This window comes from Peromyscus maniculatus, chromosome X (assembly GCF_049852395.1).
Source record: "Peromyscus maniculatus bairdii isolate BWxNUB_F1_BW_parent chromosome X, HU_Pman_BW_mat_3.1, whole genome shotgun sequence".
NCBI classification, from domain to species: domain Eukaryota; kingdom Metazoa; phylum Chordata; class Mammalia; order Rodentia; family Cricetidae; genus Peromyscus; species Peromyscus maniculatus.
The window spans coordinates 123,407,948-123,532,833 of NC_134875.1; the positions used below are offsets into that span (position 1 = coordinate 123,407,948).

Here is a 124,886-nt window from a genome sequence, read left to right on the forward strand (position 1 = left end):
ACTAGGTCATAAAGCTAACCACTAGTTCTGCTTCTATACAAAAATGCTTTCTTACTCAAGAAGACTGAGGCATCTGTAGACATTTGTTACAAAAGTTAAATTCTGCCTGCATGTAAGCAAGATATGCATCAACTCAACCCACAAAACTATAATCTTGTGGGGTTTGCCTTTATAAACCATGGACTAACCATAGCTTGGGGACATGCTTTGAGAATCCAAATTGTGGGTATCTAATAAGACTTATTTGTTAAAATTCATTCAATTGTCAGTTTGGTGAATCTCTGAATGACACCAGACCTATAACACATCCTTTATCAATGTACAGCTGGTAAAGATTTTCTTATATCCTGCAGGCTGTCTCATTATACTGTTGTTTCCTATACTTCGTGGAAGCTTTTGAATTTCTTGAGATCCAATTTGTCAGTTATTGATATTATTTCCTGAACAACTGGAGTCCTAATCAGGAAGTCCTTGCCTTTCCCTGTTTGATCTTCCAACAGTTTCAGAATTTCAGGTCTTGTATTAAGGTCTTTGATCCACTTGGATTTAATGTTTTACAGTATGAAAGACAGGGATCTAGCTTCACACTTCTGCACACAGATACCCAGTTTTCACAGTGCTATTTGTTAAAGAGGCTGTCTTTTCTCCAATATATACCTTTAGCATAGTTGTCAAAAAGCAGGTGGTTGTAGTCGTATGGGTTTATATCTGAGCCCATTGTTTTGTGCCAGTGTCATGCTATTTATAAAGTTAAGCTGTCATCTTTTCTTCTTGTTTTGTTGGAACTTTCTCTATATTGAAGAAATTAATTCTTTATCTGTCATATGTGCTAAACATTTGTCTTTTTTCTTGGTAGTCTCACCTTTTAAATTTGTTTATGATGTTTTGCTATAGTCAGATCTATCAATATTTCCCTTCATTAGTATCTTAGAGTTTCTATTGCTGTAAAGAGGAACCATGACTATGGCAACTCTTATAAAGGAAAATATTTAATTGGGGCTTGCTTAGAGTTCAGAGGTTCAGTCCATTATCATCATGGTGGGACATGGCAGCATGCAGGCAGATATGATGCTGGAAAAGTAGATGAGAGCTCTATATCTTGTAGGTAACAGGAAGTGAACTGTCTGACTGGGCATGGCTTGAGCATGTATGAGACCTCAAAGCCTGCCTCCACAGTGGCACACTTCCTGCAACAAGGCCATGCCTCCCACTAGTGCCACTCCATTTGGGGGCCATTTTCTTTCAAACTACCACAATTAGCATCTAGATTTTGTGAAGTGCTTTATAACAAGAGTGTCCTAGTTAGAGTTTCTATTCCTGTGTTGAAACACTATGACCAAAACCAAGTTGCGGGGAAAGGGTTTGTTTGGCTTACACTTCCACATAGTAATTCATCATCAAATGAAGTCAGGACAGGAACTCTAGCAGAGAAGGAACCTGGAGGCAGAAGCTGATGAAGAAGCTATGGGGAAGGGGTGTTGCTGCTTACTGGCTTGATCCTCATGAATTGCTCAACCTGCTTTCTTATAGAACCCAGGACCACCAGCCCAGGGATGGAGCCACCCACAATGGGCTGGGCCCTCCCCCATCAATCACTAATTAAGAAAATATCCTACAGGCTTATCTGTAGCCTGATCTTATGGAATCATTTTCTTAATTGGGGTTATCGTCTCTCAAATGAATCTAGCCTGTGTCAAGTTGACATAAAACTAGCTAGCACAAAGAGGTTTTCCACTCTAAAACTGTTGCTAAAAGTGTGGTGCTTGCCAGTCAATGTTCTACCACTGAGCAATACCTCTAACACTCTCCTGTCTTTATTTTATGTTTTATGTCTTATTAAATTTTTGTTATATTATTTTTGTATATAGTCTAAAATGTTAAATCTGACATCAACTTTTCTTATAGATGCCCAGTTTTGAATAAACTTTTTCCCATACTTATGAAAATGTTCCCTTCATATTTTTATATCTATCTGCTTCTAAATTCTATTCCATTGCACTGACTACTCTTGCCAATAACAGGGTTGTATGTCATTTTGCTCATAAAAAGTGCCATACAATGTTCAAAGTAGGCATCCTTCATGTATTGCTGTGGGAAAAATGAGAGGAGCAAGCCAACTTCACAAGAGTGTGTTGTTATAGGAGCCATTGACATTTAAAGATGTGACTGTGGACTTCACCTGGGAAGAGTGGTAGCTGCTAGGCCCTATTCAGAAGACTCTACACAAGTATGTGATACTGGAGACCTACAGCCATCTTGTCTCTGTGGATAAGGAAAGATTTTCTATTTACCTATGAATCAAGACTATGCCTTTCTTTGGAGCTATTAAAACTGTATCCTTCATGATTTTCCCTTAGTGAAATGCTTTAAGGTTTTCATTGTTATATCTTTGTTATAGTTGGAATTTATTTTTGTATGTGGTGCAAGTTAAGGGTCCATATTTTCTGGTGACCAATGAAACTGCTTTTGCTTCTTCTGAATTTCTGATTCTACTGGCATTATTTTTTGCAATAGGATATTTGGCTATAAAATCAGAGACAATCTCCAAATTGAAACAGGAAGAGGGCAAAATGTTCATAGACAGTGAATTGTCAAGATGGATTGACCCAGAAAAGTGAGAATTATGTGGATAGTCAAGAAGTATCTTCGCCCCTGATTCCTTTCTTACCTAAAATTTGTGAAACTTTATGAAGCCTTTTTGATAGACATTTTACAAAGGCCACGTTTCTAGAATTTCTGTTCATTGGTACCTATTTTTGTTTTGATTTTGTATCTTATGTCTATTTGATTTTTATCTCTTTTTTTCAAACAGAGAAAAAAGGCCTAACTCTTCACCACAGTTCATTTCTGGAAATTTTTCATATCAAAAGAAGATAATAGAAAGTATCCCAATGGGTAATTCATTATATTACATTTTGAAAGTCTGGTATATTGATGATCAGTTAGATAAATATCAAGAATACCAAGATGGAGTTTTGAGGTAAGTCACTGTCATCAGGCATAAGACATTAAATAAGGAGACTCCAAACATAATATTTTTGGGTAAATATTTAATGAGTACACATACTTTAACCATTCATGTTAAAATTTATAATAACAGTAAAATAACTTGAAATCTAATTCAGATTTAATAATTTTATAATTATTATAAATAATTTAATAATATTACAACAGAAACAATGTAATCTCAGAAAGTTCTCCATTGAGATATTGCATGTGAAGGGCCCCCTGGCTATAGTGTATTGCGTTCTATGCCTGAGAATAAAGGTGTAATTCATGCTGAAATGAGGCTCAAAGGAGATAGTTCATGTGATGAAGTTCTCCATCATGAACAAACCCATATTCAGTATAAGAATATTTCAAGCTAGGGTGAGATCCAATGGTTTGTATAATGTATAGAAAAGGTTTTATCATGAAACATAGCTTACTATACATCAGAGAATCTATACTGGAGAGAAACCATCTGTATGCAGAAATTGTGGGAGACCTTCAGTGAGAAATCACATCTTATCATGCATAAGAGGATCCAGACTGGGAAGAAACCCTGTGAATGCACAGAGTGCAAGAGTCCTTCTAGAAGTCATCCTTCAGTATTCATCAGACAGTACATCTGGAGAGAAACTTCGAGTGTTTGTAGTGTCCAAAAACCTTCTGACAGAAAGCACACCTCACTACCCATCAGTGAGTTCACAGCAAAGGAAGGCTCTTTGTATGTGGTAATGTAGGAAAGCTTTCTGTGCAAAATCTCATTTTTTACATACCAGATAACTAACACACACTGGGAGAAATCTTATGAATGTAGGGAGACCTTTCCTTAGAAGATGCAATTAACTGTAAATTTCAAAGCACATATAGGAGAGAATCCCTATAAATGTTTCTGTCTCCTCACACCTTATATACCTTTCTCTGCCCAGCTATTTGACTTCCTTCCCAGTACTGGGATTAAGGGCATGTGACTCCCAAGTACTGGGATTAAAAAATGTGTGCCACTATTGCCTGTCTCTGTTTCTCTCCTAGACTGAATCTCATGTAATCCAGGGTGGCTTTGAACTCACAGAGATCTAGACAGATCTCTGCCTCACAAGTGCTAGGATTAAAGGTGTGTACCACCACTGACTGGCTTCTATGTTTAATCCAGTGGCTTGTTCTATCCTCTAATCTTCAGGCAAATTTTATTAGGGTACAACAAAATAGTACCACGTCATATTTCATTATACATCAGAGAATTCATGTTGGAGAAAAATCATATAAATGTCATGAGTGTGAGAAGGCCTTCTGCAAGAAATTCTAAACTTTCTACATTAGAAAATGAACACTGGAGAGAAATCCTCTGAGTATGCTGAGTATGAATTAACCTTTTCCAAGACGTCACAGATCAAACCAATAACACGTACTGAGGAGAAGTCTTCCAAGTGCAATGACTATGGGAAGGCCTTCTGCTACCATGTACACTACCTTGGACTTCAGAATCTACATAGGAGAGAAACTATATAGGTAGTGATTGTAGGAAATTAGATCTCATTTCACATGGAAAAACTCACACTAAACAAATATTTTAGTCATGAGAAAACATGGCCCTTTTTCAAATATATAACATACTTGTATGTTCTTCAGTGCAGCAGAACTTCATCATGTGATGACAAATATTAGAGAGAAGTTAACAGATGAAGAGGTTGATGAAATTATCAGGGAAGCAAGTACTGTTGGTGATGATCAAATAAACTATTAAGTGTTGGTAAAAATGATATCAGAGTTGTACAGGATGTGTTAAATCTCTTATACTAATATTTTGTTTGCCTTTTCTTTTTAAGTTATCTGTAAAAGATTTCTCCTTATTGTCAAAAGATACACAAATATGGTAATTAGAACTTCATTCCTCTGTGTTTTCTTGCCTTATATCATACTTAAACTTTATTTTAGAAAATTATTCAAGTAACATGTTATATGTGACTTACTCTGAGTATTTCTAAGCGCTTCTGCACATATAAACTTAGTTGGAGTTGGCCAAATGAGGAAATATCTAGGTTATGCCTTTTTAAAAGTAGTTTTAGAAACTGTCAGCATGTTGTTGAAGTGTGGAGTTGTAACTTTGTGTGGACTATGCAAGTAAACAATATGTATGTAAAAGATGCACTATGGAAGAATGGGTGTTTTATCCAGGTACATTAATTTTTGTGTTACTGGATTGTACCAAAAACATTTATTTTGTCTTTACTTGCTTTTTTATTTTTGAGATTGTAAATAAATTACATAATTTCTCCCTTTCCTTCCCTCCCTCCAAACTCTTCTGTATGCCCCTCTTGCTCTCTTTCAAACTCATGGCTTCCTATTTTCATTTTTACTGCATGTATATTTGTATTTGTGTATACATATATTTTCCTAACTATAGCCTGCTCAGTCTGTATAATGTTCCTTGTATGTACCTTTTCAGGACTGACCCTTTGGTGTTGGATAACCAAACAGTATGCTTTTCCCTGACAAAGACCATTTTTCCTGCTTTCAGCATTCCTTAATTGCCTGTAGTTCTTTGAGAAAGAAACTCTTTGTAGACCAAGCTTTCCTAAAATGCATGACAATTCTTCCTCATTAGTACATCAACTGCTGAGATTACAATTGTAACCAGCCATATCTGGCTTCTGGCTTCTTTAGTTGAACATGTAATTCAATTAATACTTTCATTTCTCATTTATTACGGTGTGTTTTGTAATAGAAATTTTAACTCTGAGCACTACGTTAGCCATTTATTGTCCAATCTAAGAATATTGTTTTGTTTGTAAAGTCCTACTGCTAGCCCTGTTGCTTGTTTGTTTTCTCAGTACTGGAGATATCTAGCTCAGTCTGTAAGTTAAAAAAATATCTATTTTTTTCTTAGGTATCTCAGAATGTTACCTATTGTTCATCCTTTTGTCATGTCCTTTAACCTTTTAACATATGGTCCTGATTTCCTTTGTTCAGGTGTGTTCCTTCTATTTTACAGAACAGCAAAAGCAGAGGCTCTTCCAAATATTTTCAGGAATTGAGCATAATCCCATTATCCATAATACATGGAGATAGGATTTCATTCTCATTTTAGTTTTTTTGTTATTGTAAAAACTGTTCACTAACATATATTAATTATGTATATTCATAGAGTTCAGTTGGTATTTTCATCTGTGGTGGTTTGAATAAGAAAAGCCTTATAGGTTCATATACTGAATGCTTAGTCACCAAGGAGAGGCACTATTTGAAAGGATTAGAGGATTAGGAGGTGTGGCCTTGCTGGAGTAGGTATAATCTTATTGGAGGAAGTGGCAAGCCCAGAGTCAGTCAGTCTGTCTGTCTGTCTGTCTCTCTCTCTCTCTCTCTCTCTCCATGCTCCATATGGACCAAGATGTAGCTCTCAGCTATGCTCCAGCATCTGACTGCATGCCACCATGCTCCGAGATAATAATGGACTAAAACTCTGAAACCATAAGCAAGCCCCCAGTTAAATATTTTTTATAAGAGCTGCCTTGGTCATGGTGTCTCTTCATAGCAATATAACAGTAACTAAGACACCATCCAAGCATACATTGTGCATTGACCAAACCCAATCTCATTTTTGCCCACCCTTCCTCTCCACACCCTTTCCAGTCTCTAGCAATAATTATTTCTACTTTCAAATAGACTTTTAAATCACAGAGTTTTTAATTAGATTGCACCAATCACAAGCATCCCGGTTGTAATGCTAACCATATTCTATCACTGAGCATGCCTTAAATGGCAGTCCATAGGTGTGGCCCATTGCCCAGATTTGTGGTGCTATGGGAATGCTGATTTCTCAGCATGGCATTATGACTGCTCTCTTGAATTCTTAGCAGCTGTAATTACCCCCACAAGATATGTACAAGATTGGGCCCATTTATGGCCCATCAAGAAGTAGGGAGAGGTTCATAAGACCCTGCTCTTCCAAGGACTTATATGAAATTAACAGTTGCCAGGGGAGAGGAAACTGAGGAAGTATAGGCAATTAATGGCTGCTGCAAGACAGACTTTTGGTATTAACTAAATTTGTTCCTTAACAATTTCATACATGTATGTAATGCATTCTGATTATTCTTACCCCAACTCCTCCCACCCCTGTTAACCCTTTCTCCTCACTACAAGTCCCTTTCCTACATTCATGTCTTTTTGTTATATTTTGTGACCCACTGATTTTTAACCAGGGCTGTATGTGTGACCATGGAATTGGAACTATCCATTACAACTTGGTAGGCTCACTTTTGGCTATACAACTAAATAATGATTACTCGTACAGTAGCCAATAGTTCAGCAGGGAGGGGTAGGGATCTTGTGAGCCATAGAAAGAACTAATTTCTTCAGTTGCATAGTCACTCATAAGTTGCCCTTGCTCCAGAAAAAAAAAAAACAAAACCCTCATGCATGCTCCTGTAAAAGCCCTAATTAAACTCATTGGTTCACCAAGCTAGACTTGAGTAGAATTATTTCTTTGGTCTGTTGTCTGTGCCCTATCTAGAATGACTACCTATTTGTTTGTCTCACCTGGAAGAGTTCATACAACAGATATCATTGGTTAATGCCAGTCTGATTTCTTTCTGATTTATGGGCAGAATTGGCCCACAGGACTTAGAGAGTACTGAGTCACAGGCTGCATTTTAGCATTGGGCTGAATTATAATGGGTGTGGCTGTGATAGCAGAGCTAGGAGAAAGAATACAGAACTCAGTGTTGGTATCTTATTGAGTTAGTAGTCAAATGACAACCCAGACATCCTGTCCCAAATCTACTCCCATGTTCTGTGTTGCACTGATCTGTTCATGTGTCATGGTATTTCCAGACAAACTTTGTCAGCAGTAGAGTGTGAATCACCAGAACTAAGAGAGACTGATTGACTTTGGTCACTACTGTTGAAAGGAGCTTTTCAGGCAAGGACAGCCAAGACATATAGGAGGGTATAAAGTTACAGGTAATCTGTGCTTGTCATTAAGAATCTAGCTGTTCCTTGGGTGTTATCTGGTACTGGGGAGATAGTTCCACCTCCTGGGTATGCAGAGCAGGTCCAGCTTTGTTTCACAGAGCCTTAAGTAGAGCACAGTATGGGTGTGAAAGTATCTCTGAAGACAGTGTGGGTGGTTTTCTTGGCCTATACTAAATGACAAGAGGGTGGTTCCAGACATGGTGTTTCATGTAGAATGCACATCAGAAGCAAAAGGAAGTGTTTGTACTTTGGATTCTCTGTGAGACAGGAGGGAAAGATGAAAGATACAGGATGCTCCTTTGCTGTGGTTATTCAATGTCTGAGCTCCACTGTCCATGAAAAGTGGTATAGTGGTGAGTGAGTGTGTGTGTGTGTGTGTGTGTGTGTGTGTGTGTGTGTGTGTGTGTGTGTAATACTTTTGCCTGTTAGGAGATCACTTTCCTATAAATTCTTCAATAGTCATTATTTTGAAAGCCCATTTCCTAGTTACATAGCAAGTTCCAGGACAGCCTCAGATCATAGTGAGGTCAAACACACACAGAAAGGAAGAAAGGAAGAAGCAAAGAAAGAAAGAGAGAGAGAGAGAGAGAGAGAGAGAGAGAGAGAGAGAGAAAGGGAGGGAGGGAGGGAGGGAGGGAGGGAGGGAGGGAGGGAGGGAGGGAGGGAGGGGAAGGAAAGAAATAAGGAAGGGGGAGAGAGAGAGAGAGAGAGAGAGAGAGAGAGAGAGAGAGAGAGAGAGAGAGAAAGGGGGCTAGAGAAAGGGGGAAAACTATTTCCTTTTGTTCAGGAAATGCTGATCATCTTTGTTTTAGTCTCCATTGTGTCAAAGTAGAGGCATTTCTGGAGTTCTGGATGAATTAGCTTCACAAGCAGGAAAAGTGGCTGTTTCCTTGTGGGTTTTCAACACCCCCATGTAGCTAGATCTTATAAATAACATTCCCATATTCATAAGTAGACTTTTGTGGCTGGCCTGAGGCCACTTCTGTTACATGTGTCATAGTAGAATTTTAGTGTTCAGGGTCACAGGTTCTGTCCAGTGAAGGCTTCAGTTTCCCAAATAACTAGCTCCTGGCCAAGAGACACCTATCTTTGGGCTAATACCTTCAGGCAGAGTCTAGGAATCAAGAGTGCTCAGTAGGTGTTTGCCTGTCTATTTGGTCCAGAAACTTCTGGTAGGCAATTGGCATGGTAGAAAGTTCTATTTTCAAGTCTTGCCCTCAAGGCACTCACAGGAGAAGCAAAATGAAAGCCTTGTATAGTTTCTCCAGTGTCTGTTGCTCAAGTCCACACTTATAGGTGATGTGATATATAGAGACAGGCAGACAGGAAGACAGAGACTCAGCAGTATTCAGAAATTAGGACAAGATACTAAAGCTGACTTCTTGTCAGGACGTGGAGCAGCGTTCTATCTGTAAAGTCCATGCACAGTTGCTGGGCTATAGAAGTCCACAACCCAGTGATTTAGAAATATACATTGTTAACCTTCAAAAACACAGAAAAATTAGTGTGCCTTCTTGTGGCACTCTCACTGAGTAGAACACATCAACCAAGTCTGTTTCTCCACACCATTTCCCCAAGACTCTATTGAATGTTGTAGGTTAGATGGTGTCTGGTAAAAGAAGTGGTTTTGTTTACCCTTCTGTGTTCTGTACTTGGCTTTCTCTCAATAGTCCAGATTTATATCAGTATAAGTTATAACAGAACTGCAGATAACACCATAGGAAATTTCCCCATATTTTCATATACTTTAAGCTGTGCCTATGATGGTGCTATTTATTTCCATGACATTGGAAGGGGAAGGTGACCAGTTCTTCCAGGCAGTACCACCAGCAGTGCAGGGATCTCATTACTGAGAAAATTACTCCATGAAGCAATCTGCAGAGAAAGAGAGGTTCGTTCCAGTGAAAGGAAAGGGAACAACTTGGAGGGTAACAACTAGGCCAGAAACATCTTTCAACAAAACTGGACCAGTTGTAATAGCTAAATGAATGATTTTCCCTGTGAATCTTCTCTTATGTTTGTCACTTCATGGGGTAATGCATGAATTTTTTCTGTAATGAGATTTGATCACTTCAGGCCAATGGTGTTAGCCAATGGTATTTATTATCTGGAGCTCAAATGACAGTTAATATGGTAGACAGATGGCTATTTGCCAGAACAGCTTGCTTCTGTGAACACTGTCTGTGGGAGCTGGTCTCTGTCACAGGCAAGGGTCAGTATTAAGGGCAGAAGGAGAGGCTGCCTCTGAAGAGGGAATCTTCTAGGGCTGTGTATTCCAATTATTTGACAGAGAACACTCAGTTTGAGATCTTGTTCCTTGGGGTTCAATATAACCTATGATGGTAGTTTGTTAACGTTATTGGACCATAGGGAAACTGGAAATTTTGTTAAACTTTGTTCTTGGTGAGTCTGTGGGTTCGGGTTGTAATGAGAACTTTGTTCCTGGTGAGTCTGTGGGTTCGGGTTGTAATGAGACTAACAGGTCATCATGTCTCATGCCATCTGTCACTCAATAAGCCCTCTCTGACCTTCCCAAATGAAATAAGAAATCTTTGGCATCAGCTAGCATTTACTATTGACAGAATTACCACAGAGTTATGAGGTCTCATGTAAAGTGATAAGCTGTTAAACACACAGAAATCCCCTTCAGGGTAGAGTAGCCTATAGTCAAAAGTATCCTGTGGTTGTCTTTTTAGTTTCCACAATGACTATACAGAATGTTTACACCATTGTCTGATCCTACAATTAGGAGAGACCCATGTTATGTCAGCCCCTCCCAGGCAGGTCTTGCTGTAAATCATCAGATACATGCTTCTTAGCTAGGCATCCCCTCTTCATTTAGCTCCTGGTCCATGACCTAAAAATAACACTGGGTCTCAGGAGAAAAGAGGGGATGTCTCCTCCTCCACATGAGAAGTAGAGTCTTCTGCATGACCCCTACTTTTGTCTTTTCCAATTTGTAGGTAGCTACCAGCAAAGGAGCAGATGTACTGTCTTTACCATTATCACAGTGATATTGTGTCATCTGTTACTCTAGAACAGAAGACTGTTTCAGTCTTCCCTCTATCTAGTGTTTGGGGAGGTTGGGTTCCCAGTAAAAAGTAACAGTGAGCTAAGCAAAGCATAGGTCTGCTGGCTTGTACTGAATAAAATGATTGCCTCTTTAGGAGTCCTGAGATGGATAGGAAAATAACATTCCAATTATTTGGGTGCTTGAGATGGAACCCAGGGCTTCATGCACGGTATGCTAGCTCAATTTTGTTATTTTTTTACCTTAGCATTAGCCACCTCATCCAAAATCTGAGTTCTTGATGTGGCTCTGGAGAGGAACTAGATCACAGCAGATCCAGGTGCAACAACCACAGGGTCATGCTATTGACAAAAATGTCTCCTGGTGCTGGCCAGATGACTCAACAGGTAAAGGCACTGGCTGTCAAGGTTCACGAACTGAGTTCAATCCCTGGAACACACATAGTAGAAAGAAAGAACTGACTCCCAAAAGTTGTCCTTTGACCTGCACATGTTTGGCATGTGCACACATGCACAAGTAAATACATACATACATACATACATACATACATACATATAATTAGAGTTGTTTTCTAGAGACCTCCTCCAACTTCTTTCAGAGGTTCAGTCTCAGAAAGATGTCTCCACCTTGCAATCTTCTTTACCAGCTACACTTGTTTCAGAGTCCCCCAGCTCAGTGGCTACACATGGAACACCTCCCACTATAGCCTAGGGGATCAATGTAGTGCACACTTGCTTCAAGGCCAACTTGCTCCCCTCTTTATGTTCAGGTGCACAGGACACACAATGTCTAGCATCTGACTACTGAGTACACAGATATGTGACTTACCACCTTGCCTGGATAACTGGACAGTTCTGTATTTAGTAGTTTCCCCAGAATTGAAACAGTCCTTCCAGGAGGAGAGTGAGAAGCTCATGAGACTTGGGAGGCAAACAAATTTCACATGTCTCAGAAAGCTAGAACTTGCAAAATTTAGGAGAAAGCTCCTCTACAGAGTTACAGAAGTACTAAACAACTGTTGTAGGAAGAGATTCTGACCATCTGAGAGGAGGCTTCTTGGACTTACTGATTTGCTTTTAAGTGTAGTAGTTTTAATGAAAATGGCCCCATAGGTTCATAGAGACTGGTACTATCGGGAGCTGTGGCCTTGTTGAAGGAAGTGTGGCATTGTTGGAGGAAGTGTGTCACTGAGGGTGGGCTTTGAGGTCTCAGAAGCTCAAGCCAAGCCTAATGTGTCTCAGTCTCTTCCTGCTGTTTGCAGATCCAAATGTAGAACTCTCAGCTCCTCCAGCACCATGTCTGTATGCATACCACCATGCTTCCTGCCATGATGAAAATGGCAATTAAATGTTTTCCTTTATAAGAGTTGCCATAGACATGGTGTCTCTTCACAGTAATAGAAACACTAAGACAGAAGTTCGTGCCAGGGACTGGGGTATTGCTGTGATAGGCCTAACCATGCTTTTGTTTAGAGGAATGTGGACTTTGGGACTTGGGATTAGAAAAGTGGTAGAATGCTTTAGGTGGAGCTTAACAGGCCATACTAGTGGGAACATGGAAAACAGTGGTATTGAAGATGATTTGAATTGTGGGGGCCTGGCTCAAGAGGTTTCAGAGAAGAATATTTATTGGTATGTGGCCTATAGACTATTCTTGTGATATTTTGGCTAAGAATATGGCTGGTTTTTTCCCTTGTCCAAAAAATCAGCCTGAGGCTAAATTTAAGAGTTTTGAATTAATTGCATTGGCAGAGGAAATCTCAAAACAGCCTAGTATCAACTGCCATGTGTTTATTAGTGTTCACTCTTATGCAGATCTATAATGAAAAGGAACTGAGAAAAGAAAAAATGTATAGATTTAGGAGGAAAAGGGCACCAGAAAGCAGGATGGGGTTAGTTTTGTGTTCAAGGAGATTAGCAGATTAAAATGAGTTGAGTGATTGCTTGGCCCTGGCTATGGGTTACAAGACATGAAACTGAAGCTGATCCACATGAGGTTGGAGATCGATTGTGGGATAAACCTGATGTTGCTACCTTCTTCCAGATAGTATGAGATAGTGTATTTTATTGCTATGTCAGCAGTTGCATTTCCCCTAAAATGATGCTAAGACATGCAACCAATGCTAAATTATGGTGATATTTTATTTGTACTGAAATGTGATTGTGGTATTGTATTCCCCCAAATATTGTGCATGCTAATAAACTTATCTGGGGTCAGAGACAGAGCAGCCACAATATTAAACATAAAGGATAGGCAGTGGTAGCACACGCCTTTAATCCTAGCATTCCAGAGGCAGAAATCCATCTGTTCAAGGATACAGCCAAGCATGGTGACTCACACCTTTAATCCCAGAAATCGAGCCTTTAATCCCAGGGAGTGGTGGTAGAAGGCAGAAAGATATATAAGGCGTGAGGACCAGGAATTAGAAGCATTTGGCTAGTTAAGCATTTGCATGGTTAAGCATTCAGGCTTTTGAACAGTAATTCAGCTGAGACCCATTCTGGATGAGGATTCAGAGGCCTTCAGTCTGAGGAAACAAGACTAGCTGAAAAACTGGCAAGGTAAGGTGGCTGTGGCTTGTTCTCCTTCTCTGACCTTCCAGTGTTCACCCCAATAACTGGCCTCAGGTTTGATTTTATTAATAAGACTCTTTAAGATTCATGCTACATGTGATTTTATTTGTATGTTAGTAAATAAAGTTGCCTGGGGGTCAGAGCTAATAGCAAGCCATAGCAGAGCCAGGCGTTGGTGGCACATGCCTTTAATCCCAGCTCTTGGGAAGCAGAGCTAGGCGGATCTCTGTGTTCAAGGATACAGCCAGCATGGAGACACACGCCTTTAATCTCATTACCAACCATAGAAGACCTGAAGGTCTGTACAGCCGGGCAGTGACAAGGAGGTCATGTGGTTGGGTTTACAACCAATGAGAAGGCAGAATAGAAAGTCAATAAAAAGCACAAACACACAGGAAGTAGGTCTCTTTCGGAGAGGTAAGACAACAGCGACAGTGAAGGATAAGGTTTTTAGCTCTTAGCTATTGCTCTGACCTCTTGGCTTTCATCTCTGTATTGGCTCTGTGTTTCTTATTTAATAAGCTGGTTACATCTACACTAAAGGAAATCATGTATTGGGAGTCAATAGAGAAAATTCCAGTGAGGCCGCCTTCTTTTATGTAATTTGAAGTGGCATGCCTGCTTTATGAATGCAGTCCACAGCATGATTAGGAAAATGCCCTGAATACTATTCCAGTTTACAACAAATTTGTGGTCTATGGTAGTAGCACATAATGGCAAAGAGTATCAGCAAACCACCACAGAAGTTGTCAAGCTGCTACTATGTATGCTAAAAAATGAATCTAAATCTGAGATGGCTCCTCAGAGGGGAATTTGTTTGTGTAAGAGAAGATGAGATGGAGGTGCTGTCTTGCTGTTTCTTATGATTTGCAGGATATTCAGAGAGTACAAGTTAGACCTGTCCTAAAGAGCCCTTCCTGGGATCCAAAATTTGGAAGAGTTAGATAGCAAAGAGGGAGGAAGTGGGGTAATAATAATAGTAAAGAAACTGGAGATAAGAAAAGCAGTGTTTTCTTCTCAGTTCACCAGACCAGGTAAAACTATGTTAATAAAAGAAGTTAATTAAGCAGGAAGCTCCAGACTGGTATGGGGCTTTAAAGGCTTTATTAAGTCCCATGGTGGAATGTGATATTCATAGAGTAGGAGAAGTTTTGGCAGACCTAAATGATTTTGTAGACCTGAATTATCTTGACTAGGTTATGAATTGAATCCATAAGGTGGTAAAGCACTTAAAAAATGAGGAAATGAATAAACATAATGGGTTCTGTCTGAGTTACTCCAAAGCAGATGTGGCAGTATTTGTGGAGCTGGAGTTCCTAGGGAAAATTTTGATAAAGACCCAAATTCCATGTTGGAGAGTCTTTTAAAGACTTTAAAGCCTGACTTTCAGAAGCTCACCAAAAGTTTAAAAGAAGTGGAAGACAGGGAGTTACATGTCACCCCAACTGTACCTCCTATAGAGGAAGAAGATGTTCTGGTTTGAGAACCATCCCAACTGATCTTCTGATGTGGATGTGGCAACTAAGTTTTTCTTCATGTGAGCACCATACATTGTGACCAGAGGACTCATTAATTATAGATCCATTGGCTGCCTACTAATGTACATAATACTTGGGCTTTGATGAATACTGGAAAAGAGAGAATTTAATTTATGGAAATCTCCTAAAGCATCAGGGGTAATGAGCAACAGTTGGCGAGTATGGGGATAGGACTGTGCAAATAAAGGGACCAAGCTTGTCCTAATGGTGTGCAATTATGCCCATGAAGAGTATGTGGTATGCATTTCTCTACTGCAAGAGAGTAGTCTGGTGGGTAGATGTATTCCTGGGGCACATCCTATATACCAACACTGCAGAGTTTTCCCTGAGAGTATAGAAAGCAAGAGAGAATCTGAATGGTTGAACAAAATGGGAATATGTAAAATTTCCTACCCCAAGTAGTGTGGTGAATATCCATGGTGGTTTGAACAAAAATGACCTCCATAGACCCATAGGGAGTGGCACTGTTAGGAGGTGTATTCTCATTTTAGTAGGTGTGGTTACTTGTTAGAGGAAGTTTGTCACTGTGAGGTGGGCTTTGTGGTGCTCAAGCCTAGCCCAGTGGCTCACTTGCTCTTCCTGCTGCCTACTGATCCAGATGTAGAACTCTCAGCCCCTTCTCTGGCACCATGTCTGCCTGTGAAGTGCCATGCTTCCCACAATGACAAAAATAGACTTAGCAAGCCCCAATTAAATGTTTTCCTTTATAGGAGTTATCATGGTCATGGTGTCTCTTCACAGCAATAGAAACCCTAACTATGACAGTATCAAACAGGACAAACTGCCTGGAGGCTATGATGAAATTACAGAAAAGGTGGAGATTATTTATGCAGCCCAGAGCCCTATCAATATCCCAATAAGGCCTGTGAAGAAGCAAGGTGGTCCCTGGAGAATGATTGTTGGTTATAAAAAGTTATATAAGGTATCACACACCCCATCCATGCCTCCGAGTCCAACATCACTCTTTTGACTGAATGACTGATGTAGTTAATGTTTTTTTTTACATGCTGTATTGGATCTTGCTAGTGCATTATTTATTATTTCCTTAGCTATTGAATCCAAAGACCAATTTTGCAGCTACTTTCTTCCAAGGTTACCTTCATATTCCTACTGTCATGGGATGGTGGCCCAGGACCTTGTTTTGTTGTCATGTCTAACCTCTGTAAATATGTTTCATTATATAGATGGGATAATGCTAATCTTTGAGTATTTCACAGGTTTAGAAAATTATCTAAATGTAGCAGCAGCACTGAATCCTGTGTACAGGTGTTCCCAGCAGCACAGTTTCTCAAGCACCAGCTGCTCTCACCAAAGCATCAGGACATGTCTCATGCTTGTGCACATCCAGGGAGATCTTTCTCATCTCACTCAGCTACAGAAAACTGGACTGGAATGATTGAATCCACAATGGAGAGAGAAAACGAAAAGTTCCATAAACAATTAGTGGCTTAAGCTTTGAAACCACAGAAGAAAGTTTGAGAAACTACTGTGAGCAATAGGGAAATTTCACAGACAGTGTGATTATAAAGGATTCTGAAAGCAAAAGATCAAGAGGAATTTGTTTTATAACTTTCTCATCCATGGCCAAGGTTGAGGCTGCCAAGGCTGCATGGCCTCATTCCATTGATGGGAGGGTAGTTAAAGCCAAAATGTGCTGCAGCAAGAGAGGAGTCGAGGAGTTGAGGAGGGGGAGCCCACGTGACTGTGAAGAAGCTGTTTGTTGGTGGGATTAAAGAAGATGGTAAAGAACACCACCTTGGAGATTACTTTGAACAATACAGAAAAATTGATAATATTAAAATAATTACTGATCTGCAATCTAGAAAGAAAAGAGGCTTTGGCTTTTTACTATTGATGACCGTGATCATGTGGATAAAATTGTATTGCAAAAATATCACACCATCAATGGTCACAATGAAGAAATTAGAAAAACATTGTCAAGAAAAGAAATGCAGGAAGACCAGATTGAAGGGGTCTAGGGCACAGAATACACCCAGACACCAAATTCTCAGCATGAAGGAGATTTAATTTACCTGGGAGGGGACAAGCAGGGGTGGGGTGGATGGCTGCCTCTAGATGGGGCAAAGACAGTGACAGCCTACTGGTACATGGTCATTTTAAGGGTTCTGGCTCAAGAAAAGGAAGAAAGGAGTTATCCATCCCAAGAGGGTTGGGGTGGCTGTCTCTGGTTGACTAGGAGAATACAAGAGATGAGGTGGTAGGCTATTGTCATATAGCTCAGTGCTGTTTTATGAGGTAGGCTGGTGAGTTGAGAGACTGTATCAGGACCAACACAAAGTTCTGGGAGTAGAAAAGAAGGAAAGGTTGGTTTGGGGGATTCTCAAAGTGGCAGTGGCAATTTTGGACCAGGACCAGGAAGCAACTTTAAGAGGCAAATCTGATAGACATGGAAGTGGACATGGATTTGGTGATGGCTATAATGGGTATGGAGGAGGTGACCATTTTGGAGGTTGCCCTGATTATGGAGGAAGAAAAGGAGGATATTGTGGTGGAGGACCTGTATCTGGCAACCAGGGTGGGGACTATGGAGGTGGTTATGACAAATATGAAGGAGGAAATTACGGAAGTAGAAATTACAATGATTTTGGAAATTATAACCAGCAACCTTCTAACTATGGTACAATGAAGAGTGGAAACTTTGTTGCATCAGGAACATGAAAGGACCATATGGTGGAGGAAATTCTGGTTCTGGAGGAAGTGGAGAAAGTGGGAACTATTGTGGGAGGGGCCAATACTGAACTTCTTCTTACTCATTCTGGGCTTCACTGTATAAATAGGAGAGGATGAGCACTCAGAGGTAACTGAACACCTTCAGGTTATCTAAATAACAATGTTAAAGAAACTCTTATCTCAGTCATGCATAAATATGCAGTGATATTTCAGAAGACACCAGAGCAGATTCAGAGAGACATTTTGGGAATGGGTTGGATTATTTAATAACATTACCTTACTGTGGAAGAAGAATTGTAAAAAAATGCCTTTGAGACAGTTTCTTAGCTTTTTAATTGTTGTTTCTTTCTAGTGGTCTTTGTAAGAGTGTAGAAGCATTCCTTCCTTGATAATGTTAAATTTTTAAGTTTCAGGTGACATATGAGACAGTTTTTAAGATTTTTCTCAAAATCTTTGAAACGATAATTAGCCAGGATCATGGTGTATTAAGACATACCTTTTTCCTTTAAAAAAAAAAAGTAAGTGCACTCTTTCTGCTCTGCTCTGCTCTGCTTCCTCCCACCCCCACCCCCACCCACCATCACCTTTCTTTCTCCAGGCCTGGCTCTCCTCTTTCCCCTCCCTCCTTTGCCTTCCTAATAAAGCTATGAAAACCAAAAAAAAGTAAGTGCACGTGTAGGGTTAAGAAACTGTTGTACATTTATGAGTTAATAAAATAATTCTAAAGGAAAAAATTAATCAAAAAGATCTATAGGTGCTCTTAAGGGAATGAAGCTGTGAGATCAATTCACACAAGGTATAAGGGCCAGGCACAACTATTAAATTCCTGGGAGTACAATGATGTAGTCAGATGTATACAATACCTGACAATGTTATCAAGAAAAATCCTACAACAACACATATTGTAAATATAAAAGAGCTGTAGAAATGCTTGTGGCTCCAGGATATTAGGGGGTTTTCATATCTCTCCTTGCCCAAATTTCTCATCCTCTGTATAACTTGATAAAGAAGGGTATTATATGATACACAACAGAAAGGCTCAAAAGGCTTTTGGGGCAGGCTCCGATCCTTAGAAAGCAATCTAAAATACTGTATGTCCCATTATCCCTGTGTCACTTTGTTATAAATCACTAGAAGTTCAGAAGGCTATAGATGGGAGCTAGGCAAAAACAACCTGAGCAAATAATTCCAATAGGGCAGTGGGTCTCGACCTTCCTAATGCTGTAACCCTTTATTACAGTCCCTCATGTTGTGGTAACCCCCAACCATAAAATTATTTTTGTTGCTACTTCATAATTATAATTTTGCTACCGTTATGAATCATAATGTAAAAATTTGTTTTCTGGTGGTCTTCTAAGCGTTGTGCTTATGCTCATAGATTAATTACTGTTACTCTCAGCCACAACTAATCAATGGAAATATACTTCCTTGAGGTGTGTCACAGAGATTCATCCATAGAAGCTTTTAAAAACTTCTGTGGCTTTGTAAGCCAATGCTAAACTATAAGTGGATATCTAAATCATGCCCTCCAAGGCTCAAGGAACACTGTGGAAGAGGGAATCAAAGAGAATGGAACAGCTGAGAAAGGGGTGGAGTGTTATATAGCTATTCTCCCCCCTCCCCATTTAAACATTCACTTCAAGAGGGAAATAAAAGGCTCATGAAATTCAGGAGGTAAACCAATTTCACACAACAAGGAATGCTGAAACTTGCAAGATTTAGGAAAGACTTTCTTCATAGTTGTAGAAGCAGTAAACTGCTAGGGGAGAACAGCTGCATTTGAGTCATTTCCCATCCTGTAACCCCTTACCCTTATTCTGTTAGTAACCCCAACTCCTTGGTTGACCAAATTGGACTTTGATGCAAACATTATTTTGATATATTGCAAGTTTCCTTTCTACGGTGAGTAGATGAGTGTGTAGGGGGTGGGTAATCTTTCCAGGAAAAGTCTCTTATACATCACTCTGGTCCTCGGTAGTTAATTCTACCAAGGTGGGTATTACTGCTTTGCTACACAGAGGGAGGCCACATAAAAGTGTAACAATAGCATAAAACACTACCATGCCAAACTGTTGCTGTGGCATTCTTGATTCTTAGATTCACTACTTGAAGTCTGTACTGGCTGGTTTTGTGTGTCAACTTGACACAAAATACAGTCATCAGAGAGAAAGGAGCCTCAGTTGAGAAAATGCCTCCATGAGATCCAGCTTTAAGGCATTTTCTCAATTAGTGATTAATCAGGGAGGGCCCAGCCCATGGTGGGTGGTGCCATCCCTGGGCTGGTGGTCTTGGGTTCTATAAGAAAACAGACTGAGCAAGCCATAGGAAGCAAGCCAGTAAGCAGCGCCCTTCCATGACCTCTACATCCACTCCTGCCTCCAGGATCCTGCCATATTTGGGTTCTTGTCCTGACTTCCTTCAGTGATGGATAGCAATGCTGAAGTGTAAGCCAAATAAACACTTTCTTCCCCAACTTGCTTTTTGGTCATTGTGTTTTGTTGCAGCAATAGAAACCCTAACAAAGACAATCTGCTAGGATTATTTTCTCAATTTGAGTGACTGCTTAGATGGTCTCCTGTCCAAATCAGGATTATTTCCAGAAATTTACTATGTCATATATTTTCCCAGTCATCATGCCACTATTGAGGGACTAGGTTAGTTATCTCAAAGTAGGTTCATCTTATGATTGAAAAGAATTAAGTTTATTGATTTCTCTTTCTTGCTCTAAAATGTGCATGATATCATTTTGCTGTTACAATACATCTTGAAGGCCCTGGTCAGATCCTGGTGTCATGCTCTTGGATTTTCCAGCCTCCAAACCATGTACCAAATAAATGTCTATCATTTATAAATTATCCAGTCTGTGTTAATTCTGTTTTTAACCACAGAAATGGACTAAAGAAAAGACACTATGCTTAATGAAAGAAACTAAAAGCAAAAAGCTAGCCAGGCAGTGGTGGCACACACCTTTAATCCCAACACTCGGGAGGCAGAGCCAGGAAAATCTCTGTGAGTTTGAGGCCAGCCTGGTCTACAGAGTGAGATCCAGGACAGGCACCAAAACTACACAGAGAAACCCTGTCTCAGAAAAACAAACAAAAAGCTAGTATGTGATTCTACTTTTATGAAATAATCACAATAAGCAAGTCCATAGTGACAGCAAAAATATATGTGGTAGCTAGGATCTGGGATCAGGGAGAGATGGAAAATGATTGTTTAATGGCTGAGGGATTTTGTCTTGGGTGATGAAGATGGTCTGGAACTAGATAGTAAAAATGTTTGTGCGGTATTTTGGATGCATAAAATGGCACTGAATTGCATATGTTAAATGGATAACATAGTATATTTTACATTATATGTGTTTTTCAAATAAAAAAAGTTTGCCATTTCCCCCAGGCACCCTCATTAGAGTGGCATCATCTTTAAACCCTGCATAATAATCCCTGGCTCTCTACCATGGTACTCAGGGAGGTCAGGGCCACATAGAAATCCAACTTCTTTTTTAAAACCATCAGATTTTTGGATGATTATCCTAAATGCTTCATTGTGGGAGCAGTTGATGTGGACCCCAAGCATATTTGGAGGGATGACTGTGGTGCTCATAGGCAAGAACACCATGATACACAAGGCCATCCATAGGCATTTGGAAAATAACCCAACTCTGGAAAAACTGTTGCTTCATATCCAGGGGAATATGGGCTTTGTGTTCACCAAGGAGGCACTAGCTGCTGACTCTGAGATAGTACCACTGTCCAGCCTAGAACAATGATCTAGAGCCCAAGAAGAGAGATTTCTAGGCTTTAAACCTCATCACTGAAATCTCCAGGGGTACCACTGAGATTCTGAATGATGTGTAGTTTATCAAGACTGGAGATAAAGTGGGAGCCAGCAAAGCCACCCTACTGAACATGTTCAACATTGTCCCCTTCTTTTGGGGGCTGATTATACAGCAGGTGTTCAACAACAATGACATCTATAATTCCAAAGTGCTTTACATCAACAATCTATCTCTTCATTCTCATTTCCTGGAAGGCACCCATAAATGTTGCCAGTGTTTATATGAATATTATGAGACTGTTGTTTCAGTGCCCCATTCTATAATCATTGGACACAGTGAGTCCTGACTGTGAAGATTGAGTATACCTTCTCATTTACTGAAAAGGTCAAGGTCGTCTTGTCTGGTCCATCTGCATTTGTGGCTCCTTTCACTGTGGTACTGCCACTACCACCACCTCTGCTGTTGCTGCTGCTGTAGCCCCAGCCAAAGTTGAAGACAAGAGCTAGAGGAAGTATATAAGGTATAGGACTTGGTCTCTAATCATCAAAAAACAACCAACTCATGTGACTTTATGTGAGAAACAAGGGAATAAAGGCTCACATGCCTTTAAATGTTTCTTTGGGGCTTGTGGGGGGCGGGGATCAAACCCAAGGCTCTTTACATGGTAGGAATGTGCTCAGCCACTGAGTTATGTTCCCAGCCCCCATGCCCATAGATTTCATATGAGGTAGAAAATGTGAATACTGGTCATGAAGCAGAGTTAACCTTAAGTTAAATGTGTAACTGAAATGGGGGTGAATTAGAAAGACTGGCAGAGTGGGGAGGAGTGAGAATCATGAGGGTACAGTAAGGTTAAATTAAGTCAAAAGTGTCATTCAATTTGAGTCTTGTGCTCCTGGAAAGCAGGAATGACTATGAAGCTCCATGCCTTTGTTTTTATGTTCCAACAAGAGATTAACTGTACAGGTCCCTGTCTTTTCCAGCTCTGGCTGCCATAACAAAATACTAGCTTAAACATCAGGAATTGCTTTCTCACAGTTCTGGGGGCTAGAAAGGGCAACATCAAAGTCAGTTGATTTGGTTTGGGGCAAGGATCATCTTGCTTGCTTGCAAGACAGCTGCTTATTACTGTTATTACTCAAATGACTTAATTTTTGTCCAAATGAAAAGTAAGCTCTTCAGTGGCTTTTATGGGGGCACCAATTCCATTAGATCAGGGTTCACCTTAATAACATTATGTAACTCTAATTACTTCCCAAAGACATCATCTCTGAATAATATTGCACTGAGGGTTAAGGTTTCAACACCTTAATCTTTGGAGGGTGCACAAATCCATAGCACTCCCCAGTGCTTTTTCCATATTCTGAAATAAGACCCAAGTCCATCAATCCCCTTGACTCAAGGACGCTTTGTTAATGTGTTTCTATAAAAAAAACTCTAACCCTTCTTCCTTGTCTTTAATATATTCCTCATTAATGAAAGTTGTAATAACACTAAATTATGTAATTTAGTGTTATAATTAGTGTTAGTGTTGTAATAACCACTAAAAAAAAAAATCACTCCTTCATTGTCCCTTGCATGATACTATAGTGTGTCTGAAGTCCAGAGCTGGAACAGTCTCCTGTTGGTTCCTCTAGGACTCTAGAAGACCCTGAGAGGTGTTTCACAGGACCCAGAGGCTGACATATGCACTTTCCCAAATCTCTGCTACAGGTTCCCAGGAATGTGGTCATGCAGGGGTGAGGGGGAACGGACTCACTGTCAGGACTTTGTGGATTCTCCCCTAGTCTCTTAAGACACAAGATCGTTAGGGTCCCTCCGTTTCTTTCTGTCTCTGACTCTCCCTGCCTCTGTGCTTACCAGTGTTACTTTCTTCACGTATTTTTTTTCTCTGAGCACAGAATCATACCCGGACTTGCCTACATTCGCATCCTGGTATTTCCCACAGGGGATCATACCAATTTGAGTCTTCTTCACAGCTAGCCTAATAGTACTTACATCTCTAGTCATATTTCCTCAAAGACCCACCAACTCCATGATTTCTCCCCATCTCCACAGTGGTGATTATCTTTAGAGGAACACATTGTTCTCTGCTCTGATTCCCTTCTACTCCGAATACCAGGAAAGGTGGTGGCTTTCCAGCTATTCCCCCATCTCCGCAGTGGTATCTCCCTGCTGAGGGTGGGGGGTGGGGAAGCGGAGGCAGGGGCTGTAGCCCTCAGCTCTAAAAGCCACACGTTATTAGTGTGCCTTTGTACAAAAGGCCTAATCTTATCGCCAAGTGTTCAAATTCCTCACAAAATCTCATCCCTTCTAAACATTAAGAGGCAGATTTTTCCCCACTGTACGGAATGGCAAAGGCTATAAAGATGTCCGCTCCCTTGAAAACATGGCTTATTGGCGCATCCATTTTTCTTGCCTGCAAATTCGATCCTTGTGGTAATCAAAATATTTAGGACTGCTAGCGCTGATGGCTTCAGGAAGGGCTACTGCGCATGAGCAAGTTTAGTGACTGACAGTAACCAAGGCGGGGTAAAGGACTAAAAAGTGGCCGTCACAGGAAGTTATGACTGATTGGGAAACATTAAAGAGACTTTGCCGGCATAAGAATTCAGATTTTAAGATTGGAGAAGGGAGTGAAGGAAAGCGGAGTTCACTCAAAGCGGAAGTGGGAGGGCTGGTATTCAGGCAGGCCAAGTGAGACAGGCTAGTGTAGACTCCGCAAAGACGCGAATTTACTGGGTGAGTATTTGGGGAGGGGCTCAAATACGAGTACTGAGAATCTGGGCAGGGGGCTGCAAGCAGTGTGATGGAGATACATTGAATGAGTTAGAGGGTCTGTGGAGGCTTTGATCGAGGCGGGCTGTGGAATGAATGATGGGAATATGTGGGTTTTGTGATGATCAGGCTGTAGAGTGAGTGATAGGGTCAGTAGTGTAAGTGATGTGGGGCTCTGTGGGATATACGATTGGGAGTTTTAGGGAATCTGTGATAAATATACAACGGCCTATGAGGCGCATCACAGATCTGTATTGTTGGATGATGGGAACCCATGGGGGAAAACAAATGTCCTTACCCTTTTTTCTTAGCTATACAGTGACTGTTTCACCACATGGCATTTGTGGATTTCTGGCCTGATGATTTGGTGAATTTTCAATCTGGGTATCCTTGCCATCTGAAGCTCTTCTCTTTTCTTCTCCCTCTCAACAGTTCTGCCTTTTTAGGCCTTTGCCTTCTTGCCACAACAATCAGTCATGACTGAGTCCTTGGTAAGTTCTTACTTGCTTCTCCCAACTACCCTCTGTCCTTATTAGGATAGAAGCAATATTGTATGGTGGTAAAGACTATAGAATCTGCAGCTAAATTGCTTTTACCAGCTTTAGGAGCTTACCAAAGCTCTCAGTGCCCTGGTTTCCTTAACTGTAAAATGGGAATGGTTAGGATGATAATGATAGTAATACTTACCTTGTATGGTGATTGTGAATGTCAATTGATTTAATGTATGTTTAGAACAATGCCTTGATGCATACATAATAAACCTTATATATGAGTATATGAATTAGTGTATTATTATTTATTCTATAAAGTGGGTATGTATAAACACAAAGTTTAAGGATATATAACAAGACCAGCATAAGTATGAAATATGTATCTGTGTGTGTGTGTGTGTGTGTGTGTGTGTGTGTGTGTGTGTGTCATAGGATTTTATATATTTATGTTAAGGTACAGTTACTTTTCTGAGCTTTCTGTAAGCCACAACAGAAAGGTAACAAAACATATTCACTTGTTTTATCTAACCTTACAAGACAGTAAGCCACTTGCATAGATGCTTAGATTTCCTGATATTGATCAGACAGTCCTCTGATGGGTCCCTTCAAGTCCCTATTAGAAAACTTATGATAAACACAGGGTTAATATTGCTCTGATGAGACTTAAATTATCTTCCTGTCAACCAAAGCTGTCTTGCTGAAGCAAAACTAAAAGGGATGTGACTGTTTAGGAAAGCCAAGCCAAGCCTACACAAACATGTTCTGGACTGCATGTGAATAAAACCTTGGTGTCAAGGAAGATGATATAAGCCATATGTCCTTCAAATTATTTTCCAGTAGTTTTTATATAGTTTTTATTATCTAGCTGAAAACCCTGAGAAACCCATAGGATTGTCCTTTTACTTTTAGTCTCAGAGTTCATGACATCCTGACCATTTTACATTCTTTCCCTTCTGCCCTTCTTTTACAAGTCTGTATTGTTTCATCTTCATACAAAAGTGGGATAAGAATGGCACCAGAATTAAAACTTCTCTAATGAGCATAGTTACACATTTATTATCCCAATTTTCAGGAGGTGGGGGGCAGGATAATCAAGAATTTGAAGGTAGCCTGGGTTACCTAATTAGTTCCAAGCCAACCCAAGCTATGTAGCAAGACTTTCTAAAAAAAAATCAAGGATCAATTCAAAACACACAGGCACGCACACACATATGTACACACACACGCCCACCCAGAAAGATAAAGGGTGTAGCAAGTGGTAGTTTGTCTAGCATTCTGTGGGACTTGGATTCAATCCAGGAAATAAACTCTGGAAGTGTAAAAGAGGACACTAGCTCATTTGGCAGAGTGCTAACATGGTCAAGAGGCCCTTTGTTCTACTCCCAGGAAAACAATAATACTAAATAAAATAAAAAGGGAAAAAGGATCTCATGATATCATATCACCAATCATTGCAGATCGTTTGAAGTTGGTTAACTTCTGCCCTCTCTGCCTTGTTCTTTCTATATGTACATATAATTCGAAACATAATAGTTAAAATTAACTCATTAATAAAAACTTTTGCAACTCTTTGTCTTCCCTTTACATTGTAATATTTGGTCATAGCAGTACAAAGTGAGCATCCCTAATCTGAAAATCTAAATTCCCCAAAGCTACAAAATATGCAGCTTTGTGCTTTGTGAACATGATGCCTCAAGTGGGAAATTCCACAACTGACCTTATGTGATGATGGGTCGTGTACAAAATGCAAACATACTGAAAGTATTTTACAAAATTACCTTAAACAGTATATATATGAACAAATGAATTTCATGTGTCCATTTGGCTCTCATCCCTAAAATATCTTATCATGTGAAGATATATAAATATTCAAAAAAATCCCAAATCTAAACTACTTCTTTGTCTCAAGCATTTTAGATAAGGACAACTCAATCTGTAGTAGTAATGATGATGACAAAACACAAGGTGGTGCTAATGGTAATAGGAGTGGCAGCAAGTGAGCTTATACTATGCATAGCTCTATACTAAAAAATACTTTATATGCATAGGCAATTTTAATACTCATAATAACACTATGAAATGGATACAATTATCATTCACATCTTCCAGGTGAGGAACAGAGTAGATAAGCAAGTGATCACTGGCACAGCTGGGGTAAAATATAAGATAGTTTTTTACAGATGTTTCAGTATCAGGGACACAGAAGGCTTTTGTTGTATTTTTTAGCATCAGCGCAGAGGAAGGAACCCCAGGCCTCCTACGTGCTAAATAAGTTCTCTACCGCTGAACTGCACATCTAGCTAGTTGAGATTTTATTTTGTTTTCTTCAATTTTTTGTTTTAGTTTTGAGATAGGGTTTCACACGTGTAGCCTGAGCTAGCCTTGAATTTGGGATTCTCCTGCCTCGGCTTCCTGAGTGCTGAGATTATAGGGATATGCCACCAAAGCTGGTTCACATAGGAATATTTTAAACAGCTATATTTTTCTCTTGTATTCATACACCATGATTTATTGATGAACATCATGTTGAAGGACCTCTGTGTGGTGATCTCTTGTCATCTTTGTTTTCAGAGATGAGCATTTCTAAAGTGTTTGCTTTAAAAGGTGGGTGTGTTGTGAGCTTGCTTAGATATCATCAAATTGCATTTTGAAATGTTAATACAAGTTGACAGCTTCTCTAATAATGAGTGAAAAGACCCTTGTGAATCCTTTTGTCATAATTTTAAGATTTGCAATGTGATAGTTGGAAATATTTTATGTTTTAGTTTGTGTTTATCAATATGGTTGAACAACTTTATGTTTTTCTCTTTTTATATTACTTTTGTGGATTCTTTTTCAAATACTGTTTTCTTTTTCCACTTGGGGTTTAAAATCCTTGTCTTTCTATTTTTAAACCTTTTGTAGAAATATAACTTAGACAAAAAATCTTATGTTGATTTATTGAAATATAGCATAAGTAGAAAAACATATAAAGTATACAGTTTCATGAACTTCTACAGATTGAAAACACATATGTAAGTAATACTTGGATCAAAAAAGAAGAGGAAATGACATGCCTTCCAGAAACTTCCATGCCATTTCTAATCATTAGCTCTTGATTTATAATAACCACTTTCTAATTTCTATCATCATAATTTACTTTTTCTCTTCTTGAATTTCACATAAATAGAAATATACATATTATTATTTTGATCTGACTGCTTTCACTTGTCATGATTTTTTTGTGATGCTGGGAATGGAACCCAAGGCCTCACAAATGTTAGGTAAGCACTTTTCCACTGAGCTATATCTCCAGCCCATCATGTTTTATATTTACATTCTTGTTACTTTAGGTATAAGTATAATTTGTTCTATTTCTGTTATTATATACCATTCTATTGCATAAGTAGTTCACAATTACTCTTCAAATCCACTGATGATGGATGTTTCCATTTTGGCTATTATAAACAATATTTCTGGGAATATTTTTGTTTATGTATTAGTGAACCTGTGTGCACATTTCCATTAGATATATACCAAAGAATGAGGTTACAATTTTGTAAGTTAGAAGTATTTTCAGTTTTAGCAATTCTACCAAGCCATTTTCCAAAGTGTCTGTACCATTTTACTCCTACCAGCAAAGTATGAAAATTTGTGTTTCTCCACATCACTGCCAACATTTAGGTTGTTAGTTTTAATTTTAGCTGTTCCGTTGGAAAATACTAGTATTAGTATCTCAGTGTAGCTTAAGTGTGTGTTTCTCTGATGACTAATAATGTTAAGCATCTTTTTGTATGTTTATTCACCATTTGGATATTGTCTTTTGTGAAATACCTATTAAATATTTTTCTTTTTTCTATTGGATTATCAATATTTATCTCATTACTTCTTAATAGTTTCCATAGTACAAGAGTCCTTTGCTTTGATTAGATATTGCAAATCTTGAAGAAGGCTGTTGCAGTGCTGAGGATGGAGCTTGGGGCCATACTGTGCATACTGGTCAAGTATTCTACCACTGAGCTACACCCCTAGTCCCTAAGAAGGATTTTTAAAATGGTAAAACAATAGCTTCTCCTTGAAGAATATTTTGTTTACCATAAAGAACATTATCACTTCAATTAGCCTAGTCTAATCTCTCTCTCTCTCTCTCTCTCTCTCTCTCTCTCTCTCTCTCTCCCTGCCCCCTCTCTCTCACACATTATAATCCATAAATATGTACAATTTTAATATGTCAATTTTTAAAAGAATATTAAAACAAATATTTACTAACATTTTGAGAGAAATAGTATCACTAATTTTTACCAATAAAAGTATGCAATTGCAGGGATCAGTGTCATTCGAGGATGTGTCTGTGGACTTCACCCAGGAAGAGTGGAATCAACTGGACCCTATTCAAAGGAGCCTATACAGAGATGTGATGCTAGAGAATTATAGCCATCTTGTCTCTTTGGGTAAGGATGGCTTGTTGAATAATTCATGGTGTCACCAATTGTGTCTCTAAAGTATTCTAATACTCTGGGTTCTAGAGATTTAATTTCTTATTTCCTCTTAAACAAGATGATAATTGCCTATGTGAAACATACCTTTACTAAAACACACCTTACTAATTTTTTAACTGAATGTCACACAGAGTAGCCAAGTCTTGTATGATTTCCCACTACAGGGTATCCTATTACCAAACCAGATGTAATCACCTCTTTGGAGCAAGGGGTCCTTGGCATCATAAAGAGAGAAATCCCGAGTTCAAGTTGCACAGGTAAGAAGGGAGAATTGGAAGATGGTGAGAGCAAGGCCTTAGATGCTCTGGTAAAGGTTTTACATTTTTAAAATCTCAAAAGTATCTTCTTAAATGTTATATATACTCTTACTGCTCATTCCAAATTGTTTAGTAGGTTTCTCTCATAGTAACCTTTGAATGAGCTGTTAAGAAACTGGGCCCTATTCTGGCTTATTCATTCTGCTTCTTTTTTCATTCACTTCAATCATTTCCAGCCTTTCTTAAAAGATATTTGCATTCTGGGTGTCCCTGACCCCAATTGTGGGTTTACTGTCTTTCCAGTATCCATTTTCCAAGTGGCTCTCTGAACTGTATTTAGTTTCTCCAGTTTTAAGCTAACAATTATATCACTTATATTTATTGTTATTTTCCTGGTCCAACATCTTTTGGAGCACCGTGGGTTTTGTTCCCTCAAGCTCTGAGTGTAAGAGAGATACATACTTGGAATCTCTTTCTGAGCAGTACATGGACATAGAAGAAATTAAAGAACAGCACTATCAGAAGCCTGCTTCTGACTAGGTGTTTTTACAGAGTCTGGTTTATTCTTCTTCTTTATAGAAGATGGGCAAACTGAAGACTACCTGGAGTGGCATCAGGAAAACCAAAATATACACCTGGAGCAGGCTGTATCCATTTTTGAGAAAAATGTGACTGAAAGAAGTTATGAATATGATGAATTTGTAAGCCCACTTCCTCAGAACACATGGGTAGTTACTTCAGGACCCACACCCTATATGAATAACTCATTTGAGGAAAGTATTAAAGATAATTTAGGTTTACTCAATCCTAGTAGTTTGAGCTTTGCAGCTCAGGAATGTTATGAATGTAATAGATGTAGGAAATTATTAATTCCTGGCAGACATGAGATAAATGATGGAATGAAATTCCATGACCATAATATGTATGGTAAAGATTATATTTATAATTTTGTTCAACATGACTTGACTCAACTTGGAGACAGAAGCTATGAATGTCCTGAGTGTAGAATAACCCTCAGCCCAAGTTCATTCCTTATTGTTCATCGGATCACTCACATAGGAGAAAAGCCTTATGAATGGGCAGGATGCAGAGAGGCATTCAACAACACAGCACACCTCAGTCTACATCAAACAATGCACACAGGAGATAAACTCTTTGAGTGTAATGAATGTGGTAAATCCTTCAGAGAGGAATCAACACTGCATATACATCAAAGAACACATACAGGTGAAAAACCATATATATGCACTGAATGTGGCAGTGCATTCCAAGAAAAAACAAATCTCATCATACATCGGAGAACTCACAAAGGAGAAAAACCCTATAAATGTACAGATTGTGAGAAAACCTTCAACCAAAAGGCACATCTAAATGTACATCAGAGAACACACACAGGAGAGAAACCTTTTGAATGTACTGATTGTGGCAAGTACTTCAGAGAGAAATCAACACTGAATATACATCAAAGAACCCATACAGGAGAGAAACCATATGTATGCAATGAGTGTGGCAAAGCCTTCAGAGAAAAGACAAAACTCATTATACATCAGAGAACTCACACAGGAGAGAAACCCTATGAATGTTCAGAATGTGGGAGAGCCTTCAACCAAAAGGCACACCTCAGTGTACATCAGAGAACACACACAGGAGAGAAACCTTTTGAATGCAATGAATGTGGCAAAGCTTTCAGAGAAAGATCAACACTGCGTAGACATCAAAGAATTCATACAGGAGAAAAACCTTATGTGTGTTCAGAATGTGGAAGAGCCTTTACCCTTAAGCTGAGCCTCAGTGCTCATCAGAGAATTCATACAGGGGAAAAAACAGATGGGTGTACAGTATGTGGAAAAGTCTTCTCCCGAAAATCATACCTCATGTTACATCAGAGAGCTCATACAAGAGAAAAATTTGAAAAATCATATGAATGCAATGAATGTGATAAAGCATTCTTCCAGAAATCATATCTCATTATTCACCAGAGAGTCCACACAGGGGAAAAACCCTATGAGTGTAACATGTGTGAGAAATCTTTCTCCCAAAAGTCATATCTCATTATTCATCAAAGAACCCATACAGGAGAGAAACCCTATCAATGTGATAAGTGTAGCAGAGCCTTTAGAGAAAAGTCCAAACTCACTGTGCATCAGAGAAATCACACAGGAGAGAAACCCTATAACTGCTCTGAATTGGAAAGAAACTTTCCAGATGTCAAAGTTCATCATGGATTAGAGAATGTAGAGATAAGAGAAAATGAATTGAAAATGGAAAATCTGTCATAATAAAATCAAAGAAAATGAAACTGTAAACAGTGTTGGGAAAGTTGTGCTGTATGTAGATAGGGTGCTTTGCTGAGGATATGTCAGTTGAGCTAAAAATTCAGCACCATCCACATTGGGAGATCATTCTGGGTAAAAGGAATAGAAAGATCCTCTTTGTTAAAGCAAAAAACTTGGTCTTTGTACTTTTGCATCATGGACCTATTGAATGATCATTTCCCATCAAAGAGGTTGCTCAATGCTGAAATCATTAGAAGTCTTGAATGTATGAAAGCTGTCAGATGGAAGACAAACCTGATCATAAATATGGGCATAAGTATCAAAGAAATTCAATTAATTAATTTCAATAAGTGTATTTCCTCAGAAGTGAAAAGAAATATATATTTCTAAATTTAATATCGAACTCTCATAGAAAAAAGAAACAAAAATCTTATTAGAAAAAGTGGTTTATCAAACAATTTTAAGTTAAAGATTTAAATATAACCATTAAAGGGGCAACAAATAAAATATTATAAAGTTCCAAATTATTATAATAGTCAGAACAATGTAAAGAAGATACCACTAGAGTATCAAATTCCAATTTTAACAGTTGACAATGCCAAGTTTCCACCCCAGCCTGATCTGGGAGGACTATAAGCTTCCAAGGACTATAAGCTGCCTAATAGGCTTTAAAAGACCTGTTTTTTACACAGATTCATCAGTTTACTTCTTCTGCTTTTGATGAATTCGGAATTCTGTCAATAGCCAGCATGGTGACAACCTTTAAAGACCTCCATGGAGATGTGAAATTTTGTTATCTATACTGATTGGGGCAAAATATAGGGGAATTCCAGTTGACATTAAGGAAGGGATCTTGAACTCTCCTTGCCATGCAGTGACAGCTAGCATGTTTTTAAGGATCATCCCTGCTTATTTTTGATGAACACTAAAAGCAAGGCTTTGCATTGTTGAGTAGCCACCCCCCATGACCATGGACTACAAAGGACATGAACAACTACTTCATGAGAATAGCTAATTCCAGTGGGACTGCCCAGGGGAATGAGAGCAAGTGGCAAGTTCTTAGCAGCTTTGATCAAGAAACAAACTGAAACTCAGGCATTCTGTAAAAAGAAATTATTGCTTTGTGCATCCATTGAATTCTTTGCCTAAATTCCAAGCCTGTCATTAGCAACTATGGATTTTGATTATGAAAGAGGTAATAAGAGGTTGGGGCTTAGAATGGTAGTATGTGGAAATATGTGGGAAAATGTGAACATTTTAAATTCTCAGTTCACACTGTGTAAGCTATATTTAATTTCATTCTCCCCTGAAGATACTGTAAGTGTCTTAAATAAAGACCCTGTAGTGACCTCATCTGAAAATGATGCTTTTTAAGGTAAGACATTTTTCATATCCTTACACACCCAACCCCTCTATCCAAAACTGTAACTGACTTTTTATTGAGATAGAGTCTCACTATGTAGGCCATGCTGGCCCTATGCTTGTGATCTTCCTGCCTTTGCCACTTAAGTACTGGTATTACAAACATGTACTACCACATGCAGATCTTTAATAGAATTTTTTATCCAAGCACTATATGTGTTTTCCAAACTTCAGTTCATTAAATCTTCCAAATAAACCCCAGGAGTTATTTCTCTCATTATCATCCTCATTTTTCAGATTTGGAAACAGGCAGAGAAAAATTCAGTAACTCTTTAAAGGAAGCACAACCAGTAAGTGGTAGATACAATATTTAAACCAAGGAAAATCTATGCTCTTGATTACTATACCATCCTCCCCAACCCTGAAGTGATCTTGTATCTCCAGATTAGATCTATAAAGCTATGGAGGAAAGGGTTGAATGGGAGTACTTTCAGACACTAAAAAACATGAAGAAAATCAAAACATCTGACAGGTAGTAGATCTTGCATTAGTTATAGATGCCATTTTTTATTAAACCCACAAAAGAAAAAATGGAATCTCTATACTTATGAAATCTGAGTCACCACTCAGTATGGCTTGAGTCAGTTTTCAGATGCACATCACACCCCTTGAGCCATTCAGATAAATCATGACCAGCACAGTGCCGGCTCCAAGAATCCCTGGGAAATAAAAGGAGGAATGGAAAATAAAGTGGACAAGTTGATGGAGCAGTAGCATCATTTTTTGTGGCTGTCCATGATCCAGACCATCCCTATGAACTTACCAGGCATTCATACTCTTATGTAAGGATACAACATGCTTGGCACATGCGATGTCATCAATGATATGGTTGTTGAGCAGGTCTGGTGAAGGGAGAGAAGGATGGGATGATCTGGTGCACTAAGGATGCAATAAAATGTTTGAAGGCCCTAAAGTTTCTGGATTCTTTAGAGCCTAAATAACATTAGCTATGATGTTGGCCAATTGTAAGTTACTTTCATTCTTTGCTAAATAGTCATAAACTGTTTCACCTGCCATGTTGACTGGTGTTATACAATCTTAACTCATTACGAATGATCCTGTTTGACTTCGACTATCATGTTGGCTGGTTATGAATAACCCCAACCACCACAATGAGGCCCTGAACACCTTCCAACTCCACATTGGCCAACTCTGAATGACATCAACTGTTGTCATGTCTCAGGTTGAATGGTGTCAACTATAATGTTGGCTGGTCTGGCTTTGCCTCTACTACCATGTGGCTAATTAGGAACCACTTTCTTTCTATATTGGTCATTCCTGATGACTTCAGACCCTATGTGGTTAGGTCCTTGATAAGCTAAACTCCTATCTGACTGTTATAAATTAATTCAGTCAGGGCTGAAGAGATAGTGCAGCAGTTAGGAGTACTTGCTTCTCTTGAAAAAGACCCACGTTTAATTCCTAAAACCCACATGGCAGCTCACAATTCCAGGGGATCTGACCCCTTTTTCTGACCCATCTACAAGCACCAGGAATGGACATAGTGCATATATATGCATGCCCATAAAACATTCTTACACATAAAATGTGAATAAATATTTTTTAAAAATAAATGATCTTAATCTTCATACTGGCTGGCTACATTCAATTTTACCCATCATAGTGCATAGTTCTCCATAATCTGAACTGCCATGTTGGTAGTCCAGGATAACATTTATTTACAATTTGCCTAATGATTTCAACCACCATGTTGACTAGCCCTGGAAAATCTGTATTACTTATATGTATGTGGGTGTATGCCACAAGTGTCGGGTGCTCATGGGGGCAGGAAGAGGATATCAGATCCCCATTAGTGCTAGGACCTAAACTTGGGTCCTCTAGAAGAGCATCAAGCAGTCTTAAACACTGATCTATCTCTCTATCTCCCTAGAAAATCTTAACTACAAATGTGACTAGTTATAATTTTGTCCTCCATTTTAGCTAATCCTAAATGACCTTGATGGTCATGTTGTCCCAAACTGAACAAATTTATTTTCATTTTATCTACTCATTTAAAAGCTCATTATTCACTTGCCCTGTTTAAGACCATCTGAGATTCTGGATATCCTCAACCTTCAGTCTTGCCTGTCTTTTGTGACCACCTCTGTCATGTTCACAAGATTTAGATGGCCTCAACCTCCATTTGATCTGGCCTTAGGGAATCATAGTCTCCATTTTGGCCTGTTGTAGACAACCTCAGCCATCAGTTTGGTCAACCTTAAGAGAAATTTCAATTGCTATTATATTTTTCCTCAATAATACCACATTTTTGTCTGGAAAGTTCTCTCATTTCTTTCCCAGGGTGGTTTGGTTTTGTTCTTACTTCCATACTAATGCTTCTTTCCTTAGGACCTAGATAGTCTTCATTCCAGAGCAGGACATTCTTCCCCTCTATTTTACATGAAGCAAAGTTTCCTGTTCCCCAAATATCAAGAAAATTTCAGCTTGCATTTTAAGTGAGGTTGGGGAGATGGTAGGTATTTGCACTATTTCTGACCTAACAACTTCTTGGTGTAGAGTGGCTAAGGATTCAGGAAGCTTTCTCTATCAACCCAGAGACTTTCTTCCTTTCCCATTATTTTTCTGCCCCAGCAAGAGATTAATATTTAAAAGACATTCCAGCCAGATGTAATGGCACATGCCTTTAATCCTAGCATTCAGGAAGCAGAGGCAGGAGAATTTCTGAGTTTGAGGCCAGCCTGGAGAGAGATCCAAGGTCAAAAACAAACAAACAAACAAAAAACAACAAAAGACATTGCTTTCTGTGTGTGACATGGGGACCAGACAGGGCTTCTGTGTGTCCCCAGGGATGCCTTACCATTACAATTAATGTGACAGAGGTTCTGGGTGGATGTGACACCATTGTTACACCACCAGGCAGAGTTCAGCTGGAAAATGCCATATTCACTGCTGCCATCTGGATTGCGGTCCACAAAGGAGGTATCAAAGCCACTTTCATAGTGTGCCACGCACAGCCCTGGGACAGACAGAGGGTAGTTAGGAGGTGGGCATACACATAAAGAATAAGGAAGGCTAAGAGAAGGGGGGCGAATACAGATATGATTGTCATCTTAAGTTGTGAAGCTAGTTGTCTAGGATTGGTTGTGGATTGTTTATTCTGCTGACCTATCATTGATGCTGGTGGTGTATGGTAATAATTATGAAGATATTGATGGTAATGATGATGTTAATGATAGAGACATTGTGAAGACAGTGATGATGATGACTTTACAGTTGAATTAAACTAGTCATCATAATCAGGTGGTGACTGAAAAGATTGTGTCCTGGCCCAAAAAGATGAAAAATTACAAAAGAGGCCTGGATCTGAGTGAGGTAAGTGAATTGGGGTATGGATAAGACTTGGGGCAACGGGAATCTTACAGTCTCCCACAGTGTAGCCTCTGAAGCCATTGAGGCCAGCCTTCTCCAGCTTTCTTGCCAGCTCACAACGTTCATAAATCTTGGCATCCACAGTGGCGACCATCAGGGTGGCCAGGGTCACTACAACAGTGCTCCAGGCCTGCATGACACCCAAAAGCCGTTCTATCTGATTCCTTGCCTCAGACTCATCCTGTGATGATCAAAAAGTAGGGACATTCTGGAACTCTGGGCACTGTGAGCACCAGTCTGAACTATAGATTCTGGAACACAGAAGCTAGAGGGCTGGGGACTGTACCACTTTCCCTAATGTAAACTCTGTTAGAGACCGGGAGATACAAGAGAAAGAAAAACATTAACATATACACAAAAATGAAGGGAGATGAAGACAGGGAGAAACTCAGAAATATCAGAAAGACACAGGAAGAGAAGGATTGGGTATGCACAAAAGATGTACAGAACTTGGATACTTGTCCTCACAGTAGGCCCACATTTCTCTACATTCTTTAATACTGTCCTACCTTGTCCTAGGCTTGCTAATTCTAATTTACTACATGGCTACCTCCTTTTCTACTCACTCTGATGCTTGGTGCCTCTGTTACCCCCTCTGCTGAGTAGTCAGTTCTGTCTTCTACATTGTGTTTACTGTCACCCCTAGTTCCTTATGCTCTGCAGAACATGACCATCATGCCCTCACTCTACCCCTCATTACCTTTATTTACTCATAGTCCTGATCTGTTGGAACTGCTATAGCAGAATACCCAAGACTATGTAATTCACTAAGAACAAAAACACATTTCCACATAGTTTTGGAGGCCAATAAGTCCAAAATTACAGTGATGGCATCTGATGGGTGCTTTCTTGCCTTATTCTCACATGGTGGAAGGCAAAAGAACAAGAGAGTGAACCCATTTCTGCTTTTGGTAGTTGTTTTAGGTTTACTAAAACTGTGATGAAACATCATGACCAAAACAAGTTGGGAAGGAATGGGTTTATTTCAATGACAGTTTCATTTAACAGTTCATCATCAAAAGCACTTAGGGCAAGAACTCAAACAGGGCAGGATCCTGGAGGCAGGAGATGATACAGAGGCCATGGAACAGCACTGCTTATTGACTTGCTTCCATGGCCTGTTCAACTTGCTTTCATATAGAATCCAGGACCACCATCCCAGAGATGGTTCCACCCACAATGGGCTGGGCCCTCCCCCATCAATCACTGATTAAGAAAATGCCTTACAGGCTTATAGACTGCTTATAAGTCCAATCTAATGGAGGCAAATTCTTTTTTTAATTAATAAAAATAATTTATTAAGACCTTATATTCAGTAAATATATTTTATTTAATTTTTTCCATTTTATATAACAACCACTGTTCCCCCTCACTTCCCTTCTCCCGTTCCCCCCACCTCCCCTCACCCCCCCTCACTCCCATTCACTCCACATAGAGGGTAAGGCCTCCCTTGGGTAGTCAACACAGGCTGGCATACCAAGTTGTGGCAGGACTAAGCCCCTCCCCCCTGCATCAAGGATGAGTAAGGCATCCTACCATAGGGAATGGACTCAAAAAAGCCAGTCCATGTACCTGGGATAGGTCCTGGTCCCATTGTCAGGGGTCCCACAAACAGATCAAGCCACACAACTGTCACCCACATTCAGAGGGCCTAGTTCAGTGTCATGCAGGCTCCCCAGCTGTCAGTCCAGAGTCCCTGAGCTCCCACTAGCTCTGGTTAGCTATCTCTGTGGTTTTTTCTATCATGATCTTGACCTCCCCTTGCTCTTATCATCCCTCCTCCCTCTCTTGAAATGAACTCCAGGATCTTGGCCAAGTGCTTGGCTGTGGGTCTCTGCATTTCCTTTCTTTAGTTACTGAATGTAGATTCTATTATGACAATTAGGGTTGTCATCAATCTGAGTACAGGGGAAGGCTAGTTCAGGCACCCTCTCCATCATTGCTAGGAGTCTTAGCTGGGAACATTCTTGTGGGTTCCTGGAGATTTCCCTGGAACCAGGTTTCTCCCCATACTTGCTCACTCTGTCAAAATATCTATTTCATTGCTCTCCTGCTTTATTCATCCCCCAAATGTTGCCATCTTGATCACTCATGTTCCCATCCCCATCTCCCACCAGGACTCCCACCAGGAGTGAAGGAGTGTCCCCTTTCTCCACATCCTCCCCAACATAAGCTGTCATCAGTGTTTTTGATCTTAGCCATTCTGATACATGTAAGATGGTATCTCAGAGTCATTTTAATCTTTGTTTTGGTGATGGCTAAGAATGTTGAACAATTCCTAGAATGTCTTTTGGTCATTTGAGATTCTTCTGTTGAGAATTCTCTATTTAGATCTGCACCCAATTTTTTAATTGGATTTTATGGTACTTTGATGTCTAGTGTCTTGATTTCTTTATATATTTTGGAGATCAGCCCTCTGTCAAATGTGGGATTGATAAAGATTGTTTTACATTCTGTAGGATGCCATTTTGTCTTCTTTACCATGTCCTTTGCCTTATAGAAGCTTCTCAGTTTCAGGAGGTCCCATTTATTAATTGTTGCTCTCAGTGCCTGTGCTACTAGTGTTATATATAGGAAGTGATCTCCTGTGCCAATGCATTCAAGGCCATTTGCACTTTCCTATCAGGTTCAGAGTAACTGGATTTATGTTGAGGTCTTTGATTCACTCGTACTTGAGTTTTGTGCATGGTGATAGATATGGATCTATTTGCAATCTTCTACATGTTGACATCCAGTGATGCCAGCACCATTTGTTGAAGATGCTTTCTTTTTTCCATTGTACCATTTTAGCATGTCAAAAATCAGGTGTTCCTAGGTGTGTAGATTAATGTTAGGGTCTTAAATTTGATTCCATTGATCCACGTGTCTGTTTTTATGCCAATACCAAGCCATTTTTATTACTATAGCTCTATAATCTACTTGAAGTCAGGGATGGTAATGCCCCCAGAAGTTCCTTTATTGTATAGAATTGTTTTGGCTATCCTGGGTTTTTTGTTTTTCCATATGAAGTTGAGTATTGTTCTTTCCTTGTCTGTGAAGATTTGTGTTGGGATTTTGATGAAGATTGCATTGCATCTGTTGATTGCTTTTGGTAAGACTGACATTTTTACTATGTTGATCCTACCTATCCATGAGCATGGGAGATCTTTCCATATTCTGATATCATCTTTAATTTCTTTCTTCAAAGACTTAAAATTCTTGTCATATAGGCCTTTCACTTGTTTGGTTAGAGTTACCCCCAAGATATTTTATGTTATTTTGTGGCTATTGTAAAGGGTGATGTCTCTCTAATTTCTTTCTCAGCCCATTTATCATTTGTATATAGGAGGGTTACTGATTTTTTTTTTAGTTAATCTTGTATCCTGCCACATTACTGAAGGTGTTTATCAGCTGTAGGAGATCCCTGGCAGAATTTTGGTGATCACTATGTATACTATCATATCATCTGCAAATAGCAAAAGTTTGACTTCTTCTTTTCCTGTTTGTATCACTTTGATTTCCTTTTTTGTCTTTTTGCTCTAGCTAGAACTTCAAGTACTACTATACTGAATAGATATGGGAGAAAGTGGACAGCCTTGTCTTGTTCCTGATTTTAGTTCAATTGCTTTGAGTTTCACTCCATTTAATTTGATGTTGGCTGTCAGCTTGCTATATATTGTTTTTATTATGTTTAGGTATGTTCCTTGTGTCCCTGATCTCTCCAAGACCTTTATCATAAATGGGTATTGGATTTTGTCAAAGGTTTTTTTCAGCATCTAATGAGATAATCATGTGATTTTTTTCTTTCAGTTTGTTTATATGGTGTATTACATTGACACATTTTTGTATGTTGAACCATCTCTGTATCTCTGGGATGAAGCCTACTTGACCATGATGAATGATTTTTTATGTGATCTTGGATTCAGTTTACCAGTATTTTATTGAGTATTTTTGCATCAATGTTCATGTGGGAGATTAGTCTGTAATTCTCTTTCCTGTTTGCATCTTTGTGTGATTTTTGTATCAAGGTAACTGTAGCCTTATAAAAAGGGTTTGGCAATTTTCTATTGTTTTGGCAAAATTTTCTTCTCTTCCTATTGTGAGAAACAATTTAAGAAGTGTTAGTATTAGCTCTTCTTTGAAATTCAGGTAGAATTTTGCACTAAAACCATCTGGTCCTGGGCCTTTTTGGTTGGGAGAATTTTGATGACTGCTTATATTTCTTTAGGGGTCATAGGTCTATTTAAATTATTTATCTGATCTTGATTTAATTTTTTATGTGGTAAATATCCAGAAGATTGTCCATTTATTTTAGATTTTTTTTCAATTTTGTGGAGTACAGGTTTTTGAAGTATGACCTAAAGATTCTCTGGATTTCCTCATTGTTGTTATGTCCCCCTTTTTATCTGATTTTGTTAATTTGGATATTCTTTCTCTATCTTTTGGTTAATTTGGATAGGGATTTGTCTATTTTGTTGATTTTCCTCAAAAAACCAACTCTTTGTTTCATTGATTCTTTGTCTTGTTCTCTTTGTTTCTATTTTATTGATATCAGCCCTCAATTTAATTATTTTCTGTCATCTACTCCTCCTGGGTGAGTTTGTTTCTTTTTGTTCTGGAGCTTTCAGGTGTGCCATTAAGTCACTAGTGTAAGATTTCTCCATTTTCTTTATGTGGGCATTTAGTGCTATGAATTTCCCTCTTATCACTGCTTTCAAGGTGTCCCATAAGTTTGTATATGTTGTGGATTCATTTTCATTGAATTCCAGGAAGTCCTTAATTTCTTTCTTTCTTTCTTTCTTGACCCAGTGATGATTCATTTGAGAGTTGTTCAGTTTCCATGAGTTTGTAGGCTTTCTGCATTTATGTTGTTGTTGAATTCTAACTTTAACCCATGGTGATCTAATAAGATACAGGGGTCATTCCAATTTTTTTTGTATCTGTTGAGATTTGATTTGTTACCGAATATGTGGTCAATTTTGGAGAAGGTTCCATGAGGTGCTGAGAAGAAAGTGCATTATTTTGTGTTTGAGTGAAATGTTCTATAGATGTCTGTTAGGTCCCTTTGAGTCATAGCTTCTATTAGTTTCCTTATTTCTCTGTTAAGTTTCTGTTTGGCAGACCTGTCCAGTGGTGAGAGTGGGTAGTATGTAGAGTTTGATGTGCGATTTAAGCTTTAGTAATGTTTCTTTTATGTATGTGGGTGCCCTTGTATTTGGGGCATAGATGTTCAGAATTGAGAATTCATCTTGATGGATTTTCCTGTGATGAATATGAAATGTCCTTCTCCATCTTTTGATTAATTTCAGTTTGAAGTCTATTTTGTTAGATATTAGGATAGCTACACCAGCTTGCTTCTTAGGTCCATTTGATTGGAAAATCTTTTCCCAATCCTTTACTCTGAGGTAATGTCTATCTTTGAAGTTGAGGTATTTTTCTTGTATGCAGCAGAAAGATGGATCCTGTTTTCATACCCATTCTGTTAGCCTGTGTCTTTTTATAAATGAATTGAGTCCACTGATATTAAGAGGTAGTAATGACCATTATTTGTTAATTTCTGTTATTTTTTGGTTTGGGTGATGGTGGGGGTAGTGTGTGTGTGTGTGTGTGTGTGTGTGTGTGTGTGTGTGTGTGTGTGTGTGTTTCCCTTCTTTGTGATTTGCTGGTGTGAAATTATCTATTGCCTGTGTTTTTGTGGGTGCAGCTAACTTCTTTGGGTTGGAGTTGTTCTTCTAGTACTTTCTATAGGTCTGGATTTGTGGATATGTATTGTTTAAATCTGGTTTTGTCGTGGAATATCTTGTTTTCTACATTTATGGTGATTCAGTGCTTTGTTGGGTATAGTAGTCTGGGCTGGCATCCGTGGTCTCTTAGTGTCTGCAGAATGTCTACCTAGGACCTTCTGACTTTCAGAGTTTCCATTGAGAAGTTTGGTGTACTTCTGATAGGTCTGCCTTTATATGTTACTTGGCCTTTTTCCTTTGCAGCTCTTAATAATCTTTCTTTATTTTGTATGTTTAGTGTTTTGATTATTATGTAGTGAGGAAACTTTTATTTTTGATCCAGTCTATTTGGTGTTCTCTAATCTTCTTGTACCTTCATAGGCATGTTCTTCTTTAGGTTGGGAAAGTTTTCTTCTATGATATTGTTGAATGTATTTTCTTTACCTTTTAGCTGGAATTCTCCTTCTATCCCTATTATTCTTAGGCTTGGCCTTTTCATGGTGTTCCATATTTCCTGGATGTTTTATCTTAAAAATCTGTTGAATTTAACATTTTCTTTGACTGATGAATCTATTTCCTGTATTGTATCCTCAACACCTGAGAGTCTCTCTTCCATCTCTTATATTCTTTTGGTTATGCTTGCCTCTGTAGTTCCTGTTTACTCAGATTTTCCTTTTCCAGAATTCCCTCAGTATGTGTTTTCTTTATTGCCTCTATTTTAATTTTCAAGTCTTGCACTGTTTCCTTTATCTGTTTGATTTTTTTTCCCTTGGGCTCTTGGCTTACTTTACGGGATTTACTGATTCCTTCCCATTTTTTGTTGGTCTTTTCCTCCACTTCTTTAAGGGAATTTTTCATTTCCTCTCTAGGGGCCTCTATCATCTTCATCAAGTTATTTTTAAGGTCGTTTTCTTCTGGTTCATCTGCATTGGGATGTTCAGGTCTTGCTGTTGTAGAATCACTAGTTTCTGGTGGTGCCATATTGATCTTTATGTTGTTGGATGCATTCTTACACTGTGGTCTACCCATTCCTTCCCCCAACCCGTGCACGTGGGGCCTGTGCCTCCGGGAGTCCCTCTTCCTCCAATTGGTACAGGTAGAGCATGTGGGTCAGGTGGTTGCTAGTGATGCAGGGGATGGGTGGCAAGGGAGCAGGGGAGGATGCTGCTGCCCGGTCTCTGGGGTCTTCTTCCCAAGTGGTACAGGTTGCTCCAGTGGTTGCTGGTCCCTCACTGGATGGTTGGCAAGGAGGCAGGGGAGGAGGCTGCTGCCAGGACTCTGGGGCTGAGATGGGTTGGGGGAGGGGTATGGTGTGTGCCCCCAGGGTCTAGGGGCTAGAGATCTGGGCTGTACAGCTGGGAGCTCAGGGACTCACCTCTTCTTCCCAATCAGTGCAGGTGAGTCATGGAGGGAATTTCTTTTTTTTTTTTTTCTGAATCCATGGTGTTTAATTAGCATGGTTGTTCAAACAATCCTTTAGAAATGATTATATATAAACTGACTCCAGAGAATAACAACATTAGAAAAAAAACAAAGTACTGGTTTCACCTGAGGAAAAAAACCAATATAAACTGACTCCAGAGAATAACAACATTAGAAAAAAAACAAAGTACTGGTTTCACCTGAGGAAAAAAACCAAAGTCCACGCAGTTATAAAAGTATTACTGTTCAGAGTCAGTCTAAAGATACCTACCTACACCTGTCACCCAGCCACGTATAATCTTTGACAAAGGTTGGCATATACTTTTTTGGGACAATAATTATGGCTGTTGGTTTATTTCAAGAGCTTAACATAGCACTGATTTACCAGAAGTGTTGGCCTTTCAGAGCCAGTCAGTCTGCTACAGAAACTATGTAAAACCCCATTCTTACCTAAGAAATGGAGCTATCTCTAATTCTTTCCCACAGGGAAGAATGTGATACCCATCAAATTATATGTGGTCAGAGTCACTGGTATAAATAAATAAATACAGGGGAACTTGGGAAAGGACACTCATAAAACCACAGTACACAAGACAAGGCTCAGTCTTGAGCCTGACTCTGTACCACAAGGTTTGGGTGCAATGCAGATCCACCTGGAAACTAGTTTTTCCCCTTTTCTCTGTGGTTTAACTGGATCTCTGCCTCCTAAAAAACTATACACATGGAGAACAGCTATTACAGATGCTATGGATGCTAAGTACTCAGAATAGCAGCCTTCTATAGACTTGGTTATCATTCACTGGTCAAAATGAAAACAATAGTCGATTTGTAGGAAATCATTAACCACTGGAACAGTAACATTTACCATTATTGATACCACAATCCACTTTTTTTTTTTTTTTTTTTTTTTGGTTTTTCGAGACAGGGTTTCTCTGTGTAGCTTTGCGCCTTTCCTGGAGCTCACTTGGTAGCCCAGGCTGGCCTCGAACTCACAGAGATCCGCCTGGCTCTGCCTCCCGAGTGCTGGGATTAAAGGTGTGTGCCACAACCGCCCGGCCACAATCCACTTATATGGATGGAGTCACCCACTGTGAAAACTACTTCACCTGGTTTTAGCATGCAGCATAAATAACCTTTCATCTTGGGAACACCTTTTTACTGTTCACAAGAGAAGGAACTAAAGACATAATAGCTCATAGGTATTTTCCTCTTTTTAGTATTCCAGCAAACTGAAGGTTGTGTACACTTCAATACCATCTCATCAGAAAACAAGATTTAAAGGTTTCACAGCCTTTTCATTAAAGGGGAGAAGGGAAGTGAATGTATTTGCTATGTAACAACTGCTTGCCACATCAGTCTACTAAGTGCTTAGCAGGACACTATGTGTCGTGTTCCTGAGATAGGTCAGAAATGTTCACCAGCACTAATTACCTCAAGTGGTCGAATAACTCGATAAAATTTTTCTAAGATTACAGTTTTAACTTTAAATAATGGCTACAACTAACCAACATGCAAAAATTCTCAGACTACAGAGACTGATCATACAATTCATTGACCACCTTACTGCATTTAACAATCTTTATTCTGTTTGTATTGAACTGTATTCCCAATCAGCCTAAGCAAAGGCATGCCCTCAGTACAGCATCTGCTTTAGAGCAGAGGTGACAATAAAGACAAAAGAATCTGAAGACCCTCTACATGGCCACCTGGGAGCAGAACAGATTTGAGTCCACATTACTGTCATACAATCCACCCAGTGACAAGTGAGCCTGCTCCCTCTCCATTTATCCAGGGAATAAGTTGCACAAACGCACCTGCCCAGAGTCGAGTAAGAACCCCCTTTACAGGGCATTCTTTCAAACAAATAAATAGCTAAATAATGAAACGGGCAAATCAGGAAACTTGAAAACAACAGAAACCAAAACCCTCTTCAAAACAAGACAATTTCTATGTAAAGTTCACTCAAAAACAAAATTGCTAGTTTTTCTTGCAGTTTGTTCCTAAGGATTTCATTTTTATTTTATTGGGCACAACAGGAAGTAAATTATTAATAAAATAAAAGCTTGTTTATTTTCATCTTGCCGTGGATAATTTGTACAAAGTTTCCAAATCTCTGAAACAATGGAAATGGGTCTCATAGGGTGGGAGCAGGATGTCAGGTTCTAATGAGAGTGTCTCAACAAAGTTACCGGCCGTGTGCTTTTTACGAGTGCCCATGCTGGGGAAATGTTCTCAGTAACATGAAAATGCTGGTGCACTTTTCCTAGTACACGACTTCTTACACAACCACATGTGTTACATTCAGAGACAGATTTACAATTGGAAAGAAAAAAGTTCTGTCAATAAAATTAGGGTCTTTTTTACAAACTGTAGTTCAACCAAAGCTCTCCGTCTCCTCATGCAGATGCACTCGTTATCTCCAGGGGGTGTGGAGCAGAAAGATAGATACTTGGGAGCAGATCCTGCAGGGTTTGGCTCACTCCATGCTGTATATTCTGCTTAGAATGCCACACTAATTTGTGGGTCATCTCAGTTCTGATGCCTTGGTCTTTTGCTCCTTAGGTGTATGTGTTTGTGTTCATTCATCCTCATCCTCCTCATCCTCCTCTCTATCAGACAGGGATGTACAAGGCCAGATCTGTCTGTAGCGGTCAAGCCATTTTTCTACCATTTGTGTGACCAAGGGGTGGTTTCTTCTTCGAGAGCTTTTCTGCATAGCCACCAGAACGCCCCCTTCGGTCACACAGCAGTCCAGCCACTCTCGGAGCAGTCTCTCTTGCTGCTCCTCATTACCTAGCTCCTGAGCAGAAAGGAAGTGCACGTGGAGGAGCTTCCTTTCACTGTCAACCAGAGGCAAAAATGTGATGGTGACATCATCATCAGTGTTCAGATTAGCACCAGCACCTCGGTTGCCATACCCACCATTCTCCATGGCAACCAAAGCAGAGAAGTGGCCCCTTGTATAGCCCAGAGCAATTGAACTTTTCCAACAAAAACTCTGTTCCCATAACAAAGGCAGATAAACTCCTTGAAACCGAGTATATCCTAAAGTTTCTCCCCGGAAACTCTTATAATATTTTATTCCGTACACTATAATTGGTCGTCTAAGAATATGCGCGAGTACAAAAATGTGTGTCTGTTCCAAACTTGCTCCAGGCTGACTAGCCAGAGAGAGTATAAATGCCCAGTCTTCTTGCCATTGTTCCTCCCTCAGTGAAAAATGTAAACCGAAGCTCTGGGAATACCACGATTCCCAGTCTTTCCAGCGTGTGTAAAACCAATGTGAACAGTCATGCAGGCTGTCATGCAGGGCTTTCCGAAGCACCGAGTCTTTGTCATAAATTCCCCAGGTAGCTTGTAGTACTGAGTCAAGTAAACAATCTCCGGCAGTCCGGTTCCAAAGTGCATACAGTCGACTGTCCAAACGTGTAGCCAACTCCAAGGACCAGTTTATAATTGGAGATTCTTCCTCTAGCTCTTTTTGAACATCTCTATCAAGCACCTCATCGAATAATTTTTCTTGTACTGTTGGAGGCAAATCTTCAATATCTGCTGTGGCAATGTAAATGTTACAAGGTCAGTCAGAAAATAGCAAGCAAAATCTCCCTTTCTCTGGTGAAGAGAAGCAGCTATTTCTCTCCGGATTTGTTCTGTCAGTTCAGGACACACCATTGCTGGAATACACTTTGCTGCTTGTTGAGATACCTCTGTAAGCAGTATTGCTAGCATGTCCTGCCTCTGAGAGCGTATGGCCAGGTGTACCAGAGTGTAGCCAACATCAAAAGCAGAAGGTCGGTTCAGCAAGCGTACTTCATCTGCAGTGAGCTGGCGTGCAATGTCTCCTCCTGATGACTTGTATGCTTCTATGGCTGCTAAATCACCTTCCACAACCCCCACACAGGCATTGAGGAATAGCCAATCAGTCTTTTTCATCCTATTTTTAATCTGCTTTAGTTTTTTAAAGTCCACTTCAAGTTCCTCCTTGCTACCAACAGCACCAACCAATTCAATTCTCTGAAAATCCATTTTCACTTCAGAGTCCCGTTTCGTAGTTGGAGGTGATCTTCTTTGGCTATTACCACTACTGCAGCTCCCCCTCCATCGAGCTCTGTCTTGTTAATTTATTATTGAAGAAGCCTCTTCAGTCTCTGCCAACTCTATTGTTTCAATGTTATTAGGTCTGGGATGATCACAAACAACACATTTTCTAGCCTTAGCCCAGTTTTCATATGTGCAAACAGAACAAGTCCAATGCTGGGTCCTTGTATTCAGTTTATTTCTATCATTGTACTCTTCACAGGGATCAACAGAAAAAGCAACTGGTCTTGAACCAGATCCTGAGGATTGAGGAGATTCTGTGGGACTCCTGGTCCTACGTTGGGATAAGCACTGGGTACATCTGATTGCTCTTGGCCAGTTCAAATATGTGCACATGTGGCATGACCATTTATTTGCATTTTCCATGCTGTATGAAGACTTAACCCTTGGTCTTGCACTAGAGTCTGGAAAAATCAAAGGACTACTTCCACCTTCACTACTGGAAGGATCCCAATCTCTACCAACATCACTTGAACCACTTTTAAATGGATCTTCTGTAATAATTGTTCCACTGGGTCTCTGGGCACGACACATAGTACACTTGATTGCAGACGGCCAATTTTCATATGTACAATATTCACAGGCCCACTTAATCCCATGTTCTGACATTGTGTACTTCTTGAAGTGAGTTATGTCAGGCAGGAAGCTGGCGGCCACGGCTCCTCCTCCCCGTCTGACGTGCGGCGCCCGGCGGCCGCGGCAGCGGCCGGGAATTTCTTAATTGACATTTCCTCCTCTCAGATGACTTTGACTTGTACCAATTTGACATAAAACTATCCAGCACACTAGTCATATTAATTTATTCATGAAGGTGTAGCCCTCATGGCCTAAACACATCTCCAAATAGCCAATCATCCAAAGCATTAAGTTTCTGGCACTTGGGGTTCTTTTTCAACATTTTATTTATTTATGTGTATGTGAGGGAGGTGGGGAGGGGAGGTGGTATTGTGTTCCCCAAAATATTGTGTACCCTAATAAACTTATCTGGGGTCAGAGACAGAACAGCCATAATATTAAACATAGAGTATAGGCAGTGGTAGCACACGCCTTTAATCCTAGCATTCCAGAGGCAGAAATCCATCTGTTCAAGGATACAGCCAAGCATGGTGACTCACGCCTTTAATCCCAGAAATCCAGCCTTTAATCCCAGGGAGTGGTGGTAGAAGGCAGAAAGATATATAAGGCATGAGGGCCAGGAACTAGAAGCATTTGGCTGGTTAAGCTTTTAGCTGGTTAAGCTTCGGGCTTTTGAGCAGCAGTTCAGCTGAGAGCCATTGGTATGAGGACTCAGAGGCCTCCAGTCTGAGGAAACAAGACCATCTGAGGGTCCAGGGAGGTGAGGTAGCTGTGGCTTGTTCTCCTTCTCTGACCTTCCAGTGTTCACCCCAATAACTGGCCTCAGGTTTGATTTTATTAATGAGAACTTTTAAGATTCATGCTACATCTGGCACCCAATGTTCATGGTATGAATTCATAAAAAAGCTGCTTGCCTGTGGCCTTGTGGGCCCCACCTCAGGCCCAAGCTACACTTGGCCGGTTGTGGTGGAGCACACCCTAGGATTTACTGAAGGAGGCAAAGGCAGGAGGATCCTGAGTTTGAGGGCAGCCTAAGAGGCTTGCTAAGGAGAAGCTTCAGCCGGGCGGAGCCACAAACAGTAGTGGGACCATGGAGGCAGTGACTGCTGCTTCAAGTTGCTGGCTCCTTCTCATCATGTTGGTGATGCTGCTACCTGGGACTGCTGCTTTTTCAGAGAATTGCCTGGACCATGACCATTGTGTTACAAAAAAACATTGGCAAAGGTCAGTTTGGAAACATTTGGCAAGACAAATGGTGGGGAGAAATTGCTGTGAAAATATTCTCTTCTAGGGAAGAACATTCATGGTTCCAAGAGACAGACATGTATAAGACTGTGGTTACTCCAAACCACGGAGGAGGAACAAAAAAAGGGGGGGAGGAAACTATGACCATGCCTAACAGTGATTTTGAAATCTTCAAAAGGATGATGGAACTCCACAATGACGGTTCCACATGGACTATGGTAAAGCCATTAAACTGATTAACACCATGGAAAGATCTGCTTTGGCCTACAAACTACTCAGGACAATTTTGAGATGGCTAGCTGAGATGATTCAGCCTGACAGACTACTTGAACAAGGACTTGAAACAAGCCCTGCACTTTCTCATTTTGCAGCGACTGGACAAATGATACAGGACTTGACAATTAACCCAAAAATTTTCTTTTCAGATTCCTTAAAGATGTCTTCACCCCTAGAAAGCGGGAAGTAATTTTAAGAAAATGACACTGACATTCCCAAGAGGTGGGATGGGAGGTTTTTGGTCATTTAATGAGTTATGGATATTGTCATTGTTTATGATGGTTGGTTACAAGTTATTGTTAATGGTCAGGAAAAAAACTGAACAAGGAGATTAGATTCAGAGGTTTTGCTTAAGAAAGAGAAAGAAAAAGAAAAAAGAACATAGATTTGAGGTAGATAATTGAATCTACTCTGAGAAAAAAGATAAAGAAATGATAGGATAAATGGGTAGATCATTGAATATACACTGAAAAGAAAAAGGGGAAGATATAAAAATGACAAAAGGTAGACTACTGAATCTATTATGAAAAGAAAAAAGAGAATATAGATATGATAAGATAAAAAGGGAGATTATGGAATCTACTTTTAAAAAGGAACTACTTGTTTTAAATAAGATAAGTAATGAAAATTTTTCGTCTGAGTTTATCAAATGTTACTGGACTGGACATTGTTATATATTAATGGAGTTTTTATCTGAATCTGTCAAATGTTAATGGACTAGACATCATTAATGTAATTCTTGACTGTATATATTGCATATACTTATTGGATAGTTTTTCTTGTATTAGTTATAAGCTTTTTTAAATTTTAAACAAAAAGGGGGAAATGAGGTGGTATTGTGTTCCCCAAAATATTGTGTACCCTAATAAACTTATCTGGGGTCAGAGACAGAACAGCCATAATATTAAACATAGAGTATAGGCAGTGGTAGCACACGCCTTTAATCCTAGCATTCCAGAGGCAGAAATCCATCTGTTCAAGGATACAGCCAAGCATGGTGACTCACGCCTTTAATCCCAGAAATCCAGCCTTTAATCCCAGGGAGTGGTGGTAGAAGGCAGAAAGATATATAAGGCATGAGGGCCAGGAACTAGAAGCATTTGGCTGGTTAAGCTTTTAGCTGGTTAAGCTTCAGGCTTTTGAGCAGCAGTTCAGCTGAGACCCATTGGTATGAGGACCCAGAGGCCTCCAGTCTGACGAAACAAGACCATCTGAGGATCTGGGGAGGGGAGGTAGCTGTGGCTTCTGATTCTGGTTCTGGTTCTCTGATCTTCCAGTTCACCCCAATAACTGGCCTCAGGTTTGATTGTTATTAATAAGAACTTTTAAGATTCATGCTATAGGGAGGAAGGGAAAGAGAAAGAATAAATCTGAATATGAATCACTTTATGATATCAGAATATCCACAATCCACTCCACTCAAAAAGACATGCCTCTGTTCAACAAGCTTTGTGGGGCTTTTAAAATCTGTACCAAACAGTCATTCCTTTACTCTGCTTTATATCCTCCTGCATTCCCTTCTCTCTGCTGCTCACTCATCTTCATTCCAACACTTTTTATTTCTCTTTGTGCTCCTTCACTACAAATTTGGCCTGTACTCATCATTATTAAACACCTCTACCAGTCCCAGGTATCCTATTTACCCTCATTCACATTTTCTAATAAAAATGTTTATGTACTCAGAAACCTTCCAAAAAATTCTGTAGAATAATAAATAAACAAGGAAGAGTATTATTGAGTGGAAATTATGGATCCAACTTTGGGAACTTGTGACCTTAAGCAATAGTCCAAAGCAAGACCTTTCTGATCTCTGGAACAGTTTCTTTATCTAACAGATGAGAGCAATGGATCTATTGTATTGACTGTCTGAGGCAGTTCAGTATGTACTTCACACAGGACACATTTACTTCACTTCCTGTGCCTGTTGCCAGAACCTGTTCACTGGCTTTCTTGTTCCTTTAAGATATGTTCTTCTCAAAACCAGCTTGCAATTCATTTCTTAATTGCAATTTTTCCATTTTATTTTCTCTACAGGCTGTAGCCATGCAGGGATCATAAGTCTACTCATTTTTCTGAATTATTCAGAAAACTGTAACTTTTCCCTTTCTTCTATATCTTTTCTAAGCATGTGTTTCCGAACACTTTGGGCTCTTCCCACCCCCAGTGTTTTGGGCTTCCTTATTATTTCTCTAAAGTCTCCCTTCCCACCTTCCCACCATGTGGCTGCTGGTCTGCCATGTTACTAACCTCCATGCCAGCTTAAAATAGCCTTTTCTGGAAAAAAAGTTTGTGTGTGTGTGTGTGTGTGTGTGTGTGTGTGTGTGTGTGTGTGATGTTTCTTAAATGATGACCAAAATCACTTAGCACCTCCATGTAGCAGATGTTGTTCTACATCCTCTACAATTATCAATTCATTTGTCACCACCACCTTAATGAGGCAGACATTGGTATCCTTATTTTATAGATGAGGAAACAGCAAAGAGAAAATAAGAGCTGTGCCCTATGTCACACAGCTGGCTGAAGTGCTTTTGTTCTACCCACATGGAAATCTTGGGTAGGGTGAAAAGACCATTAGAAGCAGTGCTAATTAAAACAATGTGAATGAAAGACAATATCTCAGGTTGGTTCCAGAGTGAATTGGATGGTACTGTCCTGGAAGGGTTCCTGAGGACATTTATATGCATATGGAACATTATATGCATATGGTGTATGATGAAGACCCATTTATTTGAACTGTTCTATATTAGCTTATAAGTGTCTTGCTATACTTAGACCTGCTAATAAAAGTGCAAGTTAATAATGTACAAAAAAGACAAAATTGTGAGTAGGTGAGAAGAGTCTCTTCAATCACTATTCTTTGGAAGATTTTGTTTATCTCTGTGTGGCAGGAATAAACAGGTGGTGGTGGCAGCAGGTGGTACCCTTTAGTGGCATAGTCTTTGTGCAGAATTCTGGTATGTGAGCCTTTAGCTCTACAAATATTTGCACTAATCACAGCCATTTGCTTTAGACAATCATAGCCTTGCCTCTTAGCACCAATCATAGATATTGTGTTTGAACCAACTACAGCCTTGCCTCTTCAGCACCAGTCACAGTAATCCCTTTGCTAGGCCAGTTGAGGAAATGTTCCCCTTCAAGTTGTAGGGTGTTTTTGAGTTCTCCAAGTTTTGTGGTAGGAAAAGCTGTGATACAAATGTTCTCAAGCAAGCCTGTTTGAAGTTGTATCACCACCTGCTGCATCTACCACCTGACTTGCCACCAAACAGAAAGAAAAACAAAATTTGCCAAAGACCAGTGGTTGGAAATCTTCTAGCCTGCCCACTATTTCTGTTAGGAGAAAGGGCCCACAGCCAGCTGGTAGGTAACACCTTAGTGAGGTGTTTTATTTGGGCTATCCTGCACTATTTAAAAAATAGCTTATTGAGTACACTGCAAGGGAGCAGTGAAGTGTGCAGTAAGTAACTGCATGCAGTTTTATAATTTTAATTTTAATTTATAATTTTAAGCTCAGTATACAATGTTAGATTTATTCATCTCTCTTAAGGTTCCCCATGATGTCCAGAAAATAAAATATCAAAGCCCTGTCCCTTGTTGAGAAAGTCCTATACCATGTAGTCAATGCCCACTCCTCCCTGTTCCCAAAACAATGACAGACTGCTTTCTCTGGAGAGGGAGATACACTGTCATCTCACTTAATACACTACCACATTCTTCTCAGTGTATGTTTGTGGCCCCATGTGGCAGATAATTTTTCAGCTTGTTGTTTGCACAGACTTATGGTCCTTTATATGCTGGAACACAAACTCACAGTTCTAGACAATGGGTGGAGCCAGGGCTTTCCCCTAAACTCCTACTCAAAAGAAGGTAAACCATTCACACCACTTGGTCTTCTTGTTAATTGCATCTGCAACTCCGTGGCTGCCCTCTGAATTCACCACACAAAATTCTTCCTTGTTAGAACATTTGTCTTAGTTGGACACTCTCTTTCTCCACCCTATCTCTCTCTCTCTCTCTCTCTCTCTCTCTCTCTCTCTCTCTCTCTCTCTGTCTCTCTCTCTCTCTCTCTCTCTCTCTCTCTCCCTCTCTCTCTCTCTCCCTCCCTCCCTCCCTCCCTCCCTCCCTCCCTTCTCTCTCTCTCTCTCTCTCTCTCTCTCTCTCTCTCTCTCTCTCTCTCTCTCTCTCTCTCTCTCTCTCTCACACACACACACACACACGCGCACACACACACACAAAGGTGCCTGTCGTCTTAGAAATGCTGATCTCTGCAAAATAAACACCAGCCCTAACACACACACACACACACACACACACACACACACACACACACACACACACACACACACACACACAAAGGTGACTGTTGTCTTAGAAATGCTGATCTCTGCAAAATAAACACCAGCTTTGCTATGGGCGCCGGGGGAGGGTAGTTGAGACAGCGGATGCAGACAATTTTTTTCGTCAGTTACGTCACCAACGCTGCCTGCTACACTCTGCGCCTGCGTAGGGCCTGCTGTCTTCACAACGCCATGTTGACTATTGGCGGATGTGGTCTCAAGGCATCCCTGAGCATGCGTAGAACAAGCCGCCTTCCCAGATTAGGCGGCGGGGACAGCTAGTAGGTCCCAGACGGAAGTGTTTTTCTGGGCCGTTCCACTAACGGTCTACTCAACATCTCGCAGAAAATCTGGTTGAGTAAGGTTGAGGGTCTAGCACCTGGGGTCGCGAGCTGAATGGTGGGGAATTCTAAGGGATAAATGAAGGGAGGCTCGTGAGTGTCATTGATTTGAGAGACTGGGAGGTGGAATGATCGGGGTTTGAGAGAGCAGTTGAATCGGGGTCTGCAGACTTAATAGCGGACAAAGTTATGAGGCTAGTTAGCATTAAGTAAGCCTTATTAAACTTTGGCTTTTACACATTTTCCAGCACAGTGGTCTCCCCTCTTTAGGTGTGGCCCCACGTCTCTGTCTGCCAGTGTAACCCTCGCTGGAGTTGCAGGGAAGGGTGCTGGATTGAATCAGCATCTAAAGACTTCTTTGCAGCGCCTGAACTAGAAGGCCCCAGTGAGGTGAGGGAAAAGAAAAAAGCATCTATAGAGCTTTAGCAGGCTTTGAACAGTTTGAGGTCTGAGATGGATAGACAGGCATTAAAGTGTGTGAATTGAGGTATCATTCGGATAATAGGTAGTTTTTAATGTCTAATAAGTAACATTTGAGTTATAAATTAATTGGAAAATAGAGAGGAAGAAAACAAGACTAATTTTATCCCTCAAACAAATGTTCATTCTTAGACATACAAGAGCTATGTCTCACTTAATAGTTGACATTTATTTTATACATTTAAAATGTATTCCTGTGGTTTTATAAACCTTTTTCATTTAGAAATTTAATTGGACTTACGTTATTTTTTTCTATAACATTTATTAAACTTGGATTTGAGCTTCATGTACCACAAAACATGTAGATAATAAGTGCACAGTTCCATACGTTATTTGAACAACTATGTAGTATTTCATCCCGAATTTCTACTTATTGTAATATTATAAGTTATATAGATAAGATTTCTTAAGGTTGGCATTATTAAATTCAGTTCTGTGCATCTCAGTGGTATAGTGCTGGCTTAGGTATAGTGCACAAGGCCCTAGGACTAGGTTCTATCCTCAGTACTACAAGGAAAAAAAATTATATATATATATATATATATATGCCTTTTTGCTCAGAGTTCACATGACATAATGAACATATACAGGCTGTTATTAAAACTTGTAATTGCTGCTGAACATGATGATGAACCCCTTTAATTCTAGCACTCAGGATGCAGAGGCAGGTAGATCTCTGTGAGTTCAAGGCCAGCCAGGGCTATATAAAGCAACCCTGTCTTTAAAAATAAAGAACCTTATAATTGCCCATACTCTTCCCAAGAGTAGCCTTCTGGCCAGCTCATGTAAGGGGATTTCTGGGCAGGTGATTCTGAGCACTGTAAATCTAATGATGTCTACTCTGATAATCTACTCTCCTCATTCCAGCTCAACTTTCATATACGTTTTCCCAAGAAAAGAAGGAAATGGCCAAACCCCAGGTAAGTATGTTGTCTATCTGTTTCTAGATTTTATCATAGATGTGATGAGTTATATAGGAATCAGTACCACAAACTAGGAAACGATAAATTACTGGAATCAGAGAAAATGAGAAATAGCCAGTTAGGGTCATTAGATTGTTGATGCATTGAGTATTTAAAGGTAATAGATACAGATGCTTCTTAAATTATGATGATGTTATGTCCTGGAGTTATGTCAACTCAAAATTGAAAATTCATTTAATACCCTTATCCCACTAAACATCATGGCAACATGAACATGGTATACAGTGGTATGTATAGGTTGTTTCCTAGCAATGACATTGCTTACTGGGAGCTGTTGCTCAATGCTGCTGCTTCACATCATGAGAAATTAGAGTATCACTTATCTTTAGCCCAGGAGAGATCAAAATTCAAAGTATGGTTTCCATTTAATGTATTTTTTTCACCATTATAAAGTTTTTTTTAAAAAAAGATTCTCTCGATAAGATTATCTGTGAGTTTCCAGTTTGTCTTTGAGCCTTCTGGCACTATATGAAATTGTACTGATTAATAATATTAAATATTTTTTCACATATCTATTGGCCATTTATGTGTCTTTTGCAGACAGTATCCCAGGCTAGCATTGAACTTGCTATGTAAGCTTTGACTCCCAAGTGCTGGTTTTCAGGTGCATGTCACCATGCTTGCCTGTGTCTTTATCTTAGAAATATATATTCAGATTACTTGCTCATTTTCAAGTGGAGTTGTTTGCTTGCTATTGAGTTGAATAACTTATTTTTTTTATTATTAATACCTTATCAGAATAACTCCTTTTAAATAATTTAAATATAGTTTTAAATATTTTTCCCCAATCCACAGGTTTGCCTATTCACTTGGTTAACTATTTCTTTCCTAATACAGAAGTTTTTTTTGTTTCATCCTACTTACCTATTAATATTTTTGTTGTTGAGCCTTAGGGGTCAAATCCCAAAGCAATTATTGCCCAAACTGATGTTGTGTAGTTTTACACCTGTACTTCTTAATTTTTTTTTAATTTTTAAGATCTTGATATGTAACCCAGTGTGGTAGTTTGAATGAAAATTGCCCCATAGGCTCAAAGGGACTGGTACTATTGGGATGTGGCTCTCTTGGAGTAGGTGTGGCCTTGTTGGAGGAAATGTGGCCATCTTGGAGGAAGTGTGTCACTGAGAGCAGGCTTTGAGGTCTCAGAAACCCAAGCCAGGCCTAGTGTTTCTCAGTCTCTTCCTGATGCTTACAGATACAAATGTAGAACTCTCAGCTCCTTCTCCAGCATCATGTCTGCCTATACACAACCATGATTCGCACCATTATGATAACGTACTATAAACCTCTGAAATTGCAAACCATCCCCAGTTAAATGAGTTTATGACAACTCCTTTATGAGTTGCCATGATTTATGTTATCTCTTCACAGCAATAGAGACCCTGACTAAGACCCCCCAGGTTGACCTGAAACTGACTGTGTTGTCCTGTCTGGCCAGAAATCTTGATCCTCCTGCTTCTCAGCATTTGAGTGTTGTGATGACAGACATGCAGCACCAAGGCCAGTTCCTGTGTTTTCTTCTAAGTGTTGTTTGTCTATATTCTTCCGTTGATTTGTGTATCTGTCTTCCATTAGTACTATAGTGCCTTCATTAATGAAGCTTTATAATAATGTGAAGTCTCTAACTTTATTCTACCTTGCCAAAATTGTTTGGCTATGTGTATTCCTTTCCTTTTGTCTTTCTGCATAGATTTTAGGTTAATCTTGCTTATATGTTTTAAAATATCTTGCTAGGACTATGATAGAAATTAAGTAACATTGAAAGTCATTTTAGGAGAATTGATATCCCTGAATACAGTATACCTCTCCATTTATTTGGATCTTTAATTATTTCATTGATGTTTTGTTGTTTTCAGCATACAGCATAGGTATGTATTTTGTTCTGCCTAGGCCATGATGAGAAGATACCACAGTTTAATAAAGGTATAGTTCAGTCATCAGTACCACTAAAAGTGATTAAAACAAAAACAAAACACCTCTTCTTGGGTGACTTAAACAATATAAACTTATCTTCTCACAGCTCTGGAGACTGGAAGTACAAGATCAGGTGCCAATAGAGGTGTCTTCCTGACTTGTGGGTGGCTACATTTTTGCTTGCCCTTACATGGCCTTTCTTGTGTCTACACCCTAGAGGAAAATGAGGGCAGGGAATTTCATTTGCTGTCCTTCTGTGGGCTCACTCCTATCAAGTAAAAAACCTACCCTTCTGACTTCATTTAACCCTAATGACCACCTTAATCCACCCCCCAAACCCTACCAAGTTGGGGGTTAGGATTTAAATATATAATTTTTGAAGGATACAGTTTCAGTCCATAATGATGTTTCTTTTTATAGTTTTAGTAGCACATATTATACATTGTAATGAATTTGATTATGATCTTTTCATACCTGTATATGATGTATTTTGATCATTTTCACTCTCCTTTGTCATCTCTTGTCCCCTTCCCCATAATGCTCTTACTTTTGTCAGAGAGTTCCCCTGTTTTGATGTCCTTTTTTTTTTTGGACACCCAAAGAGTTTCATTAGGGTTATTTACAGGAGTGTAGGTGAGAGGTTATTTACTGCAGCATGATGAACACCTTACCAGTGGCTACCCCACAAAGAAAATGCCTCTCCCTTCCCACCAGAAACCATTACCTGCCTATAGATCCTGAGAGGAGTGGGTCTTATTAGCCCCTCCCCCTAGAAACCATTTAAAAATTCTCAGAGAAGGATGACCCCATGATTATGTCATCAGATAAAGAAAAGGCTTTGAAAAATTCAAGTGTGTTTCATAATAAAAATCCTCAGAAAAATAGAAAAAGAAGAAATTTTCTGGGCTTGATTTAAGAAAAAAAAATTTTTAAACTTCTAGAGATTATGTCACATTTAATGATCCAAACATAGATTCAAACACAAGGCCTACATGTTTGCTACTAAACAGGCTAGGAAAACGAGCCAGTGCAAATATGCAGGAAACAGAAATAAAAGGCATAGTGACTAAAAAAAAAAGTATCTCTGTTCAAGGAAGACATGATTAGACTATGTTGAAAACTCCAAAGACTCTACCAAGGAAAAAAATCCAAGACTAGTAAGGGTGCTCAGCCAAATCACAGGATATAAGGTTAAAAAACAAAAATCAACCCCAATTCTACAGGCTGATGATGACTACTAGAAACATTTAAAAACAAAACCATTACAATAACTTAAAACTGAAACACACACGTATATGTCTAAGAAAACACATCATTATGTGGTATTATTAACCCACCCAAAAGCCTATGGCTGGGGATGTCATGGGCCTTGAAGGTAAACTGCAGCAATTTTGCTAAATGAACATGATATGTCTGTCAAATTGACTTCTAAATAGTTATGTTTATCTCCATAAATTAGTTCTGCTCTCAGTTTTGGTCAGAGATGCTTCTTTTTACAGTGAGCAACAATTGTATAATTCTACTGATTAAATTTTAAATATAGAACCATCTTTGGGTACCTGAAATGAATCCTACTTGGTTGTGGTACATTATTCTTTTTACATGTTCTTAAGTCCAAATTGCTAATATTTTAATAGTCACTATTATTCTCATGAGAGATGTGACATTGTTTTTTGTTTGTTTGTTCATTTTTGAATTAGGGCTTCTCTGTGTAGCCCTGGCTGTCCTGAAACTCTGAGCCATCTCTCCAGCCCCTTATGCTTTTAAAATAATCATCCTTTCTTTACTGATTTGTCTATGTTGTTTTTCTATTTTAAATTTCATTTGTTTCCTTTTTTATTATTTATTACTTCTTCAGTTTGTTTGGGGTTAATGTCTTCTCTTTTTACTTTCTTAAGGAATAAGCTTAGATTATTGATTTAAATTTTTTTTTTCAAGGATGGGCTGGTAAAATGGCTCAGTGGGTATAGGCACCTGTTGCCAAGCCTGATAACTTGAGTTCAGTTCCTAAGACTTGCATAATGGAAGTAGAGAACTGACTCAAATAATATATATATATATGTATTTTTTTTTTTTGGTTTTTCGAGACAGGGTTTCTCCATGTAGCTTTGCGCCTTTCCTGGAACTCACTTGGTAGCCCAGGCTGGCCTTGAACTCACAAAGATCCGCCTGCCTCTGCCTCCCGAGTGCTGGGATTAAAGGCGTGTACCACCACCGCCCGGCTCAAATAATATTTTTTAAGTATGAATTTTTTTCAAGGTGCTGGAGATAGTTCAGTGTAGTAAGCCCTTCAGTGACAGACATCTCCCCAGCTCTGCTTCACACATTGTAAAGGTCTCTTATTAAACACATACACTTTCAGGAGCAGGGCTGGAGGTGGTGTTTTTTGTTTTTTGTTTTGCTTTGTTTTTTTTTATTTTTTTTTTAGATAGGGTTTTACTATGTAACTTCAGCTAGCCTCACATTCTCTGTGTCCTTCAAGCAGGACATGATCTCATAGTCCTTCTGCCTCAGCTTTCCTAGCACTAGGATTACAGGAATGTGCAACTACTCCTGCCTTTGGGACTGATAGTTTTTTGTTTGGTTGGTTGGTTAGTTGGTTGGTTGATTGGAGTTTTTGGCCTTGTTATCCTTATGTAGTGTCAGACACTCTCCTGAGTAATTCTTTCCTTTGTTTCTCAAAGTTTTAATTCGGCTGTTATAAATATGATCACTCTAGTTTTTCTTTGATTCGTATTTCAATAATATACCTTTTTCCATCATTTTTATTTTTTTTCATTTACTTATTTTATGTGTACAGATGTTTTATCTGCATCTGTGACTGTGCACCATGTGTGTACCTCGTGCCCATAGAGGCCAGAATAGGGCATCAGGTTTCTTGGAAGTGGAGTTACAAATGGTTGTGTGTGTTTGGAATTTAACCCAGGTCTTCTTGAAGTGCAGGCCATGCTCTTAACTGCTGAGCCATCTCCCCAGATGTCATCATCCCTTTTTGTTGATACAGACTCTCTGTATCCAGTCCTGTCTGACCTCAAACTCACTGTTTAACCCAGGCTTGCCTCAAACTCAAGATCCTCCTGTCTCCAACAACCAAATACTGCAATTGTAGGTGTACACCACCTCACCAAGCTCGTCCTTACTTTATATACAACTAGTATTATTACATTTGAAGTGTGTTCTTATAGATAACATATAGTTGTGTTCATTAGTCTGTTGGAGTTATCATAACAAAATACCACAGACTAGGTGGCTTAAACAACAAAAGTTCCTCTTTCAACAGTTCTAGAGACTAGGAATTCCAAGATAAAAGTTCTCTCTGATTTATTGTTTGGTTAGGGCCTCCTTTCTACTTGCAGGTGGCCTACTTGCTGTGACCTTCTTTTCTCCTCTTCACACTGTTCCTCTTCTTATAGCAGTTCTTTATTGGCTCTGCTTTTTTACCTTCCTTTAACTTTCCCTTTTACTTTTATGGCAGTGCTTGCTAGGTAAGCACTCTACCACTGCCCTGTAGCCCCAGCCCTTCATTTAATTACCTCTATAAATATCCTATCTCCAAAGAGAGTATATTAATTACACTCCAATATATGAACTGGGGAGGATACAGTTCAGTCCCTAGTAGTTGGTAATATTTTTAATCCATTTGGAAATTTTCATTTAATTGGTATATTTTAGTCTTTTTACCTTTAATGTAATTATTGATACACTTGGGTTTAGGTGTACCATTTCATTATTCATTCACTGCTTTTTTTTTCATTTTATTTAGTAGTGGTTCTTCTTGTTGCCTTTAAAATTTTTTTAAACATTTTTTGTACTACATAGTTATTTATCTATCTGTGTGTGCTGAGAATTGAACCCAGAACTCTGGTATGCCAAACATACTTCACCACTGAGTACCCTGTGCTATTTTTTGAGACAGGGTCTTACTATATAGCCCAGTGATTTCAATTATATTGTTTGCCAAAGCTTGTTTCCCAATTCATACATACTTAAAAAAATGTATGCTCTGCTTTTTAGTGGAGTATTCTGTATATGTTAGCAAATAATTAGTTGGTAGTATTATTTAGTTTTATATTCTTTTGTTTGGTTGGTTAGATTTTATTTATTTTGAGACAGTCTCACTATGTAGCCCTTGGTTGGCCTTGAACTCTCAGAGATCTGCCTGCTCTGCTTCCTGGCTGCTGGGATTAAAGTCCTGTGTTGATTTTCTATCTACTGATTCTTTCAATTTCAGGCTGTTTTGAAACTTGAGATACAGTCCAGGCTGGCCTCAAACTTGTGATTGATCCTCCTGCCTCCTCTGCTTCCTAAGCATTGAGATTGCAGCTAAGTACCACCACACCTGGCCCTTGGTTGTATGTTGGACTATGTCTATTTACCTAGTTTGTTTTGTGTTTGCTCTGAAGATTATCATGTGTACTTAACTTTATACAATATGATTAATGGGAATATTTTTACCTCTTTAGCTAGATGTGTGAACTTGGCTAATGTCTTCTTACCTGGTCCCCTTTCTGTTTTAGTTGTCATATATCTACGTGTATTGAAAATTACACTGAACACTATTACATTGTTTTTGTCTCTTTGTTTGTTTGGGGGTGTTGTTTTTATGTAGATTTTCACTATATTTCCTATTAGGTCCCAAATTCCTAGGTTCATTTGATTCTCCTGCCTCGGCCTCTTGAGTAGGCAGCACAGACAAATGCTACTACATCTGTCTTTACATTGTTATAATTAGCACTTTCAATATCTTCATATTTTAGAAGACTGAAAAGAAATGATGTTATTATATTTATCTTTTTAAAAAACCAAGTCTGGTGTTCTTCCTTCATTGTTGATAATTCAGATTTCCCTCTGTGATCAGTTGCCTGTCTGTAAACTGCTTTTAGTAATTATTTTCAGATTAGGTCTACTGGAAATGTATTTTTCCTTTATTTGAATATCTTTATTTCACTTTTATTTCTAAAGGAAATTTCCACATAACATATAGATTTTTCAGTATACCATCATTTCTTATATTTATTTATGTTTTTGCTTGTGGAGGCCAGAACACAACTTATAGAAGTCAGTCCTCTCTACAATGTAGGTTTCAGGGGTTGAACTCAGGCTGTCAAGCTTGGAGGCAAGCATGCTTACCTGCTGAGCCATCTCACTATACTAAACTATCATTCTTTTTGGCACTTCAGCAATGTTGTTCTACATCCCTCTACACTCTGTGACTTCTGATGAGAAATACAGTCATTAGAATAGTTAATCCCCCTATATGTATTATTTTTCCTTTGTCTTTAGTTTACAGGAGTTTTATGATAATGTTTCTGGCTTTGGAATCCTTTGTTTTTTATCCTGTTTCAGATTTGCTCTACCTCCTGAACCTACAGACCCCTGTCTTTTGACAAATTTGAGACATAATGAGGAATTATTTCTTCAAATACTTTTCTGAATTACCCCCTTTCTCCTCTGCTTCTGGAACTCTGATAATCTGAAATTAATACTGTCCTTCAGGGTCCCAGAGATGCTGTTCTTACCCTTGCCTACCCTGGTGCTTCCTCCCCATTTTCCACATTGGACAATTTCTATTTACCTGGAAGCTTTGTTACTCTTCTCTGTTTTCTACTGTCTTCATTGTACTATTGTGTCCTTCCAGTGGGACCTTACTTTAGTTATTGTCCTTTTCCATTTTCAAACATCTATTTTGTTTTTCATTAGATCTTTTGTTTCTTTGATGAGACCCTGGTGGCTCCCTGAGCATTTATCTTTCTTAGATGTTTTTAATAATAGATGCTATAAAAACTTTTTCAAATAATTTTAACAGCTGGGCAGTGGTGGCGCACGCCTTTAATCCCAGCACTCGGGAGGCAGAGGCAGGCGGATCTCTGTGAGTTTGAGGCTAGCCTGGTCTCCAAAGCAAGTTCCAGGAAAGGCGCAAAACTACACAGAGAAACCCTGTCTCAAAAAACAAATAATAATAATAATAATAATAATAATAATAATAATAATTTTAACATCTACATTAATTCCACATTGGAGTCAGTTCTTTGTCTTCTCATGTGAGTTAAGATTTTCCTAGTTCCTTGTATATGTACTATGTAATTTGGGGTTGTGTTCATGAGTTTTATAAAATACCAGGGTTTTTATGAATCCTAAGGGGAATGTTGATTTTTCTGTTTATGATAGGCAGTTAACGTTTGGACTGCAAGTTGTAATCTACCCTCTGTGGTTCAGTTTTCAAACCTTAGCAATTTCATTTGTACCTGCTGTGTATGCCTAATAGCCTATTCTGGCATGTGGCTGTCCCTTCTTAGTTCAGTTCTCAAAATGTTTGTTTTTCTGTTTCAGATTAGCTGCAGACAAGCACAGCTTGACAGTGAACCCAGGAGCTGATAGTGATTTTATAGGGTTATATTCCTAAATTCCTTCTCCCTGTAATTTCCCATGTTCTTTTTAGTCCCTTGCAGCCCCTCTTTACTATCTTCTGTGGAACAGTGGGAACTCTCTGGCATTGTAGTATCTCCAGAAAGGGAGATTCTCTTCCCTCTTTTACATTTGGTTGGGGTGAAGGGAGAAGCACATGTGCCTTGGCACTTGTGTCAAGGTAAGAGGACAACTTGTAGGAATCTCTTCTCTTCTTAAATCGTGTAGTACTGGGCTTGAATTCAAGTTGTCAGGCAAGTGCCTTTTCCTGCTGAGCCATCTTGCTGGCCCCTTCTCTGGGTTTTTAGGTGACTATACCAGATTCCACTGCTGCTGTGTGTTCTGTTTTTTGCAAGTGAAACTGCTGGGTTTTCTGCTGTTTGATGGATGAGAAAAAGGATGGAGAAAAATGAATGGATGAACATTAAATGTTCCCTTCTCTTAAAGCCAGACAAGAAGGTCACTTTTAGAGATCTTTGTGTCTCTAAAAGTCACAATCCCCTGAGTTCTGGCCTTTCCTTTAATCTTCCTGATACATATTTACTTTTAAATTTATCTAACTGCTGTTTCCTGCCTTTTGTCCAGGTTTCATGCCTGTACTAAGTGGGAGACACAGTGGGAATATGCTCACTCCATCTTACTTGGAAGCACAGATCCCAGTGTTATGCTGCACTGGGCTGTCTACTGTTCCTGGGCACATACTTATATATTTCAAGTGCATAGATTGACCAGATGGGACTTTGTCATGTACCATCCTCAGCTGTTGTGTTGCTGAGCTGCTAGGCAGATGTGGAAAGGGGTGGGAGTATTTGTATTTTCTGTTTCATTATAATTTCAGTTGTGAGAGATCTCTGATCCTAGGCATTTTCTCTTTAAAAGAGATAGAAATCTTTGTCATTACAAATGCAAGAGAAGAACCATACAAAAAATCTAAACTACTCAGGAAAGCAAAAGGGAGGCGAATATCAAAAGGCGTGATTGATAAAATCACCCTCTAGAGAGGCCTTCTCTTCCTGGTTTGGCCAGTGTCTCCAAGGAAGTTTGTTCTTGATATGTATAATTGCTCTCCATCCACCCATATTTCCTCCCATTTTCCTCCTCTGTATTTGTATCTAGTCAGTCATCTTTCTGATCTGTTCACTGTTGTTCTTCCTGGTGTTCTACAAACACTCCTACAGCCTTTGTGTTCAAAGAACTTCCTTTAGATTTTGTTTTATTTTTAGTTGGAGGGCTCACCATGTTTCCCAGGCTGGCCTTTAAACTTGTGGCCTAAATGATCCACCTGCACTGGTCTTCCAAGTTGCTGGAATTACAAGTGTGTTCTCCCAGGCCTGGTTTTGGCTCCTCCTACCCCCCCTAACCCCCCACCCCCCGTAGGTCTTCTGGTAGCATTTTTTTAGTTTTCCTCATCTGAAATATTTTAATTTCCTTTTTCTTTCCTGAAGAATAACAATTTGTGGGTGAGATTTTTTTGTTTCTTTTAACATTTGAAAAGTATTAGGGCTACTTCTTCCTGACTTCCTTCCATGAGAAATCTCTCATATAAATTCTGTCCTCTTATAGGTAATGCAGTCTTTCTGTCTGGCTGCTTTCAAGATTTCTTTGTCTTTACTTCTTAAGAAGTTTAATTTTTGAGCCGGGCGTGGTGGCGCACGCCTTTAATCCCAGCACTCGGGAGGCAGAGCCAGGCGGATCTCTGTGAGTTCGAGGCCAGCCTAGGCTACCAAGTGAGCTCCAGGAAAGGCGCAAAGCTACACAGAGAAACCCTGTCTCGAAAAACAAAAAAAAAAAAAAGAAGTTTAATTTTTGATATATCTTGGCATGAAATGTTCAGCTGTTATTGCTTTGAATATGAATTTTATTTAGTTTTGTTTTTTTTTTATTTTGAGACTGAGTCTTACTATATAGCTTAAGTTGGCCTCATATTTATGATCCTCCTGCTTCAGTTCCTAAGTACTAGGAATATAGGCATACACTACCATGCTTGGCTTGCTTTGAACATTCTTTTAGCTGCATTGTTCTATTTTTGTGGGATATCATTAATATGAATATTAGAATTTCTGTTAAAGTCCCATGGGCCCCTGAAATTCTGTCTACATAATCTTTGCAGTACTTGGTATTCTACCCATAACCTCATCATGTTAGGCAGGTACTCTACCACTGAGCTACACTCTCAGCTTCCAGTCTTCAAGATTAAATAAATTCTGTTGATACATATCTTCAGGGTCACTGACTCTATTTTTTTTTATTACCACTAAACTAGTCAAGTTTTTGTCTTGTTTAGTTTTGTTTTTGTAAGAATATGGGGAAATAATCCAGGGCCTTTTGCATTATAGGCAAGTTCTCTCCTACCTACTTAGTATGTTTATTTGTTTATTGCATTTTTCAGTTCTGTAATCTCTGATTCTCTCATTATAATGTCTGTTTCTTTGCTGAGTTGTCCTATTTTGTTTGTTTTGGAAGGACTTTTAATTATTGAATCTTTTTTTGTTAACTGCTTTAAATTTTTGTAGTGTTTTAGACTGATTTGTATCCCCCCAATACATTTGTTTGCACCAGCATTAGGACAGACCCAGTAGTCCCACAAAGTTGTTTGACTTCAGACACCAGCCAAAACTGAAGTGCCTAGGTTATCTATACCTCTGCCTACACCCCATTACAATTTGGAGATGTATTATATAGTTTTCTCATTGCTGTGTCCAGATACCTGACAGATAAGAAACTCATGGTTTTAGGGTATATTCCATCCTAGAGGGAAAGTCATAGAACATGAAGACTGCTTGCTCACAGGTCAGAAAATATAGAAGGGTAATACTGGTGCTCACTTCAGCTTGACTTTTTCCTTTGTTCCCTTTCTGTTCAGTCTGGCATCTCAGCCCTTGAATGGTACTGCCCACATTCGGGTGGTGCTTTCCTCCTCAGTTAATCCACTCTGGAATTGCCTTCATGTACATACCAAAGGTGTGTCTCACTAATGAGCTAAACATTTCAAGTAGAGAAGCCAAAGTAATCATCATAGGGCTGGAAGGGTTCCCCCACAACCCATCCTATACAAGTTCACAATCTACTTGAATAACTCAGAGAAGTCAGGAAGGCATGGCCTGTGGGCATACCTGTGGGACATTTTTCTTGGTTACTGATTGATGTGGAAGGAACCATCTCATTGTGGACAATGCTACTCCTGGGCTCTGATTCCTGCTCCTCGTTAACTTCCTGCCCTGACTTCCTCAAAGATGGACTGTGATTAGGATGTGTAAGACAAATAAACCCTTTCCTCCCTAAGTTGCTTTTGATCATAGTGTTTATCACAGCAACAGAACAAACTAGAACAGAACAACAAGAACTGAACTAGAACAAGGGTACAATTTAGCAACAACCAAGTGAAAGAGATATAGAGCAAAGGATGTAGAGATGAAGAGCTTCCTTCCACAGCCTCTGAGTATGCCACCCACTGAGTACTTCAATGCTGACTCAGCCAGTAGTTCCATGACTTTCATTCCTATCACTTAGGGCTATTACAAGGGTACAATTGGCTAAATCCCTAGCCATTGATGACCAACCCAGTTTCTAGCCCTTCTCCAGAGACATGAGCCAGGGTTGAAAATCCTTACCCTCAGTAATCATGTGTTGGTTTCTGTGGTGACCAGAGGCCCCATCCTGAAGTTGTTAAGACATCCATGAGTCTTCTCATTACCACCAGTAAATTCTAAGATTGGGGGGATACAAATACATTTTTCTATTATTATGCCACAGGATGTTATACTTTTTGGTATTTTTTCTAATTTTAACTTGAGTTCTTTCTCACAAGAGTGGTTGTAAATCCCAATCCTGTTGTGAGCAGGTCCCAGGGGATATGGTAGTGGATGATTATAATGTGCCCTTCATAAAGTGCTATTTTACCTTGGTGCATGGCTTAGGAAACTTGTTCATACTGATAGGCACCCTATGGCTCTTATCTGACCTATGTAGTGTAGTTCCACTAAGATATCCTTGAGAATGGGAAAAGTTATATTCAAATCTGCCAGTCAGGTGAGATCCAAAGAAGATAGTTAAGCAAAACCCCAATGGCATAACAGAAGTGGAACTTAGAAGAAGGCATTATAAAAACCTCAAAGCATCAACAGGAAAGAGAAAGCCATCTGGGATATAACTCAGGTGCAGTGCAAGAGAAAGTGGGGATCCTGTGGGTCAAAGCCTTTCTTAGGGTCCAGGACATTATCTAGTTAGGTTTTGCTCAAAAGGAGTTTCAATCTGGAGGTTTAGAGCAAACAGGAACAAGGATCCTGGAATCACATTGTGACTGAGAGGCAGTGACATTTTGACAGCATATCTAAAGTCTATGAATTATGTGGGGATTAGTGGACTGTGTCCAGTAGGTTATACCTCGTTGTGCCACTGAAGGGTAGTCACTAAAAACTAAGGTAGGTAAGGTGTAAGGTGTTGCTAGACTTGAGGAACTCAGAGGAGTTAGAGAATTAGAAACTGTATGGAAAGTGACTGAGCCCTGCTTCTGTTGTAAGAAGATCAAAATGGACACTCAAATAACATAAAATTATAGGAATTTTCTACTCAGAAGAAAATAACCATTCAGAGGCTTAATATTATGTATAACTGCTCGGCTTAATATTATGTATAATTAGCTCAGGCTTATTATTGACTAGCTCTTACATTTAAATTAACCCATAATTCTTATCTATGTTTAGCCACATGACTTGGTATCTTTTCTCAGTTCTGCCTTGTCATCTTGCTCCTCTGTGTCTGGCTGGTGACTCCTGACTCAACCCTTCCTCTTCCCAGAATTCTCCTCATCTGCTTGCCCTGCCTATGCTTCTTGTCTGGCTTCTGGCCAATCTGTTTTATTAAACCAGTGTACAACAGCATTATTCCACAGCATTCTAGGCTAGGCTTCTCTTATGTCAGATTTACTTCTGCAGGATCTATGCCTAGTCACGATAGGAGATGAGGTTCTTGGCCAACAGGAATGAAGAGTATTTCCCATCTGGGTGCTTATTGTGTGGGTCTCCATGAAGTCTTGCTGGTTTGCCAGCAAAGACAGTCTCAGTGAAAAACAAAAGCACTTTCTCTGCTGCAGGCTCCCAACTGATCTCCTCTGCTGGTGTTTCCTTCATGTCTGAAGTTGTTGGAGAGCCACCTGTTGATCTGAGGAAAGGTTGACACACCTACACAGCTTTCTGTTAGTAGGTTGGGGGTTTAGAGACACTGGCTTTGGTTCTTGTTGGGGCTTGGCAGTCATAATGCACTCTGGCACTTTTGAGAGTTCCTTGGATTCCTAACCAGACTGCTTTCCACTTTTCCTCCTTTGAAAGTCGTTTTTTGAGTGCCTTGTGTACTTTCAGGGCTTATAGTTATACTTAATGTAGTTATTGAGTAACTAGCATGAAACCATCTTTCCACATCACACTAGAGAACTACCTTTTCCTTCTTAACTGCATATGATTAGCAAACAGACTAAACATCCCTAACTAAAAATCTGATTCTGAAATGCTCCAAAATATAACATTTTTTTTTGAGTGCCAGTATTACAGAAGTAGAAGATTTCACAACTCATCTCATGTGATATAATGGCTCAAAGTCAAAAAGCATATACACTAAAAATATAGCAGAAATATATTTTCAGGCTATATTAAGACATGTATGTATATGTTGCTAAAATTCCTTCTCTGGTGGGAGATGTAAATCAACATCTACTCTTCCTTCCGACATCACAACAAACCCAGGAACAATTCCAAGTTCACTCTTGGGGAACCAAGGAATTTGTTGAGCTTACTTACAGAGCATAAGTCCCCTATTGGCCACGCCTGGAAAATCTTGCTCAACAAGGATGAGGTAGGCTAAGTAGATAGATGGATGCTTAGCTGTAGTCTTCCCCTTCTATATACTCTACCCCTTCCCCCAGGCCCTGGGCAGAGTCCTCAGGTAATAGGGGCAAGAATCTCTCTCATGCCCTCCTCTGTACCTCTTTGGGGAGGTATAAACATCAGACAGCCTGGCTGGGACTATTTGGCTCTGAGAACAGTTAATTATAACACATTATGTGTGTGTGTGTGTGTGTGTGTGTTTCATAAATGAATTTTATACTTGTAACCATATTATCAGGAAAACAAACAGATACTCAGGAGTTTGCTGGCCAGAGGAATCACAAGCTCTAGGTTCAGTGAGAGGCTCTGTCAATATGAGGCTTGGAGGTGTTTATAAGTTGTATCAATTCCTTGGTTGAATCTTTAGGGTCACTCAAGTATACTATCATGTCGTCTGCAAATAGGGGAAACTTGACTTCTTCCTTTCCAATTTTCATGCCCTTAATGTCCTTATGTTGTCTTACTGCTCTGGCTAGAACTTCAAATACTATATTGAATAAATATGGGGAGAGCGGACAACCTTGCCTTGTTCCTGATTTTAGTGGAACTGCTTTGAGTTTCTCTCCATTTAATTTGATGTTGGCTATTGGCTTGCTGTAAATTGCCCTTATTATGTTTAAGTATGTTCACTGTATTCCTGATCACTCCAAGACCTTTATCAAGAAGGGGTGTTGGATTTGTCAAATGCCTTTTCTGCATCTAGTGAGATGATCATGTGGATTTTTTCTTGGAGTTTGTTTATATTGTGTATTACGTTGATAGACATTCCTATGTTGAACCACCCTTGCATCCCTGGGATGAAGCCTACTTGATCATGGTGGATAATTGTTTTGATGTGTTCTTGGAGTCTGTTTGCCAGTATTTTATTGAGTATTTTTGCATCAATGTTCATGAGGGAGATCGGTCTGTAGTTCTCTTTCTTTGTTCCATCTTTGTATGGTTTAGGAATCAGGGTAATTGTAGCCTCATAGAAGGAGTTTGGTAATGTTCCTTCTGTTTCTATTGTGTGGAACAATTTAAAGAGTATTGATATTAACTCTTCTTTGAAGATCTGGAATTCTGTGCTGAAACCATCTGGTCCTGGGCTTTTTTCAGTTGGGAGACTTTTAATGACTGATTCTATTTCCTTGGGGGTTATTGGACTATTTAAATAGTTTATCTGGTCTTGATTTAACTTATGTATGTGGTACCTATCCAGAAAATTATCCATTTCTTTTAGATTTTCCAGTTTTGTGGAGTAGAGTTTTTTGAAGTATAGCATGATGATTCTCTGGATTTCCTCATTGTCTGTTGTTATGTCCCCCTTTTCATTTCTGATTTTGTTAATTTGGATGCTCTCTCTCTGTGTTTTGGTTAGTTTGGATAAGGGCTTGTCTATCTTGTTGATTTTCTCAAAGAACCAACTCTTTGTTTCATTAATTTTTGTATTGTTCTCTTTGTTTCTATTTTATTGATTTCAACTCTCAATTTGATAATTTCCTGGTGTCTATTCTTCCTTGGAGACTTTGCTTCCTGTTCTAGAGCTTTCAGGTGTGCTGTTAAGTAACTAGTGTGAGATTTCTCCAACTTCTTTATGTGGGCATTTAGTGCTATGAATTTTCCTCTTAGCACTGCTTTCATAGTGTTCCATAAGTTTGGGTATGTGGTGTCTTCATTTTCATTGATCTCTAGAAAGTCTTTAATTTCTTTCTTTATTTCTTCCTTAACCCATTGGTGATTCAGTTGAGCATTATTCAGTTTCCATGAGATTGTAGGTTTTCTGTAGTTTTTGTTGTTGAAATATAACTTTAAACCATGGTCTGATAGAATTCAGGAGGTTATTCCAATTGTTTTGTATCTGTTGATATTTGCTTTGTGGCCACGTATGTGGTTACTTTTAGAGAAGGTTCCATAGGGTGCTGAGAAGAAGGTATATTCTTTTTTGTTAGGATGGAATGTTCTCTAGATATCAATTAAGTCCATTTGAGTCATAACATCAGTTAAATCCTTTATTTCTCTGTTAAGTTTCAATTTGGCAGATCTGTCCAGTGGTGAGAGTGGGGTGTTGAAGTCTCCCACTATTAATGTGTGGGGTTTTATATGTGGTTTAAGCTTTAGTAATGTTTCTTTTACATATGTGGATGCCCTTGGGTTTGGAGTATAAATGTTCAGAACTGAAACTTCATCTTGGTGGATCTTTCCTGTGATGAGTATGTAATGCCCTTCTTGATCTCTTTTGATTGATTTTAGTTTGAAGTCTATTTTGCTGGATATTAGGATGGCTATACCGGTTGCTTCTTAAGACCATTTGATTAGAAAGTCTTTTCCCAGCCTTTTATTCTTAGGTGGTGTCTGTCTTTGAATTTGAGGTGTGTTTCTTTTTTTTTTTTTTTCCATCACAGGCAATTTATTTTGTTCTATTCATTCACAGTTAATACAGAAAATACTTGGAAACATTTCCATATAATGTTTGACACAGAAATCATCAAATAGAAGTATACAATGTTGACAGGAGACAGTACATTTATAATTTATAACCCCAAATGTATTTATATATTAGAAATGGAAAGATCTACAAATGAAATTATGAAGGTTCACCAGAGTCATTTAATCTTTCAGTTTCTCATTCATTTTTATGTCTTAATAATATTCTATTGTATGAATAAGCCACATTTTATTTCTCTCCAGTATTTGATAGCTATTTGAGTTGTTTTAACTTTTTTACTATTAGCAACACACTGCTGTAAACCTTCATGTACATGTTTCATAGGTGCACATTTTCAGTAGTTTGAGGATATATTCCTAAGGGTAGAATTGTTGAGTAACAGAGTAACAATGTTTTGCATTTTGACCAACCACCAAACTGTTTTGCCAAAGTGGCACACCATTTTAGAATCTCATCAAATCCTTGTTTTTAAGGCTCTGATTTTTGTACAAAAGCATTCAATCATTCTGTCAGACCAAACCAGGAAAAGTAAGCTATAGTTCAGAGCTGTTCTATTCCATTTACTATGCAAAGCCATTCTTGGTGTTTGCAACTCTCAGCCCTTTCGAGTATTCTTGCAGTGTTCACTTTTTCCTCCACCACTTTTTTTTCTTCTTTTTTTCTGTTTTATCTCTATCTATTACAAATGTATAAAAAATCCTCCATCAACGCTGCTGATAGCAGCAGAACCTTGAGAAATATACCTTTGATTTGCCTCAGAAAAGGAACACATATTGCACTGTAAAGTTTATAAAATTGGCGCAAAACATTATGATAATGTTACAATACCAGTTTTAAGAGTTCCGTGACTAATGGGGAGTCGATGGGATACATGCAAAACTGTGAAAGCGATCTCACTTAGCCAGCTGTACACATAGACTGTAAATCTACATTCAGATCATTTCTGAACTAAGACTATCATCTCAGTTTATCTGTTGAGGTCAACCAGGAAACCCTAGAATATATCTTGATTTTTGCAAAAAAACAAAATAGGGGGAGGGGTTTCTTCAGCATTTCAGTCCACGAGTAACAGTATCCTAACAGGCAAAGTGTTCTCTCACTGTCAACATAGAATGAACTGCTACTGGAGGTCAACTTGGGCTTTAATTTGCATTAGCACTTACATGCATAGTAGTCCAAGTTGTTGACCTCATGACTTTAAAAAGAAACTCTAAAAAAGTAAAATGGCCCTTCTTGGAAGACTAAAGAAAGACATCCAGCCACAGTTGTAAAAAGTCTCATCAAAACAATATACCCTTTTATAAATTACGCCTCAATTTAAAAAAAAAAAAAGTAGCCCCAAATAAGAAGCAGCTCTGAAAAAGAAAATATAACTTAAGATATTTGAAAAAAACAAGGTGAATACAGGTTCAAAAATAATTAAGATACATTTTCCTAAGGCTACCAAGAATTAGGCTTTAAAGAATTCTACCATTTCAAGTTTACCACTAGTTACTAGATACCTATTTACAAACAAGATGTTCACTTTTTTTATTCCTTTATCAAGAGAAAAATCTACCTTCAGACTATGAGGGTGGTGATGGGGAGGGACTAGAAAACAAGATTCAAACAATCCCATGCAAATATCCCATTTTTCAAATGGAAGAACTCCAAACTGCACTAGAAGTTCCAATCACTAAGACATTTTCCATTGAAATGATTTAAGTACAACTACATGGCACCAAGGTTTAGGCCTAATATAGGCCTGACAACCAAGTCCTTGTTTTCTGGAAGAAAGGCCTCAAAAGTCCCACTCAGTTCCACATAACAATACTTCAAAGATCAATTAGGTTTTCATTTCCTTAATATTTTTGTTTTTGACTTCTAATCTTAAAGACTAGATTAAAACTTAGCTCATTTCCCAGAAGGCATTGCTTCCCTTTGCTCTATGAAAGAGTCCACCAAGACCTCTTCCTCAAAACCATCTAGCCCCTAGCCTCCATCCTGTGCTTGTGATGCATCTTTCTCAACATCCTGAAAAGGTAATGTAGGTAAAATATGCTCATAAACATTAAAACTAGTTGTTAGAAAGACGTAACTAGCTTTATAATTTAAGTTTTAAAACATAAATACTTGCAGCTTTATCTGCACTGACAATGATTGCCGGAGCCTAGAATTCAACATTTACAAATTCTCATTCACACACACAAAACACACTATTATCACACAACTTGTGTCTTGAGAGAATCTTCTGCTTTTTAAATCTTTGGCCTCCCAGTCAATCCCAAGTTCAACCAACTTTAACTAAAACTTCACTCAGAATTTCACCAAGCTTTTCACCCACACATTAATGTCGTATCTTTCATCAACTGTCAAAATCTGAAGCCTGCTCAGAGATCGCCAGGTAAAAGAAAATAAATGAAATACAAAGAGGTTATTTCAAAACAGAACATGACCATCATAAAAAAAAAAAAAGTCACGATTCCCGATTGGGATCATCCTTTGTTTACTACTAGTAAGAAAAATCCCATGTTGGACTATTTCACACTCCGGCGTTGGCCAAAGGACACGAGAGCTGGTTCTGGAGCATGCAGTTTCTCACACAGGTGTCCCCAGAGGAACACCAGGGACAAAGTCATGTGAGGCCTCTCCCGTACAGAGGCTGTCTCACAGGGGCAGCGAGGACACCCACTAGTTTGTGGAGATCCCTGAGAAAGTATGATTCTTAAAATCTGGACTGTACATAATTCAAATCAGCCCTGTTCAGGTACTCACTGGAAGAAAGATGCAGCTGTTTGCCAGAACTCAGCACTCCACTCTAGACCAGCCATGTGGCCATGATGGTTTTCTCACAAGTGATATTCTCTAGTTTAAAGGATCATTATGTTGGGCTACAGATTTGCTATTTCCAAGAATGACTTGGAGTTCATCACTCATCACTTGATTTGAGTAACCATCCCAACATCAACCATCTATTGAAAAAAGAAACTCTTCAAAGAATGACTTCTCACTCTGTAAGAAATAAGCTAGAAACAGCAAAGTAAAAAAAACTCTAATGGCTGATACTGAGATTAAATTGTGTTCAGTATGGGATCTAGTGGCTTACTGCAAAAACCAGACCTGGAGAGCTGTAGAATTACACATATGCTCACCATCAAAATAACTTACATGAAACTGCTTCTGGCATAGATCAAGAGGTTAAGATTAAAAAAATAAAAACAATGGATTGAACCTGCATGTTCCATTGCTCATAAACTTGCACACACTATTGTTCTGCAAAAAAGACAACTGCAGCAAAGAAAAAATGGCCCTTTTGCAAACAAGTCTAAAAGTAACCCCCCCCAAAAAAATAACATGCATATATGTATAAAGTGTTACTATTAAACACAATTCTATCTCTAGGGGGGGAATTAACTGCATAGATTAAAAAAGAAAAACAAAAAACCATGTGCAACATCTTAAGCCAGTAAAGCACCAAAATAAAAAAAAAATTTAAAAACCCACCAAAAATCACTTTTCATAATGATTAACATAGAAGCACAAAATATCGACCATAAGTCAGGAAGCAATTACCTGGACAGATACAATGTCCACTGTTGAAAGAATTTTTCTTCAATTTAAATGTCTTTTCTCATCTCTAAAGAAACCTTAAAGTGCTAACTTTACTTATATAAAGCAGGCAAATTCTTCAAGTAATTTGCTACGCCAATTTTTATCAGCCTAAACAAGGAACTGAAAATAGACTATTTTTGGATTTGCTTTCCATCTTTTTTTTTTCTTTTTTGTCACTGGTTACTCATTCACAGGCTCATCTGATGGCTGGGCTTCAGCATCCACCTTTCTTTTGTTCTTCTTGGCTTTACTGACTTTTTCTTTATTATTTCCTGTATGTACATCTATGTGTTTCGTCTCTGCTGCCTTAGTCTCCGTCGCGGATTTCCGAGTTCTGGTAGTTACCTGGACCACTGAGGCATTGCCACAAGACTTCTTCTCTTTTGAAACATCCTTTTTCTCTAGATATTAGGATAGCTACACCAGCTTGTTTCTTAGGTCCATTTGCTTGGAAAGCCTTTTCCCAGCCCTTTACTTGGAGGTAGTGTCTATCTTTGAAGTTAAGGTGTGTTTCTTGTATGCAGCAGATGGATGGGTTCTGTTTTCTTATCCATTCTGTTAGCCTATGTCTTTTTATAGGTGAGTTGAGACTATTGATATTGATGGATATTAATGACCAGTGATTGTTAATTCCTGTTATTTTTTGTGGTTGTGTTGTGTTGTCCTTCTGTGGTGTATGTTGGTGTGGGATTATCTATTGCTTGATTTTTCATGGATGTGTTTAGCTTCTTTGGGTTGAATTTTCCCTTCTAGTGCTTTCTATAGGGCTGGGTTTGTAGACAGGTATTGATTAAATCTGGTTTTATCCTGGAATATTTTGTTTACTCCACCTATGGTGATTGAGAGTTTTGCTGGGTATAATAGTCTGGGTTGGCATCCATGGTCTCTTAGTGTCTGCATGAGATTTGTCCATGAACTTCTTCTAGCTTTCATAGTCTCTATTGAGTAGCCTGGTGTTATTCTGATGGGTTTGCCTTTATATATTACTTGGTCTTTTTCCTTTGAGGCTCTTAATATTTTTTCTTTGTTCTGTGTGTTTAGTATTTTGATTATTATGTAGCGAGGGGACTTTTTTTTTTTGGATCCAGCCTATTCGGTGTACTGTAAGCTTCTTGTATCTTCATAGGTATTTCTTTCTTTAGGTTAGGAAAGTTTTCTTCTATGATTTTGTTGAATATATTTTCTGTGCCTTTGAGTTGGTATTCTTCTCCTTCTTCTATCCCTATTATTCTTAGGTTTGGTCTTTTCATGGTGTCCCAAATTTCCTGGACGTTTTGTGTTACGACTTTTTTGTCTTTAGTGTTTTCTTTGACTGACGAATCTATTTTCTCTATCGTGTCTTCAGTGTCAGAGATTCTCTGTTCCATCTCTTGCAATCGGTTGGTTATGCTTGTTTCTGTAGTTCCTGTTCGTTTAGTCAGGATATCTATTTCCAGCATTCCCTCAGCATTCCCTGTGTTTTCTTTATTGTCTCAAATTCATTTTTCAGATCTTGGAATGTTTCTTTCATCTGTTTAATTGCTTTTTCTTGGCTTGATTTGATTTCTTCCCATTTTTTGTTCGTTTTTTCTTCCATTTCTTTAAGGGAGTTTTTTATTTCCTCTTTAATGGAGTTTTTCATTTCCTCTTTAAGGGAAGTTTTTACTTCCTCTTGTATAATATTAAAGGAACCAGCCTTAATATTATACATCCCAGGGGCTCAGGAGAGAGAACTACTAACGGCGAGAACTATTTTCAGGAAATATAATCTCAGCACACCGAGTTCTATAGTCCACTTGCTTTAATTCCTCTGGCATAACATCCTTTATACACAGTTGCAGTTCTGTTCTCATGTCTAGCTCCTTTCTTGCCTGATTTCTCTATATTTATCTACTGTCCCCTCTATGTTCTATCTTAATTCCTTTGTCTAGTTCTGCCCCTTCTAGGTTCTCATCCATCTTGTTCCTTCCCATATCATCTCCTCTCCCGTCTCCTTCTCTCTCATCTGGCTCTTCCTCATCTTCCATCTCGTTCCTCTAGTACTCTCCTGTAGCCCTTCAATCTACTTCTTCCCCATCTCAGTTTGTTCCTCTCAAGTTCTTACCCCTCTCGTTCTTCCATTCTCTTCTCTCTTCTCCGGCCTGTCCTCTGCTTTACAGTTATATATCTCCCCAAAATCACAATCCTCCCCTCCACCCAGGACACTCAGCCTGAACTTCCTCAGGCAGTGATTGTCCACTATCAGGATCAAATGGAGGGTTGATAAGAATTACAAAGAGGGGCACTAGTTGTTAATTACCATTTGTGACCCAAAGGGGAAGTGACTAATGAATTAACTAAAGGCTAAATATGGGTAATATCTAAGAAGAGGGGTCTTATGTGCACAACTATAACCTTAAATGTGTTTGGTAAAGGATGTTAAAAATCTATAAGTTGCTAGGTCAATGGGAGAAAATAAAACTGTCTTCTTTTTTCCTGTGGCTCCTATCTGTTCAAGCTGTCTGCCGTTTACTGCAGGGTGGGGGAAAGTGTGCTCAGTCTCTAGGCAACCTGTGTACAGCTAGATGCCTCTGGTGATACAGGGAGGTTTGAACTGGGAGTTCTGGCTGAGCATAGCTGTTAGCACAGAAGTTTATCTAAATATTCCTAGAAGTGGTTAGGTAAGTAGTTAGAGGTCTATAAAGTTAGTAAGGCTGTAAGAAAGAAGGGCCTAAGCTAAATTGTGTAAAACTATTACTTAGTGTCCACCTGGCCTAGGCGGCGTCCTCTTGTGAATTTACTGTAAGTCAGGAGACTTGTACGTGGGCTGCTATCACTTGTTAGTCCTTGGAAGTTGGGCGCCCCCCTGGGTGGTGTCTCCTTGTGGAATTTAAGTCAGGAGACTTTCAGGTGGGCTGTTATCATTGTTAGTCTTTGGCAGTTGGGCGTCCACCTGGGTGGTGTTTCCTGTAGTCCTTGAAAGTGGCTAAGGGAAATAACTGGTTCCAGAGAAAGCCTTTCCTGAGGCTGTTCTCCAAATACCTGGAATGTGTATGTCCAGAGAGTGATCAGTCTACACTGTTAGTCCTTCTTAGGGGAAAGTCAATTGGGAAAACTATGAAGGCACACATGATTTTCATAACAGAATACAGCTGATATATAACAAGCCAAGTAACACCAAAAACTCCTTGGGATTTGGCTTCCTCTGGAGGAATTCCCTGATCCCTCCAGGTAGTGACTTTGCCATAACCAGCTGAGTTCTTATGATATATTTCTGCGGCCCGCAAGAATTTCCTCTTTAAGAGAGTTTTTCATTTCCTCTTTAAGGAAAGTTTTTATTTCCTCTTTGAGGGAATGTTTTATTTCTTCTTTAAGGGCCTCTATCATCTTCTTAAAGTCATTTTTAGGGTTGATTTCTTCTGTTTCTTCTGTCATGGTATGTTTAGGTCTTGCAGGTGTAGAATCACTAGGTTCTGATGTTGCCATATAGGTCTTTATGTTGTTGCCTGTATTTTTGCACTGACGTCTACTCATCTTTTCCTCTGTGCGGTGCAGGTGGTGTCTGTGTCTGAGAGTGCCTCTCTTGTTCTAATTTTTAGTCTTGGTTTAGTAGGGGTTCTTGGTTAAATTGGTGCTATTGGGCTGTTTCTTCAGGGACAGCTGATTTCAGTTGGTGAATTATATACTAATGATTCTGGTGATCTGGTTTAGTGGCTGGGTAGCGCCTTCTTCTGTGTTCCCAGGTCATGTTTTGTTCATTTGTCAACTCCTCAGCTGATCTTGTTTCTTCAGACTTCAAACTGTAGGCATCTGAATCCTCTCCCAGATGGGTTTCAGCTGAACAGGGTAGTCTCACCAACACCTCCAAGTTGTTGGGTTTCACAGGATCAGCAGTTGGGCCCTGGGTTGTCCCCAGACGGAGTGCCCAGACTCGCCCTGGTTCCGACCCATGGAGACAGCCTCTTCCCCAGGTGTTGGGGCTAGGGGCATCCCCGTTCCAAGCTGCGTCCGCCCGTCTCCATCCCCGGGCCTGTCCACCCCTGCAGTCTGCTGCCACAGGCCCACCTGCGTCCGCTTGTCTCCGCCGCCAGGCCTGTATGTCCCTGTCAGCTTCCACTGGGTCTGTCTGCCTCTGCGGGCCACCAACGGGCCTGTATGTCTCTGCCGGCTGCCGCCGCGGGCCTACCTACCTCTGCTTATCACTGCTGCCGGGCCCATCCACCTCTGCGGGCCGCCACCGGGCCTGTATGTCTCTGCCGGCTGCCGCTGGGCCTGTATGTCACTGTCGGCCACTGCCACCGGTCCCGTCCACCTCCACGGGTCGCCGCTGCGGACCCACCTGCGTCTGCCTGTCTCCACCGCGTGGCCGGTGGGCTGCCGCCGGGCCCGAATGTCTCCGTCAGCCGCCACCCCCGGGCCCTTCCACCTCCGTCTGCTTATCTCCGCCACCGGGCCTGTCCACCTCCGTGGGCCGCCGCTGGGCCTGAATGTCCCTGTCGGTCGCCGCCACCAGGCCCGTCTACCTCCGAGGGCCGCTGCCACAGGCCTACCTGCATCTGCTTGTCTCCGCCATCTTGAATACCGAGGTGTGTTTCTCGTATGCAGCAGAAAAATGGGTCCTGCTTTTGTATCCATTCTATTAGCCTGTGTCTTTTTAATAGGTGAATTAAGTCCATTGATATTAATGGATATTAATGACCAGTGATTGTTCATTCCTATTATTTTTTGGTGGTAGTGTGTGTGTAGTTCTCTTCTTTGGGGTTTACTGCTGCGGCTTTATCTATTGCCTGTGTTTTCGAGGGTGTATCTGACTTCCTTGGAATTTTCCTTCTAGTGCTTTCTGTAGGGCTGGGTTTGTGAATAAGTATTGTTTAAACCTGGCTTTGTCTTGGAATATCTTGTTCACTCCATCTATGATGATTGAAAGTTATGCTGGGTATATTAGTCTAGGCTGGCATCCATGGTCTCTTAGTGTCTGCATTACATCTGTCCAGGTCCTTCTGGCTTTCAAAGTCTCCATTGAGAAATTGGGGGTTATTCTGATGGGTTTGCCTTTATAAGTCACTTGGCCTTTTTCCTTTGCTGCTCTTAATATTCTTTCTTTATTCTGTACGTTTAGTTGTTTAATTATTATGTGGTAAGGGGACTTTTTTGGGTGTCTAGCCTGTTTGGTGTTCTATAGGCTTCTTGTATCTTCATAGGCATTTCCTTCTTTAAGTTGGGAAAGTTTTCTTCTATGATCTTGTTAAATATATTTTCTGTGCCTTTGAGTTGGTATTCTTCTCCTTCCTCTATCCCTATTATTTGTAGGTTTGATCTTTTCATGGTGTCCCAAATTTCTTGGACATTTTGATTCATGACTTTGTTGGCTTTAGTGTTTTCTTTGACTGATGAATCTATTTCTTCTACCGTATCTTCAATGCCAGAGATCCTCTCTTCCATCTCTTGCATTCTGTTGGTTATACTTGCATCTGAAGTTCCCGATCGTTTACTCAGATTTTCTATTTCCAGCATTCCCTCTGTTTGTGTCTTCTTCATTTTTTCTATTTCCCTTTTCAGATCTTGGACTGTTTCCTTCATCTGTTTCATTGCTTTTTCATGATTTTCTTTCAGGGATTTATTGTTTTCCTCTGCTTTATTTGTCCTTTCCTCTAGTTTTTTTTTATAGCGTTCTTCCCATTTTTTGTTTGACTTTCCATGTTCTTTATTGATTTACTCCACTTTTTTGTTTGTCTTTTCCTCCATTTCATTTTTGATTTCTTCTTTAAAAACCTCTAGCATCTTCATAATTTGTTCTTAAGGTTGCTTTATTCTGCTTCTTCCATTTTGTGATCTTCAGGTCTAGCTGTTGGAGGAGGCCTAGGTTCTGTTGAAGCTGTATTGCTCTTCATTTTGTTGTATGTACTTCTGCCTTGATGTCTGCCCATCTTCTTGTGGATTCGTTCTTAGTCTTATCAGTGCTCTTGGTCCAGACAGACCTGACAGATTCAGGAAGCCTCTCTCTGGTCCAGATGGAAGCTCTGGGCCAGAATGTAGCTGGGGGCTGGTCTCTGAGTCTCAGGAAGTGGCTGGGGTCTCGGGCGGATGGGCATAGGGGCAGGGCGTGGAGATTGCAGGGTCTGCCAGGGGTCTTGGAGAAGGGGAACCTTCCCGATGGGGGTGGAGGGGATCCTGCCCAATGGCCAGAACCTGGGGCCAAGTTGGGCAGGTATTCCCCAGAATGGCTGGTGCCCAGGGATAGGATCTAGGGACAGACCTCTCTGGGTCTGAGCCCAGGCATTCACCTCTTGTCCAGATGGGAGCTCCAGGGTGGGATCTTTATGAACTCTTAAAAGATTTTTTATTTTTATTTTTTTGATCAGACACGATGACACATGCCTTTAGTCCCAGCACTTGGAAATCAGAGGCAGGAAGATCTCTGTGAGTTCAAAGCCAGCCTGGTCTACATAGTGAGTTTCCAGGACATCCAGAGCTACATAGTTAAACCCTGTCTAAAAAAAAAAATTCTGTCAGTTATCTGGTCTTTTTTTCTTGATCCTTAAGAGTTCCTTATACATCAAAGATATTGACTTTTTAAAAATTATTGGCTTTGTTTATTTAGTGTACACATGTGCCTGTGTTTATGTTTGTGTGAGGGTGTCAAGTCCCCTGTAACTGGAAGTACAGACAGTTATGAGCTGCCATGTATATGCTGGGAATTGAACCCAGGTCCTCTGGAAGAATGGCCAGTGCTATTAACCACTGAGACATCTCTCCAGACCCCAATTTTGGGTTTTTAATCAGTGATTTAGGGTTGGTCAAAGACATTCCTATGGTCATGAAATCTTAAAAATTACCTCCATAAATCCAAGGACCAAAGCCAAACAGCATTTTGAAAAGATTAAATTATTTTTACTATGTACTATTTTAAAATTCCGGAATGTCATCATCATTTGTGTGTAGATATCTAAAATGTTTTTCAAGTTTTCATCATACAGATTTTTCTCATTTCTTTGAAATATCTCTAAATATTTTTCCTTCCTTGTTGCTGTTTTTCTTCTAATATAATTTAACTAGCATTTCTTTGCATATATGAAAATTATTGATTATATTTACATGTTTTTTTCTAAATTTTTCAAATAATTGTTTAGTTTTACTGTTGATTCTTCATTTTTCAGATATCTCCTCATACTGGTTTGCAAGTAGACTTTTATTTATTTTTAGTTCTACACTTTTTTGTTTTCTCAAACTTAATTGCATTAGCTAATCCCTACAATACCATGTGTCATAGCATTGGTGACTGTGTATTTTGCTTTGTCAGTGGAGATAACTCTAGAATTTTCCAATTAAGTGTAATATTGATTTCAGGATTGACTTATACCTTTAACTGCCTACCTTTTTTGAAAAGTCATAGATTGAATGTTGTCTTAGGGCTTATTTTGCTGTGATAAAATATCATGACCAAAAGCAATTTAGGGAGGAAAGGGTTTTTTGCATCATATACTTCCACATCACTCTATCATCAAAGGGAAGTCAGAGCAGAAAATCAAAACAGGAACCTGGAGGCATGAACTGAAGCAGAGGCCTTATAGGAGTACTGTTTACTGGCTTGTTCCTCATGGCTTGCCCAGCCTGCTTTCTTTTAGCACCTAGGACCACCAGCCCAGGAATGGCACTACCCACAATGGTCTGGGCCCTCCCCCATCAATCATCAAGTATCAATCAAGAAAATACCCACAGGCTTGCCTACAGGCCAGTCTTATGGAAGCATTTTCTCAATTGAGATTCCTTCTTCCCAGATAATTGTAGCTTGTGACAAGTGGACATGAAACTAACCAATACGCATGTAAATAACCCTTGGTTATAGTAAGTAAATTACCCTCAATTCTAATATTTTGGGGGGTGTTTTTAAAATAGGAAATGGCTGTTAAATTTGTTTCAGTGTTTTCTTTTTTAAAAAGAAGGGTGGCAGAGGTGGGAGGCTGGAGACATTACTCAGTGGTTAAGAACACTGACTCCTTTTCCAGAGGTCCTGAGTTCACATGGTGGCTCACAACCATCTGTAGTGAGATCTGGTGCCCCCTTCTGGCATAAAGTTGTACATGCAGATAGAGCACATAAACATAAAATAAACAAATCTTTAAAAAAAAAAGATGGGGTAGGGAATGTATACATGCCATAGCATGTGTTTGGAGGTCAGAGGAAAAATTGTGAGGGTTGGTTCTCTCCTCCAATGTGGTTCCTAGGGCTAAAGTCAGATCATCAGTCTTGACGGAAAGAGCCTTTATCCACTGAGCCATCTTATCTTTACATTTCTTTAAAAAAATTAAGAATTACTATTTATGGGAGAAGGCATATGTCACAGCACACATAGAAAGGTGAGAGGACAACTTTTGGAGTCAACTCCCTCCTACCTTTATATGGGTTCCAGGGATTGAACTCAGGTCACCAGGTTTCTGTGGCAAAGATGTTACTCTCTAAGCCCATTTCAGCATTTTTTTGTACTAAGATTTTAAAAATAATCTTACAAATTTTCTTTTATCTATTTGTGATGGTGAGGATCAAACCCAATGCCTTACACATGTTGTCTTAGTCAGTATTCAGTTGTTATGAAGAACACCATAGCCATGGCAACTCACATAAAGGAAAGCATTTAATAAGTTTCAGAAGTTTAGTCCATTGCCATCAAGGTGGGAAGCATGGCAGCACACAGGCAGAAATGGTGCTGGAGGGGTAGCTGAGAGGTCTATATCTGGATCCACAGTCAGCAGGAAGAGAGAGACACTGGGCCTTGCTTAGGCTTTTGAAACCTCAAAACCCACTCCCAGTGGCACACTTCCTCCAACAAGGCCACACTCCTATTACGTTTTAAGTAGTGCCACTCCCTGATGACCAAGAATTTCTATGGGGGCCATTCTTATTTAAACCACCTTCATGCTAAGCAAGTACTCTACCATAGAGCTATACTTTCAGACACTTCTCATTTAAATGGTGAATTATACTAATGAATTTTTCTTTTATTGGGCCATTATTGTAGTCCTAGAATAAATTTCATTTGGTCACGTGGAGGTTCCACTGATGGTGTAAACAGCTTAGATGCAAGAATGGAGAACATTCGGTAGGGAACTTCTGCCCTCCGGGGTTCCTCCATTGTGCTGTAAGCCTGTATTTAAGGTTTCCTCCCTCTTTCAATCAATGGCATTCATTCAATCAATGGCATTCGGCATTCTGCTGGGGCGAATGACCCACTGTCTCTTGTCTCTGTTTTTTTTGATCCACAGCCCCTCGCTCGCACATGGTGAACGGGTGGTATTAGCGCAGGTGCTACCACAACAGTCATGTTGAGTTATTGTGTTAATGTGGTTTATGTTTATTTAGAAGTTTCACAAGTGAAATTGGTCTGCTATTTTTTTGTTTAGTACAACCTCCAACCATTTGCATACCAATTTGTTTGATTCTTGTCAAAATGCAGAAGCATTGTCCTTTCTCAGGAAGAATTTTTCCTGAGTGTTAGTATTAGAATTGTCTTTGAAGGTTGGGTAAGATTCCTGTGTGAGACCTTTGTAGGTTAGTTCCTTGACTTGCCAAAGAGTAGTATAGCTGGGGCATATTATAGATTTATTTTTAGCTTTTTTAGAATTCTCCACACTGATTTCCAAAGTGACTACACCAGTTTGCAATCCCACCAACAGTGAATTAGGATTTCTCTTTCTGCCACATCCTTGCCAGCATTTGTTGTCAGTTTTTTTTTTCTTGATCTTACACATTCTGACTATGGTAAGGTGAAATCTCAATGTAGTTTTAATTTGTATTTCCATAATTGCTAAGGATGTTAAATGCTTCAGATATTTCTTAGCCATATTTATTTCTTCTGTTGGGAACTCTCTGTTTAGATTCATAGGGCATTTTCTTTTAAATTTTCCATGTGTTTCTTAACTTTTGTTTTAGTTCTTTATATATTTTGATACTAATCTTGTCAGACATTTAACTGGCAAAGTTTCATTCCCACTCTGTGGGCTTCCTCCTTACTTGATTGTTGCCATTAATATACAGAAGCAGATTAGTTTTATGAGGTCCCACCTGTCAGTTGTTGACCTTAATTTGGGGGCAAATTGAGTCTTATTCAGAAAGTCCTTTACTACACCTATATCTTCTAGGGTACTGCCTATATTATCTTCTAGGAGCTTCAACATTTCAGGTTTCATATTGAGATCTTTGGTCCATTTGCAGTTGATTTTTTGCAGGATGATAGATGTAAATCTAATTTCATTTTCTACACTGGACTTCTAGATTTTCCAACACTATTTGTTATCTTTTGTCCAGTATGTATTTTTGGCATCTTTGTCAAATATCAAGTGGCTATAGTTACATGCATTCATGTTTGGGTCTTCTGTTTTGTTCCATTGATCCTCATGTCTATTTTTGTGCCAGTACAATGCTGTTTTTATTAGTAAAGCTCTGTAATGTATCTGGAAATCTGGAATGGTAATCTCTCCAGAATTGTTTTTTGTTGCTTTATGGTTGTGTTCTCCCACCCCTCAGGATTGTTTTGGCTATCCTGGATCTTTGGTGGCTCCATATTAATTTTAGGACTTTTATTTCTGCAAAGAATATTGTGGGGTATTTTGCTTTGGAATAACATTCAATCTGTAAATTGCTTTTGGTAGAATGGTCATTTTTACATAATTCTACTCACCCATGAGCATGGTAGGTCTTTCTATCTTCTAGTTCCTTCCTCAGTCTGTTTCTTCAGAGATTTGAAGTTTTCATTATAGTGGTTTTTATCTCCTTAGTTAGGTATTCCTAGATATTTTTGAGGCTAGTATGAATGGGAGTGTGTCCATGATCGCTTTCTCACTGTTGGTATGTAGAAAGGCTTCTGATTTTGTAAATTGATTTTGTACTCTGCCACTTAGCTGACATTGTTGAACATTTCTAGATGTTTTCTAGTAGAATTTTTGGGATCTCTTATGTATATCATCTTACTTATACATCATCTGCAAATAGGGATAATTTGATTTCTCTTTCCCTATTTGTATCCTTTTAATTTACTTCTCTTGGTTTATTCCTCCAACTAGTGCTTTGAGTACTATATTGAAAAGCAGTAGAGATAGTGGACAGCCTTGTCTCATTCCTTATTTAAATGGAATTGCTTCGTGTTTTTCTCCATTTGGAATAATGTTGGCTGTGGGTTTGTTTTATATAAATAGCCTTGATTATGTGAAGTTATGTTCCTTTAAGTTCTACTCTCTCTAGGACTTTTATCATAAAAAAATGCTGGGTTTTGTCAATGGCCTTTTCTGTATCTATTGTGTTGTTCATGTGATTTTTGTCTTTAATTCCATTTATTGACCTGGAACTCACTATGTAGGCCAGGCTAACCTTGACTTCAGAGATCAGCCTGCCTCTAACTCCTACATGCTGGGATTAAAGATGTGCACCACCATCCTGGCACAGAAGGCTTTTATTTCTTATGGGTCTGCTTAGTTATTGGTCTCTATTTGGTCTGACTTTGGCTTAGATTAATCTAGAAATTTGTCCATTTCTTTTAGATTGTCTAAAGAAACTGAGTGGTTTTTTTTAATATTCTCTTATAATACTCATCTATGCCTATTCAAAGATTTGGCCTATTCACAGTACCCCATAGTTTTAGTTTCTTCTTCTGTTGTTGTTGTTGTTATTATTATTATTATTATTATTATTACTAATATGTAGTTTGATCCTGTTGTGGATGGGAGTTATTTGGATGAGTTTCATCTTTTTAAATGTATTGAGACTTATTTTGTGTTGTAAAATACCTGAAAAATGTTCCATGTGCCCCAGCTAACATAATACAAGAAACTCTTACAAGGACTTTCTGCTAAAATTTCAGAACTCTCGCATTATTTTTCTTTGTAATCAGATTGGTGACTACCCTAATTGTCATCATAGAGCCTTCATCCAGTGACTGATGGAAACAGATGCAGAGATCCACAGCTAGGCACAGTCTAGTCGAAGAGAGGGAGGAGGGATTGTATGAGCAGGGGGTGGGGGTGGGATATGTGGGGACAGTTTTCAAGATCATGTGGGGAAATCCACAGAGGCAGCTGACCTGAGCTAGTGGGAGCTCATGGACTCTCGACTGATGGCTGAAGACCTGCATGGGACTGAACTAGGCCCTCTGAATGTAGATCACAGTTATGTGGCATGGTCTGTTTGTAGTCACTTGGCAGTGGGACCAGGATTTATCCTTGGTGCATGAACCAGCATTTTGGAGCCCATTCCCTTTGGCGGGATACCTTGCTCAGCCTTGATACAGGGGGCAGGGGCTTGGTCCAGCCTCAATTTGATGTGCCAGACTTTATTGACTCCCCATGGGAGGCCTTACCCTCTTTAAGGAGTGGATGGGGGTAGGGTAGGGAGTAGGTGAGGGGAGTGGGAGGAGGGGAGGGAGGGGGAACTGTGGTTGGTATGTAAAATTTTTAAAAATTAAAAAAGAATAGCTTTCCCAGTCCTGTTCTTATGACTAATGAAAACAGCATTTGAAATGAATTTCTGAAAAAAAAATGAGAGTATAAGGCAAATTAATAACTTGAATAAAGGGTGTGGGACAGAAGATGACACCCAAACATATAACATATAACCAAATTCCTATAGCCAGAGGGAAACAGTTTAAAGTGAGGACATTCAAACACATCCATGTACAGAGAATCTAGAAAGCCAATATGGCCAGGACCAGACACATACAAGTCTAATCTCTTACCTCAGGCTAGCTCACAGAATCAGTACAAATATAGCTGAATATTCTAGTAGCATCCTAGTGCAGAAGCAATCTGTAAAACTACCAGAGGTGGTTTGGTTTTGGTTTGTTGCCTTCTTGATTTTGTTGTTGTTGTTGTTGTTGTTGTTGTTTTTATTGTTTTCTTAATGTTCAAGAAACTGGTATCTGGTCCAAAGGCATAAACAGGATGAAAGTGAAAGGATGAAAAAAACATGTTCCATGGAAGTAGATACCTAAAAGATAACTGGGATGGCTATATTGAATACCAAACAAAAGAGACTTTAAGTCAGATACTTCCAAAGAGACAAATATATTGAAAAATGATCAATTAATTGTGAAGATAAAATACATTTAAGCATATATAAAACAAACAGTATATCCCCAAATATATAAAGCAAAATAGTTGAGCAAGTGTCCTTATGGTATGATTGATCATCCATTGGGTATATGCCCAAGAATGGTATTGCTGGGTCTTGAGGTAGATTGATTACCAATTTTCTGAGAAACCTCCATACTGATTTCCAAAGTGACTGTGCAAGTTTGCACTCCCACCAGCAGTGGAGGAGTGTTCCCCTTAACTCCACATCTTCTCCAACATAAGGTATCATCAGGGTTTTCGATCTTAGCCATTCTAACAGGTGTAAGATGGTATCTCAAAGTCATTTTGATTTGCATTTCCCTGATGACTAAGGATGTTGAGCAATTCCTTAAGTGTCTTTTGGCCATTTGAGATTCTCTGCACCTAATTTTTTTTTTTGGATTATTTGGTATTTTGATGTCTAGTTTCTTGAGTTCTTTGTATATTCTGGAGATCAGCCCTCTGTCAAATGTGGGGTTGGTGAAGATCTTTTCCCATTCTGTAGGCTGCTGTTTTTGTAAGTAAATTTGTTGCAACTCTGAGGCTTTGGTCCCGGGTTTTGGCACCAAAATGTGAGTTTTGCAACTCTGGGAAAAGGTGTCCTGATTACCTGAGGAGTCAGAGAATACCTTGAGCTGCTTAGGATGGCTCTGAAGGCTGGAACTGCAAAGAGACAGCTCAGCCCTGGAGGGCAAGGTATCTCAGACACCTTGAGCCACTCAGAACAGCTCTGCCCTGGAGGTGTCCCAGATACCTGGAGCTGTTTAGCACAACTCTGATGGCTGGAATTGCAAGGAGACAGTTCAGCCCTGGAATGAAATTTTTCTGACTGCTCAGGAGAGTCATGCCTGGAACTGCTTCAACAGGAAAGGGTATCCTGACAATTCAGGAATGGAACTGCTTCAGCAGGGAAGGGTATCCTGACTGTTCAGGAAAGTCAGGCAATACCTGGTATGATGGGGGATGGTTTCCCTGCAGGATATAGCAATCCTGCTCCTTTCCTGGAAAGCTGCTAGAGCTGAGGTTTGCTGTTTAATAATTTCACCAATATCTGGCGCCCAATGTGGGGCTCGAACCCATGACCCTGAGATTAAGAGTCTCATGCTCTACCGACTGAGCTAGCCAGGCTCCAGATATTGGTGGAATTATTAAGGCCACTCCACATAGTTAAAAGGAGATTTATTTAATGGTGTAACTTCCAAATGAAGGGATAGGTAGGTTGAGGGTTCTGGAAAGGATGCAGTGTAGTCCAGTGGTGTTCTCTGGAGAGCTCTGTCGGTCCACCTCTAGTATCTGGGTTCCCAGCAGCAAGAGAGCACGGCACGTCCCGATCTCGGGTCTTCAGGGGCCTCCTTTGGCCCTGCCTTGTAGGCGTGACAGTTACTGAAGCCTCAATGGGGGTTGGAACTTCCAGAACAAAGCTGGAATGGCTACCTACTACATCAACATGCTTAGCTATATCCTTGAACAGATGGATTTCTGCCTCTGGAATGCTAGGATTAAAGGCATGAGTGCCAAACATTTTCTAGCCTCTGAATCTAGTGGCTGTCTGTTCTCTGACCCCAGATAAATTTATTAGGGTGCACAATATTTTGGGGAACACAATACCACCACACTCTCTTGCTCTGTCCACTGAGGGACATCTCAGCAAGGATCTTATGTTCAGCTCCCCCTTGGTCTGACTACTGAGGGACGTCTCAGCAAGGTTCTTCTGTTCAGCTCCCCCTTGCTCAGTCCACTATGAGACAACTCAGCAAGGTTCTTCTATGTGCCAGTGAATGAAGGTCTTCACAACCAAAACTTTTGAGAGATTTACTTGAGAAGGAAGAGTCGAGGAGAGTAGCTGCCTTAACCAGGGTGGAGAGAACAGCTTCCAACTGACCAGACAGAGCAGTTTATCTAGGATATCTTGAGGGTGGAGTCAACCAGTGATTGGTTAGTTTTTTCTGCCCAGGAATTGGCCAGTTTTGTGGACTAGGGACAGAGGTGGCCCTGATTTCAAGGCCAAACTGTGTTTCTTTCACTGGCTTTATTTAGCTTTTTTACACTACCTCTAAGACCAGGGCACATTTCTTTCACTAACTCTGATTCTGGGAACCAAGAGTGTTATTTTGACACTAGTTTCAGAGTCAGTGCATGTTTCCTTGGTTCTGGGTTTGGGGATAAAGTGTTCATTTCTATGGCTCAGGTCCCAAACCCAGGCTATGTTTCTTTCCCTGGTCCTGGGCCCCAGGGCCAGGATTCTACTGTCCTCCTCTGTGATTGGTTGGTTTCACAAGTCAGTTTGCCAGGAGCAGAGATGGTTCTGATTTGAACCAAACTGTTTCTTTCACTGGTCTTATCTGAGCCATCTTTCCATAGTTCAAGGCCCAGGGTCAGGGTGGGTTTCTTTAGCCAGCCCCCTTTCCCTACAGTTTTGTCTTCTTGACCATGTCCTTTGTCTTACAGAAGTTTCTCAGTTTCAGTTGGTCCCATTTCTTAATTGTTGCTCTCAGTGTCTGTGCTACTGGTGCTGTATTTAGGAAGTGGTCTCCTATGCCAGTGCATTCTAGGCTACTTTTCCACTTTCTCTACTATCAGGTTCAGTGTAACTGGATTTATGTTGAGTCTGATCCACTTGGACTTGAGTTTTGTGTATGGCAATAGATATGGATCTGTTTGCATTCTTCTCTACATGTCACATCCAGTTATATAAAGGGTGATGTTTCTCTGATTGCTTTCTTAGCATACTTATCATTTGTATATAGGAGGGCTACTGATTTTTTTAGTCAATCTTGTATCCTGCCACATTACTGAAGGTGTATATCAGTGGTAGGAGTTCCCTGGTAGAATTTTTGGGGTCACTTATATATACTATTATATCATCTGCAAAAAGCAAAAGTTTGACATCTTCCTTTCTGATTTGTATCCCCTTGATCTCCTTTTGTTATCTTACTGCTCTAGCTAAAACTTTGAGTACTGTATTGAGTAAATATGGAGAGAGTGAACAGCCTTGTCTTGTTCCTGATTTTAGTGAAATAGCTTTTGAGTTCCTCTGCATTTAGTTTGATGTTGGATGTCAGCTTGCTATATATTGCTTTTATTATATTTAGGTATGTTCCTTGTATCCCTGGTCTCTCCAAGACCTTTATCATGAAGGGGTGTTGGATTTTGTCAAAGGCTTTTTCAGCATCTAATGAGATCATCATGTGTTTTTTTCTTTCAGGTTGTTTATATGGTAGATTACATTGACAGGTTTTTGTATGTTGAACCATCCCTGCATCTCTGGGATGAAGCCTACTTGATCATGGTGGATGACTTTTTTAAGGTGTTCTTAGATTCAATTTGCTAGTATTTTATTGAGTATTTTTGCATCAATGTTCATGGGGGAGATTGGTCTGTAATTCTCTTAGTTGCATCTTTGTGTGGTTTGGATATCAGGATAACTGTAGTCTCATAAAAAGTTTGGCAATGTTCTTTCTGTTTCTATTGTGTGAAACAATTTAATGAGTATTGGTATTAGCTCTTCTTTGAAATTCTGGTAGACTTCAGTGCTGAAACCATCTGGCCTGGGGCTTTTTTTGGTTGTAAGTATTTTAATGACTACTTCTGCTTCCTTAGGGGTTATAGGTTTATTTAAGTTATTTATCTGGTCTTGATTTAATTTTGATATGTGGTACCTATCCAGAAAATTGTCCATTTCTTTTAGATTTTCCAATTTTGTGGAGTACAGGTTTTTGAAGTATGACCTAATGATTCTCTGGATTTCCTCAGTGTCTGTTGTTATGTTCCCCTTTTCATCTTTGATTTTATTAATTTGGATATTCCCTCTCTGCCTTTTGGTTAGTTTGGATAAGGGTATGTCTATCTTGTTGTGATAGACCCCAGACCCAGGGTACTACCTTGTCAAGTGGGTGCCCCAAGAACCCAGACTCTGGTCCAGTTGATGCAAACAGCAAGAGGTTTATTGATGCAGCTGTACAGTCAGGCCACTCTTGTCCTGAGAGCAAGAGTCGCATCCTACTGCAGCCACATAGATACTTTTAAAGGAAAAACCCACAAAAGCCACAAGATTACAATTCCCATACAATTTCGTTTTGATTGATTTATGTTTAGAGGCTAATTTCTCAAGATCATGATCTGATCACAGAGGGGGTACAGTCATGTCCACATGCACATTTTTCCTAAAACCTCAAGGGGGGTATCAGGATGGGAGTGATAGTTACACAAAGGTTACAGTGGTCTTTCTTGGAACACTTGCAATTATCCCATTCACAGTTGAGCGCATCTCTTAATAGAAATCTCTTTACATTTTACATTGTGGCAGGGGTGGTTGGGTAATGGCTGAGTCAGTTTGCCCTTGGAACTACCTTTTTAGTTCCTAATTCTCCTGGGGCTTGGGGGGGGGGTGTAAGCCTGAAGGGTTAGGGTCTTTCAGTTGACTTTGTCAAAGAACCAACTGTTTCATTGATTCTTTGTATTGTTCTCTTTGTTTCTATTTTATTGATTTCAACCCTCAATTTGATTGTTTCCTGATATCTATTCCTCCTGGGTGAGTTTAATTCTTTTTGTTGTAGAGCTTTTAAGTGTACTGTTAAGTCATTACTGTGAGATTTCTCCAAATTCTTTTTATGTGGACATTTAGTGCTATGAACTTTCCTCTTAGTACTGCTTTCATAGTGTCCCATACATTTGGGTATGCTGTACATTCATTTTTCAATGAACTCTAGGAAGTCTTTAGTTTCTTTATATCTTCCTTGGCCCAGTGGTGATTCATTTGAGCATTATTCAGTTTTCATCAGTTTGTAGGCTTTCTGTAATTTGTGTTGTTGTTGAATTCTGACTTTTAAGGCCTGGTGGTCTGATAAAATACAGGAGGTTATTCCAATTTTTTGTATCTGTTGAGATTTGCTTTGTTACCAAGTATGTGGTCAGTTTTAGAGAAGGTTCTGTGGGTTGCTGAGAAGAAGGTATATTCTTTTTGTTTTGTTTTGTTTTGTTTTGTTTTTGTTTTATTGTTGTTGTTTTTCAAGACAGGCTTTCTCTCTGTAGCTTTGGCACCTTTCCTGGAAATCACTCTGTAGCCCAGGCTGGCCTCGAACTCACAGAGATTGGCCTGCCTCTGCCTCCTAAGTGCTGGGATTAAAGGCATGCACCATCAACTAGCAATATTTTCCTTTGTGTTTGGGTAGAATGCTTTGTAGATGTCTATTAAGTCCTTTTTAGTCACAATGTCTGTTAGTACCCTTATTTTTCTGTTAAGCTTCTATCTGGATGACCTGTCCATTGGTGAGAGTGGAATGTTGAAGTCTCCCACTATTAGTATGTGGGGTTTGATGTGCAATTTAAGCTTTAGAAACCATATATGTTTCTTTTACATATGTGGGTGCCTTTGTATTTTGTGGGAGCCCGTTTTCGGGTTCCTCGTGGCTTTACCCAGCATGTCCTCATAGAGGATGATTAGGACCACGAGCCTAAGTGCAGGTGTCTGAGACGGTCTGCACTTGGCTGTGCTGGGGGAGGAGGTCTTTTGCTCCATCCCTTGGCATCTCTATAAATACCCTGGGACAGAGACAGTCAGGGCCTGTTGGAATAGGTTCCAGGCCCTCTCGAGGCTATCCTTTATTTTTTATCTGTTTATCTTCGCAATATTCTCCGCAATAAATCCTTCTATCTAATATTTCCTGCTGCTCACACTCAAGAAAATTCTGGGGAACTGTGGAGGTGGTGGGTAAACGCCCCACAGTATTTGGAGCATAAATGTTCAGAATTGAGACTTCATTTGGTTTATTTTCTTGTGATGAATATGAAATGTCCTTCTCCATCTTTTGATTAATTTCAGTTTGAAGTCTATTTTGTTAGATATTAGTATAGCTACACAAGCTTGCTTCTTAGGTCCATTTGATTGGAAAATCTTTTCCCAACCCTTTACTCTGAGGTGATCTCTGTCTTTGAAGTTGGGTGCAACAGAAGGATGGATCCTGTTTTTATACCCATTCTGTTAGCCTGTGTCTTTTTATAGGCAAGTTGATATTAAGAGATATTAATGGCCAGTGATTGTTAATTCCTGTTATTTTTTTTTGTTTGGGTGGTGGTGATTTTGTGTGTGTGTGTGTGTGTGTTTCCCTTCTTTGGGATTTGCTGGTGTGAAATTATCTATTGCCTGTGTTTTTGTGGGTGCAGCTAATTTCTTCGGGTTAGAGTTTTTCTTCTAGTACTTTCTGTAGGGCTGGATTTGTGGATATGTATTGTTTAAATCTGGTTTTGTTGTGGAATATCTTGTTTTCTCTGTCTATGATGATTGTCTGCAAAACATCTGTCCACGACCTTCTGGCTTTCACACTCTCCTTTGAGAAGTTGCGTATAATTCTGATAGGTCTGCCTTTATATATTACTTGGCCTTTTTGCTTTGCAGCTCTTAATATTTCTTTATTCTGTATGTTTAGTGTTTTGATTATTATGTGTCAAGGGGACTTTTTTCTTTTGGTCCAGTCAATTTTGTGTTCTGTAAGCTTCTTGTACCTTCATAGGCATGTTCTTTTTTAGGTTGGGAAAGTTTTCTTCTATGATTTTGTTGAATGTATTTTCTTTGCCTTTGAGCTGGAATTCTTCTCCTTCTATCCCTATTGGTCTTAGGTTTGGTCTTTTAATGTTGTCCCAGTTTTTCTGGATGTTTTGTGTTAAGAATTTGTTGGATTTAACATTTTCTTTGACTTATGAATCTATTTCCTCTATTGTCTCTTCAGTGCCTGTAATTCTCTCTTCCATCTCTTATATCCTGTTGGTTATGCTTGCATCTGTAGTTCCTGTTCTTTTACCCAGACTTTCATTTTCCAGATATCCCTCAGTTTGTGTTTTCTTTATTGCCTCTATTTCAATTTTCAAGTCTTAAACTGTTTCCTTTACCTGTTTGATTATTTTTTCTTGGGTTCTTGCCTTTCTTTAAGGGATTTATTGATTTCTTCCAATTTTTGTCTTTTCCTCCATTTCTCTAAGGGAATTTTTCATTTCCTCTCTAAGGGCCTTTATCATCTTCATAAAGTTATTTTTAAGGTTGTTTTCTTTTGCTTCATCTGCATTGGGATGTTCAGGTCTTGCTGTTGTAGAACCACCAGGTTCTAGTCGTGCCAGGTTCTTTATGTTGTTGAATGTATTCTTACACTGTTGTCTACCCATCTGAATTGGGGTAACTATAGGTACAGGTGTTGATTCTTCCTCAAATCAGTGCAGGTATATCTGTGCCTCCAAGGGTTGCTGATGCCACAGGGGATGGTTGGTGGGGGTGAGTGGGATTTGTAGGTTACAGGGTCCAATGCGTGGCAGGGGTGGTAGAGCGGCCTAGCCTCGGGAATCTTACCTGCTGACACACACTACTTTTTCACTTGGGTTCTAGAAATTCAAGCACCTTACCCACTTAACCATCTCCCTACCCTACCCTGTAGTCTTTTAGAGTATTGCCCACTACTTTTCTACTCTGAATCAAAGTTAGGCAAAACAGAGACAACCACCTGGCACCCCTAAATAGGTTAGGAATGGACACATTTATTAATAATGTCTTCTCTGCTTCCTCTAACACCTGGGACTTGGTAAGCACAGGCTACTACTACTAGTAGTCATCAATAGGGGTAGAACAAGGACAAAGGTAAGCAAACTATGCTGTAAAGCTTTCCCACAGCCTTTGTGTTGCTTTTTTCTTTGTTCCATCTTTGTGTGGTTGCTGCAAACCTGTCACTTTTGCCAGGGTTATATTTGGTTTGGTCTCTTCTTATTTTTAAAAATTTAATGCATTTATTTATTTATTTATTTATTTATTTATTTATTTATTTATTTATTTATTTATTTATTTATTTAGAGAGAGAGAGAGAGAGAGAGAGAGAGAGAGAGAGAGAGAGAGGGAGAGAACCACCCCCTACCCAGGCATGGAGGTAAGAGGACAACTTATGGGAGTCATCCCTCTTCTTCCACCATATGAGTGGGTCCTGGGGTGGAACTCATATTGTTAGTCTTGGTTGTAAGGGCCTTTACCTGCTGAGCCTTTAACTGTCCTCTTGTTTGTTTTTTGTTTGTTTGTTTCTGTGAGAATGCGATCTTAGAATTACCTACTTTTTTGTTTTGATGTCATCATTGTGGGGTGAATTATTTGTCACCTGGAATGTTTTTAGAGAGGTTCAGTGCTGGTGATTGAACTTGGGTTTCTACTACTGAGCTATATCCCTAGCCCGGTCACAAAATGTTGTCTTATTTTCCATTGTTCTTAAGAAAGTTTTGAGTGGATATCCACTGTTTTTGTTGATTTGTAAGGAGATCCTAGGATTCAAGTGGTCTCCATGATGTTTAGTTCAAAATCTGGCAGAGTAGTCCAGTGCAGTAGCTTCAGTGAATGACTTTTGCTTTGGGTACTACTGACAGGGATTTTGTATATACTAACTTTGTTTTGTTTTATCCCAGTCTTCCTCTCACATTGCATTCATTATTTTTCTTGTTGCTGTGACAAAATACCTGGCAAAAGCAGCTTAATATATAAGGCTTTGTTCTGGGTCATAGTTTCAGAGTGTCAAAGTCCACAGTGAAGTTTATTTGCGATATGGGTGTGTGCTAGAGGCAGCCAGAGCAGGGGATGGAGAACACAGGCCAGCACCAGAACTGGAAGCAGATATTAACCTTCAGAGCCCTACCTTCTAATAACCTTCCACAAATACCATTTCCTAAAGGCTCCACAACCTCCTAAAACAGTGCCACCAGCTAAGGAACAAAAGTTCAAAGCATTGTGGGGTATATTTTTTATTTGAATAATGAGGTCATAGCATGCATGACCTTAATTTCCCCCTTGTTTTTTTCTGCCACTACCAAATCTTCAAATGCTTCTTCATTCCTTTGTTTACATATTTTACCTTCAGAAGTAATGCTTTTCATTGTCACCTTTGGTTCTGCATATTTTTCCTACAGCTAGCAGTTCTTTGATATAGCAGATTAGTCTTTATGTACTTTCATGCACATAGATGGCAAGGCACTGGGCATCTTTCTAAACATGATCACTTTACCCCTTCTGCTCTGGCTTTTCAGACCCCTCTTGTATTTCTGAACACTTCATGGCAAGAGTTTGAAAGACAACTGGGGTAGATGTTTGGTTTTTGTTTGTTTGTTTGTTAGTTTTGGGTTTGTAGGTGATTAGAGCATTCTGTAGTCCTCTCTAATTTGTATTATACATGTGAAAGTATTGGTTATGAGTCATCCTATGTGCTGTGTTGAGCAGTAAAGTTTACTAGGAAGTTTATGGAGAGATTTGAGGGATTTTTGGTAGTTGGGTTTTTTCCAAATGCTGAAGATTCAACCTTTGTACATACTAGACAGGTGCTCTGCTAAAGAGCTGCATCCCAAGCCCCTATGTGGAAAGATTTGGATTTATACAAATGTATTTATTCTAGACTACTTGAAAGCTCCTTATTTTTAATTGTAAGAAGCTAAGATATAATTTACCTACAGGAAAATGGATCCTTTTAGTGTATAGTTATATTAACCCATAGCTGTAAACCACTACCACAGTGGAGGCAAGAGTTCTGTTACTCCCTTTGTAGTCAACCCCTATTGCACCTGGTCCTCTAACTCCTGGTATATTTTCTGTCTCTGCAGTTTTTAACTTTCCCATTAGTTACATAAGTGGAACCATACAACAGATCGCTGCTTGAGCTTGGCTTCTTTCATTTAGCACAGTACATTTACTATAGGTATTATCATCTATGTCATTAATTCCTTCATTTTTATTATTGAATAGTATGACATTATGTGGATTCAAGTTTGTTCATTTGCTGACAAAAAGTGCTTAAGTTATTTCATGTTGGGGTGAATAAAAAAAATGTTCATTTGTAAGCTTTTGGAGGCTGTGTGACTTTCATTTCCCTGGGATAAATACACCTAGGAACATTATTACTGGGTTGTTCAATAGTATATTCCTAACTTCACAAACACTTGGAAAACTGTTTCCAAAGGCCTGTGCTCTTTCTGCCTTCATGTCTGTGACAACAGAGATCCAGCTGCTCCATGTCTACACTACTTTATTGTGAGGTCTCCTGTTCTCACAGATGTGTGGTGGTATCTCATTCATTGTGGTTTTAATTTGCAGTTCCCTGATGACATTTTTTATGTATTTGTTTGCCATTTATATGTCTTGTTTGGTGATATATCCCCCCATTTTTTTAAAGATTTATTTATGTATGTATGTATGTATGTATGTATTTATTTATTATGTATACAATGTTCTGCCTGCATGTATGTCTACAGGCCAGAAGAGGGCACCAGAATTCATTACAGATGGTTGTGAGCCACAATGTGGTTGCTGGGAATTGAACTCAGAACCTCTGGAAGAGCAGTCAGTGCGCTTAACCTCTAAGCCATCTCTCCAGCCCCCCTTTTTTTGTTTTAATAGTTGTTTTTATATTTTCAGATAGTTCTTATTTGAGTTTTATACTCTCCAATAGTCTAATAGTACTTTTTATGTTATCAGATATCTGATCTGTAATATTTACTTCTATTCTGTGACTTGTCTTTTCATTATCTTTAAGAGTGAGTATCAGAAATTTTTGTGTTACTTGCTTCATCAGGATTTAAGGGACTTTATCCCATACTTTTCCCCTACAAATACTATAGGTTTAGATACTACATTTAAGTCGATGCATTTTGAGGTGTATTTTTTATGCTGCAGTTATTTTGGAATCACTTGTTGGGATAATTTTCAGGAAAGTGGAGGGAGGAACTGAAGCAGAGACTATGGAAGAATTCTCCTCATATGAAGCTTGCTATTCCTGCCTTGCTCAGCTACTTTTCTCATACACCCAGGCCCACCTGCCTAAGGATGTTGCTGCCACAGTGGACTGGGCCCTCCCGCATCAATTAAAAATTAAGAAAATGGACCACAGATATGCCTGTAGGTCAAATCTGATGGATGTAATTATTCAATTGAGGTTCCTTTCCCTAGGTGACTCTAGTTTGTGTCTAGTTGGCAAAACCTAACCAACACACACGTATTATAGTATATTAGTTGCCATAATTTTAACTTTTCTGGCAGACACATAGTGATGTCTCATTGTGGCTTAAATTTTCACTTACCTGAATATGGCTTGCATTTTCACTGTTATACTTAAAATATAAGACATGAGTATGTCTGTGTGTGCCATGTATATGAAGGTACCCATGGAGGCCACAAGAAGGCACAGCTAGAGTTATAGGCTGTTGTGAGCCACTTAATGTATGTGCTAAGAGCCAAACTTCAGTCTTCTGGAAGAGCAGCAAGCACTCTTAAACACTGAGCCATCTCTGTAGCCCCTATACATACTTAGATTCTGTTTTTCTCCTAGATACCTATCCTTATGATAATATCATATCATTTTAAATATTTTATCACTTAATGCAATTGTTTTCTGTCATGATTTGTGATTCTCCTTCAAAGTAGGCTATTAGTATGTTGTGAAGAAGACATCTTGATGAACTGGGAGCACAATTAGAAGTTTCCTCATATATCCTTATCACTCAGTGGTCAGCATTTTAGAATAAAAGAAGCTTTCTGTTACAGGAACTAGTGACATTTGAGGATGTAGCTGTGGATTTTACCCAGGAGGAATGGCAATACCTGAACCCTCCACAGAGGACCCTATACAGAGATGTGATGCTTGAGACCTACAGCAACCTTGTTTCTGTGGGTAAGATGGCTTCCTCAAATAATTTTTAATGGTTATTGTATCCAGTGTGGGGAGGGCCTTGGCTTGATTGATTTCATATTTTTCTTTCATTAAAGGAAACACAAAATACTGGTTAAATTGTTTGTGTCAAGTGATAGATCTCCTGTGCTGATCACAAACTGCAACTTCTGTTTCAGGCTCCGAAGACCAAGGAGGTATCTATCATTTATCATCTTCAGAACAGCAGGTTACTAAACCAGATCTCATTATCAAGCTGGAGGTAGAAGAACCAGAGCCAGAAGATGGGGAGATTTCAGTTTGGAGCTTTCCAGGTAGTATCTTAATACAGCCCTCTGTCCTGTTTTTCTTGTAAGGTAGATCAGATTCAGGATGAGCTTTCCTCTCTTTTTCCTTCCTAAGTATTTCCATCAAGAGGTTTGTCATGCACAGTTGTCTCTGTTTTATGCTATTATTTGCTGGTAATTGCTTGATTAGGCAAGTTAATTCACTAAGAGCTGTAGCTGGAGGGCTTCTCTCCAGGTTCCCCAAGCCCCGCAGTCCCACAATCCACTTATAAAATAATCACTCAGACGCTTATATCACTTATAAACTGTATGGCCGTGGCAGGCTTCTTGCTAACTGTTCTTTTATCTTAAATTAACCCATTTTTATAAATCTATACCTTGCCACGTGGCTGGTGGCTTCTCAGCGTCTTTACATGCTCTTCTCCTGGCGGTGGCTGCAGTGTCTCTCCCCTCAGCCTTCCGCTTCCCAGAATTCTCCTCTCTCCTTGTCCCACCTACTTCCTGCCTGGCCACTTGCCAACCAGTGTTTTATTTATATATAGAGCAATATCCACAGCACTTCCCCTTTTCTTCTTTTTTTAAAAAGGAAGGTTTTAACTTTAACATGGTAAAATTACATATAACAAGACAATTACCGAGCAAGAATTATAGTTACAATATTAAAGAAGATGTCCTATCTATCTTATATTTGTGAGTTTAAGGTTTTATATCTAACTTATCTTTTATCATAACTGAGGAAATTACAACTATCTAGTTTTCAACCACATCAAAGACCTGAGAAGGAACATAATGGTCCCTGAGAAATGGTAGATGGATGCAAGCAACTTTCGGGAATCTTGCAAGAGTAGACCAAGACAGCTGGCAGCCTGGACAGTCACCTAATGTTTCTCAGCATTGTTGGTGCATTCAAATTGGCTATAGGCCTAGAGTATCTGACAGACCATTTTCAGAAGCAGGATTTCTGAAAGACCATCTTACCCTGTCTTGGCAGAGTACAGTGGTCGCTTTCCTTGTGTCCCGCTTGTCCAGAAAGGACAGCATTGCATTTGTACTGTCAGCCATCAAGGCAAGGGCAGTTCTTTGCCCAGTAGGCCATTTTGTGCCAAGAAGACAAACTTCCCAATGGAAATGTCTTAGAAGCCCAACATTCTCTCGGGATCAAATTGGTGCAGCCAGGAGCAATTGTGTCTCGCGTCAACAGAATTCTAAGTTATTTAAATGCCATATTCTCCAGGTCTATGAAGTGTTTGAAGATTACCTATCTATCTGAAATATATCTATGTATACCTAGAAGACTTAACTAACATGGCTACAAATATGATTATCATAGATGACTAATTATTAATCTATTTTTAATTATCCATTACAATTTTAAATGAGTTACATAAACATAATACCTCAAACAAGAATAGAAACATATATATAGTATAACAAAATTAACTTAAAGTTTGTATCAATAAACTAAAATTTATACCAATGTAAAACATTTTAAACATGAACTAAAATCTATACCAATGTAAGACATTTCAAACAAGTTTTCTTTAAAAGCAGGTTCATTAATCTACCCTTTTATCTCATCATCTCCACATTCTCCTATATATCTATATCATATCCCCTTTTCTTTTTTAGAAAGAGATCACATTTATAATCAACCTGTTTTAAATAAAAATATTGGTTTTTCTCTGTCCCACACCAGAGGGCTCTTCTGATTTGGGACACAAGAATCTCTTAACCAATTTTTTTTTTTTTTTAAGCAATATGTCTGGGTTTAGAGGGGGAGTGAGCCAATTCCACCTCTAAAGCCAGCTTGGTATATTTGGGAATTTGGGCGTAGCATCTCTTACTACTTCCTGCTGGAGGGGGGCGCTGTATCTTATGGGGATGCAAAGAAAATTTTTAGGCCTATGGGGTAGTCCGTGAGGCTGTATTGTGTGAACCAGTTGCCTTGAAACCGCTCTGGATGTTGGATCATCTGGGCCATGGTGTCACCGGAGGCCTTTCAGGGGGTCTTGGCTGGTGAAACCTGATGTATCTTAATCTGGAACAAATCCACAGCCTCTGGCTTTCTGTGGAAACAAAAGCAGAATCTCTTTTCCAAAGCAACATATCCTTAAATCCAAATTTTGAAGTCAAGTTACCTTTAAAATATGCATATTGGTTTAATTCAATATCTTTTTTGATCAATTGTTTTTTTGCAGTTAAAAATCCCAAAGACAACACAATCCAGATTGTCTGTGTAATATTCATCTTTACGTGGCTTTTTACATTAATTTTTTTTTGTCTCTTTCAAGCCTACGTATATTTTACACACATTGTAAACGATTTTATCTGAATCAGTCTTTTTGTGAGCCTATTGCTTTAAACTGCATCCTTCTAAGCCTGAAACAGCGCTGTGGCTACTGGCTCCGCCCACTTTAGCTTCCCAACATGGCAGTGGTACATTTTCCGCCAGCTCTGGGAGTCAACAAGTCTTAGAAATAGTGGGTCTAAGCTTTTATCAAAGCAGCGTGTAGCCCAGAAACCTTTTTTTTTTTTTTTTTTAAATACTAGTAAAGACTAAATCTACCGCATAGCATAATGTGCCCCTGGCAGATGCCTCATTCCCGCCATAGTGCCGGTCAAACGCACCCGCCAGGAACCCGCCAGTGTTCAAACCTGCGTCTTGCGCTGTCTAGCTGCCCGTATGAGACAAGAAGCAGGAACCTGTTTTTGGCTCTGTTCAGAATTGGTTATTAAATATTCTCAGGTTTAAGGTGGAAACTCGAGCCGTTGGGCGCCATTTGTAGCTGGAGGGCTTCTCTCCAGGTTCCCCAAGCCCCGCAGTCCCACAATCCACTTATAAAATAATCACTCAGACGCTTATATCACTTATAAACTGTATGGCCGTGGCAGGCTTCTTGCTAACTGTTCTTTTATCTTAAATTAACCCATTTTTATAAATCTATACCTTGCCACGTGGCTGGTGGCTTCTCAGCGTCTTTACATGCTCTTCTCCTGGCGGTGGCTGCAGTGTCTCTCCCCTCAGCCTTCCGCTTCCCAGAATTCTCCTCTCTCCTTGTCCCACCTACTTCCTGCCTGGCCACTTGCCAACCAGTGTTTTATTTATATATAGAGCAATATCCACAGCAAAGAGCTGCAAAATGGTGAGTTTTTAATTGTTTATTCTTGAAAATTTCATACATGCATACAATGAAATATGATCACACTTACTCCACCATTTCCCACCTCCTATTCCTCCCATAGTCCCCTCAACAGATCTTCCTCACAATTTCATGTCTTTTTTTTCTTACAAATTTGCCCAGTTAGTGCTGTCCATATGTTCATGGATGTGGGAAAACGCAAAACAGTAGTGGTTACCATCACAAGATCAAGCCAGCCGAAATTGCAGCATAAATAGAGGGGAGATTATCTCCAAACCTCACCCCTTACCAATGAACTATTGGCTGGAAGAGGGAGAATCACTCTTCTTTGAGGATAAGGCCATTCGTAGGACTCCCATGATCCAATGCTGAGATTTTAATTCTGTTATTCATTCATTATCTAGCTAGAATACTTCTATGAAAACAAATTGTGAATGTCTGGCATGGTGGCACATGCCTTTAATCCCAGCACTCAGGAGGCACAGACAGGAAGATCTCTTGTGAGTTCTAGGCCAGCCTAGTCTACATAATGAGACCCTGTCTTAAAAAAAAAGAGTGGGAGAAATTGTCTCTCAATTATTATTTGGTTACTAGGAGTTACATATTCTATAGAAAGGAGATGAAAAGTGATTGAGGTTTTGTTTATCATTATTCAAAATAATTTTTAGTTGGGCTGAAGAGATGGCTCAGCAGTTAGTACTACTTGCTACTCTTCCAGAAGACTTGAGTTTGGTTACTAACACTCATGTCAGTAGACTTACAAACACTTATAACTCCAGCTTCAGTGGATCCAAAACCCTCTTTTTGTTTCTGTGTGCACCCACACTCATGTGCACATACCCACATATGGACACATAAACACAAAAATAAATAATTTTTAAAAACAATAATAATATTTTATAATATTATTTTATAAAATATAATAATATTTTCCCAATAATATTTTTCTCTGTGTAGCCCTGGCCATCCTGGAACTCTCTCTGTAGACCAGGCTGGCCTCAAACTCAGACATTTGCCTGCCTCTGCCTCCTGAGTGCTGGGATTAAAAGCATGTACCACCATTGCCTAGCCAAAAAAAACAGTAATTTTAAAATGGTTTTAGCAACATCTGAAGGTGACCAATTTTTTAATTAAATTTTTCATGCAAGTATATATTGTATGTTAAGCATATTTCCCTTCTATCTTAGAGTTACTGTTGCTGTGATGAAACTTCATGACAAAAGCAAATTGGGGAGAGAAAGGTTTATTTGGCTTATACTTACACATCACTGTTCATCAGTTGAGGAAGTCAGGGCATGAACTCAAACAGGGCAGGAATCTGGAGGCAAGAACTGAAGCAGAGGCCATAGAGGTATACTGCATACTGGCTCAGTCCCCATAGCTTGCTCAGTCTGATTTCTTACAGAACCCTGGATCACCTATCCAGGGGAAAATACCACCACAATGAGCTGAGACTTCTAACATTAGTAACTAATTAAAATTAAAATCACTTTATTAAAAATGTTGTACAGGCTTGCTAGCAGCATGATCCAATGGAGCCATTTTCTCAATCAAGGTTCTCACCTCTCAGATAACTATTGCTTGTGTCAAGTTGACATAAAGCTAGCCAACTCATTTTCAAACCAGTCCACTTTCCCTTTTCTTATGCATTCATCTCCCATTATGTTACTTGTTCCCCTAGACAGTTTCATATCTATTTTCACATTGTGTGTGTGTGTGTGTGTGTGTGTGTGTATGTACACATATATGGTTTTATGTATATACACAAAAATCTAGGAACCACAAATGAAAGAAGATGCTTATATTTTAGAGACTGGCTTAATTCACTTAATATGATTATCTCTAGTTGCATCCACTTTTCCTGCAAATGACATGATTCCATTGTTTATAACTGAAAAAAATCTATTGTGCATATGTAGCATTATTTTCTTTACCCAATTCTCTGTTGGACAAGATAGTTTTTCCTTAATTTAACTATTACTTTAAATTAAAACTTAATTTAACTATTGTGAGTAGTGCTACACTAGACATTGAAGGACAAGGATCTCTGTAGGTGGAATTTTTCTGTCCCAATAGTCAGTTCCCAAATAACCACACAGAGACTGTTATGCCCAGATCGTCCCCAAAGAAGCCACTGGAGACCTTAGGTACAGAATGCAAAAGCAAGGTTTATTCAAATGAAGTTTACAAGCCTCAGCAGGGGGGCTCATTCCAAATCTCTCACGCACAGCAGGGAGATTGGAAGGAGCATGCCCCTTTCTTTGTGAGGCTAATTCTTAAAGGCACAGACCACATAATTCATCTCCCACAGCCCGCCTCCCTCTTTTTGGTTCATATCAGTAGTCTTTCATGTTCTCTTTATTTCTCGTTTGTTCAGCAACCGTGTTTAGGAGTTTTATGAGCTGTCTCCGGGGTTCGGGAAGTTTGGGATGTTTTATGACCACTTAGTCTCTACCAGATGGTCATATATCCTAACTCTGTGTTTTCTTAAGTTTCTGTAGCTGATAAAGCTACCTGGGAAAAAGGTGGCTAAGTTCTTATCTACACTTAGGAATCCTGGTTTAAGCTTCTCTTTGTCTGTAGGGGATGGAGTGGGGGGAGGGTTTACTGAGGTTTCACAGAGACTATTATGAATTATAAATGCTTGGTCGATAGCTCAGTTTATCACTAACTAGTTCTTATAACTTAAATTAACCCATATTTCTTATCTATGTTCTGCCACATGGCTCAGTATCTTTTCTCAATATGGCAAGTTCATCTCCTACTTCTTCTGCATCTCCATGTGACTCCCAATACTCCTCCCTTCCTCTTCTTCTTCCCAGCATTCTCTTAGTCTGATTCTCCCACCTAACCTTATCCTACCTAGCTATAGGCCAGTCAGCTTTTTTAATAAACCAATTACAGTGACATATATTTATACAGTATAAAGGAATATCCGGCAGATCTCTGTAATATCTGTGATATGTTGATTTAGAGTTCTTTGGGTAAATACCTAAGAATTGTGTAGCTGTGTCAATTTATATCCTTTTTTGTGTAGCATTTATAGCTTTACAGATATAAGCATTCTTAAGTCCTTTTTTGGGGGCAGGTGCTCAATGTTTTGCCCAGGCTAGCTTCAAACTTATAATCTCCTGCCTCAGCCTCAACCGTGCTGAGATTGCAGGTATGACTCACAGGCAAAACATTTTTGTCATAAGCAATTGCCTTGGTATTCTTATGAGTCAAACTATCCCACCTTTGGTTAGTGGAAACCCTTCATGTTGGCCATGAAGCTCCACATCACCCATCCCAAGTGGTAATACACAAAGACAGATCAGACTCATAAGATAAGACATAAACAACAAAGCAGACAGTAGCAATTGCTGTCACACAGAAGTTTTACCAGTCTGAACAAAGAGAATTTAAATGATAAGAGGCTGTTTTAGTTGCCTCCTTACACAACCTCTGGACTGCCTGATGTCCCCACATTGGGCCGTTTCAAACTCTAAGTTTGGCCCTCAATGTCCTGTAAGGCTTTGTTGTACAGCTTTGATTTTGGAACCCAGCTGACGGCGCCAAGGTGCTGGACCACCGCAAGTTTGACTCAGTCCCCAGTGTCATCAGGACATGAAATCAGAGATCCAAGGCAGGTCAGAAAGCAACTGTTGTATTTTGTTTGAGTCTTAAAATGGTCTTATAATAAAAAAATAAAAAAAAATAAACATGTGCCAGATATTGGGGTGAAGCTGAAAGATCAGAGAAGCAGAACAAGCCACAGCCACCACCTCTTACCTCATCAACTCCTCAGCCTGAAAGAGCTCAGCCAATAGGCCTCTAGCCGAATGAGCTTCCTCAGCCAAAAAAGCTTTAGTTCCTGTCTCCTCATCCTTTATATACCTTTATCTACCTAGCCATCACTTCCTGGGATTAAAGGCATGTGTGCTTCCCAATACTGAGGAATACCAATACCAAATACCAAAAGGTATGTGTCACCACTGCCTGACTCTGTTTTCACTCCTAGACTGAGTCAATCTCATGTAGTCCAGGGTGGCTTTGAGCTCACAGAGATCCAGATGGATCTCTGCCTCCCAAGTGCTAAAATTAAAGATGTGTGCCACCACTGCCTAGCCTCTGTGTTTAATCTAGTGGCTTGTTCCCTTCTGTGATCTTCAGGCAAATTTTATTAGAGTATACAATATATCACCACACTGGTGGCTCTAGTCCAGTTATCGAGAATAACCAGAGGGCCATGGGACATCTCCCTGTACTTTAGACAAAGGATTTTGGGGTCTCATTAGATCCCTTTAATCCCCAGTAGGATACCCCCAAACCAGAATCTAGAAACCAGACAGAAAAGTGTCACAGAGCTTTTCTTTAAAAAAAAAAAAAAAAAAGCTTCTGGGAGGTCTCTATAAAAATGCATGCTACTTTTTTTCCAAGCTGCAGGAAGAGGGGTTCTCTGTGTAATAGCCCTGGTTGCCCTAGAACTCTCTTTGTAAACCAATCTGGCCTCAAACACAGAGATTGCCTGTAAAGATGTGAACCATCATACCAGGCTCTTTCCTTGGTGTTTTTGTGTTTCTGTATGAAGCAGAAGGTTGTTCTTTTAAAATCTGTGAAGAATTGTGTTGGCGTTTTGATGGGGATTGTATTGAATCTGTAGACTGCTTTTGGTAGGATGGCCATTTTGCTATGTTAATCCTAATGGTCCATGAGCATCGGAGATCTTTCCATCTTCTAATATCTTCTTCAATTTCTTAAAGTTTTTATTAGTTTCACTTGCTTGGTTAGAGTTACCCCAAGATGTTTTATATTATTTGAGGCTGTTACAAAAGATGCCACAACTTGAATCTTATGAAATCATGTTTAGACAGTTTCATTCCTAAAGGTTAGAGAGTATGTTTAAAATTCTTTAAAGAAAAAATCCTCATGTCTTCAAATTGATACTTCTAAGTCAAATTCTAGAATTTTTTATTTTTAGTACATTTGTGTGTGTGTGTGTGTGTGTGTGTGTCTGTGTGTGTGTGTGTGTCTGTGTGTGACACACATGCATGTCATAGCTTTTGTGTGAAGGTCAGAAGAAAATTTACAAAAGTGGGTTCCCTTGTTATATCCTGTGGGTCCCTAGAATTAAATTAAGGTCATAAATATCTTTGCCTGCTGAATCATCTCACTAGCCCTAATTCTTTTGATTAATTTTTCATCTGTTCATGTACATGTGGCATATTGAGCTGATTGAGGTAATGATGTTGGTACCTCTGAGAACTGAGACTTCTTACTAGAAAATAGAAATGACAAAGTATCTACCATTATTCAGTTTTTCTGATGGTTATATACAATACTACAAAAATGTTTATGTGGTTCTGAAGTGAAATCTAACAAACAAGATTATTAAGAGTAGCTCAGGGCTGGGGAAATTGCTCAGTGGATAAAATGTTTGGTGCCAAGTCTGATGAGCTCAATTCAATTCCTGAAACCAACAGGGAAGAGGGCAAAAAATAACTGACTTCTGCAAGTTGTCCTCAGGCCACTGCATATATGCTGTAGCATCTGTGCCCCCTAACATAAATAAGTAAATGTAAATTTTAAAAAGAGCAGTCCAGTCCTTTCCCTTTCTACCATACTCTCTTCTGTTCCTCACAGGTAACCTTTAGTGGAATTTAGTTTATCTTCGAATTGTTTTCATACAACAATGACCCTATATGAATATACTTAAACATTTATCTATACTCTACAGTATACAGGGGGCTTTTTTGTTTGGTTTGGTGTGGTTTTTAAGACGGGGTCCAATTGTTTAACCCTGGCTGGCCTGGGATTCACTGTGTAGACCAGGCTGGCTTTGAATTCACAGAAATCTCCTGCATATGCCTCCCAAGATACTGAGATAAAGATGTGTACCATCACACCTTGCCCCTATGCAGTTTAATTTGCCCCTTTTCACTTAGTTTTTGAGAACACATCAAATACATATGTGTGCATGTATATGAACTCGTTATTTCTTTTATGATAATATAGTGTGGCTATAACATAACTCATAATATCAGTAGAAATTTGGTTCAGTAAACATTTTAAGTATTTCATTGGTGCCATATGAGCTCTATTGTAAGTATTTAATTCCCTTAAATATCCATTTTGGTGAGCACTGTTTTATAGGTGGGAAAATTATACAAATAGATTAGATCAAGTGAAAAGCTGAGTCAGAATTCACTCCTGATCCAAATATTCCACATGACCTAAACCACAGGGTCATACTGCTTATGATCACCTAAGGAAGTTAAGATTTAGCAGATCCTAGATGGAGTTTGACTCCTAAATGCAACTTGTGAGACCCCTTCCTATGATTCAGTGTCCATCACTTGATAAGAACTTGTGCTTTTCTATCTAGAGAAAGGAAATCACAGGGAGGGAAACTACAACCATGTGACCTATTTTAAAATTCATTGCTACTGTAGTAAATCCTAGTACTATAAAATCTAAGAAACTTAAATAGTAGCTGTATTCTACTTGTTTCAACATTTCTCCGGGCTTGAATGTTTTCATATACAATCTTAGAAATTACAGAGGCTGGAGATGTAGCTCAGTGCTTAAGAGCACTTGTGTTGTTCTTTCACAGGACCTGGGTTCAGTTCCTGGCACTCACATGGTGATTCAAACCATCAGTAACTCCAGTTCCAGATCTGACTCCTGATTCTGACCTCTGTGGGCAGAAGGCACACACATTGTACACATACATGTACACAAAACACTTATACACATAAAATAAATAAGTAAAAAAAATTTAAGTAAACTATGAGATATAATTTATGTATATTGCAAAAAATGTCTGCTAAATTTTGTTGAATTTAGGATACTATTGATTTTAAGATGTGCCACTAAGAAATAAATATTGCCACTAATTAAGTTATGGCCTGTTGCCAGCATTGATATTTAAGGTATGTTTGGATTCAGAAATGTTAAAATGTGAAAATTTTATAGATTATGAATTATGAAATTAAAGGCAGAGTTGCAATTTAACTGTTTAAATGAGTGGTAGGGATTATTAAATATATTTTAATCAAAATTTAAAATATATAGGAAGGTCAGAGTAAGCTTTTGTAAAATGATAAAACTGCCTCTTAAAAGTTATCTAGATTCTGAATATAGCAAAATATAGAAGACAGGAGGGTAATATAAGGAAACATCACAAGTCATAGAGTTAAAATATGCACATATTTTAAGTGAAGTAGAGTGGTCAGTAGCAGAGTCAGTGGTGTTGAAAAACTGTATGTGTTGAGGGAGATCATACTTGTAAGCTCCAATTGAGAATAGTTTTGTTTTGTTGAGCTCATTATTCTAGATTTTCTGTGATATGGATCAGAATTATTAATATTGAGTTTAGGAAGTACAATGCTGCATTTTCCCTAGGTGGAAATAATATATGTTAGGTGTAGCCAGAAGTTCATATAATTATGCCAGCTGTATTGGCACATGCCTTTAACTCCAGCACTCGGGAGGCTGAGGCAGGTGGATTCTATGAGTTCAGGGTTAGTCTAGTCTACATGGTGAGTTCCAGGACCCCCAGATCTACATAGGAAAACCTTACCCAAAAAAAGTTCATATAACTAAGAAAATTAAGGGTTAGAGATGTTATGGGAAGTTTTTCTTGATCATAAAAAAGACAGTATATGAGAATTTACTAAAAGGTCCTCTCTCCTTTGGGACTCTGATAAAATGATGTGATAGTTTCATCTGGATCACAGGGAAAGCTCTTATGAGATGCCCTTAGAGGAAGCTAAGCCCAACCTCAGATCTGCTAGATCTGCATCTCAGGTGGTCAGTAGCTGTATGCCAGTAACAGTTGAGGTCATGGCATTTCTGAAAAAAAAGGCCTACTCCCCATAATGACAAGTATACACATGATTTACTGTGCTTTTTTTTAGAAGTCTGCCAAATTAATGAACAGTTTGAGAGGCAACATCAGGATAACCAAGATAAGTATCTGTTGATGCAATTTGGATTCTCTGAAGACAAAATAATTACCAAGAGTGACCAGAACTGTGCTGAATTTGAAAACACATTTCATCTGAGCACAAGCCTTGTTGTCCCAATGCAAAGAACCCACAAATTTGAATCATTTAGAAATAATATGGTGGACAATTTAAGCTTGCTTAGTAGAAGCTCTACAGAAAATAAACATGATACTGGGTATGCAAAGTTATTCTTCCATACAGAATATGAAAAACCTAATTTCATAGTGAAACCCTGTGGATATAAAGAATATGACAAAACCCTCAGGCGAAAGAAAGGTCTTAGCCTTCATCAGAGAATTAAAAATGGAGAGAAGCCTTTTGAATGTACTGCATGTCAGAAAACCTTCAGCAAAAAGTCACACCTCATTGTACATTGGAGAACTCATACAGGAGAGAAACCATTTGAGTGTACTGAATGTGGGAAAGCTTTTAGCCAAAAGTCCCAGCTCATTATACACCTCAGAACTCATACAGGAGAAAGACCCTTTGCATGTCCAGAATGTGGCAAAGCCTTCAGAGAAAAGTCAACTGTCATCATACATTATAGAACACATACAGGAGAGAAACCTTATGAATGTAATGAATGTGGAAAAGCCTTCACTCAGAAATCAAACCTCATTGTCCATAAAAAAACCCACACAGGAGAGAAAACCTATGAGTGTACCAAGTGTGGGGAATCTTTCATCCAGAAACTTGACCTAATTATACACCATAGTACTCACACAGGAAAGAAGCCTCATGAATGTAATGAATGTAAGAAAACATTCAGTGATAAGTCAACCCTCGTTATACATCAGAGAACTCACACTGGAGAGAAACCTCATAAATGTACTGAATGTGGGAAGTCTTTCAATGAGAAGTCAACCCTCATTGTGCATCAAAGAACTCATACTGGTGAGAAGCCCTATGAATGTGATGTGTGTGGGAAAACTTTCACTCAAAAGTCAAATCTAGGTGTGCATCAAAGAACTCATTCAGGAGAGAAACCATTTGAGTGTAATGAATGTGAGAAAGCCTTCTCTCAAAAATCCTATCTCATGCTACATCAGCGAGGCCACACTGGAGAGAAGCCCTATGAATGCAATGAATGTGAAAAGGCATTTTCTCAGAAGTCCTATCTCATTATACATCAAAGAACTCATACAGAAGAAAAACCCTTTAAGTGTAATGAGTGTGGAAAGGCATTCCGAGAAAAGTCAAAACTCATTATCCATCAGAGGATCCACACAGGAGAGAAACCCTATGAATGCCTTGTGTGCTGGAAAGCTTTTAGCCAGAAGTCACAGCTCATAATCCATCAGAGAACACACACAGGAGAAAAGCCCTATGAATGCACAGAATGTGGTAAAGCATTCAGGGAAAAATCCACATTCACAGTACATCAAAGAACTCACACTGGAGAGAAGCCCTATAAGTGTGCAGAATGTGGCAAAGCCTTTACCCAGAAATCCAACCTTATTGTACATCAGAGGACCCATACAGGAAAGAAGGCCCATGGAAGAGGCCATACCTGCAAGGCAAAACTCACTACAAAATATGGAACAAAGCACTAGTGTCTTTCATATACCCAAAAGGAAAGATGTGTTGATTTAATGTTGAAAAAGAATGACCTGAATTCTAGTCTAATCATTGGGATAGGGTCGGCATTTCTTTTCATCTATTTTCACCCTAATGCAGGTTGAAATAGAAACAGATGAGTAATTTCTTTGGAAACCACTGCAACCATAGGGCTGTGAGTCTAAAAGGCAATCAAACCCTAGTGCATGAGATTTCACAGCTTCAGAAGTGAGGCAGCATAGCTAAGGACTCTCCTCTGAGGGCTGAGGTACACGGTAAGGTGCATGACCAGAGACAGCTGTGACAAAGACCATGTGTGAGGCCTGAGGAGAAACGGGCAGACAGACCTTATATTTACAGAAAGTAATCAGACAGATTTGAGGGAGAGCTGGAGGTGGGGAAGCTGGGGCAGATAAAGGGATATAGTTAGTCTTCTTTACTGGCTTGGGAAAAGTAAAGTCTGAAAGAACTAACAGAAGGTAAGGGGTGTCTCATTTGTTTGAAAAACTGATCTGTCTAGAATGTGGCCCTGGCATCTTCCTCCACAAGAACCTCAGGCAAACAGCAAGTCCAGGAGCAACTCTTCTCATTCAAAGAAAAGCATTTAAAAGTAATAAAAATCACAAATACATTTCTACTTCTAGGAATACATATATTCACATGTGTACAAAGTGATCAAAACAGATATTTGTTGATGCAGTGTTTGAAAACAAAAGATTAGAAGCTTTCCAAATGGCATCGCCTGGATTCTTCTTCCTAAAACTGATATATATCCATACAGCAAACTCAAGACAAAAACGAACAAAAAGAATGTGGATATCATTTCTGTAATGGTTTGGGGTAGTCTCCAAGTTACATCATTAGATAGGAAAAGCAAGGTGCAACACAGCAAGTATAATGTGCTACTTCCAAAGGGGGAAATGGTAAGTACAGAGTACATTGTATGCATAATCTGTTTCTGGAAAGGAATATAAGAATCTGATTATCATTATTATCTTACAAAAGGGAAGGGGGCAGTATGTGACTAGGGAGATGAAACCTCGAGACACCTGTGCATTCTCTCATAGCTTTGGAAAGTTGTACAGTGTGGATATATAACCTTTTTGACAAATAAATCTTTAAAACCGTATTTCATTCCTTTAATAGTTAATTCTAGATACATAATTTATAACGTTTAGTGTATATAAGCTGAGTAGAGTTTATTTTCAGTGAATAAACTGAAATACTGGCAAACAGGAGCAAATATTCAATCAATTCCTAAAATATGTAGGCATTTTTTTCTAAGCATGAAGTAAAGTAATTCTAAGGTCATCTGGGACCATATTACATAAGCCTAAAATAACTGAAACTGGAATATATTTCATATTTAGGGTACACAGTGACACATGTGAGAAGTTACTTTATTAAAATTCATTGATATCTTTTCAAATCTTAAAATGATTTAAATGACTTCATATGCATACACTGTTTTTACAAGAAGCATAAAGTACCAATTCAATGGGAGGCAGAATAACTTGCTCCAAATATTACACAAGTGCTAGTAACATGGATTTCCCAAGATCACAGATGAAATCGAGACCCATGAGAACAATAAAACAACATTTGCTATAGAACAAGAGATCTTGTCTGTGAATTACTCTATTTGTAGCCCTCTTGATAATATGGCTATTCATTGAGTCTGTGCCTAGCATTATTAGGCAACCCAAGCTATGTAAAACCTAAAGGTCATCAGAGTTTATACTCAACAGATGAATTAGACTTGAGTCTGTACCTTTCTAGACCACCTTGTTTAAGACTGTGTGTGTGCATGTGCATGTGCTCATTGAGGCCATAGAGTCACTCCCAGCATATTTTTTGTCTATTTGTGTCCATATTTATTTTCTAGAGTCAGATCCTAAACGTTAAATTGCTTTGATATTGATTTCTAAATTGCATTTAGAAAGTTTAATACACTACTCTCAATAATCTTCTTTCAAACTCCATAGCCCCAGTCAAACACTAATGTATAAAATTTGCTGAACTTGGGTCCTCTGTAAGAGCTCACTTAAACACTGGGCCATTTTTCCAGCATCTTTTTTTTATTTATTTCTGGGGAGGGAAAGTGATCAGTAGGCTCAGGTTGGGATGGGGGGGTTGTTATTTCAGTGCTGGAGCTCAAACATGGGGCTTTGCAAATGTGAAGTGCTCGCACACTCTTCCATCCTCATCCTCATTTTATTTTTGAGCTCTGTACATCACGTGTCCAATTCCAGGTACAGGAAATGTAGGGCCAACTAGATTGTTCCTGGTGCAGTCTATAGAAAAGATGCCCAAGAGAACTGGAAGTAGCTATTTGATTTTTTTACCAATAGAAAATAACCCCAATTAAGTTATTCTGCAATAAGGTGAGAGCTCAGCTTGTACCTTTTCCTGTGAATCTTGTACACTTTCCTATGCCACAGATGGCAACTTGCTCCAGCTACATTTAAGCAAATTGAGGTGAGAGAGTCATAGACTGAAGAGGAAGGGATGAGGATGAACTGCAGGATGCAAATGTGCTGATGTTAGAGGGAAAGAGAGGAGGGTAATGAAGAACCAAGTATGGCTAAATGGGGCCAATAAAAGGCAGAATTGGGAACTGTTTCTAGTGGTCCAAGTTGGGGTCATCCCTGGGGATGCCTGGAATCTTCCCTAACACCCAGTTTCTCTCTGTCCCCATGACGTCTTCCTCTATCATAGTATCTATTTCACTGTTTTCCTGCTCCATCCTGTTCCAACTCAGCTATCCATTTCCTTGTGTTCTCATTCTCCATCCCCCTACCCTCCATTCCATCCCATATACCTATGCTCATAGTGCCTGTCATTACCCAAAGGTTCTGTGACTATAAGTTTTGACACCACAGATCCTTGTTACCTATGAGTATCCATCATTCTTTCACTCCAGCTGTCCATCCATTTTGATGGCCCATCCCTTTTCCTCTGTTCACTCACCTGCACTTCTCTCCACTCAACTACATCTAGCAGGAACATTCGCTAAACATTGCCTTCCCTCACTTCCAATGTAACTACTTGCCAATTCACTCTCAAATACTACCCGTGCCATGGGGAGTTGGTGAGGACCAAGAAGAGAACCCCAATATGAGCATAGATATATGAGGTGGAAACAACCTGTACTCCGGACTCAGTGAAGGTAAGGACTCTGTGCTCCATGTCCTTGTTGGTGTTTATATTTAGCATGTCTGAGACCATCATATATCAAAAAAAGTAGCTGGGAATAAAATTTTATCTCTGAAGATGAGGAAACCCAAAGGATCTATAAATTATTAAAATAAAGTAAATGAAAGCTTAGCAATATTAGTTCAAAATTTAGAAATGTCTTTGTACCATCAATGACCAGAACAAGGATCATTAATTCAGTGTGGAGGAACAGAAACATAACAAGGCCATTCATTGAGACTCTTGAGTTTAATGAGGATTAATCTATAAATGTCTAGAATGCTTTAGGAAAGGAGTAGAGAACTGGAGGAAAAGTAAAAAGGCCATGTATCAGATGATCATGGAGGTGAGGTGAACTAGGACCCACTCTCAAACCTAAGCAAAGGATGGGACAGTGAACTGTGAAGATGTCCTGTCACTGAAGGAGTTGGCTTCCATGTGTTAAAACCACCAGAGACCAGTGTCCTTTAATAAAACATCATGGCAAAGGATTTGACACCCACTCACCAGCTGCATCTACTCACCATCCCAGTGTTTTAAGTGCTCAGCTCCCTGTGCAACTTTAGATTTTTCTCCCATCCAGGGCTCTTCATCAACATGAAGATCATAACTGCTTTGAGAACTTGTCACCCTTATGTAGACATGATTAAAGATTACCCACTTAAGCTTGGAGTCCTGTCATGGCTAAGAAAGGGACAGCTTCATGGGCTACATAACACAAACAACCATTTCTGTCAGGCCATTCTGCATCCTCCAGGGACCACAGAAATGGGGAATACAAGCACACACACAGAGGCAAGAAACAAGCTACATGTGTGGGCCCATGTATTGGCTCCTCTGCTAAGGTTCTGACTAGTATAGACCTTGTCCTCAGCATCCAAGATAAGTGAAATGTCTTAACTATGAGAATGCAAGGCAGGAAAAATGGAGAAAGATAAACATGCAAAGATGAATTCAAGAAAGTAGGTGTGTCTATACTATAACAGGATACAGAAGTTCCCTTTTACCAAGGCTGTTTTTTCTTTAATTTCAGTCAACTCTGTTCTGAAAATATTAAATGGAAAAAATTCCAAAAATACTGTTTTAAATTGAGTGTCATTCTTAGAAGCATCAGATTTTATTCCACCCCATAAATCTCTTTATCAAGCATTTTCATACTGTTAGCTACTGCCTGTTAGTGATTCAGTAGCCCTCTTGGTTTTTGAATTGACTGTCACAGGGCTTGTATTCAAATGCTTATTTTACTTAGTAATGACCCTGAAGCATAAGAGCTGTGATGCAATGTTTTTTATATATCTTAGAGAAACCTTTCATTGAAAAAGTGAAAGGTCTGAACTTAATAAGAAAAAAAATATAACTTGATGTTGCCTAAGCCTATAACTGAGAATGAATCTTTGGAGCCAGGTGTGGTGGTACATCTGTGATCCCAGCACTAAGGAGGCAGAGACAGGAAAATCACAAATTCAAGGACATCCTGGGATACATAGTAAAACCCTGTCAAAGAAGAAAGGATACAAGGTGATGGAAGCAGTAAGAGAAAGATCTTCTGTCCATGAGCTTGTGAGGGGAAAAAACTTTCCTGCTAATTTTGCTGTTGTACCTCAAAATGCGAATGTTACAGCCACAGTGCTCAGTAAGGTCATAAGTATGCTAAGCAAGGCATTAAATTACAGGATTAGCTACTTTCCATGGTTTTAGGGTTTTGGGACTTTACCAATGTCTTTGAACATACTCCCTGCAGATGAAGGACACTCTGACTCACAGATTGGATGCCTTAAACAATAAACACGGTTCTGGACATGGTGAAGTCCAAGATCAAGGCACTCAGAAAAACCTGTGTCTGGTGATGCCTGGCTTCCTGGTTTGCAGATGGCATCTTGTATCTGCAGAAAGAAACTCCTTTTCAATTAAGATACTAATCCTATCATAGGGGCTCTGCTATCATGACTTCATCTAATTCCAATTAATAGAGAAAAGCCCCACGTCCTAACCCTATCCAATTGAAGGTTAAGGTTTTACATCACTGTGCTTGGGGCACAGTGAGTGCAAACATGCAGTCTGCAACAGTAGCCAAGTACTTGAATGTATTTCGGTTCAAAAATTTCATAATTCTGAAAATAATTTTGAATGTAAACTACAAATTAGAAAACTGCTAACAAAATAAGAACTGATTATAAAATTCGAAGAGAAAAACATTAACCAGAATGAAGAAATATATCTTGTATCAATAAAAGAAATTATATTTGTCAACAGATATGATAATTGTAGGTGTGTCTCATTTACAAGATAGGTTTAAAGTCTATGAAGCAATCCAAAAGAAGTGGTAAATCTTGAATTATACAGAAATAGAAATTAATACTCCTTTCAGTGCAAACAAGGAAAAATAATGACTTACTTGATAACAGTTACTAAGCTTGCTGCGTTATGAAACAGACATAAATGAAATGTGTGTACATGTATATGGGAGAAACATTTACAAATAGTATAAGTAGATGATCATAAAGGTCCAGCAGACCATGAGTGGTGGCATGTGCCTTTAATCCCAGCACTAGGAAGTAGGGGCAGACAGATCTCTGAGTTTGAGGCTAGCCTATACTATGTAGTCAGTTCCAGGACAGATATGTACAAAGACCCTTTCTCAAAAGAAAAAAAAAGAAAAAGAAAAGCCCAGCAAATCATAGGCACATGTTTGTCTAGTTCCAATACAATAAAATAAACTTCTGCTATCCTAAATAACTCTTGTATTAAAATTTTAATTAATGTATGAACATATGAGAAATAGATGAGTATACAGATCAGGGGCATCTGAATAAAACTAGAAAAACCACTGCCTGTTGTGTAATACTGGTATCTCAAGATCATATCTCTTCATTGACAAGCTAGAAATCCTCAAACTCACTGGACACTGCAGTAAGGATGTTTTGTGGCCGGGCAGTGGTGGCGCACGCCTTTAATCCCAGCACTCGGGAGGCAGAGGCAGGCGGATCGCTGTGAGTTCGAGGCCAGCCTGGTCTACAAAAGCGAGTTCCAGGAAAAGGCGCAAAGCTACACAGAGAAACCCTGTCTTGAAAAAAAAAAAAAATTTGTACAATATGTTTTGACCATATTTACCTCTCCCCCGCAACTCCTCTCAGATCCATACCCCCTTTTCTACACACCTGTACTGGCTGCTTTTGTGTAAACTTGACACAAACTAGAGGAAGGAGGCTTGGTTGACAAAATACCTCCATGAGATACAGCTGTAAGGCATTTTTTCAATTAGTGATCAATGGGGGCGTGCCCAGCCCGTTGTGGGTGGTGTTATCCCCAGCTTAGTGGTCCTGAGTTCTATAAGAAAGAAGGCTGAGCAAGCCAGGGGAAGTAAACCAGTAAGCAGCTCGCCTCCATGGCCTCTGCATCAGCTCCTGCCTCCAGGATCCTGCCCTGTTTAAGTTCCTGTCCTGACTTCCTTCAATAATGAACAGAAATATGGAAGTATAAGCCAAATAAACCCTTTTCTCCCCGACTTTCTTTTTGGTCATAGTGTTTCATCACAGCAATAGAAACCCAAACTAAGACACCACTCAACTTTGTATCATTTAAACACTGTTCAAGTCCAATTTGTGCTACCCATATATTGTTGGATGCATGGCCTTCCATTGAATCATGAGCCATGGATGATGACAAGGAAGCAGTGTCTTCTAGACACAGCAAGGCAGTTGCACATATGAATTTACAGTGGTTGTAACAGCATATGTAAGACTGAATTCCAACATGAAGAGAGAGCATGATGTCCCAACCCTAGCTGAGGAGCTATTGGTAATTGTTAGCTACTGAAAGAGGAAGAGTCCATTTCTTTAAGAATGTAGCCCCTGGTAAGTTGATTATACACCAGTGGAAGGCCACACATAAAAGGATGAGCTTTCTGGTGGCACAAGATCTACAAAATTTGATGGTATGGTGGCACACACATTTAATCCCAGCACTTGGTAGGCAGAGGCAGGAAGATTTCTGAGTTCAAGGACAGCCTGGTCTGAAAAGTGAGTTCTAGGACAGCCAGGGATACACAGAGAAATCCTGTTTGGGGGGGGGACAATAAATCTACACAGTTAATTGGATAGCTGGCAAGTTTATCATAGAAGGCCTCAAAGGGTAGTAGAATCAAGAATGCTACTGCCACAGTTTGGCATGGCATTGTTCTGTACCATGTTGCACTCCACTTTTATGGACTCCCTCTGTATATCACGAGAATGACCAAACAGCTACACCACCAGTATGTGGGTGAAAACACTTAATGAAGATTGACTTCAAGGTATCTGAGTTATCCATTCACATAGGAAAGTTCAGCCACCCACTTGGATTCCACTACACAGATTCTGTACCCTGTGAGACCTGTGGCATGAACAAGAGAACAACATGCCACCCAGAGTATAATAGGAATTGTTCTATGTGTGGGTTATTGATTTGGAGGACTCAGAGAAGAAAGAAAATATCCCTAAGAACCCTAATGGCAGGTAGGTGAGCTGCTAAGGCAGAGATGTTAGACTAAGGACTGGCCCCTACACACCCAGCCACAGTTATTATAGCATTCAGTTATTTGTTGAAGATGTCATGTTTTGAGTCCCTCCCTGTAGGAATATCAAGATTACACACTTGGGTTATGCAACTAAAGAGTTAGACTAGATTCAAGGGATCTTATACTTCTTCCCAAGGACTCAGGGAGGTGGTTGTCCTATTAAATTTAACTAGGAGATGGATGCTGGGCCTTAGGACTGCCTAAGAAGGCCACCCAGAGAGGAAGTTGGTGCCCAACCTCCTTCAGAGACCAGACAGCTGCCACAATGTGGGTAGGGACAATAGCATCCACACTGCTATGTTTGGGGCCATCTATAGAACTACCCCCATGAGGATTTGGACCATAGTCCACTCTGCCTTGTTAGTAGAAATTTCTATGACTTGAAAGGTGGTTATAAGGACTCATAAGCTCCTGTGTAAACTCATAAATTCTATGTAAACAGAAAACACTAGCTGACACCAAAGATTCCAACCAACCACTAGTGGAATATCAGAGTGAGCACCCAAAGTGACAGGCGGCATGCACCATGATGACTTAGTCCAGAGTTCACAAAGCTATTTCTCAGGGAGCTCTGGACTAGTGCTAGTCCTGGCTAACTGTCCATGGTAGGGAATATTATTAGTTTCATCACATAGAGCAATGGGCCACACCTATTGACTCCCATTTAAATCACACTTATATATAGCACACAGCAGCCAGCATTATGACCAGCTCATGATTATGCTGATTGGTGCAATCAAATTAAAAACACTAAGCTAAAAATAAGTTAAATTGAAAACAGAATAAGGATAACAAGAGGTTGAAAAAGGTGGATTTGATAAATGCATGCTATGTGCATGAATATAAATAATAAATGAACTCTGTTATCATGTACAATTAATACATGGTAGTAAAATGTTTTCAACAGGGGCCAGCAAGATGGCTCAGTGGGTAAAAGCTCAGTACGCAAGCCTAATAATTTGATCCCTGGAACTCAAATGGTGGAAGCAAAGAACAGACTCCTGCAAGTTGTTCTCCAACCTCCACAAGTGTGCACCCTAGCATGCATGCACCTATACACAATTAATTAATTTTAAAATGAATCCAATTGCATATCAAATTGTCAAGAAATACGCAGCAGTCCCCCTACCGCATCTCTAGTGAATGCTACATATCTTCCCCTCTTAGCCTTCCCCGCACTCTTTTATTTACCCCCTCAACTCCAGCAGGCAGTCCCTACAAACAGGCTACTCCAGCAAGGGAAAGAGGTAAGCTAACTACAAATGCATCTCACCTTCTGCTCCTCAAAATCAAATCCCCCAGTCCCATTCCCAGCTATGCAACAGAACATCTGTTTTAGCCTCAGCTCCCTTCATGCACCAATCTCCAACTGATCCCACAGATCTTCCACTCCTAATCTCCCTCCCCCAGTACTTGCTTTATTCCAGCCCCCAACTCCAGCAGGCATTTCCTGGGTACCCACAGGGAAGCAAGTAGAATAACTAGAGACCCTCTGAAGGGTTCACAACGCGGTTACATTTACTGGGCGGACACTTCCGCCTAGCCATTTCCGCATCAAAAGCGTCCCGTAGCTAGGATACCTGATGGGCCCGGATATCTCCGCCCAGCAAGTTCCGGGCCAAGGGGTCTCGCGTGATCAAGAGTCCCGTGGCATTGCATGGTGATGTAAGTGCGCAACATGACCATGTGATCTACGCACACTCGTAGAGTAGTGACGTGACCTGGCCATGCCCCCAGCCGGTTTTAAAAGTCCGGTGCGATATTCCCCACTCTCTTCTCCACGCACGGGTCTCTCCCACAGGCCTGCACTTTCTGTCCTTTGTTTTCTAATAAACTCTATAAACGGATTCTGTCGTGTTTCGTGACGTTTCCTTGCAAGGGGTAAGAACACAACGCAGACAGAAAACTAACACCCTCATCTCTCTTTTTGCTCCTCCAAGTCCAATCACAGCTTTCTAGGAGATCTATTTGCCTTCTCCTCACTCCCTATCCCCATTCTTAGGGGACTACCTAAGCAGATCCCTGTGGCTGCATTCCTGCTGAGCTCCTGGCCTAGTTCCAGAGAGTAGCACCTAGCCCTAATCCTTCTATTGTTTAACCACACCTTTTGTTTCTCTTACTTTCTGTTTCTCTTATTTCCCTATGTGAATCTTGTCTGAGAGTCAAGGATCAGAGAGACTCCCAAAGATCAAGGGCCTATGCAAAACTTGGTTCAGGAAACCTGGAAAACTGTGGTGCCTGAGAAATCAAGTAATTTGCACTTGGCATTTTATCACTGAGAGCTCCTTTCAGGTTGCTTTGAAGGTATAGAAATTAACTGGCTAAACTGTAATTAGAGAGAAATAAAAATGCCCTAGGTGAAGGGATGATGCTTCAGTCCTTTGAGGCTAGAACCCCCTGCAGCCATGAAAGGCTATATTCATTCTTAAGATGCCTCTGAGTCTTCTTTACCTACATGAACCCACACACTCCTGTCATGACAAACAGCGACAGATCCCCATGGAACATCCAGATTTCTTCCTCTTTGCAAAGCCCCACCACCATCCCCAGCACATTGTAATACTAAGTCTCAGGCCCCAATTCCCAGAAAAACATTTTTTTCCTGGAATCCCCCATGCCCACAAAGGCACCCAAAGATTTCCTACAGGCAACACACTGCCACCACACTCTCTTGTAAACAGATTGTTCTCTACCAACTGCCAATTCCTGAATAACCACTCAAAGGCTTAATATTACTTACAAATGCTCGGCCACTAGCTCAGGCTCATTACTAACTAGCTCTTATACTTAAATTAACCCACAATTCTTATCTATGTTTAGGTGCATAGCTTGGAACCTTTTTTCAGTACAACATTCTCATCCTGCTTCCTCTGCATCTGACTGGCGACTCTCCTGACTCTGACCTTCCTCTTCCCAGAATTCTTAGTTTCATTGCCCTACCTAAACTTCCTGCCTGGCTACTGGCCAATTAGCATTTAATTAATCCAATTCAAGTGACAAATGTTTACAGTCCACAGCATTCCCCCCTTTTGTCTAATTAAAAAGGAAAGTTTAAACTTTAACATAGTAAAACTATATATGTCAAAAATATTTATTAAGTAAGAATTATA

The 124,886-nt window shown here is 39.4% G+C and overlaps 3 protein-coding genes and 3 pseudogenes across 15 annotated transcripts; 4 read left to right on the top strand and 2 right to left on the bottom strand.

The window, feature by feature from the left end:
• Positions 1-16,505: 16,505 nt before the first annotated feature.
• Positions 16,506-17,857, top strand: LOC102911749 (heterogeneous nuclear ribonucleoproteins A2/B1-like; annotated as a pseudogene).
• A 3,388-nt stretch (positions 17,858-21,245) lies between these two features.
• Positions 21,246-22,044, top strand: LOC121825625 (large ribosomal subunit protein uL10 pseudogene; annotated as a pseudogene).
• A 2,031-nt stretch (positions 22,045-24,075) lies between these two features.
• On the top strand, positions 24,076-33,200 carry LOC143266743 (uncharacterized). Of its 6 annotated transcripts, XM_076562680.1 has the most exons (7): positions 24,076-24,309; positions 24,778-24,836; positions 27,408-27,440; positions 28,746-28,871; positions 29,140-29,266; positions 29,479-29,571; positions 30,151-33,200. In XM_076562680.1, the coding sequence occupies exons 4-7, from the start codon at positions 28,869-28,871 to the stop codon at positions 31,848-31,850; spliced, it is 1,923 nt and encodes a 640-aa protein (XP_076418795.1). In that variant the 5' UTR covers positions 24,076-24,309; positions 24,778-24,836; positions 27,408-27,440; positions 28,746-28,868; the 3' UTR covers positions 31,851-33,200. The 6 variants fall into 6 exon arrangements, with proteins under 6 accessions (XP_076418795.1, XP_076418796.1, XP_076418794.1 ...); XM_076562681.1 differs by lacking the exon at positions 28,746-28,871; XM_076562679.1 differs by lacking the exon at positions 27,408-27,440.
• A 556-nt stretch (positions 33,201-33,756) lies between these two features.
• On the bottom strand, positions 33,757-36,869 carry Spaca5 (sperm acrosome associated 5). The gene is made up of 4 exons (XM_006991430.4): positions 36,651-36,869; positions 36,088-36,246; positions 34,033-34,111; positions 33,757-33,928 (listed from the first exon to the last, which is right to left on the bottom strand). The coding sequence occupies exons 1-4, from the start codon at positions 36,793-36,795 to the stop codon at positions 33,829-33,831; spliced, it is 483 nt and encodes a 160-aa protein (XP_006991492.1). The 5' UTR covers positions 36,796-36,869; the 3' UTR covers positions 33,757-33,828.
• Positions 36,870-46,060: 9,191 nt separating this feature from the next.
• Positions 46,061-48,560, bottom strand: LOC102910609 (ubiquitin thioesterase Zranb1 pseudogene; annotated as a pseudogene).
• A 5,820-nt stretch (positions 48,561-54,380) lies between these two features.
• On the top strand, positions 54,381-115,155 carry LOC102911227 (uncharacterized). 8 transcript variants are annotated; one of them, XM_076562684.1, is made up of 6 exons: positions 54,385-54,670; positions 54,924-55,043; positions 56,001-56,053; positions 100,931-101,057; positions 101,234-101,368; positions 112,380-115,155. In XM_076562684.1, the coding sequence occupies exons 3-6, from the start codon at positions 56,039-56,041 to the stop codon at positions 114,020-114,022; spliced, it is 1,920 nt and encodes a 639-aa protein (XP_076418799.1). In that variant the 5' UTR covers positions 54,385-54,670; positions 54,924-55,043; positions 56,001-56,038; the 3' UTR covers positions 114,023-115,155. The 8 variants fall into 8 exon arrangements, with proteins under 8 accessions (XP_076418802.1, XP_076418799.1, XP_076418798.1 ...); XM_076562687.1 differs by lacking the exon at positions 54,924-55,043 and having other exon boundaries at positions 54,381-54,670; positions 112,383-115,155; XM_076562683.1 differs by having other exon boundaries at positions 54,385-55,043.
• Positions 115,156-124,886: the final 9,731 nt, after the last annotated feature.

Coding starts and splice junctions, on each gene's coding strand:
- LOC102911227 (XM_076562683.1), top strand. Junction 101,058..101,233: donor CAGCAACCTTGTTTCTGTGG/GTAAGATGGCTT, acceptor CTTCTGTTTCAG/GCTCCGAAGACCAAGGAGGT. Junction 101,369..112,379: donor TTCAGTTTGGAGCTTTCCAG/GTAGTATCTTAA, acceptor GCTTTTTTTTAG/AAGTCTGCCAAATTAATGAA.
- Spaca5 (XM_006991430.4), bottom strand. CDS start 36,795: ATGCAGGCCTGGAGCACTGTTGTAGTGACCCTGGCCACCCTGATGGTC. Junction 34,112..36,087: donor CTGTCACATTAATTGTAATG/GTAAGGCATCCC, acceptor TCCCTTCACCAG/ACCTGCTCAACAACCATATC. Junction 33,929..34,032: donor CATAAGAGTATGAATGCCTG/GTAAGTTCATAG, acceptor TTTATTTCCCAG/GGATTCTTGGAGCCGGCACT.
- LOC143266743 (XM_076562677.1), top strand. Junction 29,267..29,478: donor TAGCCATCTTGTCTCTTTGG/GTAAGGATGGCT, acceptor TTCCCACTACAG/GGTATCCTATTACCAAACCA. Junction 29,572..30,150: donor CCCGAGTTCAAGTTGCACAG/GTAAGAAGGGAG, acceptor TCTTCTTTATAG/AAGATGGGCAAACTGAAGAC.